The sequence below is a fragment of the Chenopodium quinoa genome, unplaced genomic scaffold, assembly GCF_001683475.1.
Source record: "Chenopodium quinoa cultivar QQ74 unplaced genomic scaffold, ASM168347v1, whole genome shotgun sequence".
In the NCBI taxonomy this organism is placed as follows: domain Eukaryota; kingdom Viridiplantae; phylum Streptophyta; class Magnoliopsida; order Caryophyllales; family Amaranthaceae; genus Chenopodium; species Chenopodium quinoa.
The window spans coordinates 646,596-752,500 of NW_018742815.1; the positions used below are offsets into that span (position 1 = coordinate 646,596).

At 32.8% G+C, this 105,905-nt stretch overlaps 9 protein-coding genes and 2 long non-coding RNA genes across 18 annotated transcripts; 7 read left to right on the forward strand and 4 right to left on the reverse strand.

Annotated features, from left to right (window-relative positions):
- The first annotated feature begins 4,598 nt into the window (after positions 1-4,598).
- Positions 4,599-10,306, forward strand: LOC110725589. Of its 6 annotated transcripts, none has more exons than XR_002512194.1 (9): positions 4,599-4,947; positions 5,139-5,207; positions 5,795-5,941; positions 6,093-7,101; positions 8,149-8,213; positions 8,430-8,512; positions 8,611-8,688; positions 8,825-8,912; positions 9,755-10,306. It is a non-coding gene; the product is annotated as an uncharacterized LOC110725589 (long non-coding RNA). The 6 variants fall into 6 exon arrangements; XR_002512193.1 differs by lacking the exon at positions 5,139-5,207 and having other exon boundaries at positions 4,600-4,947; positions 6,093-6,406; positions 6,978-7,101; XR_002512195.1 differs by lacking the exon at positions 5,139-5,207 and having other exon boundaries at positions 4,600-4,947; positions 6,093-6,406; positions 7,015-7,101.
- A 9,047-nt stretch (positions 10,307-19,353) lies between these two features.
- On the forward strand, positions 19,354-21,061 carry LOC110725590 (pEARLI1-like lipid transfer protein 2). Its single transcript, XM_021905054.1, has 2 exons — positions 19,354-20,196; positions 20,752-21,061. Exon 1 carries the CDS (start codon positions 19,429-19,431, stop codon positions 20,191-20,193), a length of 765 nt encoding a protein of 254 aa, XP_021760746.1. The 5' UTR covers positions 19,354-19,428; the 3' UTR covers positions 20,194-20,196; positions 20,752-21,061.
- Positions 21,062-22,288: 1,227 nt separating this feature from the next.
- On the forward strand, positions 22,289-23,462 carry LOC110725379 (serpin-ZX-like). The gene is made up of 3 exons (XM_021904867.1): positions 22,289-22,669; positions 23,129-23,321; positions 23,413-23,462. Exons 1-3 carry the CDS (start codon positions 22,289-22,291, stop codon positions 23,460-23,462), a joined length of 624 nt encoding a protein of 207 aa, XP_021760559.1.
- A 10-nt stretch (positions 23,463-23,472) lies between these two features.
- LOC110725592 (serpin-Z2A-like) lies at positions 23,473-24,091 on the forward strand. The gene has a single exon (XM_021905056.1). The coding sequence runs from the start codon at positions 23,474-23,476 to the stop codon at positions 24,053-24,055; it is 582 nt and encodes a 193-aa protein (XP_021760748.1). The 5' UTR covers position 23,473; the 3' UTR covers positions 24,056-24,091.
- Positions 24,092-24,200: 109 nt separating this feature from the next.
- On the reverse strand, positions 24,201-32,085 carry LOC110725591 (CCR4-NOT transcription complex subunit 10-like). The gene is made up of 6 exons (XM_021905055.1): positions 31,236-32,085; positions 29,748-29,834; positions 29,087-29,251; positions 28,886-28,972; positions 28,693-28,764; positions 24,201-26,551 (listed from the first exon to the last, which is right to left on the reverse strand). The coding sequence occupies exons 1-6, from the start codon at positions 31,422-31,424 to the stop codon at positions 24,593-24,595; spliced, it is 2,559 nt and encodes an 852-aa protein (XP_021760747.1). The 5' UTR covers positions 31,425-32,085; the 3' UTR covers positions 24,201-24,592.
- Positions 32,086-33,726: 1,641 nt separating this feature from the next.
- LOC110725593 lies at positions 33,727-41,222 on the reverse strand. Its single transcript, XM_021905057.1, has 10 exons — positions 40,746-41,222; positions 40,575-40,642; positions 40,122-40,183; positions 39,872-40,021; positions 39,427-39,603; positions 38,378-38,590; positions 36,135-37,780; positions 35,502-35,555; positions 35,331-35,400; positions 33,727-35,227 (listed from the first exon to the last, which is right to left on the reverse strand). The coding sequence occupies exons 1-10, from the start codon at positions 40,955-40,957 to the stop codon at positions 34,520-34,522; spliced, it is 3,360 nt and encodes a 1,119-aa protein (XP_021760749.1). The 5' UTR covers positions 40,958-41,222; the 3' UTR covers positions 33,727-34,519.
- A 9,402-nt stretch (positions 41,223-50,624) lies between these two features.
- Positions 50,625-55,700, forward strand: LOC110725594 (probable galactinol--sucrose galactosyltransferase 6). Of its 2 annotated transcripts, none has more exons than XM_021905058.1 (5): positions 50,625-50,890; positions 52,484-53,841; positions 54,143-54,352; positions 54,458-54,592; positions 54,804-55,700. In XM_021905058.1, the coding sequence occupies exons 1-5, from the start codon at positions 50,657-50,659 to the stop codon at positions 55,447-55,449; spliced, it is 2,583 nt and encodes an 860-aa protein (XP_021760750.1). In that variant the 5' UTR covers positions 50,625-50,656; the 3' UTR covers positions 55,450-55,700. The 2 variants fall into 2 exon arrangements, with proteins under 2 accessions (XP_021760750.1, XP_021760751.1); XM_021905059.1 differs by having other exon boundaries at positions 50,758-50,890; positions 52,468-53,841.
- An 84-nt stretch (positions 55,701-55,784) lies between these two features.
- On the reverse strand, positions 55,785-61,206 carry LOC110725595. Its single transcript, XM_021905060.1, has 6 exons — positions 60,861-61,206; positions 58,772-58,885; positions 57,723-57,921; positions 57,593-57,638; positions 56,828-56,903; positions 55,785-56,354 (listed from the first exon to the last, which is right to left on the reverse strand). Exons 1-6 carry the CDS (start codon positions 60,895-60,897, stop codon positions 55,948-55,950), a joined length of 879 nt encoding a protein of 292 aa, XP_021760752.1. The 5' UTR covers positions 60,898-61,206; the 3' UTR covers positions 55,785-55,947.
- A 703-nt stretch (positions 61,207-61,909) lies between these two features.
- On the reverse strand, positions 61,910-64,690 carry LOC110725380. The gene is made up of 4 exons (XM_021904868.1): positions 64,303-64,690; positions 62,541-64,202; positions 62,369-62,427; positions 61,910-62,317 (listed from the first exon to the last, which is right to left on the reverse strand). The coding sequence occupies exons 1-4, from the start codon at positions 64,688-64,690 to the stop codon at positions 61,910-61,912; spliced, it is 2,517 nt and encodes an 838-aa protein (XP_021760560.1).
- A 1,844-nt stretch (positions 64,691-66,534) lies between these two features.
- On the forward strand, positions 66,535-71,580 carry LOC110725597 (zinc finger BED domain-containing protein DAYSLEEPER-like). Of its 2 annotated transcripts, none has more exons than XM_021905061.1 (2): positions 66,535-66,772; positions 67,956-71,580. In XM_021905061.1, the coding sequence occupies exon 2, from the start codon at positions 67,976-67,978 to the stop codon at positions 71,030-71,032; it is 3,057 nt and encodes a 1,018-aa protein (XP_021760753.1). In that variant the 5' UTR covers positions 66,535-66,772; positions 67,956-67,975; the 3' UTR covers positions 71,033-71,580. The 2 variants fall into 2 exon arrangements, with proteins under 2 accessions (XP_021760753.1, XP_021760754.1); XM_021905062.1 differs by lacking the exon at positions 66,535-66,772 and adding an exon at positions 66,779-66,921.
- Positions 71,581-84,682: 13,102 nt separating this feature from the next.
- Positions 84,683-87,109, forward strand: LOC110725598. The gene is made up of 2 exons (XR_002512198.1): positions 84,683-85,108; positions 86,139-87,109. It is a non-coding gene; the product is annotated as an uncharacterized LOC110725598 (long non-coding RNA).
- Positions 87,110-105,905: the final 18,796 nt, after the last annotated feature.

Below are 105,905 nucleotides of genomic sequence, written 5' to 3' on the forward strand. Positions count from 1 at the left end.
GCCCGAGAAGTGGGTTGTATTTTTTTGTCTCGGGCCAACCCAAACTGAATCATTATTCAATGTCCCTGTCCGCTAGTCTGGCCCGATTTGACCCAATTATAAGGTGGACCATGGTCCACCTTACTCTATGTGGTTCACCATTAGATTAACGTTACGTGTTTGCTAGTTGTAGTTTTAATTTCTTCTTTCAAATTCTCAATGTTCTTCTTCTACTATTTAATTTCACCGATCTTCCCTCTTTCAATTATTTCCTAATTTCTCAATTCCCTCTCTTCAATTCTCTCCTTCTTTTTTTAATCATCATCCATAATTTCTCTCTCCTCGATTTTCTCTCTCCTCAATTTTCTCTCCTCTCAAATTTTCTCCATCGTTGATTCCTCTGTTTCCTTATTGAATTTGTTCATCGCCAACCTCGACACTGTTAGATTTCTTATTTTATTTGATAATTATCACTAATTAGGTTTTTGTTGTTGATGCTAGTTATTGATTTTTCATTTTGTTATTGATTTTTGAGTGATGATTTGAATTGATCGTATAATTTTTAGGTTTAATTAGTTTTAATTTCATATTATTCAATTGATTAATTGATGAATTGATCAAATGTTTGATTAATTTTAATTAAGTTGCTGAAATTAGTGATTAGATTTTGATTACTTACTGCAGAATTCGTTTAATATGATTCTAAACATTCAGTTCATATGATTACTTAGTGCAGAATTTATGTGTTGAATTTCAAAGATATTCATATATATTATTCAATTGATTAATTTAATATTTAATGTTAATTAAGCTACTGAAAGTGTGTGTTGAATTTGATTCTTGATTGTAATTGTTTTTTTTTGATGATTTTCAGTTTCATTTATTATTTAATTGGTGAATTGATGTTTTAATTTGTATTTTATGATCGAATATAATTTGTTTATATCATGTTTTTGAACATTTTGTTCATATAATTCGAGTAACGCACTTTTTATTGTATATATTATCAAAATTGTTAATGAACACTGTTTCTATTTTTTATGAACATTTAGGTTACTTTAATGAACCTTTTTGTTTTACATAAATCTCTGAGTATGTATATATGCTTTTTAGAAAATAATTGTAAACGTAATTATGAACATTTTTTTCCTATATTTGAACTTTGTTGTTTTATTTTTCAACTCCAGTAATGGTTATTATGAATTGTTTTGTTTATAACATTTATAACATATGAAGTTGTTTGTAAGGAAATTCTAAAGGCTGAGCAACATTCGGAGCAGTATTTTCACGTGCAGAAGTTTTTGAAGGATGTTTAGTAGTTTGTGGTTGGGGTTCAGAATTTTTTGTAGGAAAACAGAGATTTTTGTAGGGTATTCAGTGGCTCGTGGTTGGGGTTCAGAAGTTTTAATACGGGGTTGTAGGGTGTTCAGTGGTTTGTGATTGGGATTCAGAAGTTTTTGTAGGGGGTTCAGAGGTTTTTGTAGGGTGTTTAGTGGTTTGTGGTTGGGGTTCAAAAGTTTTTATAGGGTGTTTAGTGGTTTGTGGTTAGAGTTCATAATTTTTTATAGGGTGTTCAGTGGTTTGTGGTTAGGGTTCAGAAGTTTTTGTAGGGTATTCAGTGGTTTGTGGTTGGGGCTCAAAAATTTTTGCAGGGGGTTTAGAGGTTTTTGTAGGGTGTTTATGTTGGAGTTTATAGGTACTACGTAGCGGAAAAACATGAATCATATTCATACAGTACCTAATCCCAAGATCTAATGCATAACACATAAAGAACATATAATCGTACCTTTGAAACGTGATTCCACGTGCGATCGAGCAAGAACAATGGAAGATAAAGAACCCCAAGCGTGATTCCTCTACTTGGTCCACAGGCACAGATTAAGACCTCCACTAATGCTAGTTAGTTGCAATTGAACCCTTCAATTGACCTTTTACGGAGAAGAGCGAGAAACGAACCACCATGAATCACCACACACGCCACCAAGGGTGGCCGGCCGTACGGATGAGAGGAGGAGAGAGATAGCCGTGAGATAGAGAGAGGAATTAGGGTTTTGGGATTGGTTGCCTTGATGTCAAAATACACTGTGTGTGAATTATGATTGCTTGCTTGCAACCCTAGGCATGGATATTATTTATAGATCTCATCTCTAAATAAGAGCCCATGTCAAAAGCCCAAAACTTAATTCTAATCTAACTATGCTAGCCCAATCAATTTCATGATTAGTTAATTGCTCATGATGCCCATTAATAGGTCTCTAACTTGCTTAACCCAATACCCTTGTGTGTGACCTCATAGGATCCATTCTAGCGAGCTTTGGACAATTTGACTAGTCCAAAGATTATCTCTCATAGTCTAGCAACAGATGATGACGCCCCAAGAGAACGAACTTATTATCTCCATAATAGTGATCCTTGATATATCTAGTAATTGCACTTATCGAATACACAACTCCTTCAGTTTAGTAGTTTGTGGTTGGAGTTCAAAAGTTTTTGTAGGTTGTTCAGTTGTTTGTGGTTGGGGTTCAGAAGTTTTTGTAGGGGGGGGGGTTCATAGATTTTGGTAAGGTGTTCAGTGGTTTGTGGTTAGAGTTTAAAGGTTTTTGAAGGTGGTTAAAATGTTTTTGAAGGGTGTTCTGTGGTTTGTAATTGGGGTTCAGAAATTTTTCTAGGGAGTTTAGAGATTTTTAGGTTGGTTCAGTGTTTCTAGTGGCTTATCAGAAAATTTTGGGGGCTTATCCTAAATTTATTGGGGCTTTTGGGGGATATTCAAAAGTTTCTTTAAGGTGTTCAGTAGTTCGTCTATAAATAAATATTAAACAACAAAAGAGGAAATACACAACATCCAAATAAATTATTATTCATACCAAATACTTGATAAAATTTATACACAAATTATTGTTTCATACAACACATATATTTTGGACATAAAAGACAACTTATATGAACATCAAACAGGAAATATATGAACAAAAATATGAGGGATATGGAACGATTAACATCAGATTTGCTAATTTTATTACACAATACACCAAAATTGGTTAAAAAGCTCAAAAAAAAAGAAAGCAATTTTTCACTTTTTCACAAAATACAGGATACTTTATATTACAGTGGATAGAGAAAGTAGAGTTTTTCCCATTTTTTGTTGAAAATTTTAGAGCTTCCAGTAATTTAGAGGTAAAAAAAAAGAATCAAAATTGTTAATGAGGAAAACAAAAAATAATATCCAAAAAAAAAAAGGAGAGATTAAAATCGAAAATGGTTGTTAATACGGAGTAGTTTTAATTTAGATTTTCAAATAATAAAGAGAATATCAAAATTCAATGGTGAAAAAAAAAAATAAAAATGGTTGGGCTTTTTTCTATTGAGCGTAGATACCTTTGGGCTAGGCGGCGCAGATTGGGCCTGGTGCATGTAATACCAATTGCGAAAACATGGCTTATTTGGCATTAATTTGGGCAAAGCCAAAATAACACTTTTTTTTTAGTTAAAAACTCAAGTCCTACCCGAAAAAGCTCTAAAACCCGTTTTGGCCCGACAAGCCCGCCACTTTTGAACGGGGTTGGACATGAAATTTGATGTTAAGGCCAGACCCAAATTTATGATCACCTCTACGGAGAGCTCGAAGCCCCCTACTAAATAGTGATGTTAGATCTCTCTCTCTCTCTCTCTCTCTCTCTCTCTCTCTTTTTTAAATTAATAAAAAATGTATTATATTGCAAAGCAAGCCCATACCAGGGATTGATTTACGATGTTTCGTGACTTCGTCAATCAGCGTGATTGACTAAAGTGGCCTCTCAAGATCCTGTTCTGTACACTCGGATAATTTGCTCATTAAATTTTGCAAATTTTACTCGTTTATTATATGAGCAAATTACCCGAATCTATATATCCATTCTATTAGCTTATACTAAAAGCGAATGTCATTTATCCAATGACACTTGTCATTACCCTGCAAAAAAAATTCCCACCTTTTTTCAATATTTTATTTATTTATTTTTTATACTTTATTTTGCAAAAGTCTTTAAGTAAGCTATTTACACCTTATGAGATTTTCTTTCCAATTTGACACATATTCCATATATACCCAAATGAAATATTTCTGCATATCTTTTATATACTTTACTAGGTTAATCCCATGCGTTGCACGTATCAAATAATTTTTTTTTTGTTTAAAAACGCTGTCAATATTCTTTATTCGAAAAGTGTAACTTATTTATTAATTTTGAAAGAAATATTGTAATTGTTTAGTTTTAAAACTTAGGAGAAAAAAAATAGAAAAAAATGATAATGTCATAAATAGTTTTGGCGGGAAAATATTTTATAAGAAATTGACAAGTGTCCTTTAATGATGTCAACATATTTTGTTTTAGTAATAGTCAATAGATATTTTAACCTACTTTTCGATATATGCGATTATGCGGGTGTATATAACAAATTCTACCCTCGTATCATTAATTCCATGACTTAATACGAGGAGTAAATAAACTGAAAGTAAAAAAAAAGAAAATTTTGCAAAAAAACCACCTTTTAAATCTTGTTTTTTTGCATTTAACCACCTTTTAAAAAAAATGTTGCAAAAAACCACCAATTTTAAAATTTTTGTTGCAACTTACCACCAATTCAAGGTAAAACAATTGATAAATTTGGCTAAAAAAATGGTAATTTGCAACAAAATTTTTAAAATTGGTGGTCTTGTGCAACATTTTTTATAAAAGGTGGTTATTTGCAAAAAAAACAAGATTTAAAAGGTGGTTTTTTTTGCAAAATTTCAAAAAAAAAAAAAAAAAAACAAAAAAACTCCAATGTGTTCCTCTTCTCTGTCAAGTGTGACTGTGAGAGCCGACTACCCGAATACCGCCATTACCCATCAGACCCACCCGAGTGCCGCCACCATCTTCTCCGTCACGACGACTACAACCTTCAGCCCAACCCGTCACTCTCGAAGAATTCTCCATGATTTTTTCTCAGGTAATTGCAATTTCTATTTCATGATTTTTATTTAAATGGTAATTTCTATACCCAATTTACGCGATTTCACCAAACAACTCACCTAATTTTACATTATAGTTATGATCAATGTTATAGGTATTACTCATTACTGTTATAAATTCAATGATTTAGGGTTTTACAAGGATTTAATATTGATGTTTTGCTTTTAGAATACGAATGTGGATATTACCTTCCTATGGAGGAGTTATCGTGCTACCAATCGAAAACACTCTTGCAAGGTTATTTATTTTGTTATATATATTCTATGAGACCTCCATAATTTTAATTTCATAAAAACATACAAGTTTAGATTTTGCTGCTGGATCAATTTTAATTTTAGAATACGAATGTGGATATGATGTTGATCGCTGGATCAATTTTGCTGCTGCGAATACAGGTCTACACAGTCTCACCCTGCAGTTTATATGTATAGATAGGTGGAGAGGTTATTTCCAGCCCCATTGTAAAGGGTTGCATCTTATTTACGAGAACTGCGTTTAGATTGAAGCTTGAGAATGATTTTATTGTACCAAGAAACTTAACTACACTTCATCTAACTAACATTACTCTAGAAACCTCCGGTGCGTGGTGGAATTTATGAATATATGCTTGTGTTGGCTAACATATACTGATGTACTCCTCTGTTCCTATTTGTTTGCCCCATTGCTAATATTTGAGTCAAACTTTGATAACTTTGACTATTATTTCCCGTTAATCTATAAGATATTATATGGTTAAGTGGATTTGTTGGATTCATCTCGTTGTATATTTTATTAATATCTAGTTTTTATAATTGTCTGATTTACTAGAATTTCTTCTTTTTCAGGTTAATGAATTACCGTCTAGCCCACACAAAACATTTCACTCAGTTTTGAAACTATTCATCTCCAGTGCGAATGATGATGGCAGTATAGTGTCGGCTTTCCCGTGCCTTCTTAAATCCTTTCCGCTTTTGGAAAAGCTTGAGATGAGGGTAAATATGACAAACTCCCTTTATATTACATTTATTTAAATTTATGATTTTATAAAATTGATTGACAAATTTAGTTTACAACTATTCATGTGGTGTAATTTTGACATTTAGTTTTTTTTTTTTTTTTTTTTTTTTTTTTTTTTTTTTCTAGTTTCCAAATTCTCCTGGCCGTCAGAGCTCTGAACTTCCGATTCCATATGTCCACAAGAATCTGAAGGAGGTTAAGCTGACTAATTTCCATACAAAGTGGATACCAGTTGCTATCTACTTGTTGCAAAGTGTTTTCATGTTGGATAGTATGGTGATTACCAAAACATCAAAAGGATATATTAATGTGGAACCTTGGAATTGGATATTCGTTGAGAAAGAGTTCAATCCTAAAGAACGTATAATTATTTTAAATTCGTTGATTGGAAAGGCATCATCAACTAGTGCTAGAGTTACCCTTGAATAATCTTATTCCTGGTAAAGTGAGAGTTACCTTTAAATAATCTTATTCTTGGTTATAAATTAATTTTATGCTCTTTAATCTGACTTTTTTCCCTTGCAGCTTTAATATTATTTGAATGAGTATGATAGGTGAATCGATTTTTGTGATAGTGATGATGGAATTCAAATTTTGTTTGCTTGGATTTTTTTTTTCTTGATTCATGTTGCTGTTTAAGTAAGGATAATGGAATTGATTGTTCAATTTGTAACTTTATCATGATGGATCGATATTTGATTGTTCAAATGTAATTGACTAGGTATGGAACTACAATAAATTGTTTTTTTTTTTAAAAAAAATAAATAAATAATTGTTGTTGGTTTAAGTATTGATTATTTCCTTTAAAAAAAGTTATTGATTAATTTTTTTGACAATGGTTTATGGTCCCTTTGGTGTTGTTGTGGATATCCATCCTAGAGTAAGTGGGACGTTGGACTTTTTCTCACTATTTATTTATTAACTTTGACTATAATGTTTTACTAACATAATAAAAACATATTTCCTTAACCCCTAAAAAATGATTAATAAGTTACTGTAGCTTATCTATAGTGACTTTCTGCATATGCCCCTCGAGGTGTTGATTCAGCCAATTGCTGAAGTCGTCAAGGGTTCTTTGGAGGACTATGATGATAGCCTAAAAGCTTGTGTCGAAGCGTCAAAGATGTGGATGCAGGTGATTAATACTGTGCTTTTGTTTTATGCGGTATTTTTTTTTGGCTTCAGCAATATTTTTTTTTAATTGGAATTTAGACATCATATTTGTTACACTTACAGTATTTAGACTTGTTTCAATTGCTTTTTCTTTGTCAATATACGTGCTTAAATTGAGTCTATTGAAGTTTTGCTTGCCTTGGACCTCCATGGAGTGTGACTGCCCAGTTATGCAAAACAATTTGTCTTAGGGCTATTGATTTATGCTTTGGTTCTTGGAACTGCTGTTAAACAACTAATATAAAGCAAGGGATGACTAGTGAAGATTTCTTGGAACTGCTGTTAAACAACTAATAATTCTTTCGAATAACAAAGTTAAAAAATGCACTCTCCCTTCACCTTTTGTTTTCCATGTCCTGAGCTCTTTTGTTCTTCTGCTTCTCACTTAAGTGTTACATCGGTATTATCACCCAAATAGTTAATTTATACGTTGCCTTAACATTATTAGAAATTAGAAATATTTACTTACAAAGGGTAGCATAACTAGCATTTGTATGTAAGATATAAGTTGGGTCATATAAAGAAGTATTCTGGGATCTAGGGTGTGCATAGTTTACCAAATCTGTAGCTTCCGTATTACCCGATTATGTAAATGTGGAATTATCTGGGTTTGGAGAGTAGACCTGAAGTTGCTGCTTGGGTACATGTATCAAAGTGATTTATAGCATCATTTTTATGTTGGTTTGTATGTATTTGGGAGGGATGTCTATGTGTAGAGATTTGTCTATGTCCAAGTATTAGCTTTTTAACTACAATGCATAATATTGATGGTCCAGAGCATTTTTTCTCTTTTGGTTCTTGTATACATTCTTTCATCAGAGTTAATTTAATGCTATGTTAAGCGTTTTCATGCAAAAAATAGGAAATTATCTTATAGTTAAGTTTGATAATTCCTAAAATGTAAATTGTTATTTTACCATATCTTGAAAACCAGAGTATACAAGTTGTAGCAAAGCGAGTAATTAATTCATTCAATGTTGTACTTCTAACAATTGTTTGGAATCTGTAGGAAAGGATTTGAATTGGAAAGGAACTTCTTGAGGCCAAGTGTGAAAAAATTCAAAAAAAGATAAGGTTGTAATATCTTTTCTACCTTGTTGTATACCTTTACGATTACTTTAATTAGACCAGAAGGTCCTGATTGCAAGATTTCAAGCTTAATTATCTCAGCAACTTTTTACTGTACTCTCTGTTTACCCCTCTGATTGCCATCTTAAAGTTTGTGGCCTGAAAATTAGTTGAATATTGAGGACCAGTGGTAACCTGATATTTTTCCCCTTCGTTTCACAGGCTGAACGAAGATGCAAACTTGGGTTGCCTCCAGAAGATCCTGCTGCTGCAAACCTTCTGAACCCATTGTTGAGGAGAAAAAGGTGGATTTTGTTAAGATGGACATAGTTGTTAAGTTAATCTGTAAGACTATAACTTTAGAACTTGCCTTTATTGTGATGTATTTATATACGAATTGCAGAGTATTTTGCCAGTTAAGCCTATTACGAAAGCAGAGCAAATTAGAGAGTGCCTTTGATTTTTAAAAACGAATCATAAGGTGAATAATGTCTTCAATGCTTTTGCTTGTTTGCACTCTTTAATTGAAAATTCAGGAATAAAAATCATAAGGTGAATAAAGTCCTTCAGCTTTTTATCAGGATGCTCATTTTCTTTCTTCTTCTTTCTTGGTTTAGATTAGGTCTTTCATTTTGGTGTGCCTGAGAATGGCAATGGACTTAAGAGTTAGAATGCTGAGCCATTCAGGGAATCATCTTGAGAGCGGTATGTGCTTTGCTATTGTTTAGAACTATTAGTTTGAGTTCTTGTATTGGATGTGATCTTATTATGCTTGTCCGGAACTATTAGTTTGAGTTCTCGAATTGATGTGAGCTTACGCTATTGTCTGGAACTATTAGTTTGAGTTCTTGAATTGATGTGTTCTTATGCTATTGTCTAGAACTGTTAGTCTGAGCTCTTGAATTGATGTGATTTTATGAATTGTCTGCAACTATTAGTTTAATTTCTTGAATTGATGTAAGTTTATACTATTGTGTGGAACTATTAGTTTGAGTTATTGAGTTGATGTTGTTTATTTCAAGAATATACAAAACAAAATATCAAATTAAGGTTAGCAGCAGAGTTTACGATGCGAAGTTTGCTTGAAAGTGTTTTCTGAAAATTTCATGTAAATATTCACAAGTTCTTTCAAAATTTTCAGGTTTAGTGGGGGAGTTTAGCTGATTGAGTACTCTGTGTGATTATTAGATTGTTGATCCTGTCAATACAACTTTGTGAATCACCCGGTATTTTGTTCTCCTTATTGTTGAGTATGGAAGGAAATAATCGCTTTAAATGAAAGCTGCTTATAGCTCTCTTTCTATAACTGAAATAGGGTTAATTAGAGGGGTAATGCACTAATGAATGTTAATTTGTATAACAGAGTAGTTATAATTGATTTTTAGCATACATTACAAATAACCTATTATTGAATATGGAATGAGTGGTTATATACTATATTTGATTTTTAGCATGCATTACAAATAATAGGATTTTCTGCACCCTGTATATGTGGCAAAATCAGTTGTGAATTGTGATCTCAATTTATTTTGTCTTCTCCTTTGCAGTCTTTTGACTGTTTTGAGACAGAATGCTTCTAGGTTGTTGATGGAAGATATCTACAGAAATCCAAGTCCTCTTCAATTTGATGGCCCTTGTGTTGATGCTAAGGTTGTTAGTGTGTGTGCGGAAGACCAGTTTTATATGGGCTGTATCAAGCATCTGCAAGAATTTTTAGACAAGGTATATGATCCTTTCACTCCACTATCAACTCTCATAGTTTCGTGCTTATGTGGTCATGGATCCACCTCGTTGGTTGGAGATTTTGGAGTATAAATGACCTTCTGGCTGTACTCCTAGACACTTAACAGTCTGAGGAATATAGTCTGGCTGGAGATTTCATTTTATTTTTGTTTTTTTTTAAAAAAGAGCAAGGACGAAAAATGACAATCTGTGGTACGATGTATTAGATAATATTGCTAAGCATAAAGAAAACATACTATCAAAACACGAACATAGCAGCATTAGTGAATGTATAACGATATTCCTTTTTGCATTCTTTTGACACTTACGATTTCTAAATATTTAACTAATTACATTTGTTATTCTTGTTGCTGCTATATACTGTTATCTTTGCCGCTGCTACTGTTATTCATTTCGTTGCTGCTGTTACTTTAGTACCCGCTGTTGTTGTTGCTGTCATGGCTGTTATTATTATGATGTTATTGTTAGGTTTTTCTGATATTGTACTGTTATTATTGTAAATGTGTTTTGGTTAAGTTTTTCTAATTGTGATACAAAGAGTGCATACAAAGTTGCAAGGTCAATCTCCAGTCTCCACAATAGAGTGCATTACAAAATATTTGAGGGTAAAGATGATGTAGAATATATATTGCCTATTAGAGTATTAAGACAATACACTTCTAATTTATTTTCGTAGGATTGATGTGGAAATATAGATTGAATATACATATTACATAAATTTGTACGAATTAAAACTAAACAACTTACTCATAATATCAGGACTTATGAATAATCAGTGGAAGATGTATCTTTACCGTTGCCCCTTATTAAACATATCTACCCCTTTCATTCACAGCTAACACTTGTACTCGATTTGGGTAATCAAACCAATGACTTGTGTCTATATACATTCAGTTGGCTGAGCAAAACTACTCGAACACCCGATTCGTAACCATTTCGAAAATTAGGGTACCCGATCCGATAACCATAACAGTTCGGGTATCCGTTTTGATAATTTGTTATAGGGTATGGTTATTGGGTATCATTTTAAAATTAATGGTTACCCGATCCGATTTGATAAACATTTTTTTTTTTTTTTGTTTTTTTACCCCTACTTAAATCTATATTTTAAAATGTAAACTCTTACTTTATTTCATAATCACTTTATAATATCAATGTAATATTATTAATAATTTAGTCAAGAATATGTTATATTATTATTAATTAGTGTTAAATGATATCATAATAACTACATTATTAAGTTTATTATCATTATTGGACAGCTTATTGGGTACCCGATAACCGATCTGAAAAGTTGGGCACATGAAGTCTGGGTACCCAAACTTATTGGTTCGGTTTATGAATTTCACATTAATTGATTTTTGTTATCGGGTACCTGAATCGTTAGTGCTAACGGTACGGGTATCCGTCCATGCTCACCCCTACATTCAGATGCATAATAAAGGTTCACCAAACTAATATAATCATATAATGCATGAGCTATTTTAAGTTTGTACGTTTCATTTTTGTTTATATATAGGACATTGTTATATCTTTGTAGGCCAAATTTTATTGGCATAAATAAATGATTAATCAATATAGAAAGTACATAACACGCATCAAGATTAATGTATGGTATTGTAGATTTGTAGAAACAATGGAAGATGAGGGTAGTCGAATGTTAAAGTAAAATAGGTGAATAATGATGATAATCGAACTGAATTTTGGTCAATAGAAAACTACAACAATGCAAGTACGTAGAGCCGCATCAAATACATACATCGATCATATACATACACAATTCCTAAAACTTATCCAACTAATCTAGTTAGTATATACCAATATACATACGCCATGTATACGTTGATTATTTATACGAAGTATGTAATTACACGAATACGTGTACTCAAAAGTCAAAATTAGAATAGTCACGAAGCAAGAAAGTAACACTTCAAGCGTTATATTGGATACATTATTATCATATATAGCAATCAAAAAATTGCTAATCTTATCTTATGCTTGTCATCTTCTACGATGCCACCATATATGAAAGCTCCCATTTGATCTCCTTGTCCATGTGCCATGTGCTTTCGCAAAATGCAATTCGGGGTACATAAAATCTTTCTAATAATTTCTATGTTGGTGTTTAGACATAATTTTTGTTATATTATTGTATTTTTATTTATTTTTTACTTGAAAACAAGCAAAACAATCTTAATATTCAAGATCTATATATTCAATAATGTTCTATTGTAAAATTTTAAGAGAAGATTAAATGGGTAAGATCAAGCAAAGGAGGAGAGTGTGGGTCGTAGTTACACGCCTAAGTGGTTGCATCCTAAAACAATTGGTGATGGGCAAAATAATTCATATGTGAACAATATATAAAGTACAGTTCAAGATGTCTAATATAACAATTACTTCGTATTTAATTTTGACATCGGAGAACACACTCCCAAAAATTTATATAATCGATGAAAATTGATCATTTAGTACCGAATTCATCGATCCTTCTTTTAACAAACCCACTTATCAATGATATTTGAATCCACTTAATCGACAGTGTTTCTAGTACCACCATATACAGACCTGTCAATTCCTGACCCAATCCCATTTGAAATGATTACAAACCTAAAATATTGAGAGAAAACCTGACCTGACCCAAACAATCCAAAATTGACCCAATTTAATTGACCATTTATCATATTTGTAATGACCCAAACGAGCCAAACCACTCGACCCAAATGATCCAAATCGGCCTGTTGACCGAATTGATAGATCTAGCCACATACAATAATGGCGGGGGTAACAAGCAAAGATCAAGGATGGAGGAGAACCACCAATAAATGATAAGAAGGTGTAGGAGCCAAAGATTATTTAACCAAAGAGAATTATGAGCCATTTGATTTACTGCCAGCCTAGCTAGTATATTATGGCAAGAGGTAATAAACAGTACAGATCATAAGACAATATAGAAGACAAAAAACAATTAAGAAGGCCTATCATCTCATTTTTGGCCATGATTTGATTTCGTGTATAGTATGTGGGTTGAATTTCTTGGGGGGGTTGCTACTATTGATTCACCAACAATAATATAATTGCATGGAATTGAGCAAATTCTCAGATTTTGCCAGCTATTCTATATTTTATTGCCTAAAATGGAATGTACTGTATTATATTTGTTGTCACAACAATGGTTGAACATCCTTTCTTGATTGCATGTTTTGTCAGGGCTGTTTCATTGTTCGGTAAAATTAGTTGTTTGTTTATACTAGTTAAATTCGTCTTTAAAAGTTAAATGATAAGATGGTGTTAGCCAAGTAATTACAAATAAAAAGATGTTGTCATTTCTATCAATTTGAAGCTAGCTATATGATATTGATGATTTTTGCTTATCAATATTATTCTATCTTAGCTTTCATATAAAAGACATGTAGAGATGTGATCATTGTCACATTAATTGGTCACCTTGTGTAGGGCTGATTCAATATAAACAAAATACATTAAAGGTGTGGTAAGAGTTAGATTATAACAAAGTGTGGAAAATGATCGAATTGTAACCCTAAATTCCTAATAGTCCTCTTTTCACATTAACTATGTATCTAATTCATTGTATGAATATTGTTTAGCTACTTGTATGTCATCAGTGTCTATACATAGGTATATATCATTTTAAACACACCGAGCGTTCAAAAGTATGTATACATTGCATGGTTGTATGCACCCTCATTGCACAAATATGACTTCATGTTGTGCTATATATACATGTGATCGATTTATAAGTTGAGACATTATACAAGACACCGATTATATAAATATTATTTAAGATTAAATATTGTATTTGTGGAGAATTATTGTAAGGGTAATGATACATACTCATTTACCATACTTTTACTTAAACACCACCTTACTAATGTTCACTTAACGTTTCAATAGTCAATAGTACAACAATATCTCAATATTAGTACTAATAACATTATTTTTTTTTTAATGAGGTTATTAATAAAATTATTAGAAATTGTGAAAGTCAAAATACAATATTACTTAGACTTTCTAAAGGTAAAAATAGACCAATCATATCAAATATAAGAGTGTGACCACCCAAAAAAAAAAAAAAAAAGGATGAAAAAGAAAGGAAAGAATAAAACAAAGACAACGGCTGTTCATCAAATCATGTCTGATTGCTTCTTCCGTAGGTCAATTTAATTTAGAGCTAATGAGTTGTATTTCTTCCACTTGATTTGCTTGTGTGTCTAATGTCTAGTGGCCGAGTGAATTTAGGTCATACATAAAACTTATACTTGTACATACTTAGGAATATACTGTGTATAATATAATTTGTATGTACTTGGTATTGCATTACTCCTTCGATTTCAAATGACTATCATGGGGTCAAACTACCAAGCTTGAGGTTGGGTGTTCAATCTCTACTAAAAACACTTTGAGAGTGTGGATCCCTTACTCATTTTCCTTACTCTCAAAGTATCCGCAAATATCGGACTAAAAACCGTAAGCGTTGAGATACGATCATGGTCCTTCTCCTTTAAAAAAAAACATCGGGTCAAATTGCTCAATTAGCTGGGAGTTGGGATCGAAGGACAACGCCTTGGTTAGAGGGTTTGAAAACAATATACATGTATAATTGTCATTTAAAAACAACGGTCGTGTGTGTATATATATAAATTTATCGCTTTACCACTTTAGAGGTACAATTGTGTTAATTTTATTTTCAATTTATTGCTTTACCACTTTAGAGGTACAATTGTCGTGCTCAGTGGTAATACAAGTCTACATTAACAACCCAAATAACTTAAGGATGGGGCTGCATTACTTTGGATATTACATGCATAGTTCGTACAATTTATCTTTGAGGTCCAATAATATATTTATATATGCATGCATGTTAATAATGCATTTAATTTTACAGCCATTTTTCACATGCTATATTAGCTTGATTAAAAGTCTAGTACTTTTGGTCCATGCATGGCACGCTATGAAGGGTACGTATTGTCATGCATGCAAATTAAAGGATGGATGGAGGTTTTTGCTAACATCTTTTTAGGGCCTGTTCTCTTCCGTTGAAATTTAGTTCAGTTCAGTTCAGTTCAATTCAGCTCTTAATTTATGTCTAATGATATTGCTAATGATATAAAGCCAAATTTCATTCTTTTAAGCTCTTATTACAACGTCGACAACAACAACAACAACAACAACAACAATAATAATAATAATATTAACAATAATAATAATAATAATAATCAATAAGTAATAAATAATAATAATAATCAATAAATAATAATAATAATAATAACAAATAATAATACTACTAATAATAATCAATAAATAATAATAATAATAATAGTAATCATCAATAATTAATAATAATAATAATAATAATAATAATAATAATAATAATAATATTGATACAATTCATTGTTCAAATGGTTCTATAGTATATTTTTAATATATTTTCCATAAATTTTATAATTATATAGTATATTTTTCGTAAATATTTTAATATGTACATTTGTATATACACATATGTATAGTAATAAATAATCAATAAATAATCAAAGATCACTAATCCGTAATTTAAAATCACTAATTAATAAGTTCAGTTCAGTTCAGCTGAGTTCAGTCAATCGGAACAGGCCTGTTCACATTTACTTAATTTCAATTCAGTTCAGTTCAGTTCAGCTCCAATCAGTTCAGTTCAGTTCAGCTCTTAATTTTCCTCTCTCATAAAATATTCATTTCAGCTCAATTCAGTTCAGTTCAGTTCAGTTCAACTCCAATCAGTTCAGTTCAGTTCAACTCCAATCAGTCCAGTTCAATTCAGACAACTTAAAATATTCTTGATGAGATTTTTAGGTGGTTTTTTAAATTTAAATTTATAATTGAAGCGGATATTTAATTGTTTTACTTTTTACTAGGCATATCAACATTTAATTTTGAAAAAAGATTTAATAATAAAGAATCTTATAACAGTTATAAGTGTTACTATGTGACTACAAGATACGGACACACTATTAAATCATTATTTCTTTTTATTGTTTTTTTGGGTTATGATATTCATCATTACATATATAGATAGGCTATCCAATGGAAATGTTAAATTAGATTTCTTCTCTAAAATCCAAATTGGTCCCTAAAATTGGAATTATATATGAAATAGACATAAAGAATCATGATTATTAGCTTGCAATTTCCGCCTTAAGAAAGATATTTAACATTATGCATTCATATGGAATAATCATACATACCTTGTAATCTTGTACTTGTATATGGTATCGGTCACACTCTCATATATGTATTTTCAATATCAATCAATTACAAGCATATATTTATACAATGCATTCATATGAAGAAACAATTCATTGAAGGCCGTCCCTAAATAATTGTCGCAAAATCTGTAATTTAGTCAGAATTTTTTTTTTCCCAAGTTTTTTGGGTGAAGATATTAATTTATTAGGAGTTCGAGTATATATATGGTGTGGCAGTTGGTAAATAAATTTATATATTAAAAAATTAGTCATAGTCTTATAACTCGATCAATTTCTTACAAATGGATGAATATATTACTCCGTAACTAGGTATGTGTGTATGTAGAAGGATAATTGTGACGTATAGTACCCTGTTTCATATTATTTACAACGATTAGACATTTTTTAATCACATTTTATGTCAAATCGTTGCAAATAATATGAAATAGATCAAATATATAGTATCTAATTTGACTCTTTTAGCTATGAAGGGAGTAATTTGACAAAGTACGCAACTGATTCTTGATAGACATTAAGGGATAGACATTATTCCCTTAATGTCGTTTATAAAAAATGCCATTAATTTACTAAATTCGAATACATAATTCATGAACAATTTTTAGACACATTATTAATGGTCAATATTCAAACTTTGAAATATAACACCAATTAATTTACTAAATTCGAATACATAGGGTCTGTTCATATTTACTTATTTTCAGTTCAGTTCAGTTCAGTTCAGCTCCAATCAGTTCAGTTCAGTTCCAATCAGTTCAGTTCAGCTCTTAATTTCCCTCTCTCATAAAATATTCATTTCAGCTTAGTTCAGTTCAGTTCAGTTCAGTTCCAATCAGTTCAGTTCAGTTCAGCTCCAATCAGTTCAGTTCAGTTCAGCTCTTAATTTCCCTCTCTCATAAAATATTCATTTCAGCTTAGTTCAGTTCAGTTCAGTTCAGTTCAGTTCAGTTCCAATCAGTTCAGTTCAGTTCAGTGTAGTTCCAATCAGTTCAGTTCAGTTCAGTTCAGCTCCAATCAGTTCAGTTCAGTTCAGTTCAGTTCAGTTCAGCTCAATTCAGTAAATATGAACAGATCCATAATTCATGAACAATTTTTAGACACATTATTAATGGTCAATATTCAAACTTAACACCAAATTTTGACATTGGTGATTAAATGTTGATTTAAGAAAATAAAATTATTTTTACGCCGTAATATGTTTAGTATGTCGGCCTGTTTACTAGCTAGTGGAGAGTAAATATATATTGATATTATTCCAAAACTCCACATCCAATTGACCAATTGCATGTTACTTAATGAGTAAAGACAGAGTTTTATTTTGGATTATTCACACCAATTGGTTGGAATAATATCTCCCATTTACTAGATCAAACCAAAGAAAAATTTATAGGAGTTGATCAAATTAAAACTATAGAGAAGCAAGAATTATAACGCAACTTGTTGATTAGAGTTGGCCCATTTACTCGAGTCTTTCGTTAAAAACTTATGATGAATTGATGATGATCAATTAAGTTATCTATGTATATCTAAAGCTCCCTAAGACCCTAACATACATTTAAAAAATATACGAAGTATATATATAAGTATATAGTAGTTTTAAATAGATGTTACATGTATTCATTAGTAGTGAAAGGCTCAAGTGTTAAATGTCATGTTTTATTTTTCAGGTTGTTTTAATTTTGAAGTTAGTAGTGGTAAGTCTTAATTAGTTCTTGCTTCATATTTTGTAAACTCTGATTACATAAATATATTCAGTTGATTGTTGTAAAAAAAAAAAGAAAAAAAATAGTGAAAAAGTTGTACGAGTACATTTAAAAATAGATGTTAATGTTACGTACTTTATACAATCACGTGTCGTTTATATATAGATCTTAACGGACCTTCACAGTATGTAAAGAAGCTAAGGCGAATCATGTTGTATACGAGTATAAGCAAGTGAAAACCAGAAACCAGACATACTAGTAAGTTTTGTTGGCAATTGATCAAGTTTTGTTGATACTATGGGCAGTCATTTCAGCTCCAGAAGAAACACTAGTATCCTTTTGTCCAGATATCTTTACCAAGTTATCCATATTTGAAGTAGGAAGTACTATCTTTCCACAATTTTAAGCTTTTTATAGTCTGACTGATTAAAAGTAAGCTATTGTATGTAACAACTAACAACATAATGCTTCATGCAAAAGTTAAAAACTTGTAGACCCCTCACTCTCCATAATGTATGTTTTCATCATTCACCATTATTTTATTATTTATTTAACTTCTTTAAATCATAGTTTACACATTTTTAATTAGTTGACTGTGGTTTATAACATAATCCACTTTATAAAATATGTATATGTTGATTAATTTATTAAAAGTCAATGTTGTTACATTCAAAATAGTTTAGGCATTAATAATGTATAAATTAATGTAGATGTGTTCAGTTAATTCCCCAGATAAACAAAATTTATTAATCTGAGTATAATCGTCTTTTCAAGTACTAGTGGAGGGGTAAATTGGTACATGTGTAATTTCTTTACTAAACAGTAAATGCAAATTACAAATAGTAATTGGACAACTCACCAAAAATACTAAATAAATGACCACTTTTTTTCATAAATTTACAAAAATGCCACCAGATTAACAAAAATTCGTTTATCTTGACAGATCTTGTATTTGCCCAAATTAAAGTGGATATTATGGATCTATATTGAGTCATCTATTTCAAGCTTGTTCTTACTATGGAGACACTGGGAAAACTATACTGAAGTGGTACGCCCCTTTACTATCATATTGCTCAAAACTTACAATTATGGAGTTAGCTCATACATATACTCTAACACATATTTTGTATTGAGATTAATATTGCAAGAAAGCTATAATGATTTATGATATTACTAAACCAAGAAAATGTTGAACTATATATGGTTATTTATTTTTCTAAGTACAGGTAAAAAAATGTTAGGAAAAAAAAAGGGGTGAAAGCAACTGTGGGCAAAATGCAATAGTAAGGTTGTTTTATGCCAACTAATAGTGGGGGAGTATTTTTGGCAGCCTCTTGTTTGGCCTAGTCCCAATGCTTTGTTCACGTGAAATGCTGCTTCAGTGTTCTTTTTTTTGTTCTCTTGTTATGTATGCATAGATTTTGCCCTCTATATAATCTACACTCTTTTCTTCACTACTCTCTACCATTACACTTCCTACTGTGCTCTTCTTTCTCTTCACTAGTACCTTCTATCATGGACTCCTCTAAGTCCTCAGCTCTTCTCTTCATATGCATGCTTTTCATTTCCTCGGTCGCTCCCATTATGGGTTGTGGCTATTGTGGTGATCAGCCGTCTCCCAAGCCCGGAAAGAAACCCTCCAAACCACCGGCCACCATCCCTAAATTGCCTGTTCCACCAGTAACTGTCCCTAAGTTGCCTGTTCCCCCAGTGACCGTCCCTAAGTTGCCCGTTCCCCCAGTGACCGTCCCTAAGTTGCCCGTTCCCCCAGTAACCGTCCCAAAATTGCCCGTTCCACCAGTGACCGTTCCCAAGTTGCCCGTTCCACCAGTGACCGTCCCCAAGTTGCCACTGCCACCTACTGGCATCCCAAAATTGCCCGTTCCACCAGTGACCGTTCCCAACTTGCCCGTTCCCCCAGTGACCGTCCCCAAGTTGCCCGTTCCACCAGTGTTGAGCCCACCATCAGGCCCAAGTGACGCGCCGTGCCCACCAGGGAGCAGCCCATCAAAAGGACAGCCCACATGCCCAATTGATATATTGAAGTTGGGTGCTTGTGTGGATCTTCTAGGTGGGCTAGTCCACATTGGGCTTGGTGACCCAGCAGTGAACAAATGTTGCCCAATTTTGCAAGGACTTGCTGAGGCAGAAGCAGCAGTTTGCTTGTGTACAACACTCAAAGTCAACCTTCTTAACCTTAAACTTTATGTTCCCATTGCTCTTCAAGTCCTCCTCAGTTGTGGCAAGAACCCACCTCCTGGCTTCACTTGCTCTGTTTAAATGGTACGTCACTTGACCATTCCCCCTATTACTCGCACTTAAATATTCTTTCGCTGCAATTTAAAGATTTCAAATCAGACAAATAAAAAAATAATAGAGTAAATGTTAATCAAATCACGCTATAATAATATAATATGTCTTATCATCACAACATTATTATATATAGTATAATTTTATGTGTTACTCATATATACATCTTAGTACAATTGTGAGAGAATATTTAAGATTGGAATCCAAATTAGGATTTTAGCCTAATGCACCAAAATTATCATTAATATAGATTATTATACATTATAAATAGTTGATGTACTAATTTAATATGGATACATGTAACGATGTAAGAATTATCTTTTATTTAATTATTTAAAGATTTTTATCTTTATATCTTCTTATATGTATTTCTATGGATAACATTATAAATGATAAGATTGAATTTGAAGTCTAAGTATTTATGTATGGACATTTAAGAAATTACCTTGTAGTTAAAATTAAAAATAAATATATAAAAAATTTATAAGATTATGAATTTTAATTTTGTTTTTGTATTATATATTGCAGGTTGGTAGATGAATTACGATTGAACGAATGGATGATTTTGACATGAAAGGATGTCGAGCATCCATTATTTTTATCTCTTCCATTAACTTGTTCTACCTCCTCATGTAATATTTTGGATTTGTTAATTCTTGCTCATTGAAATTTGGTAGGATGTTATTTGGGTTTATTATTGAACACATATTTTATTTGTAATGACTCATATGTTATGAGTTAAAATTGCTACATTCATATGTAATATTATGTGTTGTATCACATTATGTTGTTATTGTAACCAAGTAATGCAATGGCACATCCCTTTAATTTGTCTCTATTCTATAAGTTAACTCTTGATGAGAAGTTTGATATCCACATATATAGTCGTTTAAATTCAATATCTTATAGTCTTTGTACCATAAATATCCAATGCGAAATATAAAAAACAAAGAAATTTTCTATGACGAGCATTTAATAATTTCTTTAAACATTAAGATCCGTAATCAATTGGTTGTGTTATCGTTTACCCCAAATTCACTTAGGCATTGACGACATATCAATCAAGTCAATTAGTGAACTTAATTGGTGAATTTGGGTTTGATATAAAGTTGATTCGGGTCATTTTCACTCTAACCTTTCCTTATTTTTTTGTTATGGGTCAAAAAAAAATCTTCTGGATCCAAAAAATGGCGAATTTTGATGGAGTTTATCATCATAAGAGACACAAGCCCTAAACACCACAAAAATGTAGGGTTAGAATTTGATCTCCTTACTTCCAAAGTTACAAAGGATGAGGTAATCGCTAGAATTTATGCTCTTGGTTGATGTCTTGATGATGAATCTTAACATGTAAGATCAAACTCTTTGCAACCACCCAAATAATCTCCCTATCGTTTCATTGACCCAAACATTGATCCAAATTACGTGAATGTTAACTAACTTAATTAAGTTATGAGATGGTCCATAATCATCGAAATTGTAAAGAACATTGATTGCTTGGGAAATGTTCTTCCTTAGCTTCACATTAGGGAACAAGAGTAATGTAAGTTCCACCGTTAAAGTTAGGTTGTATTTTACATGAAGATTAAAGGACTTGTCATACATTACTTTATTAAGAGTATACTTCTTTCGTTTCAGAATAACTGGCACGTTAGACTTTTTTTTTCACTATTCATACATTTGCTTTGACTTTGGTTTTTGTTAACATAATAATATACTCCGTATTTTATAATAAAATATATTGTTAGATAGTTGTTGATATAAATTTTCATATTATTTTTTTTTTATTATTATAACTTTCATTAATATTTACTGCTGCAAAAATAACGATTTTAACGGGCTTTAATAGGTCATGCTCCCACCCACCAACTCCCAAGGCCCAAGTGTCCAAAAAATTAATAAACAATACTAATATTGTATCTATGTAAATTCCTAATTTCTCTAAAACCCTAAAATTATCCTTGTATGTAGATTCCTATTATCTCTATAACACTTAAATTTTCCTTGTATAAATATAACATACATCATTAATTTCTCAACAAAATTACTAGAAAACGAATAAACCATGGATTTTTGCGTAGATGTTGGCATGCACAAATTAGTGAAGGATGTACAATCATCCGATAAACCTTTAGAAAACGTTGTTTTTTCAGCTTTTGGTATGTGTGTAATATTAAACATGATTGCTAATGGTGCTAAAGGAGCAACCTTGCACCAACTTCTCCATTATATCAAACTTCAAAGTGTTGATGATTTGGTCACTCAAGCTTCTAATCTTATGCAATTAGCCAAATCCTCCGGTTCCGACGACAACGATGATGATCTGGTTATATGCAACTTCAATGCTGTTTTGGTGAAGGAATCAATAACCCTTAATAAAAATCACCAGAGGTTTCTTGAGGATGCATACCAGGCTAAAGTCAAGTATGTTGATTTTAAGCGAAAGGTAAAAAATCTCTACTTCTGTTATATTTTAATTAATCTGATAGTTGATGTTACAATTTAGGTTAAATTAATCCAAATCTTCTAAATATTAGAAAGTATTTTATGTTTATTATCATATTAATTCAACGTGTGTAACTTGGACTATCAATAATATCTCTATCTCTAATTAAAGAAGATAACTTTTTAAAATTATACATGTCGCATCTAAATAGCGTATGTAAATAGTGTAAAGGTAAAAGAATTTTAAGTTTTTAACATTAAAACGGAATAGAAATAAAAAATTTGCATCTCTTATTATTTTTCGAATTTTTTTTTTCAAAATAGAGGTCTCTTTAATATCGATTATTTTCTTTTATGCATCTCTTATTTTAATTTTTTTCCATTTTTTGTTTTTCAATAAAGAGGTCTCTTTAAAATTGATAATTGTTTAAAAAAAATAATATTGATAATTTTGTTTTAGGATGAAGCAGTTGCGGAAGTGAATGCATGGGTTGAACAAGAGACAAAAGGCCTCATTAATAAACTTTATCTTAATGGAGCCTTTAATTCTCCAAACTTAACCCTAAGTCATGCAAATGGACTCTACTTTAATGGGAAGTGGGAAAATGAATTTTTGGAATCAAACTCAAAAATGGAGACATTTTACCCTATAGGTGAAAGAAAACGGTACGTTGATGCGCCCTTCATGAAGGATTTCGAAAATTTCTATGACTATGGTTCATTTGATGAATACGGCGTTGTTAGAATTCCCTATAAAATCTCACATAACTATGATCAAAATCTTTCAAGCTTGAGGCAATTCTCTATGGTCATTATCCTTCCAAAAGAAAGAACAGGGCTACTAAAACTGATCGAAAAGTTTAAAGAAAGCCCCCATCTTCTAACAAGCCAGCATTTGAAAATGAAGAACGAGTTGATAACGTGTTTATCTATTCCAAGATTTAAGCTCTCGTACAATTTTATACCTTCGGAGAATATGCAAGAACTGGGGTTAACATTGCCTTTCGACTTCAATGGTGAGCTCGATGGTTTGATTGAAGATAATGACCTAAAAGTTTCTAGAATCACCCAACATACTCAAGTTGAATGCAATGAGAAAGGTACAGAAGTAATAACTTGCACTTATGACTCGGATGAAGATATGGGTTTTAGTTTTGATTCGCCGCCGCCTCCAAAGCCGAGTATATGGTTCATCGCTGATCATCCCTTTATGTTTATGATCAAAGAAGATGTCAGTGACAATATATTTTTCCTTGGTGCCATTTTCAATCCTCTGGAAAAAGATAATCGAGTTATATCCAAAATTGATCCTGTGGATAAAGAAAATGAAGACATATCTGACAATGAAGAATCCGATGATTCTGAGGGTTTTAGTCTATTTGATTAAATATCTGACAGTGAATACTAGATAAATGACCTTTGCTTCTTACGTCGTATTTTATATGTATTGAACAAGCCAACAATAATAAAAGTTCAGAAAACACATTTGAATTCAAAGAAAAGAAAACTTGAAAGAAGGATATCTGGCTTAATTTGTATGAAAAGAGCTGCTCCATGTTGCTCTTTTTCTATTTCTCAATTAACATAAAAATGACTAGCCACTAAAACATCAACAATTCAATAACTACAACTCACATCTAAATGACTAAATGACACTATGGCAGGCATTACACTGACCTAAGAGAAAACGTTGGCCAAGCCACACCATCCTCTCGGACCCTACATCGGCTACATGTAAATCTAGGAGGAAAATTGAAGGAGAGAAAAATGGAAAAATGAAAGTATTTATTCTCTGAATCGAACTATATTTATGTTACAAATACTTTGTAAAGATTGGGTTACCTACCTTTCATATCTGGCACCGCGATATGGACTACATGACTAAGTGCAAATGAGAGAAAATGAAGAAAACCGACAATAAAGATCAAGAAGCGGCTTTTGATCTTGAAGAGAAGGGCAAGAACTGAACCCAACAACAACGTTTCAACTTGATGAGAGCTTCTCGAGATTTAGCAAGCTTCAGATCCAAATAAACTGCCATGAGTGCAGCTTCTTGGCTAGCAGGCAGAGTCGCCAACGCTTGAGCTGCATACCGACTAGCCTGCTCAAGTTCTCCCTGCAAGACATGCATGGATGCTAAGTTCACATAGAGTGCTCCCCGGGCTTCCTCTGGTGAGAGAAACACGTTATCTTGTTGCTCCTCATACACAGAACCCCTAGCAGCAGTTTGTCCAGTATTTGAATCTTCAGCGTCCAGAGTTTTCTTTGCCTGCCACTGTCTACAATCATCTTCACTGTAAGGCAATTCCACATTTCCACTAGCTAAATAAGTAGAGAGATGTTCAGCAGCTTCTTTCGGTCTGTTCAGCAAGCAAAGGGCCTCAGCTGCATAAACATGCCCCAAAAAGGCATTCATTCGGGAACATTCAGGTATATTCAGGAGAGTTAGAGCTGTAGAGAGCGCATTAAGTGGATTTCCTAATTCAAGCTCAACAAATGCCAAATCAATAAGAATTGCTTGCTTGAGCTTATGATTTTCTCTTTTACAAATCTCCTCGTACTCAGATAGGGTGTTTGCTGCGGCTGTATTAGAATGAGCTCCACCTCTCTGTTCTTTTGCATCTCCATTTGTACTCATTTGACCTGAACCTGCTGTGTCTTTAGACTTCGTATCATTGCTTCCCAAGTTCTTGTGAGCCAAGTTCTTTGCTGTTACTACATCAGTAGATTCACTTTCCTCTGCAGAAGATTTTGTCAATGACCCAGACTTGATATGCTTCAACTCAGAATTGCCTAGCAAGTGAAGGGAGTTTAAAAGACACTGTCGGGCAAATGACAGAGATAGCGTTGGCTTGCTATTTTTTTCAAGACTCAAATCCTCCCTGTCATCGGGATTAGTGAAACCACTTCTCAAAGAACCATTCTCAAAGGCAAGATGTCTCCATTTCCCTTGCCCAATAACTTGGACCTTAACCTGTGATTCATGTCTAGGGGTCTCAGTACGCTTTAAGAGTCCCTTATCCAGCGCCATTAGGCAGCATTCTGCAAGTCGCAGCCACAGGAGAGGCCTGTTGTAGAAAACCAAACAGGCTTTCAGAAAAAATCGAGCAGCGAGAACAGGTTTACCACAGGACAAGTATTGCACACCACAATTATATGCTATGAGAAAAGATTTGTCTTGAGAAAATGTGGCTAGCTTCCGAGGCTTTTCCTTCCACAATGATGAACAATTGCTCAGGGCTTTGTGGAAAAATATGCTTGATGTGTGTTGATTCCCCTGTTGATAATAGATGCACCCAATGTTATTGTTGATTATAATTGAACTTCCAACATCTGATTGACTATTTGATGCTCTCAAGAGTTTGAAAGCTTTAGGGTTGTTCCCACGAGCATATTCAAGCTGCGACTTCAGTAGTAGAGCCCTAGAAGAATCTATGTCACGTGCAATGTTCATTGCCAGCTTTACTTCACGCTTAGCTGCCTTCAGATTTCTGGTGAGGAGCAAAAGCTGTATCTTGTATAGGGGCAACTGTAACCTCAAATTAATGGTGGGTGTAGACCGATCAGCTGGTGTCCTTAACAGATCATTTGAAGTTGACAGATGAGATGCCCTGGAAATATTCTGCCCGCTTATATCGAGTGTTGATAGCAAGGTCTCATACTCAATCGTTTCATCTGATAGTGTTCTCGATAAGGAACCTTCTGAGGTATTTCCAGCAGCAGTCCCTTCAGGATTAAAGTCATCAGAGGCTGACGAATTATTGGGAATTGATGAGGACTTCACTACAATATTTGAAGCTGGTTGCTGCCCTGTACTTCCACCATCAGCTTGATTGAGCATATAGCTTACACCAAAGGCCTTTTCAAGATAGCTTATTACATCCTGAAGGAGAAAAAAAGTATGCTTTTAAATAAATTCTAGAAATAAAAAAGAAACCAGACTCAAATGTAAAATCAAGATTTCCAATGTTGCACAGAATTATTATATTTAATACAATTGCAGCTGCAGTGGCTAGGATTTAAGGTAAAACCATACAGCATCCAGCTCTTCAAAGACTTAATGTAATTATTAACTTAAAACTGTTATACCCAGCATAGGAAAAATTCTATGCTTCACCCTTCCAAGGTGGGAAGAGACTGATGTGGTTTTCTACTGAGTTTCAAGGTTGCAAATTTAATATCCAAAAGTTATTGAGCGAGTTTGCCACATTAGATGCTTTGGGATTAATGCATGGTACAAATGGTGCTAGATATCCCTTGAAAATTATACCCGCTGCAAGTCAATGCAGCATACTCACTAGCCTATACACAAATCCATCCTTGACACAACTTCAAATCCCAACAAAAACCTTAACCCATGCCTTAGCTCTATAATATTTACTATTTAGCAACAAGCACTTTTAGTGTCCTTGAAAAGCACAGAAAAGACAAAACACCATGCTCACCAATTTTCTCACTACAGAAAGCATATATCCTGACAGAAAGAGAAAACCATCTTTAACCCAAGTCTAAGTCCCAACAAAGCCTTTTTCCATGCCATCGCCCTATAATATCTAGCTACCAGCATTTTTAAGGTTCTTTGAAGAACACATAAAAAACACTACCCCACACCTGCTAGTTTTTTATTTACAGGAAGCATATATCTTGATGGAAAGGAAAATCATAGAGCAAAAGATACAGAGGGGGCCAGAGGCTGACAAACCAATATCATTGAACGAAGTTCGCCTACGATCAATGCTATGGGTCATCTACCACTACTTGACTACAATTTTCTTATGCACAATCTAACATAAAATCACATCAATCCTAACAGCCAATCTGTTACCAGAAACATGAACAGTACACATTTTTCAACAAACATGCTCAGCCCTCCCCTCAAAACACACACACACACACACACACACACAAAAAAAAAAAAAAAAAAAAAAAAAAAAAAAAAAAAAAAACTAAAGCTAGGTTCATGAAGAGCACAAATTGCAACCCAGAAACCTAAACAGTCCACATTTCAGACTATATCCTCCCCTACACCTAATAGCCAACCTTTTCCCATAGAAAAATATTAGAGCTATCTCTAGTGCTAGGATGACAGGGTCATAAGGTCAATCCTCTTTGTTTTCTTAAAACAGAACAGTCTTCATCAACCATAGCCTTGGATTGGATAAGGGAAAGATGAGCCAGAAAGCAGTGGAGAGTTCCCTTATATTGAGGGACATGCAATCTTCCACAATTTATGGCTTAATAATAAATAAAAAATAAAGATTGGTCAAAGGTAAGAAGTGCCCATAAAAAATTGCACCTAATTTAACACCAAGATGCAACACAACTGCACTTTCAAGTTCTAAATTCTTCAACCAACCAACCGCCGCATGTATTCCTGTTTCATGGGTGACACTACATATTACTACTGTGGGTTTTGTGGCAGCATTACTTCTTCCTCCAAAGTAATTCTCTGCAAATACAATAAGGAAAAGCTTGCATTTTCTACCACAGGTTAAAAGAAAATATGTGTTTTGTCAAACAGCAGCACACAAACAAAAGTGCTTCCTCTGAAGGTTAATTAACCGCAGAAACTAATTGAGCCAAACAAATAGTTTCAAATTTGATTCCAATATGTCATATATGTGCTCATACAGCAGCACAAACAAACTAAACATTGACTGCTGTATCTAACAATAGAAAATCAACCAAAATAAACACAAACCCTTTTAAAGACCTATCAAAATCCAAATGGTTTACAAAACCCTCTAGAGATGTCATCATGAATCTTACTCCTTATTGCTCAACAAGTCAACATATCTCATTAAAATCTACAACCAACCAATTGATCCAGTTGGGAACAGAAAGATACTCCCCAACAAGAAACCGAGATGTGATGACAAAAGGTGGATGTTAGGCAACAATAAACAAGAAAACTACATGTAAAAAGAAATATGAAACGGAACTAGTAATTTGATGAGTATGCTATATAACGATGGTATCAATTAAAATCAACAGTGATTTAACTCATTCACAGTTAAAACTTACCGCAAATTTAGATGCCTCTTGAGTCACAAAAGCAACATCCAGCAGCAAGAGGCAAACATGAAGAGCTGTGGTCTGTGCTTTAACAATTCAAAAGCACAGAAAAGGAATCAGAAAGATACATATTTGCATCTGTAAAAAGAAAAAAAAAAAAAGACAGACTTATCTCATAGTATATAAAAAGACATAAACTTACCTCATCTATGGGTTCAATATTCTGAAACAGTGGCTCCAAAACTGACAATGCCTTTGAATACTCGTGAAGGTGGAATAGGACAGTTGCCTGCAATCGCAATTAAACAAACAAAAAAACTAAATCCCTACACAAATTATTAAAAGAAGGCAAAGCATAAATAAAATCCAACATTGTGAATGTGAGATACTACTTAACACATACAATGTTTAGCGCTGCCACAGATGAATCAAATTCATCTGTGAAAACTGTACTGGGGCTGTTCGCCAAATTATTAGTTCCTTTGGCTCCAGAAATGGCTTTATTAGCAGCTTGGGAAGCAGCATCTGTTTGCTCTCGGGATGCACGTGCAAGATCTTCACTTTTCCTCTGGAAAATATAGAGTTTTCTTAAATCCCAGCTTATCGTTTCAAATAAAGTGTAGATTGTAAAATGGAAGAAGTACAAAATTCCATTAGAGTACAATAAATCCATTATGAGACTAATATTTCAATTTGTAACAAATCAGCAACAAATTTAATTTTAACTAGACCAATTGCCTAACTATTGTGAACTGCTGTATTATACCTAGATCATGGCATGCTTTTACTTCAACATTTCCATACTTTACTTTGCCAACAGTTATTGTCAAACAAAAAGTGCCACAAAAAAATTCAACACATTCTAGAGAATTGGAAAAAAAAAATTCAACCAGCATATTGCTAAAAGGCCAAATAGATTGTTCTCCTTCTATTTCTTCCTACTACACTTAATTCGACTTCATATTACATATTATCAAACAAGAGAAAATGAGCAGCTATATTATGAGAACAGTCGCATCACTCCCATGCAACATGAAACAAAATACTAAGATCATATTCCATACCTTAACATTGACAAGGACTTCAACCAACTTCTTTGGATCTGAACATCCATCACGCAAAAATTTTGCCACCGCAATATTATGCAAAATCTGTAAACATAACTTGCACATGAACAACCAACCATGGAAAGAAAAAACAGACATCGTCTATGATCTACAAATTAATCAAGCCAGATATCATACACTCATAGTTTAGCATCAACACAGTGAAAAGAAACTCTTCAAGTAATTGTATAATCAGATTCCAAACATGAAGAATCTAATACTTGTACAGTTCAATAAAATACGCACAGTATACAATTTATTGTTTAACTGTTGATATGAACTTGACATGAAATATCACATAAGCAGTTTCTTCTGAAATATTCAAAGAGAAAAAAAAATAGAGATAATGAAAAGAGCAACAGCAATTTCTCAAGATGAAAATTAGGCTCTTAACACTACTATTCAAACTCCATGATTAACACTTTAAATCCACTTGTGCCACAATCACAAACACTTTCACAAGCAAAAGGTACACAATTGACTAATTGCCTTGCATCTTAAATTGGAAATTTCAAGAAATAATTATTCCTCAAGATCTCAGTACGAAGCAATCATCTTGCATATCCACCATAAAAACAACCCAATCATCATTAGTTGATGAAATTCACCTTTAAAAAAATGGAATCAATTGTCCCTCACTATAACTTAAAACACAAGATAAGAAACGCTATCCGTGCATATCCACTCGGAACATAATCTACCACAAAATTAATAGTAATTTGAATTCTGATCCTCCAATCCGTTTCACCAGCAATTACTCGCTAAAAGCTCCAATCTCTCAAGCTCTAGAACTCAACTGAGAGAGCCTTACTCAGACAATCAGAATTCTCAGCAAGCATGAAAACAATTCACCAGACTTCAAAACAAATATGCACACAGAACTAATCCCGTTAACATTAATACATGTCCTCACCAAAGCAAGTTACTATGCCCTATCACAAATAAATGATGTGGAAGTAACTACATCATCTTGCTACCATAAGCATAAGTAGTGAACCAAAGTACACACATCCACACTTCCAAAGCAACTTCGTTACATAACCCGTTCTCACATACTAAGTAAAAATAAATAGATAAACTACCTTATCTCTCCAATCTATCCAAATAGAGCAAATTGAAATCAAATGACGAGAAATCAGTGAATTTCACAAGTTAAAAGTAAGTATAGATCCATTCAAGCGACTAAATCTGTAATTCAGTATAAGAACTATCACCAATATGAATTATGAGCTAGATGAAAGTAACTTATCCAGATGTTTCGAGTCAATGACAACTAAACTAGTTAGCTTCACAAGCTAAAAAATCGATTCCGGATACACTATAGATTAATTCATTTTAAAAACTATCTAAAAGATGAATTATGAACTAAAACACAAATGAATTACGTACTAAAACACAAAAGAATTACGAACTGATTATAAACAACAAATAATAATCAAAATATACCTTTGGATCACCTTCCTTTTTCTGCAACAATTGATTGAGCACATCAACACATTCCGAAAACTTATCAGATTGAAACAAGGCAAAAGCTTCTTTAGCGAGCAAAGCAGTGGCCGAAAGAACACCGTCGTCATCGGAACCTTCTCTAGCCACATTAATCGAAGAAGACGAAGTTGAATCTCGCGAATCCATCCGAAGATCGAAACAATTTCAACCAAAAATCACACTAAAAATCCAGCAAAACCAAAAAAAAATGCAGTTGAACAGAATCGAAAAATCAAACCCTAAATTTTCCACTAAAACCTTCAAGAAGAAGCTAAAATCTCAGAATTGCATGCTTTATCGCAGAAAATCAAGGTTCCATAACCAACAAGTAGAGAGAGAATCGGTGAAAATGAAAACCCTAAATCAATTGAGAAATTCGCCGATTTGAAAGTGACGAACAATTTTGATTCTCCCTCCTAAAGAAATGAGAGGATGAAGAGATAGAGAGAGAAATGGGGGTTTTTGGGAGGAGAGAGAAAGAGAGGGATTGTGTAATTTTTGGTTTTTGGGGAGGGTTTCTTTGAGAAGGCTTGAGTTTTTCTCCTCTTTCGACTTTTTTTTTTTTTTTTTTTTTTTTATTTTACAGTTTTGGTAAAAGCAGACATTAATTTTGTTAATGTTATTAGGGGGCGTTTGGTTTAATGTTATTAGGGGGCGTTTGATTTGCAAAGTGGTATGGGGTTGGAATCAGGAATGAAACCATAGTGGTATGGGTTTGAAACTTGATTCTAAATACCGTATGTTCGGTATAATTATAAAATGCAATGTTTTTTTTTATTTAAGCTTGAATGTATGGGAATGAGCCAAATCCACTTTCCCCCCCCCCAAGGTTTCTAAACCCCATACCTTGGGGGTTTGAGGTATGGGTTTGTTTGAAAATCATAAAATCATAAAACAAACATAAGGTATGAGTTTAAACCATTCTAAACTCATACCTTATACCTTAATTATGTGAACCAAACATTCCCTTAATGGATTACTTGTTATGTCTTTTAAAAACAATCTCGCCTCTAGTTGATTCAAAAATAATCCTACCTTTAAAACTCATTTTCTTTAGCTAATTTTTTGACTTACAACCCTATAAAAAAGAAATTTTTTTAGTCTCTCTTCTACCACCTCCCCACCCCTATAAAACCCACCTCTTCCTCGCCCCCACGAGCCACAAACCATCACACCAACTTTACCACCACCCCTTACATCAAAAACCCTCCCACTTGAACAACCCACCTCTTCCCCGCACCCCACAAATGGCGACCACCACCCAACCCCCTTGCAAACCAAACCCCAAAATGACAGTCACCATCCACACCCCCTTGCAAACTCACAACCCCAGTCAAACCCAACCCCCCCACCCCCACCCCGAATAACATGATTAATGGTCAAACTGAAAAAACATATTATGCTCACGTTTATTTTTATGCAAACGAAGCATACACCAAAAGAAAAGAAAAAAAAAACAATCAAACTAGTCTATCAAGGAGGCTAGGCGGGAAAAGCCATATCTTGAGTGTTCTTATTACACTACCTATAATAAGAAGACTATTCGATTGATGATCTGTTCAGATTTACTTATTTTCAGTTCAGTTAAGCTCTAATCAGTTTAGTTCATTTAAGTTCAGTTCAGCTCCTAATGTCTCTCTCTCATAAAATATTCGTTTCAGCTCAGTTCAATTCAGTTCCAATCAGTTCAGTTCAGCTCTAATCAGTTCAGTTTAGTTCAGCTCAATTCAGTAAATGTGAACAGGCCCTGAGCCACCCCCACAATTGGCAAGCCAGGCAGCTGCACGGTTCCCTTCGCGAAACACATGAATCACCATGACTTCTCAATCATCTTTATTTAACAACTCGTTGCAGTAGTTGATCAAGTGAGCACACTCACCGCTTTCATGAACATCTACGCTAATTGCTTGGACTTGATTATCGAGTTGGATTTGAAGTTTGCTTATGTGAAGGTTACGAGCAAGTTCCAAGCCTCTCACCAATGCCATCACCTCAACTCTATACGCGTTACAGTAGCCATAATTAGCAGAGAAAGATGAGATGAATTTCCCCACATGATTCCGGATAATAGCATCCCGCACCTGCTGGTCCAAGTGATCCCTTTGATGCGCCATAAGTGTTCAACTTCCAAACTCAATATTAAGGCTTCGCAAAGTATTTTCAAATCTTACCTTTAGAAAAGCTCGCGTTTTTTTTTAAATATATGTAATGTTCTTTTTTGCTCGCTTGCTCTATACGTATGTGTCATATTTTTTTCGGGTGCACCATAGTTTTTTCAATGAATTACCTACATACCCCTCATTATCCACCAGATTTGATATATGTAACCAAGATAAACTCTTGTTGTGTTTAGTTCACCTTATTTTAAATCAAATAAGAAAAAAGTAAGTTTAATTAATTAAAAAAAAAAGTTTTGACATACTTTATCATTTTATGTGTGAAGTTTTAATTATTACATTTCTTTAATTTATGATGTGTGTGTACCGAGAGTTTTTCATTTTCTTAGTAGAGATACTTGTTACTTTGATTTCAATCACATTTCTTTTGATGCTAATATACTACTCCCTCTGTTTTTTTTTTTTTTTTTTTTTTTCAGTTCTCCATACCCTTGGTACATAGTTGTTTAGGCAAAAGAATAGAATAATATATAGAAGGAGAAGGTTAGGATTAAAAAATTTGGAAAAGTAAGAGAGAGAAATATGAATTGGGATTACTAAAAATAATGTGAGGGAGAAAATATTATTAAAGTTAGTGGAGTTAGAAAAAAGAAGGAGAAAGTAAATAATGTGAGTAAGGTTTCCACTTTTAGTAATTGGGCACTTTAAATAATATACTCCGTATAATGTGAGTAAGGTTTCCACTTTTAGTAATAAGACACTTATAAAAACAGCCGTTTTAGAAAAGTGGGGCACTAAAAATAAACAGAGGGAGTATAGAACTATACGGAGTAGATTAGTATTTTGACTCGGACAATGCCAAATACATTGATAATGTATACTCCGTAATATGTAATTATACATTTAGTACACATGACTCCCTATTTTCTTAAATATATTATAAATTTACTTTGTCATTTACTACAATGCTGGTTACAATTCGAACTTCGAAGTTGATTTATATTTTCTAACACTAATTCACAAAAGAATTATGAACATTAAATTATCAACAAAACTATTCCACTAGCAAGAAGACCATAAGAAGCTGTCATACTATCACAAAATCAGTCTCCAAGTTTAAAGCAATCAACCAGATTTTCTGAGCAAATTCAAGATTAACTCAGAATCACGAACGTTCTCAAAGTCCTGACTATCTTGTGAATCCTCATGATTTCCTTGTGAAAAATCAGCACCTGTATAAGTTCGAACTCCAGGACCATGTCCACTACAATCTCTCAGTCTCCCTTGTTGTGCTCTTCTCACTTCCTTTTGATGTTCTGTGAGCTCTGACCTCTTTCGTTTCGTGCTTGGAGGAGGCAGCTTGCTCTTACAAGGGGAACCATCCACTACATTTTCCATAAGTTTTACTCGTTTTGAGCACATATTTAATGTAGCTGTTACATTGTGTTTTGGAAGAGAAGTGACAACTTCCAAACTCGAACTGTTTTTCTCCACTGCTGGTGCTTTCCTGTTTCTGATTTTTAGCCTTCCAACTCGCAACAGCTTGTCTAAAACATTGAGCAAGCAAGGAGGAATATCTAAATGAACCAGATCTCCATAAGCAGAGTTCCAAAAGGTGATCGTGGGGTTGGAAATAGAAGGATTGGGGTGGTCAAGTGTTTTTTCAAGTAGAGGTGCTTGTAACTCAAGGAAGGAGGAATCAAATACTATTGTTGGCCAGCTACGTAGCAAACTTCTAATAATTTCTTCCCACAAAATTTGCAGTTGACATTTGATGCTTTCGCAGTTTATCACAGATTCTGACAACCAAGGAAGCAGGGGATCACATAGAACCTGATAACAAAACATTGTGGGTAAAAAATTACATATTATTTCGTGGAAATTTCCTGATAACACAGCGTAAGGATAAACAATTCAGTAAGTGCAGGACTAAGACCTTAAACAAGGAAATAATATCTTCTTTCCACTGAAGGCAACTGACTAAGTATGTAAATGGGGGGAGTATCCTGCAATATACAACATTAACAGATTAATATACTCCATCTGTAGAAAATAGGCATGCATATAACTACAAATGTAATTGTCTTGTATGATCTAAATATGTAACCTTGAAATAACATGTTCTGGTGCTTCATTAATTGTGCTCATGAGATTTATAAGCCTGCATTATCAAGGGAAAAATAAACAACAATCAGGCCTCTACAGTGAACCGACATGTAAAAGACTAAAAGAGTAAAGATACGAGTGATGAAGATTCACAAGTTATAAGAATCAAGAACAAAGATGTCAGCATATTTCTTAAGGAAATTTATTCTAACCTGCATGAGCTGGGCCTAAGAAGATGAAGTCAGTCCAAAGTAGCAGTGCAGTATGTAAATTTTGGCAATTTTCAAAATTAAAAAAATTTAAGGCAATTATATCTAGCTGAATTTAGCACAAAAACTAGAAATCATCCCTCTATTAAAAACTGGCAGGATCATCAAATGCCTTGTTTGGATTTCACATTTGTCATGCATTGTGACTACATGCACCTGCAGCACTATACATTTTACACATAGCTATTATCTTGAAATGGTTTTCTACATTATACATTAAAGACCGGCCAAATAAAAATAACAGGGAAGAAACAGGAGCCAGGCCAGTGTCATTACTTTAAGGCAAGTAAGCAACAACTTATGACTGCTAAAAGAGACAGCAGATACAAAAAATTTCAAGGGTAGAAAATCATAATAACACTGACCTGGCTATAAATTCCAAGCAGTTGTTTATGCCACTGGATTCTGTATAATCACCCTTAATTGCTTCAGGAGTGACCTTTTTAATATGCAAATTCTTTAAAATACACTCAGCTATATTCCCACAAAAAGAGAGAAAATGGTGCTCCTGACTGTTATCAGGAGGATCAACCTCACCCGTGTTGCTTCTTTGGAGGAAGTCATTCAAAGATGAACAAAGATCTTCTGCAAAACTATTCTTGTTTTGATTTTCTTGCAGGTTAGTAGAATTCACTAGACAATAAAGTGACATCCACACTTCTTTAACTTGTGAAAGGTTTTCTGATAAACATGAAGAAACTATACGGGAATTGCACTGCTTTTGGGTGCTTACTGTTTTCCGAGAGGTACAGACAATGAGTGGATAAACAAAGAAATGGCACAAGGTAATACAACCAGTACTAGCAGGCTGGGTTCTCATTGGCATCATATCCTTAGCACCATCTAAATATTCCTTCAAACATTGGGCAATTGTAATCCAAACCCTTAAGGAATTGTGATCAAAATGATCATACAGGATAACAGTGATGGCATGGATCACTTGGAGAGAATCATACGAAGATAGCACACGAGTAAAATATTTATATCCTTCTTGCAGACTGGAGTCACTAGACCCAATGCTGGCTTCCTTATTGCTAAGTTGAACCATCAGACAAAAGTAATACACAGTTAAATAAATTATTGGTGGAACCATTTCCATAAGCTTTGTGGGGCCAATCCCTGTCAGCATATTGCATGCAACTTCATCTGTGGATCTACACTTCATGACTAAGGCAACCTTATAAAGAGAGGAACCTAGAATAGATGGATCAAGCTCCTGAGTTACTGCTTCCAAAGTCCGTAGGCAAGCAAGTTGAAAGTCATTTGTTGCATCATCCACACTTGAAGCAGTGTCACAAACAGTCTTTACAAACACCAAAATAGCATTCATGGACTGCATAACAGTATCATAATTAGTTGAAGATTTCATAAAATCTATTTGAACACCTTTCAAAAAGAAACAGAACATCCTCGTTGCAGCATCACAAACCAGCCTCTTAATTTTGGGGCACAAAGTAGCTTTTGCTACTTGACAGAAAATCATCTGTATTGTTCTCAGAAGAAAATCCACCTGACTACAGTCCCAAGGTAGCCATCTTATAGAGTAGTTTTTTAATGTAGATTCCTCTGATAACGATACAAGATTTAACTTATCAGTAGTTACAGGTGATATTGTACCATCAACCTGGGTGTGTGATCCATAACTTACAGTTTTTGATTGGATAATATCATGAAGCAAATCCATGCAGAGTCTCCACCTCCAAACATTATCGTCTTCAAGTCCAATATTAAAGACTACCTTAAACAAAGGTTCCACAACTATACCTTGAATATGAGGATCATTTACTAGTGTATCAAGCTTATGTAACAGATAGCACCATGTGTTCAGGCAAGATGATTGGACAGAAAGACCAGCTTTACTTGTCATAATTCCAACTAATGGTGTCATAATCAGCTTCAAACTTTTTGAAAATGCTTTATTTTGGCCAGTGCCTCCATTAACTTGTGAAGTACCACCACATTCTTTTGACGGAAGGAAAATAAATGCATCTATTAGACCTTCCCATGCTACCTGCACAGCAAGCAAATTATCTAACGGTGTGTTTGGATTGAAGGAAATAGAGGGAAAGGAAGGGAAGGGAAATGGAGATATGAGGTATCATTTATTTGGATAACAAATGAGGAAGGAAGGGAATTGGAGGGTAGAGAAATGAAGGGATTAAATTGCAAGAATTTATCCCTCCAACAAGGGAGAGATTTAAGAGGAAAACTCACCATTCTTCCTTCCCCTCCCTTTCCCTCCCCTCCTCTTCTCCTTCCTCCCCTTCTTTTCCTTCCCCTTTATTTATCCAAACACAGTGTAAATGTCGAGAAAGAGCAAAGGAATACCATGATTCCTAAACTGACAGTACTTAGGATCTAGTTCAAAGGCATGCCTCAGTTTAAATTTACCAATCATAAACTCATTTGGAAACATTTTGATTATTACATCAATTCATGAACTCATTTTCCAAACTTTATCAATGTGCATAGCCACTTTGCCTATTTTTTTTCCATCTTTCTGAGTTCATATACACAAGGTAGCTGTATTTATGTGGGAGAATCTTTACAGGATAAGTACATCAAATATTAAGCACTTCATGAGCAAAAAAATGGTACAAAAGCTTACCTGTGTGGCAATCTGGATTTGTGGGTCTGGATCGGAAAAGGTTTGCTCAGGGACTTTGAGTAATGCATTAACCAAATGCCTATTCTTCATAGAATATTGTCCAAGAATACGAATATACCATCCCCATGCTTGGAGAGCCTGAACTTTCTTTCCATGTTTCAGCATATCGTCCATCCCAGAAAGTAAGCTTAGCTTCATGTCTTGAGCAATGGCCTAACAAAAAGAACCATACAATGAAAGTGGGCACTGTGCATTAGCTAATTTTTAATCCATGGCCTGTTTGGAAAAAAATCATGAAAACTAGATAATGCACCGTCGTGTAATTCTTCTCCAAATTACCCCATCTATTATCCTGAGAGAAGACATAAGGAAAGAGCACTCTACTTAATCAAAATATAGCAAGAGCAAAGGCCCATAACCTTCGGCTAATAAAAGAACTTATTAATAAGCCTTCAGCCATCTCATAGATACAAGAGAGGGGCTAATAGCTTGTATAATGCAGACAAAAAGGTGTAATTGACAATACCAAGATGGTTCTAAAGCTGGATACATACTTTGGAAGAGGTAGTAGCTCAAATATATATGATGGCTGAAATCTAACTCATCTCCCTAGTACTTTATAAAAGTTGCTCCATCAAGAGGCCCATAAGCAGGGTCATGGAAGAATAATTTCATCAAATGTTTTTGGCAATACCAAGATGGTTCTAAAGATGGATACATACTTTGGAAGAGGTAGTCACTCAAATATATATGATGGCTGAAATCTAACTCATCTCCCTATTACTTTATAACAGTTGCTCCATCAAGAGGCCCATAAGCAGGATCATGGAAGAATAATTTCATCACATGTTTTGGCATAAAGAGAAATACATTAATATTGATGACTAGATAATCACAATGAGAAGCAAAATGGTCGGGTAAATTCAAAAAGGAAGAATAGCACAAGAGAACAGTTTCTTCTGCCTCACAAAAATTGTAAAATACGAAAACATGATAGTGCCCTTGTATTATCGGTTTTTAGAGTGAAAATCACCACCATTCATCCATACCTTTGAGAGAGCCAATTGTGGAGGAACAATTAGAAACTTGATCATCAACAAACATCTTATGCACATATCTCTCTCTTTCTTTTCTCCACTTAGAAGTCTTCGATATATAGAAGGTGCCCATATAGATGACGATTCTCTCATTTTTTCACTTATCTGATTTGCTAACTTCATGACAGCCTGTAAGGAACAGAACCCGGAAAAAAGAGAGATAAACTTAGAAGCTTTACATCAATCCTTTGTGCAAAGGGGTTAAGAATCGAGAACTTACTACACACCTAGAACTTTGATTTGTAGTGAAGATATTGCATAACAGAAAGTAAGACTTTTTCACCATAGTTTGAGTCCACTGTCATTGACATTATTCACTTTGCAGTTCGCACACAACAAATAAAGACAAACAGGAATAATATTTTTGAAATAAATACCAGTCCTGAGCTAGAATTACCTGAATAGCCTCGAATGTTGTAGATAACGAGCCAGTGGGGTTGTCAAGGGAATGAACAACAGCCCTCAACAAGGATTCAAAGTGAGAAGCTAAATGTGAAGCATCTAGCTGCTGAATGGAAATACACCACACACCAAGATTGCAAACCACCTACATTCAGCCAATCACACACTTCAACATGTTAAGTGCAGCGGCTACAAGTCTACAACAGTGCCACCAATCAGACCAAAATATACCAAGCATTTGTTACCTTAATTTTCGTTGTTAAGATCAGCTTAGCCAATGACTCAAGCACTTGATCAACATATTCTTCTGCATTTGACCACTCCACACAATCAGAAAGGTTATAATTATCCTTAAATATGAACATATGTTACTATGATAAAAGCCACTAGGCAATCATATTCTAATTCATTTAATTCCCCTTGTAGCAAGTCTAACAACAGTTACAGTCTAGGAAAATCCTTCATCTAATCAACAATAATATAAGCCCCTAGGCAATCATTAGTTCATCACTCTGAGTTCTGACACAGTTCATCAAGCGAATTATACCATTATACATTCATAAAAACACGATACAAAATTCAATTACTGCTATCATCAAGTAATTAACTTATTCAATAAAATCCCAATTAAACTCACTAAGAAAACTAAATCAAAATAAAAAATAAAAAAAAAAAAGAAGAAAGAATTTAAGACATACTCGAAATCGCTACAACGAAAGAAGGATGATAAATTATGAACCCCAAACACTTCAAAGCCAGTGTAGAACTGCAACAAACAAACCATAAAATTAAGTGTTAAATCAATTAAAATCCTAAACTTATAAAACTAAAGAAACTAACTTTAACAAATGAATTATACGAGTAGTTACATTTCTTCATCAGCATCAATAATTTGAATGTCGTCGATAATCGAAGAAATGATAATTTTATTGAAATCAACAAGAAGCTGAATTAAGGAATCATCAGTGCTCGCCTGCTCTTGAAGATGTTGAAGAGTTGAATAAGCAAATGATTTTTCTAATTTTGAAGATGAACAAATTAGGGTTTTGATTTGTTCCAATTGCTCAGGAAAATTCGACATTACTTTGTTGGATTTTCAGATGATTGTATAATTAGGTTCAGAATTCAAGTGAAATTGTGAAATTTCAATCGAAACCCTAAATTGGGAAATGGGAAGGGTTTTTTTAATTTTCGCGCCATTTATGGTATATTGGGAAAAAAGGCGTTTTTTTGTTGGATTTGGTGGGAATAAATATATGGGCTTTGGGCTTAGCGTAGGGAGCATTTGGTCCAAAGAGAGTTTTAACACAAAAGTATTGATATCACGCGTTTAGATGTCCATAATGCAATCGGGTGTACCTACATTTTACAACTTTACAAGTATATATTTAAGTCATTTTTCAAGGTTTGCTCATTAGCGCTCATATTAGTGGTTTTGAATAGTACGATGAATTTATAAATAAAAGTCATATAACAACAAATGCCAAAAAAAATCGAATTATTCTCAAGTTCTTACATCTTAAATTATGCTCATTTAATTCGAGATTAGACCGAGTTTAAATCAAAGCAAGCGTAAGTAATTCTCAAGTCATCTCGATCAACCTCTTATGATAAGTGCTTATTCGGATACATTTTAAAGAGACTAAGCTTTTTTCCCGTGAAAAAAAATAAAGAAAACGAGGCGCTATAATTTGATATCCTCATAGACCATAAACCATGATTAAGTTTACATATTCCATGACTCATCAATATATTTTGGTTAAAATTTCACCAGTCTTCGGTTGCCAATTGGTTCTTTTTTATTAAATTAGCTGACTGTAGTCTTTTTATATGATAAAAATTTATGTAATCATGTTGTCTAAGAGCCTTCATTATGCTTCCATAATAATTGTTAATAAGCTAGAGGACCCTCCATTATATATATTTCTTGATTCTTGAAGAATCCAGTACATTCTACTGTGGTTGCCTGGACGATGAATATAATTATATATGTATGCACTACAATATATATACAGTCGATACTAAATATGCATTAAAAGAACATAAGTACCACGCTGTTCAAACAGACACGAGTATATACTCCGTATAATACATGAACATGTTACATGTTTTATTTTATAACACTTATAGAAATAAATTAATTGTTTTAATCATAATGTCGTTTACTCCATAAGTCTATATGAATGGAGTACGAATGTAATGTGTATATATATTATACTTTGTGTAAGTATTTTTTTCGATTTATAAATACCGTGTATATATGTTTATGATTTAATTTACGATCACATATTCACATGTAACAATGTTTTTTTTTTTTTTTTTTTTTTTTTAAAAAAAAAAAAACTTTTGCACCTACTTCTGCCAATAATTCTAATATGTGCCGTCTTTTTCAACTTTTTTTTTTTTTTTTTTTTTTGTTTACTTTATGGCTTGCTTTTCAAACTTGATAACTTATCAAATTCGATGTTACACTATTAAATTCTTGTAGAGTAGTGGAGACCTTCTCAGTGACTCAGTTGCACTATAACATGCACTAAAAGGCCTTATATGCTACTGCTTTTTTTTTTTTTCTTTCTATTAGGCTAACATTTGGAGGCATATCATGAAATCAAAGCACTAATGAATAATTAATTAGGGAAATCATTCTTTCAAAGAACTTTGCTCAAGGTAGTTACAACCTAGCTTATTACTTGAAGTAGTCTTGAACTATTGGTCTTCGCGATCGATATTGTTCATATCAATGATATCAATGATCAACAAAAATATTGTTCATGACTTACTACATCTTAACCTTATAATCAAAGAGAATGTTGTTCATATATATCAATGATCAAAAAAATATGGTCTTACCCTAATAATAATCCTAACAAAATGCAATGGTTTTTTTTTAATGATGTTAAAGAATATTTCGGTTAAAATACTGTTCCAAATATATCAAAGCAAAAACGATATCTTCTAAAAACATTGTACGTATGTAGAGGTGTCAGGATCAACCGCCGATCGACTTAAACCGGCCTAAAAAAAAAAGAAGAGATTGAGATTTGTTAGGACAAAAAAATTTAACATAAATAAAAATTTAAAATAAACCTAAGTTGATTGACAATTCACTCCAACACCTAAAGTGACACTATATTTATACGCACGGTGCAATGGTGACATGTGCATCAATGCATACATGAAGTAAACTTATTAATTGTTCTTTTTACAAGACCCGTGCGAAAAGATACTTCTTTTTACAAGTACTCCATACTTTTTTTTAACGTTAACTTCTAACCGCCCACGTGTGTATGGAGTCACCCTCCATAGACAAAAACAAACCCAATCAATAAAGTAAAATTAGTTCAAGTGTTTAACCTTTTTTGGGACCCTTAGCTTCTTTCCTAATTGAGTGAGCCTAATAAATTACAATCAACTAAACATCGTTAAATTTAAATTACTTATAATTTATTTTGTTCACCTTATTTCAACAAATTAACAAAAAAAAATTGGTTAAGAACGTAAGGGTTAATATAAGTATATTCATTCAAGTTCAATTTATAAATAAAGTAAGTTGTGTTAAATAAGCTCATTACAATGATTACATAAGTGAAAATAAAAGGCATACCCTTAATGACATGCAACAAACTAAAAGAGTAATTGTATTTTAAAATATTGGAATCTTGTGCTCTTTTTCGAGACTGTGGCTCAAATTCACCAGCTTAGCACAAAGTTTAAATGAATGTTCTTTCCACTTTTTTTTTTTTTTAATCGGGTGCACCATGCGCTGGTGCACAAATCATGCACAAATTTTGGATAGTATAGTATACACAATGTTCCGAGTGTTCGGGTCGAGAGGGCTCATATTCTTGCTACTACAACAAATCATAATTTAAGTTCTTTTAGTTATATAGTTTAATTTTTCTTTTTTAAAAAAATAAGGAATACTATTTTAAAAATTCGTACGCATTTATCATTTTAATTCTATAATTTCACTAATGATTGAAAATACCAATTCAATATCAAAATTGCTGATATTTTGTGGTCAATTTTTTTTTTCTTTGACATGAGTGGTCAAAATTTTGAGATCGAGCAAGCAAAAATAAGCATTTCCTTATCATTATCCTATACATCATACCTCAATACATGGCACCAATCATATATAGAACAACCATTTTTCACATATTTTTATTTATGGATTACCTAGTCACAATCTGTTGAACTATCATCATGCCAATTATTTGACAAGAAACAAAATTTTATAGGAACAATCCAAAATAGCTTTTGCTGTCACGCAACACCCAAAATTATAAGCCGTATATATATTTCTTATCAATTAAATGTCAATGATTGTTCAATATATATTCCAACAAATAATTTCAGCCGTTGGATCAATTAATTGATAGTTTATAGATAATTTTCAGCCATTGGATTTTGAGAAAAATGGTGAAAGATTAATATGTAAGCATTTTGTATAAGATTATACGTACATAGCTAAATAATTGTTATACAAATTATTAAAAACATAATAAAATTCATGGTTCAATAATTATTAATTATTATTTATTTTTAATTAGTTGATTTTTCTTGCAACTCCCGCTTCTAGTTCCAATTTCTTGGATGCAATATATAACTTCACGTTTTGCTTAAGAATGTTTCGGCGGCTCTAATGTTATTTATAGATTGATCATGATGAATTGATGATTGACTAATTGTATAAGTGTAAGACTTTAGAAATGTAATGACGTTGAAAGTAAAATTAAACTTAGCTGGAGCCACGTGGAAGGATTAGATGGGAAGCTACGCAGTATTAATAACAATACCGAGTAAAATTAAACATACACGAGGTAGGAGTTTATGTCATTATCTTTTCTTTAATGGGTAAAGAGAATGACCCTATTAGATCATAACTTTTTATAGGTGATCAAATTCAGTTCATGAGCAAGTTAGGCTCACCACAGCTATTAGGAATCGAATCCGGCCATGAGGTGAAACTCCTATCAACTACAACAAGTACTATTTGGAATTAGGTTGCTCTTGTGTGCATGGTTTGAACAAAAAAGAAACCAAATACATAGAACTTGTTTAGTTTAGCTTAATTTCAGTTCACTTCAGCTCCAAATCAGTTCAGTTTAGTTCAATTTCTAATTTATTTCTCTCATAAACAATTCATTTAAGCTCTATTCAATTTAGTTCAGCCCTAATCATTTCAGTTCAGTTCAGTTCTATTCAATTGTTTTCATAAATCGGAACAGGCCCGTACAGAGAACATGAAATGTAATAATACATTAGTTTTACGATGAATGTTGGTTGCTATAAAAAACAAAAAAAAATATGCGGCCAATGCGGTATTGGAGCATTGGAGGACGGAATGCCACTTGTAAATACTCGTATTTATGTCAAAATATATATTCCGTATAGAAAAACACTTGTTTCATCTATTTGTCTCAAATATTAACGCATTTAACTTTTTGTATGGCAATATTAAGTGGATATCCGCTAATCCGCTCCACCCGCTTAAAATAAATGAACGAAAACCCGAATTAAATGGATGAGAAGCGGGTGACGGATGAAGCGGATGATGGATCGGATCGGATGTGGATGATATTTTTTTCACCCGCTAACCGTCCACCCATCCGTTTAACATATATGAAATTTTTAATCAAAGAATTTTACTAATAAAATATAGAATGTGCAAGAAAATTACTTGTCTTTTTTTTGTTGCAAATTAATTTTTCAAACAATATGTTATTATTGTTTCTTTTTTATTAATAAATTAAAAAAATTATTATATAAATAACCGAAAATTAAAGTTAATCTGAGTTTTTTTTTAATTTTAGTACTCATCCATTTGTCATCCGCTCCACCCATTTCATCCGCGGATGATGGACGAACGGATATGGATGATGGGTGAAGCGGATGACGAATGGATGTGGATGGAGCAATTAGGATAATGAATGGATGCGGGTGAAGCTTCAACCGATCCAAATCCATCTATTGCCATCTCTAGTCTCAAATATTAATGCATTTGACTTTTTGTACGGTCAACATTTACACATGCACCTTTGGCTATTGATTTTTTAGATTACTCCCTCCCACCCAACAAAATAATTGCACCATAATTGTTATTTTTCCTTGCTTTTCCCTCAAGATAAAACATTAATTCATTTTCTTCCTCTCCTTTTTATACTCGGTAATTTTCTTGATTTTTTTGCTAAAATAGCCGTAGGAATTTAGAGATATATATTTGCTTATTACAAGAGGTTAACTAAATATGACCAAAATTTTATAAATTATAATTAACTAGATTTGTGCATGTGCATCGCACGGTAGTAACAATTTTTTTTCCATAATTAATTTGTGATATAATATAAAAAATGAGGCAATTTATATGAAATATACAAATGCAATGTGTATAAGAAAATTGATATAATAAGGCCAAAATTATTAAAATTAAATTGAGAATTTTTTTATTGTTGATTAGTTCTGTTGAAAATATTTAAAAGTAGAATGTTATATTTCGTTAATGATGCATGTTTTTTCCAAAAATAACTGTACAACATATTTTTTAAAAATACGTTATGTAGAATAACAAAAACCAAATAAATTAAAAAAAAATTAATGATGACATCATATATTCTTTTGGCGGGAAATTTTTTAATGATAGTTTAACAAGTGTCAAAAATGATGATGTAAGCATGCTCAGTTTTAGAATTCCTCTGTAGTTAATGATCACTCTAGTTTAACTTTCAATGAAGTGAAAAAGGCTGCTTAAGAGCATCATTATTGTTGGGGATACTTATATCCTTTCCCGGTTTCTCTCTCCTTTCCTACACTTGACACATCACTTTCTCTTTTCTCCACATCACTTCCCACTATTTCCATCCTTTTACTCATCCTTTCCCTTAAAAATTTCCAACATCAATGAGTATCCTTTCCCACTTTCTCTCTCCTACTTACATATACCCCACCATTTATTCCTTTTTCAAATTACATATATTTATTAATATACTTAATTATTATTATTGTTGAAAATGTTGTTAATAATAATTAATAATAGATCCATTAACCGACACATTAATTAAACGAGACGAATTCAAAAACATAAAATTCATTGATTAAAAACATGAAATACATTGATTAAACGACATGAATAAAAAAAACATGAATTACGTTGATAAAAATAGCAAAGAAAATAACAAACATAAGTTTAAAAATAACTGAAATGTTTAATTTTCATCGGACCTCATAGACTGTGCCCATAAATGCTCGATCAAGTCGTTCTTCAAAGCCATATGGATGTCTCTATCACGAATTTCCCCTCTCGAAGCTATCAATCTACCGAAATTATCTGGATCATACTGTCCGGGAGTTACGGTGAATGTTGTTGCATTCCTAGTTGAAATTTGTTGGTCTTGGTTGACTACTACACCATTGAAAAAATGCAGCTTGAATTTGAGGATTACTCAACAGATTAGGGTCAACAGGAGGATTAGATTGGTTAAATTGAAAGTTTGAATTGTTAGGAAAATTCGGGTTACGACCGCAATTAGAATTATTACGATCCATATTGAAGACTCTAAGAAATTGGAAGTGAAATGGAGAAAAATAAACTTGAAAAAAAGAAGATTAGAGTAATTTTGTGTTTAAGAGTATTGTACAAGTAAAAATGAAATTTTGTGAAAATATAGCAAATTTTTACTCATTTTATAGACAAAAAAATTTTATGACTATTGGTGTTTTCGGATTCCAAAAATAAGTTACCGTTTACAAATTATAGTCGTTATACTGTTTTGGAGCAAAAAAAATAAAGAAACATGATGTTGACAAGTGTCAACAAGTTGAGCGTTGGATGATTTTCAATATAGTCGTTGTATGCTTTTGTTTGTGATTATTGAATTAACATGGCACTTGGGTCGAGGCCAGGGGCAGACCCACCTTTAGTCATAGTGGGTCCGGTGACACAGTATTTTTTTTAAAAATAAAATATCAAAGAGACCCCTTATTATAGATAGGTGGTCTCTTTGATGCTGCTATTGGTAACAACAAACAATATTAAAGAGACCTCTTATTAAGATAGGCGATCTCTTTAATGCTGCTATTGCTACAAAAGACTTGCTGTGGTTTTTTTTAAATATTAAAGAGACCTGTTATTTATATAAGAGGTCTCTTTGATGTTGCTATTGCATTTCGCAATTTTTTTGCGCTACTTTCTTTTTTCATTAAAGAGACCAATTATATTTAATAACTGGTCTCTTAAGTTATCTCACTTTTTTTTGTATAATTTTTTAATAATTTTTTTTCCCTTTTTATATCTTATATTTGTACAACCAATTTTAATATTTCCCCATAAAGCTTATCAATTAACTAAAAAATCATAAAGTTAATTCAATATAATAATTTTATTGTACCATTTGTTTATAACATGTTATTTGTAATATTTTCGACTTGTAAAATTGAATTCTTAAGTACTGTATTTGGTTTTGGTATGAATTTTTGTGTCCTATTTTTGGATTGAAATCAATTTGGTGAAATATATTTATATAATTTTTGGATTGAAATTAATTATGAACAAGACATGGAAAAAAAAATTGTACTTTCACAAATGATCAATAATTGATGGTGACACACTATCTCGGAAATCCTGGATCCGCCACTGGTCGAGGCGAGATTTCCTTTCCAGAGAAAGGATACTACAATATCCTAACAGTTATTTTTCCCAAGTAATAGCATCCATCAGGATTGGGAAAGGGCACCAAAAAGCCACGGAAAGGATTGTAAAAGGCCTTGATGTTGGTGCTCTAAACCCTTAGCAAGTGAACAAACTATGATCGATGCAACAAAAAGCTAAGGGACAAATAAACCAAAACCATATGATTAAAATAGATTTGATCTTCTATGATTGTTCAAGTGATTTATGAAAACTCTAGAAAATGAATGCTGTAGATCAACCACTAGAATCTTACTCTACTTGTAGTATCTAGATTAATCACGAATCATATATTTTACTTACCCAAAATAAAAAGTTACTTTTTTTTTTTTTTAATAATTTAGATTAACAAGAAATTGAAATTATGCACGATAATCTACCGTCAAAGTTTTCAATTTTCTTATACCTCCATGAAATTAACACAAATTATAAATTTATAAAAAATTATGCTATGTTCAAGAAACTCTTTCGGGTTAATTATAAATTTATAAAAATTTACTCGATATATTCTCTCCTCTCATAATAGTCATAATAAAGTGTCTCTTTGGATTTTTACGTGGGAATTAGGAAAGTTGTATATTCCTTAAAACTAAGGGTCTGTTCTGATTTACTAATTTAAACTGAACTGAATATTTTATGAGAGAATAAAATTAGGAAATGCACTAATTGGAGTTAAACTGAACTGAACTGAACTGAAAATAAGGTGAAGAGAATAGACCCTAATTACTATTATAAATTTGTGCATATGAGGTTAGAGATATATAGGAAAAAAGGAAAAAGTACTTCGCAATTGGGAATGATTAAAGAAAAAAGAGATGAAGTATTGAAAATTAATATTACGGAATAAAAGAAAAAAAAATACTGTAAAAATAAAATGACAACTCATAAAAAAGAGGGTAATAATGTCAAAAAGTATAACCGTAAATAAAAAAGAGACATTGTATTTTAATTTATGAAAAAAGAGGCATCGTATTATAAGACAAAGGGAGTATTTATTAGGGCGCGCGCCATGTTCGAGAAATTCTTTTGGTTCGACCTTATTTCACAATTTTAGTTGTTGACAACATTAATGAGGGGAAATAAGTACGAGTAAACAAATATTCCTAGAGTTTAAATATCCTCATATGGTTGATTTAGAGTTGAAAAAAAAAACAATTAACTTTTTTTTTGACCAAAAAAAATAAAAAATACACACAATTAACATTAACAAGAACAAATAAGTATTCCTTCAAAAAAAAAAAAAACAAGAACAAATAAGTATATAAACATTCCTTAATATATATATATATATATATATATATATATATATATATATATATATATATATATATATATATATAAATAAGGATGTAATTGTCAAAACACTATAAGAATTGTTTTACTTTTTACAATTAACATTAACAAGAACAAATAAGTATATAAACATTCCTTAATATATATATATATATATATATATATATATATATATATATATATATATATATATATATATATAAATAAGGATGTAATTGTCAAAACACTATAAGAATTGTTTTACTTTTTTATTTTTATTTTTTGTGTTTTCATCATCCTTTTTAATATATGTTGCGAGTCAAACACAAGTTACGCTTGGTCTAATGGTAAAATTGTCACCTTCCAACCTTAAAGTTGCAGATTCAATCCCCATTATAAACACTTTAAGGGTGAAGATCCCTTAACATTCTCCCTCACTCTCAAAATAACCCGTAAATATCGGACAAAAAAAAAAGTGAGGGTTAAAGTGCGTTTAAGGTTTTCATCCTTACCTTTAACAAAAAAATAATAATAATAATGTTGCGAGTCAAACAAACAAATTCCCAAAAGTAGGGATTCTAGATTGAGCTAAGACGTGGATCCAACGTGTCACAATTATGGACCGTCAAAAATGAAAAACAATCCATTATCCACCGTTGGATCATTATGCTACAAGTCAACCATTAGTTCTCCATTGAGTATAAACCCAAAAAATCTAGACATTCAAGCAGAGAATAGTTTCCCACTTTCCTGTTTCTTTCTTTCTCCCTCTAAAAATAATAAAATAAAATAAAACCAAAAAATTCAAAAAAAAGAAAAAAAATGGTCACAAAAATTAGAAGCACTATAAATTCATCTCAAATTCCTCTATTTTCTCAAACAATTAACAAGAAAAACTACATTATTTCTACAGTAAAAAATCCAAACTTGCCACTTTCTTTCAATCAATTTCCTAAATATTCTGAGAAATACTCAAATTTTCTCTCCTCAAATTGTTTAAGATCTTCCAGAAAGTCAATCAATCATCTTCAACCTTTCTCTGTTAAATCTTTCAAGGTAAGAAATTTGTTTATCTATTAAAGTTTGAATCTTTTCTGGGTTTTACTTAATGTAGCTGAATGATTCATGTTGTTTTTATTTTAATGTTTTCTGGGTTTTAGTTATAATGTAGCTAGATGATTCATGTTGTTTTTATTTGAGTGTTTTCTGGGTTTTAGTTATAATGTAGAGATTGATTGATTTTATATTTTATTTATATGGGCAGAATTCGATCCCGATACTTTAACCGTCTAAACTAGTTGACACTCAACATTTACATGATTGATGATATAAGGTGGAAAGTTGTGAATTGTTTGTTAGGGATAAGATGATTAGATGTATTGTTTGTTGTCCAATTTTTTGGGGGTTTTATTAGATGAAGAATATTTGCATAAAAATACATATACTTGTACGTGATATACCATGATACAATTTTGGTAGTATGATATTTTTATAAGCTATTTCTAGGTGGGTCTAATTTTTCTTCTTCAAAAATTATCCACGTAGATTGTTTTGATAAATTTGTATACAACCTTATTTTTGTACCATAATGATATCCTGTTTCAATTAATATTTGATCATCTTAATTTAGGATTTGAAGCTAGTCCAAGAATTTTAAGCTTGTTTTATGTCAATTTTAAGCTAATATTTGAATCCTGAACCATAATATCATATCATAACTTATTTTGTCCATTTGATCTTTCAAATTGGTAAAGATTCACAAGTTTATACCTCTTCTATACGTAATCAGTCATTTTTTATTGCATTTGGTTCATTACAAGGCTTGTGAATAGATGTGTCAAAAGCAAACTCGATCCGACCCAACTCGAAACCGATCTGAAAAATAACCGATTCAGATTTGGACTCGCTTGGAGATAACAATTTAGTATGTATTAACTTAAAAAATTTACCCGACCCAACCCGACCATATCAGACTCGATCCGATCATCCGAATTGACACCCCTATTTGTGAATGCCGTGATTTGATTGTTATGGACTTGTACCATGATTGAGCCTTGAAGCCTTAGACAAGCGGATCTAATTTTACCAACTGGTACCGTAACAACGAATTTGGCACCATGAGATTATGGGGTCGTTTTCAGTACCAATTCTCGTAACAAACTATTTTCCATAAGTTGCACAAACTTGTATGATGTAACAAACTATTTTCCATAAGCTGCACAAATCTGTATGTATGAATGTATGATGTATTGAGTAGTACCATTTTTTATCCAATGGACCTTAACTAGCTTAGGCTGCTTAGTTTATAAAGTCTTGAGGGTGGTATCAAAGACCTTTGAGGTTACGACTTCTTAAAGAAACAAAAAATACCCATTGAGATCTCGATTTTGTTGTTTATTACTCCGTATAAATCTAGATATTGTATGCTAGGCATTAGCTTATCAGCTCATAAGCCCGAATTTGCACTATATCCAATTTCCCTGTATGTATAACTCTTCACAAGATAATTTGAACATAATAAACTTAACATGTTTTTTCATTATTTCTAGTCACTTATTGTGTTAAAGTTTGTTACTTTGTTTGTCATTTGTCGTGGAAATTGATTGCCTTGAATCTAATATTTGCTCACTCAGTTTTTCATTTTGGCAGAGGGCTGAGAGCCTAGAGAAAGAAAAGGAAATGACTATAGCACCAGCTGTTCGAATTGCAGACGGGAAAGTTATAGTAAAAGACCGGACCATCCTAACTGGAGTACCCAATAATGTGATAGCAACATCAGGTTCATCATCTGGTCCGGTTGAGGGAGTTTTTATAGGGGCTGACTTCGACCAACCTAGCAGCAGCCATGTGGTGTCATTAGGTACTCTTAGAGATGTTCGGTTCATGGCATGCTTCCGATTTAAGTTATGGTGGATGGCTCAAAAAATGGGTGACAAAGGTGGTGACATCCCTTTGGAAACTCAGTTTTTGTTGGTCGAGACCAAGGATGGGTCGCACATTGAATCAGACAGTGGAGATGAAGCTAATCAGATCATCTATGCGGTTTTCCTGCCTTTGGTTGAGGGTTCGTTTAGGGCTTGTCTACAGGGGAACGCACAAGATGAATTGGAGCTTTGTTTAGAGAGTGGGGATGATGAGATCAAGGGGACTTCATTTACTCATTCTCTGTTTGTGAGTGCAGGGACTGATCCCTACGCCACCATCTTTGAAGCGATCAGGGCAGTTAAATCTCATCTTAAGACGTTTAGGCAACGTCATGAAAAGAAGTTGCCTGGGATTATTGACTACTTTGGGTGGTGTACTTGGGATGCATTTTATAAAGAAGTCACCCAAGAAGGTGTTGAAGCTGGATTGGCTAGCCTCTCCTCAGGTGGGACCCCGCCTAAGTTTGTGATCATTGATGATGGTTGGCAGTCTGTCGGGGTAGACCCACGGAAGGAAACCTCATCTGAAGAGAATAAAGATAATTCAGAGGAGGATGAACCTGTGCCAAGACTAACAGGGATTAAGGAGAATGAGAAGTTTCAAAAGAAGGATGACCCTAGTGTTGGGATTAAGAACATAGTAAATATAGCTAAGGAAAAGTACGGGTTGAAATATGTGTATGTATGGCACGCCATCACAGGATATTGGGGTGGAGTTCGCCCTGGGGTTAAGGAGATGGAGGAGTATGAGTCACTGATGAAATACCCTAATGTGTCTAAGGGAGTTGTGGAAAATGAGCCGGTGTGGAAGAGTGACCCTATGAAGGTGCAGGGGTTAGGATTAGTGAACCCAAAGAGTGTGTACAAATTCTATAATGACTTGCACAGTTACTTGGCTTCTAAGGGGATTGATGGGGTTAAGGTGGATGTGCAGTGTATCTTGGAGACCTTAGGCGGAGGGTTTGGTGGTCGAGTGGAGCTCACTAGGCAATACCACCAAGCTCTTGATGCTTCCGTGGCTAGAAATTTTCCAGACAATGGTTGCATTGCATGCATGAGCCACAATACTGATGCATTGTATTGGTAAGTTGACAATCCTATAATCCTACAGTTTTTTCTGTTTTTGGTGATTCTGATTTGAAATTTTCCTGCTTTAGGTGGTTTACCAGTAGTACTTGGGTTTAATTATTTAATGAGGCCTGCTTTATTTACATACCTTCATATGCATCCATTTGGGGGAAGGTTAGGAGTGGGGGGAAATTAGATTTCTCGTAATGGCATTAATAATAAACTAATTAAAAATCATTGTTACATACATTTGAAAATCAGTAGTTCATCTTTAGTTCATTATATGCTGATGTTATGCTTTTTATATCATGAACAGCTCAAAACAAACAGCGATTGTGAGGGCATCAGATGATTTTTACCCACGAGACCCTGTGTCGCACACCATACATATTGCAGCTGTGGCTTACAACAGTGTATTCTTAGGGGAGTTTATGCAACCTGATTGGGATATGTTCCATTCAGACCACCCTGCCGGTGAATACCATGGTTCGGCTAGAGCTATCAGTGGAGGACCAATCTATGTCAGGTGCATAAAACTTTTGTAGTCTTTTTTTCTTACTGATTGTGTCACAATTAGTTAACCAATTTTAGTAGATTATGTTTCTGATTTATTCCCATGTTTGTGTTACAGTGATGCACCTGGAAAGCACAACTTTGATCTGCTTAGGAAGCTTGTTTTGCCTGATGGATCAGTGCTCCGTCCTCGTATGCCTGGTAGACCCACCCGTGATTGCTTGTTCAATGATCCAGCTCGAGACGGTAATAGGTATGGCAACTCTAAACCTTTTTTATTAACTTTAAACCATGTCCAATTTCAAGATTGTATTAATCAGACATTTCTATTTCAATTCCACCCCAATTAAAAGGGCACTTTTGTGATGTTGCTCTTAAACGGTACAATTTTTTTTTTTTTTTTTGGGAGGGAGTAATACATAATAGCAATGTCTAACATTTAATTTGTTGTGACAAAAATGCAGCTTGCTGAAGATATGGAACATGAACAAGTACACTGGTGTGCTAGGAGTGTACAACTGCCAAGGGGCAGCATGGAGTATGACCGAGCGAAAGAACATTTTCCATCCAACCCGACCCGAAGCCCTGACAGGCGTTGTCCGTGGCCGAGACGTCCATCTCATCACTGAGGCCGCAGTGGACCCCACCGACTGGAACTTGGATTGTGCTGCCTATCGTCACAGGACGGGTGAGGTTATCACTTTGCCATACAATGTATCTCTGCCAGTGTCACTTAAGGTGTTGGAATATGACGTGTTCACTATAACGCCCATTAAGGTCTTAGCCCCAGGCATTAGCTTTGCCCCATTTGGGTTAATCCAAATGTTTAACGCTGGTGGGGCCATTGACGGGCTAATCTACCAAGTCAGGAGCGGAGCACGAGTGGAAAATGGATCTGCCCATGGTGATGAAATGGTAGGGAAGGTCCAAATGGAGGTGAAAGGTTGTGGGGTGTTTGGGGCTTACTCTTCAACAAGGCCCAAGAGGTGCCGAGTTGGATCCAAGGAAGTCGAGTTTGAGTACGATTCTGGTTCGGGTTTGGTCACTTTGAGTTTGGATCAAATGCCAGAGGACAGTAAGAAGGTTCACAGTGTAGAGGTTGAGTTATAAGTTAGTTTTTATATTATGTAGTGTTTTTCATAGTTACTATGAATATATTCTTTTTCCCTTTGCACCTCGTATGCTATAGTGTTGGAGGTGCACAATAGCAAGGGATCTATTCTTGAGTTTCAAGGCGATATGCAGATATGTAAACTTTGTTGTTACTACATTACTGTAAGATTATTACAGTACATTACTGTAAGATTATTACAGTAATATAACTATAGTATTGAATTTGACGTACTCAAAATTATCATTGATTCATTGTGCATCATTTAGGGCCAGCATCATGGCCTCGCGTGCAAGACGTATCTGAAGTATTTTAATACAAAAAGAGAATTGTATATCTAAGTTTTCATGTGTTATATATAGATAACTGTTGAAAGTTGAAATGTGTAAACACCAATAAATGTTTACTCCATAGCAAATGTAAAATTATCTACACCCTGAAACAATAAAGCATATTAACCTAGCTATTAACAATGTTCTCACTGTCATAAACATGAATTATAATATATAATCAAATAGTTGATCTTCCAGATCCTTAGCATACTCGAAGTCATAATCTTGCTCTTCATCAGGCATCGAATGCTGCTCAGATGATGGACCCTGTAGAATATTGCCATTTACTAATGTTGATTCATTTCCCATAAGAAGCTCCATGAAACCAGTGTGTTGTAATTCATCGTCACTTTGCTGCTGTTCAGCAGCAGAAAGTAGCATTAGTTGCTTGTGGTGTCTCTCTTCTCTCTGGTAATGAGTTACGACAGAATGCTGGTCTGTTCCTATAAACTGTGAGAACATTTCCTTTTGATTTCCCCACTCCTCATTTATCTTTTGCACTTCATCTCCAATTGTCAGCCTATCTTCTGCAATATGCTTTACGTTTTCGGTATTGAATACCCTACTAGCCTCTTTAAAAAGAAAGAAAGGAAAAAAAAAAAGATAAATCAAGTTAGCAAAGATGAGGATCAAGAATCATGTACGTCAAAACACAAAATTTGGAATACTTTCACAATTAATCATTTTCACAAACTGACTTTATATTTAGCTTACGGCTAAGGTTGCTAAGCTAAAAATACTATGTAAACCTGGGGCATGATGCCATTGCGGTAGCTTGAGATTCAAAGAAGATTATAAGCGCTATTTAAACAAGAATACTCGCGTAAAAACACAGAACATAGTTCCTATGAGTATTAATGTTAAGGCATGGTTGCATCTTTGGTTAATAGGCTGTCAGTAATGGGGTTCAGTAAAACAAAACCAAAAGGGAAAATATTCAAGTCAAGAGACTCAAGACACAGCTAACTCGAGATAACTTTTTATAAATATAAACCTGACCATGTAATAGCAACAGGAAAGAGCAATAAAGTACTGCAAAGAATACCTCTGATAGCAAGATTTTTAGTTCCTTCATATTCTTTGGCCATTTTCCTGAGCACTTCTAGGTCAAGTTCCATGCCCTATTCCAAAAATTCAAGCTATTAAGACACAATCAGCAGCAACATTGCTTTCACGGATCCAAATTAAAAAGGATCAGAGTACATCAGATGAGTGTATTGTATCAATTAATAATTCACCAAACACTTTTGTGAGAAAGTTCAAAAGATGACAGAAAAAAGAAGCAAAGAAGAGAGAGAATTCCTCAGGGTACGTGTAATTACATTCTTTAGTACAAGCTAATCTATAATCTAACAAGTTTGCACGGTAGAGCGGAAGTGTAAACAGAATCAGATTTTTTAAGATTAGAGCCAAAAAAATTTACTGATGACCTCAAGGTGGTTCATAAATGATTCAAAATAAACAACTTTAAGGATTAAGCCAATTACTAAACCAGCTAAGAACATAGAAAACATAATTGAATATATCAAGTGCAGGACAAAATCACAATTTGGAGAAAGAGGGGAAAGAGAAGAAGGCACACTAGAGGCCTAGACATATCTAGTAGGTCTCATAGTGATAGCGTAAAATGGGTGTGTGTGTCAATGTGTGTGTGAGTGTGTGTGTGTGTGTGTGTGTTATCAATATGCCTTGGCATCAATTTATATGACAGTGATATCATGATATATTAGAAATAAAATAAAATAAAAAATAAAAAAATAATAAGACACAGCCAAAAAGAAACCTAAAATCACAGGTGTACGCAGCATACCATGTCCATGTGAAGATAACGCTCAATCTTAGTGTTCGCCAACAATCTACAAAAAGGAAAAGCAGCAAGATGAGGTCAGTTATGAAGCTGAATAAAGCTACAATACTAAACTTATGAGTGTCGGACATACTTTTCATGCATCTTCTTTAAGCAGGCATTCTGCACATCTACCAATTCCTTTATCCTCTCTTTCTCAGAATAATCATTTATGTTGACGAAACCAAACAAGAATGCATTCTTTTCTAGCATCCTTCTGACCAAAACAGATACTAATTTGATTCCATTTTCTTTCGCATTTACAACCAGAGCTATTAGTTTTCGTAATTCTCCTGTAAAAACCATCAAGAGGAGGTCACATCTCAAAGAAAGGTTGAGGGTGAAAGGATGTATGCCAATCAATCAAACAAGACATGAACACATCTACTTGCCTATTGATTCTGGGAAGAGAAATAAAAGAATTTTTTTCAATACGCCAGTAAAGACAAATTTTATGATTTTCTAGTCACTTTATATTTTATCAATTTGCTGGTGCAATGTTGTGTACTGTGTATTAAGGAATAGATTAAACAAATCCAATATATTTCCGTTATATTAGATTGCATGAGTTCTGCAAATCCATATTCATACCTGTTAGTGGACCAACTCAACCAAAAGCTTAAGCTGATGGTTGAGGCCCAGGAATCTGTTTTATACTCTCACTCTCCCTCACATGAAAGACCCTTTGGGCATGAAATGTGGATGCAACACATGCCCACCCATACCTGGCGTGAATTAATTCCACCTTGAAGGAGGGGTGGATGAGATTCGAACCCGTGACCTTTATGTCACGTTGGCTCTGATACCATGCTAGTGGACCAACTCAACCAAAAGCTTAAGCTGATGGTTGAGGCCAGGAATATGTTTTATACTCTATCAATACCTAAGATGAGAGCCATTGAAGACAACTATTTCCCCAGTCACTTCAGGGGAAAGCAATTATGAAGAGTATTATTTTCCTGAAAATTATTTATAAGCCACCTGAAGAAAGAAGGGGGAAAGGCAAGAGTAATCAATCAAAGGTAAATTCTTCAGCTGTGACTTGATAAACATACATCTAATATGAAAACTCTGTCTTTCATTTAAGGTTCAAAAAGGAAGTGGAAAAAGTAAAATTACTCATATGCAAAAGCAGTTACTTACCAAGAGAGAGACAAATCTTGAAGGGAGGCTTGAATGGCTGTGTCTCGTAGAGACAATAGAGGGCATAAAGGGCACCCAGTCTCTGTGACAAAGAATTAGTGGAGATCATATAACCTGCGCATGATCACGGAAAGATTAAAAGAATTCGTCAAACAACAAAAGGATATAGATTTCAATCTGTCAAACATATTAAGACTAAAAAGGGACAGAATATCAGCGACCATGAATTAGATCTGATCAGTAGCAATACAACAACAGCAAAAAGAACCACTTTTTAAAGCAGGGGACCCAAAAAAAAAAAAAAACATCTTAGCCTACTCCTGACTCTGAAATGGCTATCTAATTATATCATGCATGAAATTACAGAACATCAAGCTTCACAAAACAAGAACGATAGCTCGTAATTCATAGGAATTAACAGCAAAAGGCTGGATCAAAACCATGGGTTACTTCTTATAAGAGTACAATATACAGCTATAAGTATGTATACAAATTCACTTGACCATATTTGCGCTCAGAGGATCAATCATAACATAATTTAGACCTTCAGATTCTCAGTTCTTTTTTAACAGTTGACTCACACATTATACCAATTCAATAGGGGCTAATGTATCTCACATTCCAGATGTTCCACTCTTGCTAGCACTAAAGAAGCAAATTGGGTGTACATTTCACAAACACATTCATTTCTATGAGGTTTTAACATTTATTTTCAATTGGCATCCAGTATGCTAATGAATTACATTCATTGAAAGAAGACCGACTAGTTTGTGCTGCCATCCTATCCAAATCCAGTCCTTAAGAGTTCCTAATATTTTCTTATTCAACTAATTATAATTTCACCCCATCCAGTATGCTAAAAAATCCAGGCATTACTCTTTTAATTTGAACTCAACCAACTTTGGTCATTAAAGCTATGCACATCAGGCCTGCGGATAATGCTAGCCTTATCAAGTTAACTATTCAATCAATAGTTGAACATTATCAGGAAACCCAAGTTTCTAAAAATTTCAAAGTAGCCATCACAAGATTCCATTCTGTGCTGGCTAAAAAAATTAGGGAAATTCTGCATACAACTGAATAATTCATCATAAGTTATTTATATTCTGTATTGATAACTCATGGAAGAAAATATCTAATTACGAGACAAATAATTTCTAGGGTTGTAATAAAGTCTTTTTTTATTCAAACATCAAATAAAACAATAAATGAAAACATGAGAAAACCAATTTAGCATTGGGGTTATTACTGTTTTAACTTGGATCAATTCAACAATCAACAACTTGTGATGTATCATGGCCATCATACCTCTAGCTCTCATATCATGGGCAGCCGAACCCACATAATTACCTAATTACCTTCCATCTTACAAACCCAATGAAGAAACTGGGAGGTGACACTATTAGCCAAATAGTGTAGGAGCAAATCCAATTCAACAGGAAATAAGTTCCAGGCTTACTAATCGAATAAGGATCGATGTAAACTCAACATCAAGTCATGCTCAGAAAATGCTCGATAAAACTAGTCCAAGCTTCAACTGACACTGGATAATGAGAGAAAGCATTGCCACCCGCCTTCCCCCCTAAATCAATAAGAGCTTACATACAACATATAGAGTATTTATAATATAAAATGAACAGCATTTTTCTCAGCTAGCAAATTGATCACCAAATATAACATATAAACCATTATATGATTCAATATGACCTCAAAATCAAAGAAATTATATTCAAACACGTAATTCCATCCTAATATTAAAGAAATATAAACAAAATCATGCAACACATTAGCAACCAAATTTGACTCAATTATCAATTTAGGCTCAAAAATGGCATACAATTCTAAACGTAAATTGCACATAGAAAATTCTAGCAACAAAATTGCTTGATAAAATATTTCATGTATTCAGAATATGCAATCAAAAGTTCAGTAGTCTGTCTAAAAAGAACCCTAACTTGATCATACAGACGAATAAATTCACGATAGTGAAGCTAAAGCCTAGATTGTGAAATTGATATTCGATTATTTGAATTATAAATCAAGTAAGAAATATGAGAGGAAAAAAGAAAAGAAAAAAAAAAGAGCTTACTTGAGAAGGTACTTCCAGTGGAGGAGAGAAAGCTCATAAGCCACTTCAATGGAGAATTTCGAGTACGCTTCAATGGCGGAGAGAAAAGGGTGCATCTTAAAAGTGAATGGCCAGATAGATACAAAGGGGTAGAAAGATATTCCCTGTACAACCGGTCTGAGTAATTTTTCACGAGAATTAAAAAAATCGTATTTAGAAAAACGAAATTTATATTTGCATAAATTGTTATAAATTAGAGAGTACTTAAATGTGGTTTCAAAAAAAAAAAAAAAAGTATTTAAATGCACATGAGATGATTCCTTCCAAAAAAAAGTAAATGAGCTGATAATTTTGGGATTTAAATTTTGGCTATAAGGGACAAACTCAAACTTTAAGGGACACATATAAAGCATAAGATGAGTTTTGAGTCAAGCTTAAAGCGTCTTTTTCTGAGGGAAGTATGATAAGATACATCATTGTCTAGTATGACAAAACACGTTAAAATGGTGTAATTTGACTTAGGCATGCAAGCATGACACGTTCAAGTGATGATATGTGAACTTAGGTTGTGCATGGACTATTCTTTTGAAAATTTTGGCATAACACGTAACTTGTGGGTTAGACTTAATTAGTCCAGAAGCACCTGGACATGATACATAACACGACTCACAACCATATTTGCAGCTAATGATTTTATTTTATTTAAATATTCTCTTAGTGATGTGCAAGTATACACCAAAGTCCCAAGCCATAAGTAGCCAACTAGCCATGACCTTATACCAACACAGGGTACACAGCGCATATCAGCAATGATTGCTCCCCAAAATTGGGTTATATGCAGCCTATATCTCCCCAAAATTGGACTTTGTTCACCAAAGTCCCAAACCAAGGGCCCCTTATCAATTAGAAATACTTAATAAGCACCCAACCTACTTACATAAACAAGTACTAGTACATAACATTACTCTAAAAAGGATGGGCTATTGACCTATTGTATTAGTCCACCATAAAAAAATACACATAAATTCATTCATTTTTTTTTTTTTTGACAAAGGATAAAAGGACAGAACCTAAAACAAATTACTGCTAAAGCAAATGAGATGGACAGCATCTTCCCCTGCAATTTGGTGCGCCCTGTGAACGCGTGCCCGATCAGCTTTATAAATACTACACTGGTGGAAGGTAGACCCTACCCATTGGATTCGTTGCACCAGCCATAAATACCGGATATCCCCTCGTCCATCGCCGCGCAGAAGAGTGACCAGATTGTAAGAATCTGTAAACAGATGAAACGATTGAATGCCTGCATTTGAAGCCCATTGCAAGGCATAGTAACAGGCTAAGGCTTCCGAGTGAAGAGAAGAGGAGAAAAACCCAAAATTACTCCCACCAACAATCCTATCATCCAGAGGATCTGCATTGTCGAGACACCAACCCATTCCTGCTTGTTGTGTGTCTTTGAACCAAGAACCATCTACCTAAATCGTTAAGAATGATGAGCCTGAGTGGTTGTGCCCTAAATGGGCTACATGAAACCCAGGCGGGGGCAAACCCGGGAGATCAGCAGGAGAGAGAGAAAGCTCCCTCCCTGTGTCCACGTCCATATAGATAGTATAAGAGTGAAGAATATCCACTAGTTGCAGATCAAAGGGTCTTGTGATAGAAGTGTCAGGATTGAAAACCCTATTATTCCTAAATAACCAAAGACCCCATAGAGTACCAACAAAGGTGCTAATACTGGGAATGAAAAGTCCATCCTGACTAATGAAAAGTCGGATATAGTCTTGGATCTAATCTGAAAGAGAAAGGTGTCCATGTAATTCTGAATGGATGCCCAAGGCACCACTCCTCCAAGCTGTTCTTGCAATAGTGCAATCTCGGAATAGATGGTTGAAATCTTCCTGCTGTGTACTGCATTGATCACAGGACACATCCTGTATGGGAACCCCTCTGCGTTGAAGCTCACTTTTGACGCTAGACCGTTGTGGAATAACTTCCATAAAAATAGTTTCCACTTTGGCTGTAACTGCAGGGACCAAAGGATTTTCCAAAACGGACTTACTGAATAAGAAGTAAGCGGCTGAGTGAGCATTGCATAACCTGTCTTAACCGTGTAATTCCCTGACAAAGTGCTTGCCCAAAAGCGGAAGTCCTCCTTCTGCAAAGCTGGAAATTCCATGGCAAGAATTGTGGAAGCATCCGCCGGCATAAAATACTGATGTACTTTGTCCACATCCCAAGTGAGGGTCTGAGGATGAATGAATAAATTAACAGTCCAATCCTTTGCAGTGTCGAGGAGGACCCCTGGGTGGAAGGTAGGCGATTTACCATTTACCCAATTTGAACTTCCGGCTAGAATGGAATTGCCATTGCCGACCTTCCAATTGCACCCCGTTGACAAAAGAGCATCCGCATGAAGCAGACCGCGAAGACCGTAGGACTGTCGACCTGAGTAGCGTCTTTCCTGAGAAGGAGTTGGCGACAAGAAGCGAGCACGAGCAGAATAAACTTTGGAGATGAGCAGCTGAGGGTGGGTAACAATTCTCCAAACTTGCTTCATAAGAAGAGCTTTATTTAGAGTTGAGATACACCGAATTCCTAACCCACCCATTCCTCGAGGAAGATGCATCTTCCTTTTCCTTTTCCCTACCCAATGCATTCCCTGAATTCCGGAGTGGGACCAGAAAAATTTCAATAATAAGCTATCGATTTTCCCAGTAATTGAGGTTGGGATTTCAAAGCATGAGAGGAGATGAGAAGCCATGGCCACCAAGATGGAGTTACTGAAGATTAAATTTTGTGACTGCAAGAGTCTGACAGCATTGAGCGTCGTTATGCGGCCAACAATTTTGTCGACAAGAAATTGGAAGCAATCTTTCTTCTTTTCCATGAAATCAATGGGGGATCCCAGATGATGATCAAACCCTTGAACTTGTATCATACGGAAAATCGCTTTAAATTCATCCTGAGCCAGCGTAGTAGTGTTAGGACTGAATTTAATCAGAGACTTATTGAGATTTAGCTGTTGACCCGAAACCTTAGTAAAGCGACGAATAATTTCTATAATATTCGTATAAGAAGGAGCACACGCTCTGAAGAAGACCATCGCATCGTCAGCAAAGAAAAGGTGGGAAATAACAGGACTTGACCTAGAGATTTTTATTCCTTGAAACAAATGCAAATCCTGACCCAAGTGTAGCATTCTGGAAAGAACATCCATGCAGAATAGAAAGAGGTAAGGGGATAACTGATCCCCCTGACGGAGGCCACAGTTAGGCTTAAAAGCCTCAGAAATATTACCATTGATTAGAGATTTATAGGAGACTATGGAAATGCACTGGTGAATCATTTGGAGCCATCTGGCTGGGAACCCAAGCTTGAAGCACCCGTAAAAGGAACTCCAGTGAACTCTGTCATAAGCTTTTACTCATATCGATCTTGAGTGCAGCAAGCCAATTCGTACCAGTCTTGGAAGAATTGATTTTCTCCATTAATTCATGGGACATTAGAATATTATCTGAAATAACCCTCCCTTGGACAAAGGCATGTTGAGAATCCGAGATTAACCCAGGCAAATACGGACGGTTTCTAGCAACCAAGCACTTAGAAGCACATTTGTAGATTGTATTACAAAGGCTAATAGGCCGAAGGTGGGAAACCTCCAAAGGAGTAGCAATCTTTGGAATCATGACCAGGAGTGAATGATTCCATTCTTTAAGAAGGAACCCCGATAGAAAGAAACTCTGTACAGCTGCAACCACCGAAGCACCCACCGTGGGCCAATGAACTTTTAAAAATTCTGCCGTAACTCCATCTGGACCTGCGGACTTGCAATTTCCCAAATCAAACATTCATTTTCTTTTTGTAATAGTAAAGTTAAAAATACCTTCAAAAACCACACCCAAATTGGACCATTTCACATATCAATGATATCATAAAACTAATCAACTATATAATTTAAATTCAACCATATAATATAAATGGTCCAACCATATAATATAATATAATCTAATATATATATATATAAAGGGGAGTTTTTCCCCGAGTTTTTAGAGAGCCACGTAGGATTTAATTTTTTCAGCGCGCCATGTAAGATTATAAATTTAAGTTGTAGCCAATTAAATAAAAGATTATTAATTTCTTTTACAATTAAATAATTCAAATGTCACGTAAGCAAAATTGACGAATAAGATACTAAAGTTTAAATTAATTAAATACAAAATATTATCTTTTGAGATTAGGAATTTTATCTAATATATTAAAGCTTATATAATAACAAAAATCACATAATATGAAAAATATTTTTTTAAAAAAATACTAACAAACCGTGCATCGCACGGGCTTCATCTAGTAGTCCATGTAACACAATTCAAACCGATTGAGTTTACTTCACCCATTTCTCCCTACGTATTATTAATTTCTCTCTTCTCAAAAAAATAAAATTTTCCTTAACCATATTATTATCATAATCTCATATGCATGTATAACTTTTTCTCTCCTCCAAAAACCCTATATCTCCTCGCCGCTTTGTTGTTCATGGCTTGCTCTTTCTCCTCCTCTTCTTTTGTTGGCTTGTTCTTCCGATTGTTAAATTTGTGCATAGTCATGTAAAATTTTATAAGTAAAAAGAAACAAATAAACACAATATTTTTCATATAAAATATTAGATTAAAAAAATTACAAAAATAAAAAACATGTATCACATGGTTTCCTTCTGGTTTAATATCAATACGTTTTCTAATAATCGTAACACCTTACTTTTACATCTATTTGATAATATTTCATAAATTGGTAATGACCCACTATTATTTTATTAATCCTCTTTCCCAATAACCCTACTAGTATAATTAATATATTCTCTATTTATTTTTTCCACTAACCCCATATGTATAATTATTTTTGATAGAGTATTTGTACTGATCTTGTCCTTCAACTATCAGTTTAATTTAAGATTTTGGTTAAGTTGACCTTCTTTTAACATGGTATCAAGAGCTAACGTGATAAAAAGGTCACGATTCAAATCTCATCCACCCATCATTTTCAGTGGAAAGTATTTTACACGGTGTATGAGGAGACCCAAGCTACATCCACATTTTAAGCTTTAGCGAACTCTCGTATGAGGGGGTATGATAAAGTATACAAACCGGCCCTACCTTCAAATATCATCTAAGCTTTTGGTAGAAGAGGCGTGATAGTGTTTATAAACCAATCTTAGCCTTAAACTATCACCTTAACCTTTTAATTGAATTAATCCCCTAACAGAATAGAGTTTTTAAACCGATCTCGTGCTTCAGGGCTTGTTAGACATCATTTTTGATTTTCAATTTCCTATTTTTTTGAAAACCAAAAACAGGAAACAAGAAAAAGGTATTACTTTTTTGTTGTCAGTTTTCAAAATTATCATGATTTTAATACGTGTAAATAATTTTTATTTATTATGGGACATATATCGTATACTTTTAAAAAACAAAAAACCAAAAAAAGAAAACCACAACAATGTCAAACAAACCCTCAGCTATCAGTTATATTGCCGTATTTCCTCTTTCCTACTTACTCCACATATAGAAGTATTTTTATATTGGATCTTTTCCTACTACTTCTAGTTGGCATTGGACTTTATCTATTATTAGTAGCACAAAATTTCCCAATTGTTGAAGGGGCCAAGCCCATGCAATTGAATGAATGAGATAATCACAAAATCAATAAACACATCTTAACCGTCCAATCCCACCTTCTTGACCCCTCCTTCAATTTACCCACTTACCCTAAAACACCCAAAACCAAATCCAGCCGTATTTCCAATTCTCTCTCTTCTTCTCTCTCCTCCGAGTGTGGGCTTCGTTCGATTTCAATCTGTTTCATCAGCCCAGTTTCTGATCGAATTCTTCAACCCCTTTTGATTTAGTGATTTACCCATTTCATTTTTTTTAAAGGTATTCAATTCTATTTCTTTCTCCTCTTTCTATTGATTTGACTTCTTTTGGTTTTTGGGTCTTCGTTTGATTTGTCTGATGAGCCCAGTTTTAGATCGAATTCTGAAACCCCTTTTGATTTCGTGATTTACCCATTAATTTTTTTAAAGGTATTCAATTCAATTTCTCTCTTTTCTCCCACCTTTTTATTGATTTTGGTTGTTGGGTCTTCTTCGTTTGATTTTTTGTTGAGCCCAGTTTTTTTAGATCGAATTCTTCGATCCTTTTGATTTTGTAATTTACCCATTATTATGTTTAAAGGTGTTCAATTTCTTTCTCCTTCTCTTCTATTGTTTAATTGTATTCTATCAAATTTAATCGAATTTGAATCTATTGGCGGGTTAATTCTGGGCTTTTGTTTTTGTGATTCAAAGGGTTTAACTTTGATTTATTTTGGTTATTCTGTTATGTATGTTGTTGTTTGTTTGTTTCATCTGTATTTATGACATTAATTGCTGGTGGGTTTGGGGTTGTAGGAATTGGAAGAACATATTGATTATATTCTAGTTTATTTTTGCGTTTGATGAAATAAATATTGAGAATTGTGGGTTGTTGCAATTGATTTTATGGGTTTTTGGTGTTGTTTGTGGAGGTTTTAAGTATACATTGCTTGCTATCAGTGAAGGTTTATAGACTGGGATTTTGATTAATTAAAGGATACTGGATGCAAATTGAGGTGCGAGGGGCTTAATTTGCATAGTGAAACTTGAATTTTGAGGTTTTGTGGTGTTTTTTTTTGGTTATGTGCACCTTATTGGATGGTTTCTTATTTGACGATTCATGTTAGTGGACCTCAAATCATTTTGGAACTTAGGCGTTGTTGTTGTTGTAGTAGTAATAGTAGTTATGTGCACCTTCAAAGATCATTGTTTGTTGTTTCGGAATTGGGAGGTAAATTGTAATGAACTATCAATTGCAATTATACAGTGAAGTAAAAGGGATTATATTCAGATTTTAGAACTTTTGAGGGCTTCTTGGTATTTCTTATGAGCATTTTTGGAACTTGTAGAATATAAGCTTTTATAAGATAGAATAGTTTGACAATGTTGTTTTCAGTGTATCTGTTTTGTTAGTTTATGCTAGTTATAATACTTTAAATGCCAGAATTTTTGCTCAAACTATCTCGTTATTGTACATTCTGCAGTTTTTGGCTTCATTTGAGTTATGACGACCACTGATGAAAACAACGAAATGGTAGATTCACAACAGGCTGATGCACTGCCTGGAGCTGAAAATTCTGTGAAGGTAAAGCCAGAGCGAGCTGAACCAGAGCGTGTGGATAAGGAGGTTGCTAACTCGCAGCCTATTGGTGAACAAGTTGATCCTCAGAGTGCTGGTAAACAGGCTGAGTCAGAACATGTGAACAATGAGCTTGCTCATCCTGAGCCGCTTGGTGAGGATGTCTTACAAACACCACCAGTCTCTTCAGAGGATGGGCATCCACAATTAGTCAACTCAGAGCATGTCCATTCACAGCCTGAGAGTGTAGAAGAAATGCATTCGCAGCCTGTCAGCATGGAGCATGTGCAATCACAGCCTTCGGAATTTGTTCAACCACAGACAGTTTCTGCTGAGCTTGTTCATCCGGACCCAGTCAACACAGAGGTGGTTCATCCTCATCCTGGCAGTGCAGATCTCGTGTATACTCAGCCTCTTGATTCCATTGATGAAAACAACGAAATGATTGATACAGAAGAAGCTGATGCGCAGCCAAGAGAGGCAGAGTTTGCAAATTCACAAGCAGAGCATCCAGTGACTGTGAAACCAGAACGAGTTGCACCAGAGCCAATGGACATGGACATGGGGGAACAAGTTGATCAACATGCTACTGGTGAAGAACATGTGAGTACCGAGCTTGCTCACCCTGAGCCGCTTGGCGAGGAGGTTGTTTATCCACCACCAGTCTGTTCTCAGGATATGCATCCACAGTCTGTTGGTGCTGAGCATGTGCTTTCGCATCCGGTCACTATGGAGATGGTTCATTCCCAGCCTGGAACTGCAGATCTTGTGTATTCCCAGCCTCTTAGTTCAGATATTGTGCATTCGCAACCTATTGCCTCTGAGTTTGTGCATTCCCAGCCAGTCAATGCAGAGCATGTGCATTTTCAGCATGGTAATCTAGAGCCAGTTCATTTGCAACCACTTGGGGTAGAACATGGAAATTCGCATGTTCATGGGGGTGAACTTGTAAACTCTCATGCTGTTGGGATGGAGCTGGTTAATACACAGCCACTCAGCACGGAGGTCCCTAATTCACAGCAAGAAACTCCTGATACCCAACCTAATAAGCGTCGGAAGAAGAAGTCTATAGTCTGGGAGCACTTTACTATTGAAACTGTTGGTGCTGGCTGTAGGAGGGCGTATTGTAAAGTGTGCAAGCAATCATTTGCATACAGTACTGGTTCTAAGGTTGCTGGGACAAGCCACCTGAAGCGCCATATTGCTAAAGGGACTTGTCCTGTTGTTTTGCGTCAGCAGGAGAAGAATCAGTTGTCCCCATATATGCCGAAGAGTGGTGGAACTGATGTTGGTACTGAACACCAACCAAAAAGGCGTTACAGGACCTCTAGCTCACCGTATCTCATCTTTGATCAGGATCGTTGCCGGCATGAGATTGCTAAGATGATAATCATGCATGATTATCCACTTCACATGGTTGAACATCCAGGATTTGTCTCCTTTGTCCAGAATCTTCAGCCTCGTTTTGATATGGTCAGCTTCAACATTGTACAAGGGGATTGTGTAGCAATATTCTTGAGGGAGAAACAGAATCTTCAAAAGTTCATTGAGGGAATTCCAGGGCGAATATGCCTGACATTGGATATGTGGACTTCCAGTCAATCAACTGGTTTTGTTTTTGTTACTGGGCAATTCATTGATAATGACTGGAAGTTGCATCGGAGACTTCTTAATGTTGTGATGGAGCCCTTTCCAGAGTCAGATAGAGCACTTAGCCATGCCATTGGTACTTGTCTATCCGACTGGGGTTTAGATCGCAAATTAGCCTCAATTACATTTAATCAGCCACTGGGTCAAGCTGCATTTGAAAATCTAAGGGCCTTGCTTGCTGTGAAAAATTCTATGCTTCTTGATGGCCAGTTGTTGATTAAGAGTTGCATTGCCCGCACTTTGAGCAGCATGGCCCAAGAAGTGATATCTGCTAGTGAAGCAACTATCAAGAAAATCAGGACCAGTGTGAAGTATGTAAAGACTTCGGAATCTCATGAGGAAAAATTTCTTGAGTTGAAGCAACAGCTTCAGGTGCCATCTGAACAGACTCTTTCTCTTGACAACATCACAAAATGGAATACAACGTATGAAATGCTCCTTGCTGCTTCTGAGTTGAAGCAAGTCTTTTCATGCTTAGATACATGTGACCCTGATTACAAGGATGCTCCTTCCATGGATGATTGGAGTCAAGTTGAGAACATCTGCATGTACCTTAAACTCCTGTATGACACTGCAAATTTGCTTTTGGTAAAACCTACTCCGTCTTCTAACGTGTTCTTCCATGAGGTGTGGAAGATTCAGCTGGAGCTAGCCCGTGCAGCTGCAAGTGATGATCTCTTTGTAGCTGGCCTTGCTAAGCCTTTGCAAGACAGGTTTCTCAAATATTGGAAGAATTCTTGCCTGGTCTTAGCAGTTGCTGTAGCTATGGATCCTCGGTTTAAGATGAAACTTGTGGAGTTCAGTTTCACAAAAATTTTCATGGATGAAGCTCCTGTATACATCCGAAATGTCGATGAGGGAATCCATGAGCTTTTCCATGAGTATGTGACTCATCCTCTTCCATTGACCCCTCTTGAAGATGGGACTGATGGTATTGTCAAGAGAGAAGATCAAGGCATTCTCAACAACAATGGACTTTCAGACTTTGATCTGTATATTATGGAGACAACGAGCCAGCAAATGAAGTCAGAGTTGGATCAGTATTTGGAGGAGTCTCTCTTACCAAGAATCCAAGATTTCGATGTGCTGGGTTGGTGGAAGCTAAACAAGATCAAATATCCGACCCTTTCAAAGATGGCCCGCGATATCTTGACTGTTCCTTTGTCAACTGTATCTGCTGAATCCGTATTTGATTCTTCGTTCAAGGAGATGGACTCGTACAGGTGCTCATTGCGGCCAGAGACTCTTGAAGCCCTCATATGCGCTAAGGATTGGTTACAGCCAGATACAATCAAAGCCCCGAAAGATCTGGTGAAGATGGAACAACTCTGACTTCCAGCTGCTGCTCTTACAATAAAATCTTGCATCATGTCAATGTGTAGGTAGGGTTTTTTTCGATGGATGTTGCTTGTTCATGTGGTTATCCTGATTGTGAAAATGATTCCTGACTCTTAGGCAGTCTTATTGTAAGTCTTTAATTGAGAATTATTCTGTGATTTAGGTAGAGGTCTGTAGGGATTGCGTTAAAGTTACATTTTATGCGAGGCAAGCTTCTGAGCTCGGAACCTTTGTGGCTTACAATCGTTACTGAGTTACGTGCTTTTCGATGCTTGCTGAGCTATGTCTGCTATGTCCTGAATGGGCTCGCTTTACTTCAGCAAGCCTTTTTGTTAGTTTGGATTGGCCTGACTCTATGTAGCATAAGCAAATGTGTGATTTCTTCCTTTATAAAGACAATAATTGGGGAATAAATTTATTAATATGTGCCAAATTGCTATAATTTGATGTAATTTTTTTTTCTTTTGGTTGTTGCACGGCTTGTGTTAATTGTTCCGCAAATCATAAAAGGGTGGAATTTAACTTTGGGCATTGCTTTTGAAGGTGTAATGTCTATTTCTCGAGCGAGTTACCGAGTTTATGGGTATTTTTATGCATGGGTATCGTTCTCTCTTTATGGATCCATTAGTTTAGGATGTCTTAAAAAAAGTTATCCATATCTACATTGTAGTTATGATAAGTTAGGACAATGCGAAAATTAGGACAAAGTGAAAACTATACTTAAAACAACAAGTGTCATTATCATTTATCAATTTTTTTTAACAAGGAAAACTACACAATTATTAATGGTTAGGAGTTAGGACTTGATGGTTGTGCTCTTTTGGTCCTCTTTTCAACGAAAATGACTTGATCGTGGAAATGGGCCTTTTGGAGTTCATCGTAAAATCTAGGCCCAATAATTTGTGCGGCCCATAAAATTGGGCTACTTGAACCCAAATTCATACCTCCTCCAATTCTCCTATTTTTTTCATCGAGGCCTCGAGGGGTTTGCATTTTCTACCTCCTACAATTAGAGCTGTCAATTCGGGTAAACAGGTCGGGTTTGGATCAGACAAGAGTGAGTCGGGCCAACTCGGGTCGGGTCATTTCGGATCAATTCCATAACCTATGCGGGTCTGGTTTCGGTTGGGTCATGCTTGAGTCGGGGCATACTTCTTATCGGGTTTGGGTCGGGTTAATAACAGGTCTGGTTACATTCGAGTTGGGTGAACAATAGGCCGGGTTTAATTCGGGTTTTCACGGGTTAGGGTAATTCTCGGGTTCGAGTCGGATTCGGTTCAAGTCAATAATTTGCGGGTTAGAATTAGGTCGGGTCATTCTCGGGTTTGAGTCGGGTTCGGTTCAAGTCAATAATATGCGGGTTATAATCTTGTTGGGTCATTTTCAAGTCGAGCCATTCTCGGGTTCAAGTCGAGTTCGATTCAAGTCAATAATTTACGGGTTATAATCAGGCTGGGTCATTTTCAAGTCGAGTCATTCTTGGATTCAAGTCGGGTTATGTTCAAGTCAATAATTTGCAGGTTACAATCAGGTCGGTCATTTCCAAGTCAGGTCATACCCGAGTTCAACTAATTATAAATAGATAATTATCATTTTTATCAAGCTAATTATTTCCTTTGACTATAATATACAATGCCTCTTTTGAGTATTTATTAGCCAGTTGGACTCTCGTATGGTATTAGGGACCTGGTAAACATTTCGACAATTTTTATTTTCGGGTGAAAAAAAGTTTAAAAAATTCCAAAATTGAAGGTTGATATCCACGCTTTTGAGAAATTTTGGAGTTTTCGAGTAGAGCTATCAATTCGGGTAAACGGGTCGGGTTTAAGTCGGTAAGAGTGGGTCGAGTTAACTCGGGTCGGGTCATTTCGGATTAATTCTATAACCTATGCAAGTCGGGTTTGGGTTTGTTCATGCTTGAGTCGAGTTACGTCGGGCCATACTTTTTATCGGGTTTGGGTCGGGTTAATAACAGGTCGGGTTACATTCGGGTCGGGTGAACAATAGGTCGGGTTTAATTTGGGTTTTCACGGGTTAAAACGGGTTAGGGTAATTCTCGTGTTCGGTTCAAGTCAATAATTTGCGGGTTATAATCTGGTCGGGTCATTTTCAAGTCGAGTCATTCTCGGGTTCAAGTCGGGTTCGATTCAAATCAATAATTTGCGGGTTATAATCAGGTTGGGTCATTTCCAAGTCGGGTCATTCTTGGATTCAAGTCGGGTTATGTTCAAGTCAATAATTTACAGGTTACAATCAGGTCGTGTCATTTCCAAGTCAGGTCATATTCGGGTTCAAGTAACTATAAATAGATAATTATCATTTTTATCAAACTCATTATTTCCTTTAACTATAATATACATAATACATGGCAAAATTGGCAATATACTAGGGAACTACAGTGGCGGATGCAAGGCTATTTGATGGGGTCCCTTGACCTCACTTGTATATGAATTTTTTTTTCCCTATAAAGCTGCTTATATTTTTAATCAAATGACCCCATTGAAATAATCAAATGTGTTTTGATCCCATTTAATTTTTTTCCTGGATCCGCCATTGGGGAACTATAGTTTATAATTTAGGAAGATAATTATCTCTTTTGACCATACAACAAATATATACTATATTTAACTCTTAAATTTGAGGATGATGTTCTTTTCTTTTGCTGGTCTGTACTGACTTGGTCTCCCTAGACAAAATGCTTTGATCAACAATAATAAGGTAGTCTAAATTGCATTTAAGGTGATTTAAAATCGGGTAAGAAACAATTTGGGTTAAAATTACGTAGGGTCAATAACAAGTCGTGTTGATTTCGAGTCGGGTTAGTAACAGATTGGGTTGAATATGAATTTTTTGGTCGGGTTTGTAATAGATCTGGTGAAAATTCAAGTCTGGTCAATAACAAGTCGAGTTGAATTTGGGTCAGGTTAATAACAAGTCGGGTTGATTTCGAGTCAGATTTGTAACAGGTTGGGTTAAATTCAGGTCGGGTTAGGAACGGGTCGGGTAATTCAGGTCAGGTTAGTAACAAGTCGGGTTAGATTTGGATTTTGACGGTTTAAAACAGATTTGGGTAAATTTCCGCTCAAGTCGGGTTCGGTTCAGTTGAATAATTTACGGGTTACATTCGGGTCGGGTCATTTCCAGGTAAGTTCATGTTTGGGTTCGAGTCTCACATACTCGAGTCTAGGGTTGGTTTCAGGTCGGATTTGGGTCACCATTTTTTCGGGTTCAGATGGTTTAGTTAATAATCGGGTTTGAGTCGGTATTTCGTGTCGCGTCAACTTTTGACAGCTCTACCTCCAATGCTTTTTTTTTTTTTTTTTTTTTTTTTTTTTTTTTTAAAAAAAAAAAAGGAAATTCTCCTTACTTTTCTTTATTATTTTTTTTAATTGGGTTTTTCAGATAACAAATTCCAAAAAAAACTTGATTTTAAAAGCTGAGATAATAATTTCTTAGACTGTAATTTTTAGTTTTTTTTATTCTTTTTGTTTATATTGCAATAGTAGATAAGGAGTACTGTAATATTTTTCTTATGTGATACAATCTTGCTCTTCCGCTGTATACTTCTTCGGAAAATGAAGCTTAAAAATTAAATGTAATTGAGTTATAGAAAAATTAAATTCATTTAGGGCTTGTTCTCTTCCGTTGAAATTCAGTTCAGTTCAGCTCAGTTCAGTTCAGTTCAGTTCAGTTCAGTTCAGCTCTTAATTTACGTCTAATGACGACAACAACAACAACAACAACAACAACAACAACAACAACAACAACAACAACAACAATAATAATAATAACAATAATAATAATAATAATAACAATAATAATAATAATAATCAATAAGTAATAAATAATAAATAATAAATAATAATAATAATAATAATCATCAATAAATAATAATAATAATAACAATAATAATTGAAATAATAATACTAATAATAATAATCAATAAATAATAATAATAACAACAATAATAATAATAATAATACTAATAATAATAATCAATAAATAATAATAATCATCAATAATAATAATAATAATAATAATAATAATAAGAATATGTACATTTGTATATACACATATGTATAGTAATAAATAATCAATAAATAATCAAAGATCACTAATCCGTAGTTAAAAATCACTAATTAATAAGTTCAGTTCAGTTCAGGTGAGTTCAGACAATCGGAACAGGCCCTTAATAACATTTTTTTTGAATAAGAAAAAACTTCAAAATTTTGCAACAATAGGATCAGATCTATAACAAGCTTAAGCTGCATCTTTCTAACATATGAAGGTGAGGAAAAAAATCAATATCAAAAAAGAAATTGTTGGGAAAAAAAAATAGTATTTCTCTCTTTGTGTATTCAAGATGAGAATAACTCAATAATACTCCCTCCGTCCCCTTTTGATATATAGTCCCAAAATATTCACCCCATTTGGTTTTTTCAACAACCACTAATATTAAATTTTTACCAAAATTCCCTCCAATTTGCAGCAATATATGTGCAAAGTTAACTTTTCTATGTAAATTTTGTTTTCCCATTTACTTTTATTACTTACTCTCTCTACTTTTTTGCACACCCAATGTCAATATACTTTTTCAGTGTACTTTAACTATTCTTATTTGTGTTTATTAGGGGTCTGTTCTCATTGACTGAACTCAGCTGAACTGAACTGAACTGAACTGAGCTGAGCTGAACTGAACTGAATTGAAATGAATATTTTATAAGAGAAGAAAATTAAGAGCTGAACTGAACTGAACTGAAATGAATATTTTATAAGAGAAGGAAATTAGGAGATGAACTGAACCGAACCGAACTGAAATGAATATTTTATAAGAGAAGGAAATTAGGAGCTGAATTGAACTGAACTGAACTGAGCTGAATTGAATTGAACTGAACTGAACTGAACTGAGCTGAACTGAACTGAACTGAATAGAGCTGAACTGAACTGAACTGAATTTCAACGTAAGAGAACAAACCCTAATTCCCATGAAAAATTCCCATAAGGCCGGGACTATCAAAATGGGACAGAGGGAGTATTTGTGTTTATTAATTCCCGTGAAAATTTGTGTTCAATGAATGTTCTCCGTTTCTTTTTAGTTGACACATTTCTTTAGTCACGATTGCCAATGCTCAACTTCAACCGTTTAAATCTTTAATTACCGATAAGCAAAAATTATGAAAAGTTATATTTTGAAAATATATATCGTGACGAATCTAACAAGATCCCACATGATTATATTTTTCATTACGTATAAAGCATAAATTACGGTCAAATGAGAGTGTGTGAATAGTGTTTAAAGTCAAAACGTGTCAACTAAAAAAAATGGAGGTGGTATACTTTATTCAAAAACTTTAACTTTTTCTTTTAAAAAAAAATTGACTTTTAAGCTAGAAATCATCATATATGGTAAAGTGATATATATATATATATATATATATATATATATATATATATTTCTTTTTTAACGGGATGCAAAGTGAATATCGTGACACATAATTGAGATGGAAGGAGTAATTAAATTAATAATTACTCCGTACCATTTACTATAAATTATTTTATCCATAATTAGATGGTTAAATGAAAAGGATGTCACTTCTACACTGACAAAAAATCAGGGTGCATGAAAAATTCCAATGTAAATGTTCCAAGTACTCTTTATACACGTGCATATCTGAATTTTCCATTCTGTCACTCTTTGTCACTGATCTTTGGAATGTTCCTCTCAATTAATACCTTATTTTTAAGTTTATTTTAACAATTTTAATGCCATATTATTAACTCTAATTACATAGTTTTAATACGTATAATTTGTATGGACAGTGGACAGCTTAGTCAGTAGAGTTTTATTATTCATCTTGTCAACCGACCATGTGTGAACACCAATAACATCCAAACATAATTCAACTTTGTCAGTTAATTGGTTCTCCTAATTTGTCTATTATTGTTGTAATCAGGATTTTTTTTTAATTTTTATTATAAAAATATAATAAAATATGTCTCCATTAATTTGTGTTAGGGAGGATGCATAAAATTATATAAATCAAGCTTATGGAAAGAAAATTAACATTGTTATAATATAATTAAGGGAGTACAATACAATAATTACAAATTTTGGCCTAGAATAAACTTCTTCCTTGTTAATTTGAATATTCTTATTATTACTTATTGTATTATAATTATAATAAATCTCAATAAGATTTTTATTAGACAATCAAATATACCATGTAGTATTTGTAATAATACACATTGTATGGTACAAACTCACTAATTTTTTTGTGAACCTTCCTTAATTTAGCAATAAGTATGCAATGCAATTTTGTTGTACCATACATACAATGAACGTTATCTAACTATTTATAAAATTACTTTCGTACGCTATTAATTAACAAACTTTTATTCTACTCAATTTACACCATTATTATAATAATAAGTCGAAGGCTGGTCAATAGCCTTGTTAACTCCCACTCCCACTCCCACGTACTAACATACATTAAGTATAAAATAAAAGATCGAATTATATCCCTTATAAGATCAAAACATCATTTTCTCTTATAAAAAAACTTGGGCTTCACTCGATATAAGACGATAGACAACACAAAAATAATACTTGTATATATACATACAGTATGAAACACGAAATGGAACACCTAAAAATGAAGAACAATGTCTATTTACGAGTATATACTTAGCTTTTCAAATTGTTGAACTAATAATTCAACAATTACATAGTAAAATTGTACCAATTTGGGACATAGGTTAAATTTAAATATGGTTTTACTAGAGTCTAGGATGATTTAAGGTTTCAAAATGTTAACAGTAGTTGAACTGTACTGTTGGACTTAGGCTTATGTGCTTTATTAGAAGTTTCACTAGCTGGCCCCAATGTAAAGTTATTTTATTAATTATTTAAGGGATAATTGTCAAATTGTCAATTAATATGGCTATCTTAGTATTGTGCACATCTATAAATGATGGAGAGATTCAATTTAATTAGCATTGTCGTACATATATACATGCATGATGCATACATTTATATTTTGAACTAGCCTCTAAATCTCTTCTGCGAATGCGTTCTATACACCTGAATTTCATTAATTTATTAATCATATATCTATTATATTGCTCATAATTAGACTGATTAGAAATTGAATTGATAGGTAAACTACATACAGAGTAGTAATTTTGTTAAATGATCTAAGTAAAAAATGTATAAGTAATTATCTAGAGCAATGTCACATATATAAGTGCTAGGGTTCTTTTTATTTTTAAAATATTTATCACTTCTTGCACCCGCTCTCTTTATTCGAAACGACGTTTACACTTGAAAATTTGTCATTTTCCTATACACAATTTTAATTAACTGTTGTTTTTTGATAACGTGTTCTATTCACTGATTTGAACTTACCTGAACTTATCTGAAATTTTTAGATCTTATTAAAACTTATTTTAGTTGTCTACACTGAACTTATCACACCTGAAATAAGTGAAAATAAGATGAACAACACATACCCTAAATATTTAACCATACAGTATGGTTGAATTAATCTCAAAAATTATATTCTCAAAATATCAATCTATCGTCTTTTATCTTATAAATACATAATTAGAGATGTTAATACTCAGAGCTCTATATCAACATTGGTGAAAAGTTTAAATGTAACCAATTAGTTTGAAAGGGATCGGAGGAGTATATTATAATAGTGACTTAGTTTTAGTTTGCTTTGCTTCCTTTACAATACGTAGTATATTTTTAAATTTACTTTTATTTATAGAATTTGGTTGAAGTTCACATTGAACAACCGAGGTAACTTAAAAAGTGGAGGAAGAAACAATTTATTCCTAGCTATTCACACAAAACAAAATCACATATTTCATGTTATATTGAGTATTGACCCATACTTCCATAACATGAGTATATTAAAATGGGTTGTATAATTTTTATGTCTAGTTTTTTTTGGACTTCAAAATTCATTGGATTTTGTAATAAACATACCTTTCTTTTCTAGAATATAAAACTAGTTTCTTGCATCAACTTCCATACCCCAAATGTTAGCCATGCTATAGTTTCTCATTAATAATAACTAGGAATTTACAACCCACCTCATCACATCTAAAATTAAAAAAATTAATTAAAATTTTGTAAATTCTATAAGAAAACACATGAAAGTGTATGATTGAGCATCAAATCGAATAATGCGCCAGTTGTAAATGGTTCCACTTAACCGGCAAAAGATGGCCAAAAATGTTAGTGAAAGAAGAGGAAAATAGGAGGTGGGGGTGGTTATTAATTACTAATTATTAAATTAAGACTAACCAAATCACATCAACATAATTGGTTAATTAGTGAAAAGACTGCCCTAAACAAAAAAGAGTGATTGCCAGCTAATTTAATCAATCAAGATCAGATAATAATAATGAAGATTAAACATGCAACCAATTAAGATTTACATCAACCAATCTCTCGTGATTTATGAACATTCCTGGATAGATCGTACAATTACATGACAAAACTTATTTTATATTATCATATAACTTTGTTGAATTATTATTCCATATGCTTGGTGTCATTAGATCGATGTCCATCCAAGAGCACTGTGAATGAAATAGTTATGTTGAGGCAAGTAATACTTTATTGGTGTAGCATTAGTCGCGGAGTTAGATTTTGAAGACAATGTGTCGATATTATGTTTATGGGTGTTAAAAACTGTAAATAAATCACTTCATATAAATCACTTCATATAAGTGTTACTTCGTGATTTTTATTTTTGACTGGGATTTAGGCGATATCTTGTTCACCTTGGTGCTTCCCCAATCCTCACTAGTCACTATGTAGTATGTATACAACGAGTAGATTGTATATCGTGAGGATTAATGGTTTTTACTTCAAACGGGGTTTGTCAGGCTAGGTGACAATCGCGACACCTTAGCTTGTTCACCCTATGGCGGCTTCCCCACTACGCAGCGTGTTTACGAGTAGATTGCATATAGTGTGGAGTAAAGAAAAGGCTTGGTCAGTTAGTACACTCTTTTATTTGAAAGCCTAATATGGACCATGCCTGCTTATTTAATTTCATCTAGGTTGAGGAAACTTAAGTCAACATATCTCAAAGGCCGTTATAAAGTAAATAACGATTGTGAATTATGACTTTTGTTTGGTAAACCAATGTTACATGTACGGCAAATAGTGGTATTTTGGACTTTGGTGACTGATTTACAACTTTTTCCTAGATTTTTGCTTGCTAGCAAAGACTTCTAATTTGGCACGAGTAATGAGTAGGCTCATAAATGTATGTGCTTCATTAAGGGCGAATGAACGACATTTGATAACCCATACTTGTAATTAAACAATAATTTTTCCATCATGTAAAAACCTTTAATAAACATAAAACTCGCTCTGTTAACCTTAAGGCAATGTGTTATTTGTTAGCAATCGAGTTTTGTTTATGTATCAGTGATCAACTCCTTGTTATAAACTCTCTTTTATTTTCGCCTAGTTGAGAATCATCAACCTTTTCCTAACCTTTTATTTTTAAAAGGCCTTCTCCTAAACTTTTCATTAAGACATTATTCACCATCCTAACAAATATGTTATGAGTAATTATCAAATTCAATGAACTAAGGTCATTACAACATTTTTCATATTCTTAAACTTATCCCTCCACAAAACACTACACTACACCTTATACATAGTTGTACCTTAAACGTAGATTTAAAAATAGGGACTTAAAATTCTGAATAGCAAAAAAAACCGATCTCATGAGATTCATTTGAGTATAAATGTGCATATATTATTATACTATACATACCTTGGTGTCTTGTAGGTTGTACTTGTACCCCATAACATATGATTAGTGATATGCCATTTTTTTTCCTATACAACATTGTATACTATATACAAATACAATATAGTATAGTATAGTATAGACTAGAATATATAGTAGCATATAATATAATTATGAATTAAAAATAAAATAGGTAAGTTAAAAAAAAGATGGACATCGTACAAATAGAAAGAGAGTGGCAGCCTCTCCGACAAGGAAACCTCCGTCCCGCGATAAACGGGGTAGACGTCACGTTCCCCCACCGTGGGTCACCCTCACATGCCACCATGTGATTTCACCTATTTTCCTTTTTTTTTTGGGCTACATAATTTTATTTATTTTTCAAAAAGTATAAAAAAAATTTACGTAAATTTTTAATAGCTTTCAATGCACACATTTGATTATTAATATCTTTAGTTCGTTACATAAAAATAAATTTTATAAGCAATTTAATTTTCACTGAGATAAGGCAAAAGGATCAAAATTTGAGTAAGATTATACTTTGTCCCTTGATCAATAAAATGCATTAGCTCGCTTGCCCTAAAAAAATAATAATAATAATTCTAGCTATTTATGTTGGACTATATAGTTCACTAAAACCAAAAAAAATAAAAAATAATAATAATAATAATAATAATAATAATAATAAAAGAAGAAGAAGAAGATAGTTCTTCCATCACAAAAAAAAAAAAAAAAAAAAAAAAAAAAAAAAAAAAAGAAGATAGCTCTCTAAAAAGAACAAATTATGTCTAGTAATTTAAGATATATTCTTTTTACTCCTCCATTGCTTGTACTACATTCCGTATAATTTTAAGTACGGAATATGCTTATAAAAAAGGGATTATCTATTTTCTAATGGCTTTTTATCCTCATGAATGTCTAGTAGTATAGTCACAATAATATTCTAAGTAATTATAAATTTTAAGCAAGTAAGTTGCAATAAGTAGCGTTATGTATGCTTATTATTAGCTGACTCAAAATGATACTTATAAAGCGTTAATAATGAGCGTGAATGCTTAAAGCCTTAAACTATTACAAATTACAATTACATGTATATCGTGTATGATCTTGCATACCTCTTTAAGCTTTATTTGTACACCTAAAATGTGGGGGCATGAGAGAAGGAATAATTGGGTCTTAACTTGACAATTTTGGATACCTAACACAACTCATTGGCTAAGCCCAACAAAGGTTTGCCCTTTTCTTACTTTGTTACCACCAACTGTTGTGTTGCTCAAAAGTTGTTTCTCCGGCTAAGGCCGATTACTTCACCGGTCAATGCAGGTTTAGGATTAGTTGATTTATATCTATTTTGAAAGTGAATTATTATAGTTTTGAATTTAAAAGTTTAAACCATTATAAGCTCGTATATTATAATATGTATTTATATTTTGTAAATCAAATACCTTTTAACGATATAGTATAGATTGCCCCCATTCTAATTATCACAAAGATTGTTGTATGTGTATTGTCCATACAAAATATTTCAAGTTGCACACAGAACTTGCAAGAACGCGCAGATGCTTATGTAATTAATCAATCAAGTATTTTATTCTACTACGCATTGGATCTCAATCTCTTAGGCAAGGACTGTGTGTTTTGATTTGCCTTTTATTAGACATACTATCGATCAACAATTGATATGCCCTTTGATTCTAAGAATTCATCTGTTGCAAACTGTGTGTTGCGAAAATTTGTAACGAGTGCACATTGCTAGCTAGTGTCATTCAATCCATCCTTAATATACTATTGTATATAAATATATACACGTGATGCGTGTGTGACATGTCATATATATGCACTATCTTAAATTTTATAAATTAATCCATATATATAATATGATAAAGTGTTGAAAGCCTAAGTTACCTTAAATAATAATTAGAGTTGTCACCTACAAGCACCTTTAACTAAATTTGATGGTCTGTTCAAAAAAAAAAAAAAAAAAAAACTAAATTTGATGGTACTAAAAAGAGTTATATTGAGACTTTGCACAGCATGTTAATAATAAGTGAGCATTGTGCATACCCCTTTAACATCATATTTGCGATGTACTAATCATCTGAAAATTACCAGCTAAAATAACTAGTTTTTATCAAATAACTCTTGTAATTAACTTGCTTAACAGTTTCAACATGCTATCAATTTAAACTACCACACGTGGAAGTTCATTTGTCTCAAATCACCGAGGTAGTTGATCGAAATGTTCAAAAGGAATTGGTTGTGTTTGATGAATAACTTAAATTTGAAACCTGAAGCTGATTTTGATTGGTTTATTTTATTAAGTAATACAAGATAATTGTGGGTAGGTAGTTTAGGCAGGATTTTAAATGTAAATGGGATATAAGGGCGTGTTCACTTCAGCTTAATTTCAATTCAGTTCAGTTCAATTTAGTTCAGCTCCAATCAGTTTAGTTCAGCTTTTAATTTCAATTCCTTCTTTCACAAGCTATTCATTTCAGCTCTATTTAGTTCAGTTCAGTTCAGCTCCAATCAGCTCAGTTTAGTAAATGTGAACAAGCCTTAAGTGTCATTTCACCATAAATTAATGAATAAGTTAATTTAAAAAACTCCTAAAAAAAGAGATGTTTCAAAAAAAGCTTATTTAATTCGCGGAATAAGCTCTTTGAATGAGTTTCCCACCAAATACCTCAAATTAGCTCATTTAACAGTTTTTTTATTTTATTTGTTTTTTTAAAAAAAAAATCCTAATATTGGTCAAATAAGCTAATTTTGCTAAAAAAACTGTTCACCAAACATAGCCATTAAAAAGTGAAGGGCTACTATTGGTATCTATGAGTAGTTTAATTTTAGGGTTGTGACCTTGTTGGTTACATTATTGTTAAATTTTTATTTGTTCACCCTCTTTTTATTGAATTTTATTGTTAAGCCTTATTTAAATTGATTGAAATTCATTTTAAAAGACAAAAATTGATTCTACTAATTACATAGTAAATACTTTTTATAAGTGAAAAAATTAAGGCCTGAGTCATGTGTAACAATGTTTTTTTGAAACAAATCAATTCATTAATAAAAAACTATCCCGCATCTACAAACAACACGCATTTGCCTAAAAAAAAAGTAACAACACGCATGACACATGATGCATTCATATATATTTGATACCAAACTGAATTGTTATAAAAAAAATAATAAAGTTTAAATGGACAATCAATCAATTATACCAATTAATCACCAAATAACGATTTATCAACAATAAATTAAATTGTTAATGTTTCATTAGGAAAAAAAAAACTCTAGTTACAATTTTTGAAAACAAGGTTAGATGAGTTTTATTTTATTATTATTATTATTATTATTATTATTATTATTATTATTATTATTATTATTATTATTATTACTCCGTATTATTTTTAAGGATAATGCTTTAGGGCTGCATATAAGCATTAAATATACTTTCTTTTTTAGTATTAAGTTAACAATTTATCGACATTCACAAGTAAATCGGTGTAATAAATGTTTATTAATTGTCAATTCTTTTCATTTTTAACTTCTTTTATACCGCCCTTAGGGATGCATATATCTTTTTCTTATTTTTAATAAATGGTGGCTACATTAAAAAGGAAAATAGAAAAGATGAAAAAATCCTTTTTAATTAATTTATCTTAATTTTTAATCCAATTTCATTTTTAATATTTTTTAATCCAATTCCTTTTTATTAATTTTTTTCCCAAAAAAAAAAATAAAAATAAAAGGAGTAAAAGGGGGATGATGAGTTAAAAAAAGAAAAAAAAAAAAAAAAAAAAAAAAAAAAAAAAAGCCAAAACCAATTATTCTTCTCGGGATTGGTGGTAAAAGGACTTTATTTTCAGCTATTTATACCCCTTCTTCCTACCCCCCTTAACCTACGCCTCCCATTCATTCTTCTTTTCTTTCTCTCTCCACTTTTTTTTTTTTTTTTCTTTTCTAGGGTTTTTTTTTTCATAGCCCCTTTCATCATATCTCTATGATTATATCAAAACCATATTATATATACCATTTTCTCGTATAATATATGGTTCTATTTTTATTTTTCCACAGCTTTCTTGAACTGCATCTCTATTTTTCATGATATTTTTCATGATTTCGGTAATTCTTGTAAAAAACAAAATGTGAAAATTCTGGGTTGCGGTTCAATAAAGCTGTGGGAAGATACAAATAGAATCACCCAATTATTCTCGAAGAATTTTTATTTATTTGATAGTATATTCAAGAATCAAGATCCATCCTTTATTATTTGCTGATGATACGGGTATTTTTTAGATCTAATTTTGTTAATTATTATCACGGATTTTATCTTTTCAGGGTTGGATTTATAAATTTATTATTTTGATGGGTGAAATTATTTTATATTTTTAAAATTATGTTTATTTTTCATTTTAATTTGGATGAAAAAGGGAGAAATTTCTTCTTTGTTGGTCTAACCCTAGTCCCAATAAAGATGGATTTTTTTTTTTTTTTGAAGTGTATATTAATGGGAAAATCTCCCTTATTAGTTAGACTGAAAAATGAATTGAGGCATGCTCAAGAAAAAAAATATTCCTTAACATAATTAATTTTGTTTTTATTTGATGTGATTAATATAAGTAAATTTTCAATTTCCATTCTTTCATCTATGATAGATATATATGTGTCGTTTTTTTTCAATCGATATGATGTGTATGTCATGTTTACATACGTTTTCATTTGATATGATTTTTATTTGTAATTTTTTTATTAGAGTGACGATGTTGGAACTAATCTTGCATACATACAATACATTCCTTGCACACCTTTTTCTCTTTGGTTGAGTTTTGTCTATTACAGATAGATCCATACAGTAATATGTAGTTCGATTTGAATTGGATTGGACTATGAAAGTTGAAGGAATTTTATTTACAATTGGAGATTTTCACTCTATGTTGATTTCTATCTCTTTCTAGTTCTTTTATTATGTAACTGATTATTGGTGGCCTCTTTTTCATGGTCCCTTATATTTTTTTGCTGTATATTTTGTTTTTTCCTTTGTCACTTTGTTAATGTTTATTTTATGTCATCCCCTTATCTTAACTTATACATATACATATAAATATATATAATCTAAATCATACAATAAGATTGAAGTTAGTTCGTGCTCATTTAAAAAATACTATTGGCACAAAATTCTTCATTAGTTTGAACACACATTGTTGACTCATTCATCTTTATTCTTGCTATTTATTTTCATTTTTGGTTATTGTAAAACTATGTAAAACCTATACATGACCAAATGAAAAATAATATTACATTGTGTTGAATTCCAGGCGTGAGATTTGGGTTCGATTCGAGACTTAACAAAGTTCCAAGACAAAGAAATAATGTAGTCTTCAAAGGCATTTCTTATTACTTGTACTTGAGCTTAGCTTCTATATTATGTTTGATTAGTTTTTTAAAATTGCAATCTTTCTCAATCAAAGAAGCTAACTAAAAGAGGGAGTAGGTGTTCAAATAAGTGCTAATTGCATCAAATTATCATAATTACTTATACCTACTTAAATTTTGTGATTAAATGCTCTCTCTATCTAGGGCATGGAGATAATGTTCAAGTTTTTTCGACCACTAAAAAGTTATAGATATGACACGACTTTATCAAAATAATATCCCTATCGTCAATTTTTAACCTAACATATCTAAGCGCGATATATATATATATTGTTTATTACTTTCCGAAGGAGGAAGTAAGTTGATCCTAGGACATGACATGAAGATATCAATGAAAGAGACTGTATAGAGTTCCTTTACAACTAGACTATGTGATTGTATATGTAGTGTAGTTGTAAAGAAGTATTAGAAGCAGAGAATCTCTTGATACTATTGAATGAAGAAACGGACCACGATATTAATAGGTTTTGCTAGATGACTTTGATGAATTTATCCCCACAAAAATGTGCAAATTGTATTTTATTTGATTTATTTTTAATTTTTAGGAGGCTTTTAAACCATTCACATGGAAACTATGGGTTAGGTGAGGCTTTTATGATGAGAAAGGTACTTGTGAATATTGTGACTAAGATAAAAACAAAAATAACCATCACTTTGCATGAATTTTAGGAGTTTATCATTCATATACATGTAAAGAGCACAATTTGGGAGCAAAAGGGAATACTATTAGCCTTTTGTTTGTTGGAATTGAATTTTTGGTATTTTTTTCCTAGGGTGTGTAAATCTTCATGACCTTAAATCCTACACTCATGTTTATCTTATTCTTCTCAATGAACAAATCGTGCTTTTGTCATATCAAAAAGCTTGAGTTATCGAAAATCAATCAATTGTGATCTTAATTACTTAAGTTTTTCTAAATACAAGTTTAGTTTAATGCCGTAATACAAGGATAAAAAGGCTTAAGTCACGAGTAAGATTCACATTCTTTTTCATATTGCAATATAGATCTTGCTTAAATGTTGTTTTCTACAATTGTGATGTACCTTGTACATATGTAGTACATGTACATGTGGTTTCAACATTGGCCAAGCATGTCGAAAAATCAAAACTTCAATGTATAAATATATGACCAAACTTTATGAATCACTTATAGTGAAACTGTGAAAATGATCAAGACAATATATAAGATCGAGTCTTCTTTAAATGGTTTTTATCCTAGCAAGGAATCAACTACATATTTGCCAAGATCAACAACATATATTATCTAAGGGAAAAACGTTGAATCATGTGGTGTAGGCTCTTCTCACTACTACTTAGAATGGACAACACAAGTAATGGTCCAAACCCTTCTCCCTTTGTCATTTTACCTATTTCTTCATTCAACTATTCAAGTTTTTCTATTATAAGTAATAACAACTACATCATATGTACTCTATGTTGTCTTTTTTCTACTTTTCTTGAACAATTTTTATTCTACTTCAAATAATTACCATTTCTTTGTGTTTGTTTTCATTATTTCATAATTATTACACCAACCCACATTTTTATTTTTTTTACCCCCTAAAGAAAAAAAAAAGACTTAATTTCTATCTATATATTGTAAGTACTTAGATTTCATGCCTTTATTAGTAGAGCATTTATTTATTCTTTACTTTATATGAATAATTATGTTTCACCAAAAATGGATCAATCAATTTATTTTCACTACCACTTTACATAAGTTTACTGATCTGTCAAAGCATATGATTTAGCTAAGTTAGCTGGATCCAGCAGCCACCTCTCTACTTTGACACATTAAATTCTGATATACTATAATGTTTATTTATGTGTTACATTCATATAATAATTTTAGTACAAAGTACAAACATGCATGTTCCTGAAACTTGCTTGATTTGTCTTCATTAAATTCTTAATTATTTTATAAAATTTTTGTTTTTTTAATTGAAGAAAAACCCATCAGCAGAAACTCTGATCTTTGTCTCCTGCATAGGAAGATGCTTAAGTATTGTTTAATCAATTTTTTATTTGCATAATACTTGTATGAAAAAAAAGAAAAAGCAAATAGTACTTTATTTATTTTTTATTTTAATTTATTTTAATTTTTAATTTTTAAGATTGGCATTGGGATCAGTTAATTTTTATACCTAATAGTGTTTCACTTTTTGAGGGTCAACTCATAAGTTTTGTCAATGTTGTTGAGAAAAAGAGAAGCATTTGAGTTAATCTATGTGATTTAGAAAATCTAATTGCCTCTTGAATTAATCAATTTTTATTTTTAAAATAAAATATACATTATGTTTTAAATTTGACCAATTTGTCAAAAAGGCTATGCATTTTGTCTCTTTTTACTAAATACATTTTTGTCTTTGCCTTTCTTTTTCTTTTCTTTTTTTTTTTTCTTAAAAAAGAGGATTAATTAGAGTTAAAGTTGCTTTATGGATGAAACATAATCTTTATCGGGATTATTGTTTTTTTTCTCTTTGCTTTTTATTGTGCTTTAAGATTTTTTAAACATTTAATTTGATATAGATCGATCCTTGGACTAATTTTCACTGCTACAATTCTGAAGACTTGCTTGCTGTTTTTTTGATTAGGTAATTTCATGATCAATTACTTTGAGAAAATTTCATGAAAACAATAATAATTGAGAGTAATAAGTAAATTACGGTTTTATGATTAGGGTAACTTTAAAGGAGTAGAGGATAAGTATAAGGACTTCACCATTTATGCTATCTCCTCTACCTCAAATTAATGCTTCGAAGTGGTACACTAGTACATAGAATTATCAATTCTTTGATAGGGTTGTCCTTGGCTTTAAATTTGTTACCACATATATATAGAAAAAATAAAACTGATGAGAATGACTAACCTATTAATCTAGTGGGTTATACATTTCACCATCTATTACATACACACTTAGTTTCTAATGTTCGTTGATGTTGTAGATAGGTTATTTGCGTTCATCAACGGATTTCAAAAGGTGTCTCATTAATTTCATTAATTTTGTCTACATTTTTTACCAAATAAATTAGTGACATATGTTATAAGGATGATGATTTTGATTTAACTCTTAAAAAGGATATGATTGAGCACAAAAAATTAAAAAGAGGTTAATTAGTCATAATCTATAAAAGAAAAGAGAGGAATCCAAAGCTTAAAAAACCTATCATAACATCATGGCAATTGGCACTATAATTTGCTCAAGCACTTATTGAAAATAAATGGTTTGTGAAAAAAGATAAAGATCACTATAGTCCAATTACATATTGCTTTGAGGTCAAGTCCACCTCAAGATGGACAAAATTGGGCACTAATCCATGTTTTGCGCAATACCCACAACCAATAAAAAAGATGAGTTGAGCACGCGTGGAAGCTTAAATTTTAGTCTTGTCCTTTGAATTCTTCAATTAGCCACAAATTCACATGTCAATTTTTTGTTTATTATAATTTTAATATATGCTTTTTTATATGGTCCATTAATAATGATTATTGACCTTCAATTCTCTTAAAAAAAGCTTATGTACCTTCTTTTTTCTGTTGCTTACTATATTAAATGATAATTAACATCATCTAAGTCCACTTACAAATTCTATTATGTTGTACAATGCATTAGGAGATACCAAAATCAATGAAAGTACATGTATATTCCCTTTTATCCACCAACTGCCAGAAGAAAAAAAAAAAGGTATGAATAGATTTGAATGATTTTCAAATAATTAATTGCATCTAGCAATTTTAGTTCATAAGTGTAGTACATTGGTATTGTAAAGTAATTTCTGAATATTGTATTGATGTTAACAAATGACCTAGGTTTCATAAGCAATGTGTACATGATGCACCTAGGTGTACTCAAGATGGTGCTCCTAGTATGGAGAATGCACGTCATTTGAGTCGTGTGGAAGGGGGCATGTTTGTCATGCCCCATGCGCCCCTTCACTTGTGTGTATTGAGCTTGTCAAACTGAAAGCCTCATCTTAAGCTGGTAATCATAGCCTACTAGGTGCGCAAATTCATTTGGCTTAACGAAAAAACATGTGATCATATTGCATTGATATTGCAAAATGACGTACACCATGAATTATACAGATCAAGTACATATATATCGAATTTGTATTTCAATGTGTGTACATATATGAGTTACTACCTCTGTTTTTTATTATGTGCAACAAAGGAGTATTATTTATGAGACATAAAATATTCCTTTGTTGCACATAATAAGAAGCAGAGGTATTATATATGTTAGTTAAGATAACTTTCGCAAACTTAGTTATAACTCCAAAGCTTTTGTTACAAAATTAGGTTTTCTTTTGGAGATTCATGGTTATTGTGTTTGCTTCCCTTCAACCAACAACTAAATAAATCACAATAATAATCTTTTAAAATTGAATTTCAATATGTATTACTTTCCGATGCATGAGGAGTTTGTTTATGTCATTCGTTTTGTATGAGTGTGCATGGAATAAATGTATAAACATGCATGCATGCCTTTGTTGTTGTCTTTGTAGTTTGAATCGTATGATAGTCATGATTTTACGGTTTTACCACTTAATTTCACCAACCCTTAAGCATCCTTTGATCCTACATTTCATATACTTTAGAGCAAAATATACATAGAATTGTAAATATTATCATTATTTTGTTGAAAATTATAACTCTTATTTGAGAAATAATTTTAGTATTTTTGGAAAATTATCATTTTTAGTTCTTTCTATGCTATAATGATAGAGACTAACGCAAGTTCAAGTCTTAAAATGAAGTTCGACTGCAAATATCTAATGTGATGTGTCAGTCTGCTTTGCGAAGAGACAACTCTAATCTTAGCTAGTTTGTTTGAATTGAATTGTATCGTATCAATCTTATGTTTACATCTCTATATTGTTATCTTTTTGTTCTCATACCTTTAAACCTTCCTTTGGTTAAAACTCTCCAAGATGAAAATCCAAACAAATTTGTTTCACAAAGAACATCCCAACATATAAACTTATTGATTATAAAACAACATGAGAATTATGAATTTTTATATCATATGTCAACATTAAATTAAATAGTTGTTGAGTAGGGCCAAGTTTGTTGGCAAATTTTAGTGAAAACTTAGCTATTTGATGAAGAGATACAAAATTGTTTTTAGCCATAGCCTTAAATAAGGGCAGACAAAATTAGTGTACAAACTAGAGTGATGTGGTTGTCTCTGCAAAAAGATATTGACAAGTTGTTGTCTATATGAATATGACCCGCCAATAAGACACTACAACAAAAGGGTCGGGTCAGATACCCTATCACTTCTACCCATCATTCTATCACATCTTTACTTACTATCACAATTCCTTGTGATTGCTAGTTATAAGCTGTCAAAATTCCCTTTCAAAATGTGTTTTTTATATTATCTTATTTGAACTTACCGAAATTTATGTAAACTCATTAAAATTTACCAGAATTTGTTTACATGTAAATTAAACGTGGTTAGCCTTATCAACCTTATGTGTTTGAACTTAGTTTTCTGATAGTTAAACAGTGTTAAATAAGACATACATTTCCTTCATTATTGAATTTTGAGTGAGAAATTATATAAATATAACACAGAATAATATTTTATTTTGACCATGTTGTCAAAATTTGAAAAAAATATTTAAAATAACTATGTTTAATTATTGACCAAGTTTTGGATGAAATCGTTTCACGTTTTATTATTGAGCGAGTGAATGAGATATTATACAAAAAAGAAGATTATTGTCTCTAAAACTAGGAAGAATTAGTAATTAATTAGCATGCAAAAAATCTAGCTTTATTTTATTTAGCTTTATTTTAGTCTTCAATCCATCCAAAATTAAAATGTTAGTCAGTTAATTCTCATGTTTTAACTTGATTCTTGCATGCATCATGCATGGGATGGTAATTGAGAGATCAGATTATAAGAACAATACAACAAAAAGGTGGAATAACAATAAATTGATTATATACTAAGTTCCCCCTGAAGACATTCTCTGAGGGAATAATTGTATTATATTGATAATCTAATTGCCCAAAAATATTGTTTTGATATTAATTTATAGCTAGAAAAATAATAATGCATTGATGGTTTGAGCCTTTGAGGGACATATAAATAGTAGACACATATTATCCAATATACAATAATTAGAAAATACAATTAGGGTTGCTACAATCAGCAGAGTTGAACTAAACTCTAATATGATTTGGCTTAGATCGATTAAATATCAATGAGTTTGATCTTGAACTAGCACCGTACCCTGCCTCAAACTTAAAATTTTGATTGAGCTAGCTTGAATGGTTACAATTTGAGCCGAACTTAATTGAGCTCGACTGTACTCAATCAAACATGATCCAACAAAATACAAGTATATATTTTTATTTTATTAAAAAATCCAACATTATATATGTAATAGTAATAAATACAAATGAAGTACTAATATTGTTACTCGATTCTACATAACATTTTCATCTTAAAAAAAGCTTTTATCTTTGTTATTTAATTAATAGTGTCTGCCTCAAAGTAAAAGACATATAAATAACAATATTATATCTTACAGGGTGAATACCTTAGAGCTTGAATGCGACTCATTTAATCTTCAAACTATTAAAATTAATAATAAAAATTTTTTTAAAAAAAAATAAAAAACTGAAATATGAACCAATTACAGGCACATTAATTAGATATAGTGCAGCCAAATAATAAATTAATTCCTTTTCATAATTTGCCAGAAACTGTCATTCCCTGTTGTCTGGCCTTTCATACAACTACTTGTGGTGGACCACCTCCCCCTCAATAGCCTATAGGAAAATTTTACATTTTTAATCAAAAAATTAATTTCTTTTTATAAAATTTGATTGGAAAAGTAATTTATGGGGACATGGGGTCTTTTTTGTTCACCTTTTATAAGGTAAAGATTCCACAATGCCAGTTGCAAAAGAGCAAAAATACAAAATATTGAAGAAAAAAATAATAACAAGAAAATAATTATTTTTTTTTGCAAAAAATCATTTATTTTATTTTAGTTTTCTTCTTCTCCAATGACATTTATAATTTAGATTTTATGTCATTGCCAAAATTTTCTAGCAAACAGTCCAAATTTTGTGTAGCAGTAGATGTAGTCATGTAGATGTAGATGAGCAGGAAAATTATTGAGATTTATGGGTGTCATGCATTCATATGGCCACCCTTTTATCATCAAAATCAACCCCAAAAATTTGGGACCATTTGTTCTCTTACACATATATGTATATGATGGACATTTTGTACACATTTAGCACACAAAAAATTACCAAATTTATGGATCTTTTCAAAATTCTAATGAGTGTATGTAAGATGATTTCAAAATTAACTTGATGAACATATATATGTATATGAATATATGATGAATAGGTAATTAGGATATTAACAGCGTATAATTTAGGGTTAAGAAATCAATTTTGAAAGATAATTAATTAATTTGTTAAGAAAATGAACTTATAATATGGTACATGATTCATAATAAGGAAATACCAAAGAATTGGTCATTCACTATATTTGTTGGGGAGATTGGTAGATTGTTGTTTTCGAACTCAATTATGTCTTCATCAGGATGGAAAAAAAGGTATATTCTGTCAACCCATGTGCATCCTATCAAACACTAAAATATCTCCATTCAATTGGGAATATAATTAATAATAAAAAAAAATAAAAAAAAAACACTTATTGTTCAATCTTTAGAACCATCAAAAGTTTTTCCGATAAAATCAATTCAAACTTTTGAGCTAGCTAGTAATTGGATGATAATATCATTCATTGCATGAGGTCCAAGGTTCCTAACCTTAATCATTTTAAATTATACTCTATAATTATATTTTACAATGCCAAAACTGTCTTAATCATAAAATTATATAAAATTTTCATGAATTGAATTTGGCATTCAACTATTTGTTTTGATGCATCTAGATAACAGTAAAAACAAACCGAAAGTCAGAAAAAAAAAATGTTTCTATTCAAAAGGGACAAAGAAAAAGTTAAAATTAGAGAGTAAAGAGGGTATAAAACTAATTAATTTATGTATATTTTATCAATATATATATAGATGTAGACAAAATGTAATTTTTTTTTCACAAATGAAATATATTAAAATAAAAAGAAAATTCTTACATGGTACTTTATTTTGTAGGAATTAAAATACCCAAAAGACAACAAAGAGGAGATTTATCATTATCATCATCATCTCTCATCTACGTGACAAAAGGAAAAGGTTGAGAATCTTCTCTCTGCTCCTTAAAAAGAAATTTAATTTATTATTTAATGAATAATTTAAAAATTATGTAAAAGGGAAAATTAAATTAAAAAGCAATACAAAGGTGCAGTAAATGTGAATTTTATCTGAAATTTTAACAGTAAAAAAGAAAAAGTAAAATTATTCTCTTTGTGGGTAAATCTTCTTGAATTTCAGTGAATGATGACCATCCCCAAAAAGCTCAAATTTAAAAGCTAACTTATAGAATCTAAATTTTTAATCATAATTTTACCCCCAAAAAAATGGAAGAAAAATATTTATACTATCATAATTTAGGCATTTAATTTAGTTCAATTTTACACAAAATTAAATCATAATGTATCTTTTTGAATTGTATTTTCATAATTGAGCCTAAAACACCACATAATTCAGCATCAAAATGGGAATTGTAAAAAAGAGAATTTAAGATTAAAAGCAAAGGAAAATCTTACTGTTTATTCATCTGAATATGTGTCATGAAGAACAGCCATCTATATATAAAAACCCACGCCATATTTTCCCACAGCTTTCTTGAACTTTCCGCGGATAAAATTCAATTTAATCTCGAATTGCCATTCAGTTCGTCATGTATAGTAATCTCCTCAACCGCCGTTCGTTCGTACCATTCCACGTTAGAGCGAGGAGATGTAATACTAACAGACGAACAAATGAGATGACGGAGAAGAGGAAAGTTCAAGAAAGCTGTGGAAAAGCATGACAGGACTTACTTCTATTTTCGCCGCTTGATCGAGCAAGGAAGGCAAGTAAGGAGTGAATAATGTAAGAAGAATGAGGTAGCTAAGCTTAGTTGAGATAGAGGAGAGAAAAATGTAAGAAAGAAAAAGAGAAAGAGAAAGAGAAAGAGAAAGAAGAAGAATTGAAGGACCACTCTAGCAATATGTTGTATGTCAAGCAGCTTTTATAGAGTTATTATCAATCAAAAAGCCTTGTGGGGTTATATTCTTTTTAATCTTTTAATTTTTTTACTTTTTTTTTTTTTTTTGGTAGGGTTCACAAGAGAAGCAACAGAGGAGAGATAAAAAAAAATTTGGAGAGTTTTTATGAGTTTTTTCACGCAACATACATTTTTGCCCACATATATATGTTTTTTTTTAATTTGTATTTTTTTTTTTATGAAAAAAAGGGAGTAAAAAAAAAAAAAAGAAAGAAAGAAAAGGAAACTCTGTTGTTAGTGCGGTCTGCGGTAGCATGGCAGATACGCAACGCAGGAATAATGAAGCCAAAAATCCACTCTATATATATATATATATCAATCACAGTATCACACCCCTTATAACAAATGAGATCTGTTCAAGGGGTTGGAGAAATTTTTAATTTTAATTTTAATTTTTAGGAATTTAAGGGGTGAATCATGGATGTATTCGTTGAAAAATGTCGTCGCAATCTAGTTTTTTTAGATAATATGAAACTCTACTAAACTGACACCTTTTAAAGGTTAACGCTTGAGAGTAAAAAGGGAGGAGGTAAAAGAATCCCCCTACACCCAAGCATTTCTGTAGTTAGCGGAGTTTAAATTTGAGACCTCAAAGTCATAAGGTAAGTTCCTCACCAACTCCTAAGCTTGATAAAATTGGTTGTATGAAAATGGATAGTGATTTATGAATACATATATACAAGAAAACATGATGTTTAATGAGATAAAGGGATAAATGGTGGTTGTGTTCATTATTTGGCTTAATAAAAAAAAAGTTTTAGGGCATGTTTTATGACAATATTGTACATATATAATATATATATATATATATATATATATATATATATATATATATATATATATATATATATATATATATATATATATATATATATATGTTATCTATAATGCCTATATAAAGTCGTTATTGAAACGGTTTTATTTTCCAAGCATTTCACAATAATTTAAATTGCTTAGAGGCTGATAACTTAATAGAGTTAATGCCTCAAGTTCTTAACACGCCATACATGAATTAAAAAATGACACCCTAAAACAATAAAAGATGGAAGTTCTTATGGCAAAACAATAAAAGATGGAAGTTGTTATGACAACATATAGTATAACGTCTATATACGTAAAAACTACGATTTTTGGTTACTTTACAACAAAATCATAGAAGTTTGTTAAGTAGTTACATCTTAAATTACACACGCACATATGTCGTATTGGAATCACACTTTTCTGTCATATTTAGTTACATAAAAATGCGTAAGGTATGATACAAATACGTACGAGAAAATGACATTTACATGAAACATGATAGAAACTAGTATGAAGACATACGCTCTAATGCAATAAAGTATAGAAAAAGCTAGCCTTTTTAGGTATTTTACAACAAACAACACTTTTTTTTTTTTTTTTGAAATAACTCAATTGTTAATGTTAAGTAATACTGTAATATCGTAACGTATATACTATAAGTAAGGTACATGCCAAGCGGTGTATTACATAAATATGTAACATGTGATAAGTCCCATGGAAACATTAGTTCGTTGAAAATCTTATCTTCTAAACTGAAACTAGGCTCTACCAAACAAAATTAATTAATTATCAAGTTTAAGAGTAAAAAATTTCAATTATTGTTACGAGTACAATATAATAGGTATAAATAAGTTCAATTTGGTGTAATTCAACTAAGTGTATTATGTTTCTATTTCACATATATTTGGTATTTATCAATCTTTCTTGATGATATTTATTTGATTAAATGTTCAAATGTGGGTAGCAGAACATGAAATTTTATTTTATTTTTTTATTTTTTTAATATGAGCTTTTTCTTATAAAATGACACCCATAATTCATCGCCAATAATTTAAATCAGGTGTACTATCAAATTAGTTTTTAAAAAATTACATGTTGCAATCATATTAGTGCATGAAGCTAGATCTCACGTTCAAGGCATGGGCCCATTTCTCGTTGTCTTTCCAAGTAGTTTAACCGATTAAAATTAAATTAAGGGTCTTTTTATATAAGCATAGAAACTTCAATCGCAATCCCCTTAATCTTGTCTTATTAACTTAATTATTGTATTCTTATTCTTTACATCTCATGTGACTTGGTTTTGTTTGGAGGCTTGGAACACACTTGGAAAAAGAAGGCAAGGTTGGAAATTAAATCTCCTAATTGTAGCTTAGAAGGTTGGATCTAGAGGCATAATGAGGTTGGATAGTACGTACGCTGGTTCTTGATAAGTTAAATAATCAACATAAAAGTTTAAGCTCATGGTTGAAGCACATCACAGGCCTGGTATATATACTCTATTAATCGGAGTTGGAGAGGAAGGGGCCATGACATACTTAGGCCCCGACCTCATAATTCTCATTATTGGTCGTTGAATCATGATTTCTTTTTTCTAATATATTACTCTCTCCATCCCTTAATTGTATGCCTATTTCTCTCCATTATGTGAGTAATAAATGAAAGAAATAGGCATATAATTAAGGGACTGAGGGAGTATTATATTGATGAATGCTTGTTTATTAATCAATGACTCTTAATTTTTGATGATGTGCTATTTTTTTTCTAAGAAAAAAATAAAGCTAATGTGTTGTTTTAATATTAAATTAATTAATAATATTCTATAGTAGTATAGAACTACTATTCTATTCAAGAGATACAATTACAATTATTATTATTATTATTGCCCTCATCATCGTAGGGGAATCGCACTCATCATAGGGTAGTGAGAACGAAACTTCAATTCCATACAAACCTTGCCACTTGAACACAATTCAAACATTTCTCATGTAATTCTGTTATCTTATCCTAGTCGTATTATATGTCTGAATATAGTAATTTTTGACCGACTGTTACATGATTCTATGCATGAATAATATATATACGATGTAATCGGATGTATAATACTGTATACAATTTTTTTTTTTTTTTTTTTTGGCAAATATAAAGATTTATATTCAAATTAGTAAGTGTTTTTCAAGGATAATTAATTTTTTATTAACTATTATTTATCGATAATACATTATCGGTGTCTAAAACTGACACATAACACTCCATTGATGCATTAAATAAAGGTATAGATATAAATTCATGCTAGTAAAACTAATTCAATTGATAGTCATATATACTTGTTATAAAAAGGCTTATTGATTAGTTAACAAAACTCAAACTCCTAAGAAACTAACTAAAAGAAATTATTGTATTATAGTAATTGACAGACTTTATATAATAATAAAAGCTTTCACTAATAACATCAATTGACGTGTAAATTATCATACATGTTCAAACTCAAAATGTCACAAATATCATATAATGCTTATATGAAGCCTTGAGGGATGAACAATTGAACATCCATATATTAATAGGGCCCGTCTATTATACATGTAATTGAATAATTACAAGAAAAGAAGGGAGAATTACAAATATAAGAGTAATTGACAGGAAAATTGAGGCCAAAAGAGATTAATTGAAAGAAACCAAAATTATTATCCCATATTTTCACATGCAACCATGTGACCAAGATCTCCCTCTTAATTATTAAATATTATTATTTGTTGATTGGTAATAACCAAAGTATGGGATGTTGATGTTCATGTTCATGGTCCCCAAAACTTAATGTTTTTTTGCTACAACAAATAAACTCTTAGTCGACTTGGTGACACTCCATATCTTTCAATTTATATTATACACCTTTTTATATATATCATTTTGTGCAAAGTTTTTTAAAGATTATATTGTTTCACTTTAAAGATATGCACATTTCTCTCCCTATCATGTTTAACCAAAAAAAGACACTAAGATGGTTGGACATCGACTTAAATTGTTTTATTGTAATTTCAGTACAATGCCATCAAAACAACCTATAGTGAGTGACTGATGAAATTATTGGACCGAGTAGGTGTTCACCGCATTTTTTTTAATTTTCTTCTGTATGTTACCGGGTACTTTAATTTGTAGTAGAAACTTGAATGTTACTCTGTTGAATCCAATCCATTTTTACTAACACAAACATATATACTGATAATTAAGTATATATGATTGCGCATCTTTTTATTTCATCAATTGTAGAAAATCCATGAACTACAAATTAATAAAAATAAAAAAGAAATTGGATTTATATACAAGTTACAAGCATTATGGGCAACATGTCTTAGAATTAATTGGCTTTTTTAAAAGTAAAAATTTTGTCAATTGTTTGGCAAAATTTGTGAATTTGATAAATGGTTTTATGATCACGTACAAGTTGTGATGTTTATAAAAAGTTGTTTGATGAATGAGTGCATTTTATTTTTACTTTTTCTATTGAAAAAAGGTATGGATCTCTCTTTCTCTGTGTTGGATGACAATTGACAAATAAAGGCTTGGTGATCATTTAATTCAATTGTGATTGGTGAGAGAAAGCAAACATTATTTCAACCCTAATTTAAACAAAAATCTACTGGCCTCTTTTAATCTGAATTATAACCACTGAAAATTGAAACTCACTAGTTAAAAACTTAAAGTAGATGACTAGATGCATCCATTCATACAGGTTCGAATCCTGTCACTAGCTAGTGTAATTTGTTCATCAAATAGCCACGATTTTTTTAAAAATGTGCCTCAATCTAGTCAATGCGTATTAATTACGTCTTGTACTTATTAGGAGTTTAAAAGACTTAATCTTGATGTGAAGAGAGTCGTAAAGGAAAAATAATGTAGAAAATATTTAATCTCGGGTTTTAGAACTCACCCCTTAAGCAAGGTGGCATGACATGACCGAGCGAGGTACGTAGGCAACTTAAGATATGATATGATTACTTGGGATGCAAGCAAATTTATGGTTTTGAGCATCAAATATATGTTCTTGAGAGAGTCCCTTGGGAATATGGGAAGCATCTCAATAGATGGTTCCAATCACCAAAGCGGTCTTTTATCTTTTTTAGGTTCTACTAAATAAAATCCTTAAAATTAAAAGCTATAATATATGCTTTTGAACCAATATAAAAAATTACTCTTTTCAAAACCAAAGTAAATGTGAGAGTGCCTTCCGAGGTCATATATATATATTAAAAGTTAGTTTGAAATCATATCAGGCTAATCAATAGTTATATTAAGTCCTAAAAATGATTTGATTCAAATATCAATGATATGGTAATCAAAATTTGTGAGCAATAGTTCTAATTTCCGACTACATACACATCCGGATACTTTCCTTAGGGTGTCAAGAAGCACAAATTTGTTGAAATTGGTTATTATAGTGGTGCTAGACTTACCATTCATCGTTAATATTGGTTGTTTATAGTGAATCCTTTGTAAAACGGCAAGAAAGATATTCAAAACAAACCCTTATGAAACCTCATAATTGTCATGAACAATCATTATTGATGAAACATTACTACACTTATTATCTATCCACCACCATTATTATTGTAATTGGGGAGTTTAAAAAAAAAAAGAAAAAAAGAAAGAAAGAAAGAAAGAAAAGAATGGTAAAAAGGTAGAATTGAAGTAGGTGAAGTAAGAAAGTGAAGGTTGGGTTAAAGAATAGAGCCAAAAACAAACTGAAAATGAAGCTGATGCGCGCAGGTGGAAGTGGACCTCACTTTTTTGGGTTATTTGATCCGAAGATTGCCCCAATTGGTGGCTTTGGCCCATTCGTGTGTCTAACCTTTGGAGCCCACCATATCTTGAGCCCACCACCTTAATTTTATCCTTAATTTTATCCACACATAATGATATAAGTTATAAGAATGATAGTATATAACTTGCATTATTATTGTCAACTTGTCAAAAAATCATTCATGTTCATATATTAAGGCTACCATTATTGTTTGAGCAATTGGTTGATGGATCAAACTTCTTTTTTTTTTTTTAGAAATGATGGATCAAACTTAAATCTCTCTAAAATAATATGATGTCGATTTGTAATTAAGTTAAGTAACGATCATTACTGGTTTGTTGTTTGGCGTAATGTGTTTTATCAAATCATGCATTGTAGCTCTAGTAATGTCCAACTTGAGTGAGGATGCTAGACAAATAAATTAGTGAGATCGGCAGAATTCTAAAGAACAACACCAACTAATTTTGAATACTATATATAAATAGCATAAAGTTAATTCGAAGTACATGCTTTGAGAAAACATGCTTTTGAGATAACAACTAGTGAGTAAGCCCGGGCGTTGCCACGGATTGCTACTGTTGTAGACGTGCAATTGATAATATTTGATGACGTGGAATAAAAAAAAAGGATAATAAAAATAAAAGTGAGGTGGGTGAAGTGGATCCTAATACCAAGTCTTATGTTGAGTCTTGGAATTTCAAGACTCAACTTGAGACTTGCTTGAAATTTTTGAAGAAAAACGGGAAAAGTCTTAAGCATATGTCTTAATACTCAAATTGATGACGTCACCCCAAGTCTTAAGACTTGGGGCTAAACTTGCTCTTAGATGGTTAAATAGTCAAATGTCTTAGAGCAAGTTTAGTCCCAAGTCTTAAGACTTGGGGTGACATCATCATTTTGAGTCTTAAGATTTATATTTAAGACTTTTCCCATTTTTCTTCAAAAATCTCAAGCAAGTCTCAAGTTGAGTCTTGAAATTTCAAGACTCAACTTAAGACTTGAGATTGGCACCCACTTCATTTTTATTATCCTTTTTTTTTAACACTTTTCTACGTATAATATGTCAAATATTTAAATCTTAGGTCTAAAGTAATAAATTTGTGTAAGTCTTAGTGAGTGTTAACAAGAATTTGATGACATTATTTTCAATGGGGACCACCAAAAATGATGTCACATCCAAGTCTTAAGACTTGGGGCTAAACTTGCTCTTATAAGAAATTGAGGGTTTGAATCCCCTTATCCTTATATTTTTAATTATATGGAGTAATTTTAGTTGCTTGGGCGATGTGGCATCGTTTGAGTGGTTGCTTGGGTGATGTGACATCGTTTGAGTGATTATGTGGCGTCATGAAATGTTGGAAAGATGACGTGGCGCATCATAATAGTCACTACGTGACACATCGACGTTCTTAATAACGCCTTTTAGTATAGATTAGTATAGATTACTTCCACAAAACAAAATCTAAAGGTTAACAAGGTCACTTATGATCATAAATGATAGACAATTAGATAATAGAGGTATAATTTAACCAACATTAATAAGGTTTTAAAATGAGTACAATATTATTTAGAATCTTAAATATTTGGAAATCTAACCTAAAAGTTAATTTTAAATTTACAACTAAATACAAATGAAAAGGGGGCATTTAAATTTCGATCATAATTCAAACACTCCAAAATTTTTATCAAAATCTCAATTATGTATATATTTTTATTTTCAAATTTGAAGTGAGACTTTAGTTGAAAGAGACATTAAAATACACAACGTACGTACGTGTATTAAAAAAACAAGTGTAGAGTAACGAAAATGCGTTGGAAGGGAGTCGATCACGTGACTTGGAGAGCAATGGAAGCAATGAAAGGTCGTTTTACGAAAGTCTGACACTAAACGGCGTCGTATTGGCCCCCCACGTGGAGAACAATAGTACTAGCGCCGGCGTATTTTCAGCTCCCGCTCCTACGAACTCTACTTTGGCCCCACCCACCTTTGGATTTTTATTACTGGTATCATCCTTTTTATTACAGGGCTGTATGTTAATTTTTTTTTTTTAAACAAATACTTGTATAATCAATTCATTAATAAAAAGCCATCTGGTATACAAATGAAATTTTAATTAAAAAATACAAAAAATTGAATTAAATTAGGGTTTCTTTCATCAAAGTTACGATCGTTGAAAAGATCTTGCACTGCATTACATTTCTCGCACAAATCGCTGAAATATACAACCTTTTCGGAGAGACGATCTAATGTTTTGTTGTAGCCGTAAAAATGATTTTCATCTGATTCCCTTGGACGCATTTAAAAACTTGACAACCACGATCCCGAACAAATCTTTACCAAATAACTAACAATAGGACAAAAGATGATTACCTTTTTTTATAAACCCTAACACACAAACATAAACGAACAACTAAACTAACTAAAACTAAAGACTCCACTCCCTGTAGGGAGACACTCCACCATAGGAAGATAAACGAATATCTACACTACTTGTGTAGATTAATTGAAACCTAAATTGCAAATCTAAATAAAAAATAAGGGAAAAAGGGTCGAAAATAGTCCAATTTAAAAAAAAAAAGACTATTTCCGACTTAAACGGCCAAGATTTTGGAGAAACCCTAGAAGAGAGGTGAGAGATTTTTTTTTTAACTGTATGTTAATTTATTTCCTAAAAGAATGACAATGTTTTGTTCAAAAATATGAAATTATGATTTCTAGAAGGGTTCTAGATGAAGTAAATGTGAATGCATACAGGGGCGGATCTTGGTTAGGGCGGGTAAGGGCCCGACTCCTCTAATTTTTTAGCCCAAGATCCGCCACTTAATGCATATGTACAATATTGCATTCTACATATCCAAGTTTTAACTCATAAGGTGTGATATTGATATCTAAGCGGCCGTATAATGGAAACCCGGGTGAAATTAATGATAATTATTACTGTTAATTGATGACATAATTAATCACCTAGTCAAGATGGGGAGCCTTGCATGTTTGAAAATTTCCCTCTAATGTTATTACTATATGTTATTAGGCTATTATTAGTTGGTTGAAGGAACGTTGCACTTGCAACTTCTCAAAAAAGGAATACATTATATTGCAAAAAAAAAAAACGGAATAAGTACAATTACAATTACATATGCATACTATGCTGTAAAAGTAGTAACAAAGGAGGGTTGCCCCATTGATATGACATAATTGAATAGGGATGAATATTATTATTAATGATAAAGATTGAAATAACATAACATTACACATGTATATATGTAGATGATTTGATAGGAGGTAGAAAATATTTATCTTATACTAGGACCCAAATTTAAGGCCAAACATGCCCTCGTGTGCAAAATCAGTGTACTATTTCTCTATTAGAGTGAGAGAAAGAGACACAAAACAAGAAGCATGACTTTGAAATTTTGAATTATCAATTAGTGTCTGAGTGATCTGATTCTGATGAGATGTTTCTACTACTACTAATCGACTACTACTATTTATGTACTTATCTTTTCTATTTGTCATCATCTTTTTAAACTTATTATATATGTGTCGCGAAATATAGAAGATAAACAATGTATGTAGAAATTAAAAGAATTGATCCTTGTACATTGTTATATAGAAGATTATTTGATGCAGTGTAATAAGGTCTAATAGCAATAATTTAAAGGAGAAATTGAATGCTTGGGACAGAGATTCCTTTACCGCCTTACCCTTTGATAGGCGTGTTGCGTACCTAACAAAAATAAACCTAACTAGACCACTACTATGTAGACGGGCAAGCAAGGGTTTGATCCCAAGAGACTATAGTTCAACTAATTAAATAGACTCAAGCAATTACTAAGCAAGTAACCAAATAAAATGAATGAGAATCAATAACTAAAGAACTAATTAAAACGATTAAATCAAAACAATATGACAAATCAATGCTAAAAACATCCAAGATCAAGCATCACCACGAATACAATTAATGCAATATAATAGTCGTTCTACCCCTAACACATAATTCAATTGATTAAAGAGGAAAAGTAATCCATGAATAATACCAATAGTCTATCCCGAGTTATCAATGGCTTCTCTAATCACAATCAAGCCTACTTCCGTGGAATCATGTAAATTAAAGACCTTAAGCACATTACTCTGACTTCCTAATCATCCATTCAACTACTCCCGTGATGAGCTTTAAACCCTTAATTGATTTATTCAAATCCGTCAAAACCCAACTCCCGTTGCGATTAAAACAAAGGATTAATAACAATACCAATTATCCCTAATCTAGTATTGGCATAAGCATAATCAATTAAGCATATCAATTACAATTATTATTAGAGAATTTAAAGAATTTAATCATGCATTTATCATAGTCGGGTTCCGCTAGATCTTGGAATAAGAAAACTACTCACACATATTAATGAAAGAAAAAACAATATTCAATGAAGAAAACATGATTAATAAGCAATTAAAAGTAAAAGAAGAAATAAAGATGAATACCAAATACTTGAATGAAGAAAAGTACCAAATATTGATGAACAAAAATCAAAACTTGAAAGTGCAAATTAATCTAGATCTAGAGAGAATATTAGGGTTCTAATGAAGGTTTAAAAGCTAGAAAAGTACCAAATATTGATGAACAAAGATCAAAACTTGAAAGTGCATGTTTTAGTCGAGCTTTACAAAGGGTATTTATATCCTTTAATTAAGAAAACCCGAAAAAATAGGAAAACGCAGTCTTCAACACTATGCCCGGCCTGACCGGGCAAGGCTACCCGGTCTGGTTCGAGAAGCAAATTCGCCCAATGCTTCTTCATCTAGCTTCATCGCACAATACTTTGTCCGCCCGGTCTGCCAAGGCAA

Excerpts from the sequence above, each read along its gene's own strand:
- LOC110725595 (XM_021905060.1), bottom strand. The coding sequence starts at position 60,897 with ATGAGCTTTCTCTCCTCCACTGGAAGTACCTTCTCAA. Across the intron at positions 57,639-57,722 it reads TTAAAGAAGATGCATGAAAA|ATTGTTGGCGAACACTAAGA; the intron begins GTATGTCCGACA and ends TCCTTTTTGTAG. Across the intron at positions 56,904-57,592 it reads GTTATCTTCACATGGACATG|GGCATGGAACTTGACCTAGA; the intron begins GTATGCTGCGTA and ends TTTTTGGAATAG.
- LOC110725597 (XM_021905061.1), top strand. The coding sequence starts at position 67,976 with ATGACGACCACTGATGAAAACAACGAAATGGTAGATTCACAACAGGCT.
- LOC110725590 (XM_021905054.1), top strand. The coding sequence starts at position 19,429 with ATGGACTCCTCTAAGTCCTCAGCTCTTCTCTTCATATGCATGCTTTTC.
- LOC110725380 (XM_021904868.1), bottom strand. The coding sequence starts at position 64,690 with ATGTTTGATTTGGGAAATTGCAAGTCCGCAGGTCCAGATGGAGTTACG. Across the intron at positions 62,428-62,540 it reads GGTACTCTATGGGGTCTTTG|GGAGGGAGCTTTCTCTCTCT; the intron begins GTTATTTAGGAA and ends ACGTGGACACAG. Across the intron at positions 62,318-62,368 it reads TGCCCCCGCCTGGGTTTCAT|GTAGATGGTTCTTGGTTCAA; the intron begins GTAGCCCATTTA and ends TTAACGATTTAG.
- LOC110725592 (XM_021905056.1), top strand. The coding sequence starts at position 23,474 with ATGGTCATTATCCTTCCAAAAGAAAGAACAGGGCTACTAAAACTGATC.
- LOC110725379 (XM_021904867.1), top strand. The coding sequence starts at position 22,289 with ATGGATTTTTGCGTAGATGTTGGCATGCACAAATTAGTGAAGGATGTA. Across the intron at positions 22,670-23,128 it reads ATGTTGATTTTAAGCGAAAG|GATGAAGCAGTTGCGGAAGT; the intron begins GTAAAAAATCTC and ends ATTTTGTTTTAG. Across the intron at positions 23,322-23,412 it reads GGAGACATTTTACCCTATAG|AATTCCCTATAAAATCTCAC; the intron begins GTGAAAGAAAAC and ends CGGCGTTGTTAG.
- LOC110725593 (XM_021905057.1), bottom strand. The coding sequence starts at position 40,957 with ATGTCGAATTTTCCTGAGCAATTGGAACAAATCAAAACCCTAATTTGT. Across the intron at positions 40,643-40,745 it reads ATTGATGCTGATGAAGAAAT|TTCTACACTGGCTTTGAAGT; the intron begins GTAACTACTCGT and ends TGTTTGTTGCAG. Across the intron at positions 35,556-36,134 it reads TGCTTGGAATTTATAGCCAG|GCTTATAAATCTCATGAGCA; the intron begins GTCAGTGTTATT and ends TTGATAATGCAG.
- LOC110725594 (XM_021905058.1), top strand. The coding sequence starts at position 50,657 with ATGGTCACAAAAATTAGAAGCACTATAAATTCATCTCAAATTCCTCTA. Across the intron at positions 53,842-54,142 it reads AATACTGATGCATTGTATTG|CTCAAAACAAACAGCGATTG; the intron begins GTAAGTTGACAA and ends TATCATGAACAG. Across the intron at positions 54,353-54,457 it reads GGAGGACCAATCTATGTCAG|TGATGCACCTGGAAAGCACA; the intron begins GTGCATAAAACT and ends TTTGTGTTACAG.
- LOC110725591 (XM_021905055.1), bottom strand. The coding sequence starts at position 31,424 with ATGGATTCGCGAGATTCAACTTCGTCTTCTTCGATTAATGTGGCTAGA. Across the intron at positions 29,835-31,235 it reads AAAAGGAAGGTGATCCAAAG|ATTTTGCATAATATTGCGGT; the intron begins GTATATTTTGAT and ends TTATGTTTACAG. Across the intron at positions 28,765-28,885 it reads ATATTGAACCCATAGATGAG|ACCACAGCTCTTCATGTTTG; the intron begins GTAAGTTTATGT and ends GTTAAAGCACAG.